Source organism: Gavia stellata, chromosome 10, assembly GCF_030936135.1.
Source record: "Gavia stellata isolate bGavSte3 chromosome 10, bGavSte3.hap2, whole genome shotgun sequence".
NCBI lineage: Eukaryota > Metazoa > Chordata > Aves > Gaviiformes > Gaviidae > Gavia > Gavia stellata.
In genome coordinates, this window is record NC_082603.1 from 8762123 (window position 1) to 8902733 (window position 140611).

The 140611-nt window shown below is 49.7% G+C and overlaps 3 protein-coding genes across 3 annotated transcripts; all 3 read left to right on the forward strand.

The window, feature by feature from the left end:
- The first annotated feature begins 6208 nt into the window (after positions 1 to 6208).
- Positions 6209 to 20930, forward strand: CRIP2 (cysteine rich protein 2). Its single transcript, XM_059821618.1, has 8 exons — positions 6209 to 6303; positions 16329 to 16423; positions 18417 to 18474; positions 18971 to 19111; positions 19283 to 19351; positions 19791 to 19885; positions 20155 to 20212; positions 20382 to 20930. Exons 1-8 carry the CDS (start codon positions 6261 to 6263, stop codon positions 20447 to 20449), a joined length of 627 nt encoding a protein of 208 aa, XP_059677601.1. The 5' UTR covers positions 6209 to 6260; the 3' UTR covers positions 20450 to 20930.
- A 9630-nt stretch (positions 20931 to 30560) lies between these two features.
- On the forward strand, positions 30561 to 34702 carry LOC104254023 (cysteine-rich protein 1). The gene is made up of 5 exons (XM_059821619.1): positions 30561 to 30652; positions 33539 to 33633; positions 33764 to 33821; positions 33954 to 34001; positions 34356 to 34702. The coding sequence occupies exons 1-4, from the start codon at positions 30613 to 30615 to the stop codon at positions 33992 to 33994; spliced, it is 234 nt and encodes a 77-aa protein (XP_059677602.1). The 5' UTR covers positions 30561 to 30612; the 3' UTR covers positions 33995 to 34001; positions 34356 to 34702.
- Positions 34703 to 43608: 8906 nt separating this feature from the next.
- Positions 43609 to 120536, forward strand: TEDC1 (tubulin epsilon and delta complex 1). The gene is made up of 8 exons (XM_059822160.1): positions 43609 to 43752; positions 44788 to 44866; positions 51860 to 52062; positions 64931 to 65101; positions 72049 to 72147; positions 93697 to 93783; positions 96758 to 96970; positions 119292 to 120536. The coding sequence occupies exons 1-8, from the start codon at positions 43609 to 43611 to the stop codon at positions 119649 to 119651; spliced, it is 1356 nt and encodes a 451-aa protein (XP_059678143.1). The 3' UTR covers positions 119652 to 120536.
- Positions 120537 to 140611: the final 20075 nt, after the last annotated feature.

The window sequence follows — 140611 nt, forward strand, 5'->3', positions numbered from 1 at the left end:
ACTCTCCACCTGGATCCAGTGCTCTGCAGGATGCTGGCGGCATCACAGCGAGCAGATATACAGGTCCTCGCCGGAGGGTTTCAGCCAGGTCACGCTTGTTTGGAGATTTTGCATCCAAGTGGTTCCAGCAGCAGTGGGTTTGTTCCCCCCTGCCTGTGTCTTGGCTGCCCCCATGCAGGACATCGAGAGGGGAGCACGTGGATGTGGAGCCGGGCTGGGCGTGTTTGCATGCTTGTTACCCTGCATCCTAGGAAAATGCCTGTAATGACTGGTGGGGAATGGGGGCAAATGCATCTTCCCTCTCGTGCTCCCAAGGGAGAAGATGGTGCTGTACAGGAACGTGGGGACATCGCGGTGCCTGCGTGGCACTGGGTTATGTGTGTCCAGCCCCATCCCTGCCCGAGGAGCTCACCACCAGCTGTGTCCTGGAGGTGGTGTACACATGGGCCACAGACAATGAAAACTGGCACCCGCTGTGCACGCTCATCCTGCCGCTGGGCCAGCTCCCAACACTGTGTTGCACCATGGCTGGCCCGACCTCTGGCCACAGGGTGTGCGGGAGGGGCCACGGGATGGGGAGAGCTTAATGGCAAACTGCCACGTGGTGCCTCGCATGGCCGGGAGCTGAACTTTGCCACCAAAGCCCAGTTGTGAGCACAGCACCTCCCCTGCGACACCCTTTCCTTCCCCCAGAAAAGCTGGGGGACAGCCGCTGGGGACAGCCGCCCCTGCGCCTGGCCACCCTCTGCACGGCCTCCCCCCTGCAGCCAGGGCTGGCTGTAGCCCCACCACGGTACCCGGCTCCAGGGGGGGTTTGAGAGCTGTGCTCCCATCTCTCCAGCTGGTTTGTGGCCTTTTTTTGGTTAGAGCACTGCTTTTCAGGCACATGCATCCCGCCTTGCAGAGGCATCACACCTGCTTGATGGAGGTTCACGTGCTCCACACCAAGTATCTGCATCCTTGATGTCTGCAGGCAGCCTGCTGGGATGCTTACTGGCCCTGGGCGGGCTGGCAGCTACAGCCCCTTGGGAATGGGATGCAGGGGCGATGGGAACATCCATTCCTGCTTGCAAGGACAAGTGGGATGTCCATAAACATCTTTATCGCAGGCGTGACAGTGCTATCTGCCCTGCCCGATAATGGTGGCGGCTCAGATGCCTTTTAAAGGAGAGAAGAGACAAGTGGACAGTTGGAGCTCCAGATAGCGGGCGCCAGGGCCAGGTGGTGACGTGCTGAGCCCTGGCCGGTGGCATGTGCTGCTTGACAAGACCCAGCTCTTGCCACCCCCTCGGCACGCTCTTGCTCCGATCCTCCATCTTCCCATCTCTTGCTAATCCTTCCTAAGCCCCTGGGCTCCCGAGCCGTGTACTTATCCCTCAGCCACCCTTTGGCAGCACGGCTGGGTACCGGGCATGTGTGGGCTGTGTTGCCCCTGCGTGAAGCTGCCTCCGCGTCCCAGCCAGCCCGGGGCTCCCTGGGTTGGGGAGCAGGTTTCCCCCGCTGCAGGCAGGGTGCTGCCCTGCTCGCCCTCCTCCACAGCCCGGCCTCGGGCGGCCGCAGGGACATGGGGTGGCTGGATCCGGGCTGGCAGGTGCTGCACATCCAGGAGGGCTGTGCAGAAAAAATAAAATAAAAAATATTTTGCCTGGTTTTGTAAAAGGCTCCTCTGTTGCATCCCTGAGCACCCGCCAGGAACCACTCCCAGGCCAAGGATGGGAGCCCAACCGGTTTTGCCATGAAGCTACTGCCAAAGGGCGAGGACTGAAGCAAAACGCGGGCAGAGCTGGGGCAGCCGGCGGTCAGCGGCTGTCACTCGCCGCAGCAGCTGGCTGCTCTGCCATTTGTCACCGTGAGCACCTGGCCACAGGCTGCGTCTGGGGACGCAGCAGGTTTAGCAGTGACAGGAGGAGCCAGCGTGTCACCCTGGGGGGACCCTGACATGGAGGATGGAGGGTGCCGGGCATGTGGGTGCACAGGAGGCACCAGCTGAGGGTCCGTGGGCCCTGCACAGATAACTGTCCTCAGGGCGAACCCAGTCAGCAGCAGGTTTTTTTCCTTAACCTTTTATCGGATGTTCCCCCCCCCCCCCCCCCCCGGGTCTCTTCTTGCCCTGTAACAAATCCAACTGGTCCTAGGTGCCAGAAACCATCAGACACAAGCAGAGGCGAGCAGAGGAAGGCTTTCCAGCCCCAGCTCCCTGTACAAGCGGCTGTGTCTCTCAGTGCGCGTTTTTGTGGTATTTGCATCTGAAGGAAGAAGAAAGAGCCAAGGGGAGTCAGCACAGGGAGGGGGAGAGGTGAGCCAAAGGAGAGGCAGCCTGGAGGGAGTTATCCCTTATTTATTCCTTACTTTCCCTTAATCTTCCTGCAAAGCTCTCTGGTTGACCTGCCCTAGGATGAAATCCAAAACGGCCTCACGCCTTTCGAAGGCTCCGGGGGGAAGCAATCCCTGCTTCAGAGTCAGCAAAACACCCCCTCCACTTCTCACAGCCCCCCTGGGCCCGGGGCAGCTGCGCTGCCCAGGGGATGACCACACGTGCTGGCACCAGCTTTAGGGACTGGGCTCGCTTTGGTCTCGGTCGCAGCCAGGAAGGGGGATGCTGGAGGGACGTGGCTCCTGCTCCGCTCTGTGCAGTACGGTCCCCAATTTATCGGGGAGGGCAGTGCTGGGCTGCCAGGCGCTCTGGAGGAAAGCCCCCCCGTGCCCCCTAAGCAGGTAATCGTGGGCACAGCCAGATCAGCAAAGATCGAACGTCAGTGCCCTGCGACGACGCGGTGTGTGCTGGGCCGGGGGAGCCAGCTGGCCACAGCGGCTCGGGAAACCCCGAGACTGCGCAGGGCTGGGTGCCATTGGAGGAAAATGGGTCACCCGCTGCCGGGGGGAGCGAGGGCCGGGAGGGACGGTCCCCGTGGCGGGCACACCCCTCAGCGTTGCTGTGGGGTGCATCGACCCCCTGGAAACCTCCCCTGGCTGCTGAAAAAGCAGCTTTGGCACCCGCTGCCAGGGAAATCCCAGCTCAACCCTCAGGCAGGGATGGAGCCCCGAAATTTCTGATGTAAAATGTATCATTTGCCGAAGGTGACACCAGGGTGACAGCACCCCAGGCCGGTCCCCAGCCTGCGCCTCCTGGTGTGATGGCAGATGTGTCCCCAGCCTGGACATTAATGCAGCTGCCTGGGGACCCGGCACAGCAGGGTCAGGGATGTCCCCTGTGTGCCGCTGTGCCACTGCATGCATCCCGCGTCCCCCCCCCCCCCGCGGCAGGCTGTCCCACGGGTGCGCTCCCGTGCCTGGCACCAGGCACGCTGGCCCCAGAGAAGCTGTGCCATCCCTGCTTGCTCAGCCATTGTCACTCTAGTCTCCTGTCCCGCTGTCCCTGTGGCCCCGGGACAGCCCTGCCCTTGGTGTGGGAGCATGCCGAGCCTAAGCCAAAGCAGATTAAGACACGACCAGCTAAAGCCACTTTGCTCCTGACGAGCATATCCGCTTGGGATTTAGCGCATTTGCAGGCAGGGATTCACACCTTTAGGTGATTTGTCTTAATTCCCCCCAGCCTCTATGTGGGAAAAGCCCTTGGTGGGTGAGATCCTGGCTGGGTGCTGGTTCTGCAGCGTGGCCAAGCCCAGGGTTTCACCTGTGGCTGCCCCACACATGCTGTCAGGTGGGTGCAGCCTCCCTCCCTCCTCCTCGTCCTCCTCCTCCTCCTCCTCCTCCTCCTCCTGCCTTCCCATCCCCCAGAGCTGGGACACCAGCTGAGATTTCCTACAGATCTGGAGGATTTAGACAGCAGAACCTTTTGGGGATGTCCCTTGCAGCGCAGGAGAGGAGCTGCTGCGGGCATGGGGATGATGCTGCTGGTGCCATACTGGCACCTGCCTGCTGCCATGGTGTGCTTTAGGGCAGCAGACACAGCAGGTACTGCAGAGGGACCCAAACGAGTGCCTGTGGGGCTGTGCCGGCCGGGGCAGCTGGCCTCCCAGAAATCAATAGCTCCGCAAATCCCCAGCTCCTGCCCTGCCCCGGTGGCTGCAGGCACGGGGGGTGGCTGTTGGCTGGGGCCTGGGCGTGCCGGCTCCATCCTGGGGCACGCAGGGCTCGGCCACCCCTCCCTGGGGCCGTGTGGGTCTGGGGCGTCCTGGGGGCACCACCGCCACCTGGCCCTGCGTGGGGACCCTGCAGGCCACAAAGCCCCACATTGTTGTGACAGCAGCTGGGTGCGGAGTGACGGGGACGCCTGGGTCCTTCCAACGCAGCAGGTTGCGTGGCCGATGGAGAAAGCCGCTCTCAAGCATCCCCGTCCTCCCTGGCCCTGTGCACGCGCAGGCCGGGGTCACCCCGTCCCACCCCAGAGCCCCGGGTTCCCTCCCCAGGGCTGTCTCTGCGCCCGGGGCCGGGCAGGCGCTTGGCAGCCGCACCAGCTGCCGGCAGAGAAAGGAGGAATTAGATGACAATGGCGGCAGAGGAGAGCCAGGCTGCTGGCTGATGAATAATGCAATGGCTTCGCTTTCGGGAGCAGCAGATTTCCTGTTTACCAACACCCGGCCCGAGCCTACGGGGTGGCGGTGCAGGGGTGCAGCCCCCGGAGCACCCCAGCCAAGGGCCCCGCCGCCCCGCTCGCCTCCCCTGAATACTCCCCTCCCGTGCACCCGCTGCCCACAGCAGCCCCGTGGTGCAGGATCCGGCCATCCGGGCACGGGGGTCTTCCCCTGGTGCAGGGGGTCTGCGCCTCACCATGGGGCACGTTTTAGAGTGGGCAAAGCCGGCACTCCCACCTCGGCATTGCTCCATGGCTCCCTGAGCATCCCTTTGCAGCGGCAGCCGCAGGGATTTTTGACATGGGCGTTTCCATGGCAACGGAGCAAAATGGCGCCTAGAACCAGAGGGCTGCTGGGCGCTGTGGCAGCCGGCGCTGCCGGAGCAGGGCTGTGGTGGGGAAGGGCTGAGGGTGCCAGGGCCGCGAGTGCATCTGCTCACCCCGCAGATGGGATGGGAGATGCCCGAGCCCCTCCGCTGGGGCTGGCCCCAGGACCAGCACCCTCAACTCGTGCCCCGGGGCCATGGCGTGCCTGTGATGGGCAGCGCTGCCCTGTGATGCCGTGCCATGCCATGTGTGCCAGGCGTGCTAGCAAGGCTGCCAGGAGACGTGCCTTCCTCCCTCCCCTCGCCTGCCTGTCGTCACCGCTATCTCTGCTCCCCCAGGGCCTCTCGCCCTCGTCCCCCCGCCAAGGTCTCCCGTATCAGGCCTGTTGTCCCGGCTACTTAATCTGGGTTTCTCGGTTACCCCATCCGGAAAAAATGTGTCTAAGAATACCCAGCGCAGGCACAGGACTTCCCGGGGCGGGGGGCTGCTGCCCACCCCCTCTGCGTGTGCCACCAGCCCCTGCGCCCTCCGTCCCACCCGGGCGCCATCCCGCCAAAACAGCTCCTGCACAGCAGTGGCTGCGAGCGCCCTGGCACTGGGGCTGGGCTCTCTGAAGGTGGCTGCTGTCAGGATGCAGCCGGTGGTCTCTGGGCCAGTGCATTTGGTGCTGGGCTTCCTCTGCAACCCCGAAGGACCACAGCAACCGGCTGTGCACCCCTCGGCAGCCACACAGTCCATCTCTTCCACCAGCCTAACCCTGCAGGGCTCGGTGTGTGCGCCGGGAGTTTGAAAGCACTCCCCCAGGTGCTCCCCTGTCCCTAAAAGAGGGGCCAAAGTGTCCCTTAGCTGTCCCTAAAAGAGGGAGCAAGATGGCTCCTGTGCTTGCTCCGTTTCTCGCACGGGTTCTGGGGCTCGTGGCAAGGGGACCTGCTGGTCCCGTGGGTCGGTGCCAGCCCACGGGGACGCAGGACTCACCCAGGGACAGGCGAGGTGGCACTGCTGCTCGGGCGTGCACTGGAGGGGACGGGGCACAGAGCTGGTAAAAACCACAAGTCTCCTTGCTTAATTGCAACCTTTTGGATTTTTGTCTCAGGAAAGGGGAATCGTGAGCACTTCCATCCTTTGGGCTTCCGGAGATGGGGAACAGGGCAGGGGAGCTGTGCCCCGGGCGGGGGCTCCGCCGGCCGGGACCGTGCACCTGCCGCGCTCGGGTCCGCGCCGTGCCGAGCCGAGCCGTGCCGTACCGAGCCGTCCCGGCAGACGCTCCGCGGGCAGCCCCGCCCCGGCCCCCCCCGGGGGGCGGCGGGGCCAGTGGGCGGGGGCCGGGCGGAGCGGGGCGCGCGGCGCGGCTCGGCTCGGCACAGCACGGCTCGGCTCGGCTCCGCTCCGCTCTCCCGCCATGGCATCCAAGTGCCCCAAGTGCGACAAGACCGTGTACTTCGGTGAGCGCACCCCCGGGGCCCGGCCCCGCATCCCCCTCCCCGAGGCGCATCCCCGGGACCCCCGCTCTGTCCCCGGTCCCCCATCCCGGAGCCGGCGCTCGTCCCTGCCTCCCCCTTCCCCAAGCCCCGGTGCATCCCCGGGTCCTCTTCTCCTTCCCGGCGCCGGGGTGTGTCCCCGGGTCCGCCGTCCCCAAGCCCGGCGCATCCCCCGGTCCCCGCTCGCCCGCGGTTCCCCAGCCGGGCGCACCCGGCACCCACAGCCCTGCCCGGCACCCGCTGCTTCTCCCCCGGGGCCCCCCCTCGCAGCGGCCGCGGCCCCTCTGCTCTGCTCCCCCCATCCCCGGGCTGTGCTGGGGGGTGCTGCCGGCTGGCCCTGGGGCGGGGGACACGGGGAGTGTGGGTGGCGGGGGGGTGCCGGGCACCCTCCCCTGCTCCCTGGGCTGAGGAGGTGAAGCAGGGGGTGAGGAGCCCTCGTTGGGATGTGTGCCCGCAGCCTGTTTTGGTGGAGGGGGCTCACGTCCCCGTGTACCCGCTGGCTTGGGTCTTAGGGGAGCCCAGCCCGTCTGACATGGACGGGGTGCTGGGCAGGGGGCTCCCCGGAGCCGGGGGGTCTCTTGGTGTGGAGGAGCAGGCGGTGGCAGGTGCAAACAAAACCTTCTCCCAGCCAGTTTGTTCCCATTCCCTGCAAACCTGGCTCCAGGTGTGCCGTTCACCCCTCCCCATCTCGCCTCTCACCCAGCCCTCTGCGGGCTCTTCCCGGGTGGGTGAGCTAATGAAGGGTTTGGGGTTTGTACGGGACTTTTTCAAAGGCAGCGTCTGGGCTTGGAGGTCCACCTCGGCATGCCCGGGCCAGCTTTGGGCAGCAGCGAGTCCCTGCAGGTCTCCAAGGGCCCTGCTTGGGGCTGTGGCTGGTCAGGATCTCTGGGAACCGGGGCTGGCGTGTCTCCCGTCGGGCATCCCGGGGTGAGTGCCACCACCCAGGTTGCAGAAGATGCCGGGGGCAGAGGTGGGGGCGAGGGCTGATCCCCTTGTGCCTTGGTGCCTTGGTGCCTCACCGCCGCTGCCCGAGGAGCCTGCCCCAGCCCGCTTGCCCCCTGCGTGGCGGTGCCCAGCCGGGAGCCTCCTGGGGAGCGACCTGACCCCCCCACCCCGGGGTGGGCATCCTCGGGGCTGCACTGCAGGCTCAGGGTGGCTCTGGGGATGGGTCCAGCGCTCCAGCCCGAGCTGCCTCCTGGGACCTGCTGGCCACGGGGTCCAGCTGGCCTGGCTCGGTGCTGCCTGCCTGCCCCCCTCCCTGCCCATCTCCCCCCAGGGTCCAGCCCCTGCTGCCTCAGCATGTTTGTTTGGTGGAGAAATACCAAAGGGTCCTGATGGTGCCCGAGTGTGTCAGGCATTGGTGCTTTCATTCCTTTCCGGCCATCTCCAAGTAAACACAGAGAAATAGGAATTTGCTGTCTTCCTCCTTTAAATAAACCTATTTGTTGTGGGGGTGGGAAGGGCTCGGCCCCTTGGATGTCTTTCCTTGTGTGAATCTTTTCCTTTTTAAGCAGAAAATAGCGTGTCCATCCAGCCAGCTGGGCACTGGCCCGGGGTCAGGGTTGCTCCTCTCGCTCTGGGGATGAGCCTGCCCTGCGGGGGGGGCTGGGGCCGGGCTTAGGGACCCCCGCCTCGCTGCTGGGAGAGGCCAGGCTGTGCCAGGAGTTGCAGCACCAGGCCCCAGCAGTGCCCACGCTCTTTCCCTTTCCCCATGTGTTGGGGGACTTGTGGGTCTCTCAGGAATGTGGTCTGGGGGGGAACAGCGCAGCCCCCAGCTGCATGCCGGCTCTTTCTCCCCGAGTGGGTTTCTGTAGGTGTAGTGGTCCGTGTCCAGGTCTCTGCTGCTCCTTGGCTTCCCTGTTCCTGCCCCCCCGGGGGACGCCTTGCCCCGTAGGCAGGGAGGAGGCAGGTGCCCTGCAGCCCCCATCACACACCTCCCCGCAGGTACTGCGCGGCCCCCGCTGCCCCTAAGAGAGACCAGGGGGTGAGTTGAAATGGGAGCGAGCCAAAAACTTCTCTGTGCTTGGAGCTGAGATAGGCTTGCGTGTGTCCTTGCAGACGCCTTGAGTTTTTCCTTGAGGAACCGCCCAGGCTCCAGCAGAATAAACCCAGGTCCGTTTATTTAACATGTAGAAACTGGACACAACCTCTGAGCCGCCTTTCCGGGATGCGGCTCCTGGGGTTTCCTCCCGATGGACCTCGTGTTTTGGTGGGAAGGCGATGGGAGCGCTGCACCCAGGGTTTGGTAACGCTTGTGAATTCCTCGGCTGGCCCGAAGCTTAACAGGGAGGTGATTCATAAAGCCCCGCTTGTTCGGGAGTGCTCCTCGCCTGTGCTGAATGAACGCTGGCAACTAGAACTTCTCAAATGCCTGGGATTGCAGCCGTGGGTCATGTGTGAGAAACGCCACCGCGTCCCATTCCCGGCCCTGCGCAGTGCCTGAGCGGCTGACCAACGCCAGCTATCGTGGGTACCGATGGAAAACTCATTTCCAGCCTGCCTGTTGCTTCATGCTCCCTGGAAAAATCCAGCGGGCTCCTCCCTGCGCAGTCAGGAGGATGTGGGCGTTTCCTGAGCTACAGAATGAGCTTTTTTCCTTTAAAAAGCACAGGGAAATATAAAAATAGTTTTCTGGCTTTTTTTCTGTTTTTTTTTCTTTTGAGGCAGGCTGAGGTCTGTGACATTGTTTCCAGGAGCGGCTGGGGCTGACTTTCCTGCTTTGGAGAGGTTGGAGGGATGAAGTGAATGTTTAACCGGAGGAGCAGCGCTGCCGGCGGCTGCCGGGGCCGGTTCCCATCCCGCGCTGGCAGGTGGTGGTGGGTTGGGGTTGGGGTTGGGTTTGGGTTATCTCTTCTGGCAGGAAGCGCCGGAGGAACCAGAGTCGCCTGAAGCCAAACAGCCGCACATCTCCCTAGCTCCCTTTTGCATCACTAGCCTTAAATGAGTTTTGCAGGGTCGCAGGGAGCCCTGGCCAAGCCTTTCCGCCTCCTGTCCTCTCTTCCCAGGGAACTGCGGGGGATCGCAGCAGCAGGGGGTTTCCTGTTTTCCCATCCCAAGTGCGAGGCAGGCAAAAGCCCCAGGGATGCGGCAAGCACACGTGCAGCAGGGTCCACTGGCGGGCAGCTTTTGGGGAGCTCTCTGCACGTGCTGTGGTGTCTGAGGGCCGGTGGGAGGCTGCTGCGCTGTTTGTGCAGGGATGGCTTTGGGAAGGGGGGTCCTAAAAGCATGTGGGAGTCACCCAGGAGCCCCAGGGCTTGTCCTGGCTGTGTCTGCAGCCGCAGCAGCAAGGCTGCTCTCTGGGGATGGTTTGCCGGTGGGGTGCCAGAGGAAGACTGAAGACATGGACGCATCAGCTGGGGAGCAAGGAGGGTCCAAGCCTGCTGTGCTCGGAGGATGCCGCAGCAGATGCCGCAGCAGATGCCTGACCCCGCTGTCACGCTGACGTCCTGAGCGTGCCAGAGGAGAGGGGTGCAGTGAGACACAGGGTGCAGCGAGGTGTGGGGTGCTCTCCCGGCAGAGCACCGCGCCGGTGGGTCAGCCCTGCAGAAATTCAAACTGCAGAAGCCGCTCTGCAATTAATAAGTAACCGCTGCCCTTGGCACCAGGCACTGGCTGTTGGGAGGCGGTGGCCCGCCAGCGGCCGGGCAGGAGGGCTTTATTTCGCTTACAGCCATCCCTTAACAAAGGAAGTGGCTCTTCAAGCGCAGCCGGTGTAGCAGTCCGCAGGTTAGCGTTGGCACGGCCCCTGGCTTGCCGGCACGAAGGCTGGCTGGGCTCCTTGGGTAACTGCCTTCTCCGATGTCTCGGGGCGGCTGCGCTCAGAGTGTGCATGGACCTCACGGAATGGTAACTAAGGATGCACCAGTTCTCTGCTCCCCGTGCAGGGCCCTGCCGGGGCGGGATGCCTCTGTGGGAAGCTGAAGGACGGGCTGATTAGCATTAGCTTTTCCCTTAGGAAAATAGCGCGAGCTATAGAAAATTATCTGTGGGAGGGCGGGATGGTGTGAGGTCTCGGCCCCCTTGCTCTCGCGCGCTGTGAAGTGCACGCTTTGCTGGAGCTGCTGGGGCTCCTGCACGGTGCGGGGCCGGCATCTCCTGTGCGTGTTCGCAGGCAGTTGCCTGCCTTGCAGGGAGCTGGGGCTCAGCTGCTGTGGGACACAGGGATCCATGTGGATGTGCCCGCAGGCGTTGCGGCAGGGGTTTGTGCTGGCAGGCCGGGGTGCCCTGCTCTCCCTGCGCCGCCAGCCTGCGGTGCCGGAGGCCCAGGGCTGGCGGGCAGCTCTCTGCCAGCCCGGCTGGTCCTGAGTGACTCCGTTTGGGGTCTGGTTTGTGGAGCTCTGCATCCACGTCTCGGGTCCCAGGCAGGTCTCGGGCAGAGCTCCTCATGTTCCCATCCTCCCTCCCTGTCCCTGGCAGGAGCACGGGGATGGGGAGAGGTGAGGTGATGGGACTGGAAAGGAAAGGCAAGGAAAGGCAGAGCAGGAACGCCCAAGCGAGGGGTAATGGAAAATCTGTCACTGCAATGTTGCAATCGAATACGCAGCCTGGAGCGTGTGCCGTGGTGCCGCTTTTGGCTGGGGTGGGGTGGCGGTGCCCATCACTCCTGCCAATGGGCTGGGAGGCCCTGAAGCAGCCAGGGAGGTGATGGTGGGGTCCGGGTCCAGGTCCCGGCGTGCAGGTGGGGAGAGCTCTCCCACCAGCCTGCTGTGCACTTGCCGGTGTCTCCACCTGCTGCGGCCCCCGGGGAGGTCCCGAGCATCCTCTCCCGCTGCCGTCTCTGTTCACACTGTAGTGCCCACAGCCCTGGGCCAAACCCTGCTTGGAGCTGGTTGTGCCCCATGGCTATGGGGAGGCAGCAGGGTGGGGAGGTGAGGAGCTGTGGGGCTGGAGGGGCACTTAGACAGGCTTGGCTGCTCCAGCATGTCTCCGAGTCCTGCTCTCGCTGACACGGGCCAGGAAACCATCTCATCCTCTCGGCGCTGCCCGCCAGAGATGGTATCTCGGCGCGCAAGAGGAACACCGTGCTCTGGACCAGCAATTACCCGGGGAGGGGTTTTGCTCACGTGCCTGCCCGTGCCCCAGCTCTCCGCTGGCCGCTCTGCCCCTCGCCGTGCGGCAAGGCGAGAGGAGAGCTGCAGGCTGCCTGGATTCCTGCCACTGGCTGGAGGTCCTGCCTGCAACGCCTCGCATGTGGGTCTGTGCTGCAGCAAGCAAGCAGCTGATTTCTTGGGCTCAGACCTGGCTGAACCCAACGCCTGGCAAGAAACACTGCCGATCATCTCCCGGCACAGCCACGGTCGAGCTGCCCGGCCTCAGAGCTGGAGGGATGCATCCCGTGCAGATGCTGCTTGATGAAGCACAGCAGCCCCATGGAAAATGGAGAGGGACTTGCTGGAGGGTGCCCTGGCCCCGTGGATCAGAGCAGGAGGTTGAAGGCTCACAGCCAGGAAAGTGTCTGCAGTAGGTGAGGATTTGTCGGCAGAGGGGCAGGGAGCGGCGGGGTGGACAGGAGCCGTGCCATGCATTGGGGCTGTGGCTGGAAATCAAACAACCCCCACTTGCGCCCGAGTGGCTCGGCTACGTGGGGGCTCGGGTCCTGGGGAAGACCTCGCCTCTCCGCTCGGCTGACAGCGAGGCCCTGGGGAGCAGAACCCCCCTCCTGGGGTATTCCTCGTTCCACCCCCCCGGCTGCGCTCCCTGGCGATGCCGTACTGAGCTGGCTTTGTTGCGCACTTGGAGGGAGCCCAGCAAGCGAGCGGCTCGGGGCCGGAGGCTTGCCTCGCCTTGCTGCGGGGGAGCTAAATATATACATCTTGGCCACAAAATCAGTGCGGTGTAACCGTCGGCACCGGCTGTGTGACGGGGAGAGGAGCTGCCTGGCCATGCCCGAGGAGGGGACAGGGTGGGGGATGTGGGAAGGCAGCGCAGACCCTTCCCGGGGGACTGGCGGGGCACTACGGCTGGCGGCACAGCCCGGCATGCCAGGAAATCCTCAAGCCGTCCCTCCACCTTTTCCGCCTCCCGGCCACAGTGCGAGGGGCTGTGGAGGGGATGAGGCTGACGGCTGCCTGGGCTCTCGGCTTTGTTTCCAGCCATTTGTTTCCACCAGGCTCCTTTCCCTGTGCTTCGTCTCTCTTATTCATTCCTTTGTGCCTGCGACTGCTTTGAAGCGCATCTGCAGTCGGTCTGACAGCATCCCTCTCCTCCAGGGATGCCTGTCGCTGGGTCCCTGTGGGGATTTGGCATCTTTATCACCAGACTGGGCCTTGTCAGCCCTTCCCCGTGTCCTCCCAGGGCCGCGGTGGGATGGATGGGGCGCAGCCCAGCCCTTTGCAGAGGCGCGGCTGCAGCTATGGTTGCTTTTGCTGAAGAAGCCTCTGGCTGGAAGCAGCGCTGACGTCAGGCTGTGGAAATACCTGTGCGAGGGCCCGGAGCCGGCTCGGCGTGGCCCCTGGCTCTGAGGCTGGGAGGAGGGATGCTCCCTTCCCACCTGAAAAGATGCACCCACCTCTGGCCCGCGCCAGCTGCCTTGCCCGGGCATGGCGGGTAATTAAGGGATGAGCCGTGTTGTCTCCAGGGTGGGGCTGCTGCAGAGCCGCGGGGAGCAGACTGCCTTGGCAACCCCCTTGGGCGCCTTCCTGCTCCTGGCCTCTGATTTTCCCCGGCTCTGGTGGTGTCCCTCGTTGGCGTGTGCTGCACGCCCTGCACGGTGCAAATGCACCCCACGGCTCTGTCCTGCAGCTGGCCATGTACCTGGCTGTGCCTCCACCTCTCCTCTGTGGGGGTATTTCCCCTAGGGGAGAGGTTTATTATTATCCATGGGCACCCGGTGTCCGCTGACGGCGAGGCGGGTAACCCAGGGCGGGCAAACCCCGAGTCACGCACATTTGGCAGAGGCCAAATTCCTGCAGCCGAGGACTCTTCTTTGCCCTTCCCGGTGGGCACTGCATGACTGGTTTAAATTTGGTGGGCTTAAGGGGAGCATCTTGCCACGGGCTGAGTGTGTAGGTGCAGGATCCAGCAAGCAGGGCAGGATGTGCGTGCCCTTGGTGTGATGCTGAGAGGACGCGGGCGCTGGCCCATCCCTTCTCGGCGTGGCTCTGGTGGCGGAGGCTGGGTGCGGCGTGATGCCTGGCTGAGCGAAGCCTGCACTGGAGCACAGTGCCATCCCATGCTCCCTGTGCAGAGCTGGATGGAGCCCGGGCGCTGCTTCGCCCCAGGCTGCTCTTGCAGTGCTGATGGCGGGGTGTCCCCCCGGGGTCAGGGGTGCTGACTCCCACCAGCAGCTGCCCAGGGGTCTTTGCCACGGCGGGAGGACGTGGCCAGAGACTTCTCCTCTGGAGCTGATGCAATGGTGGAGCAGATGTGGCCGGGTGACAGGAAATCTGGGTGCTGGTGCTTTCCCTCCGCCGTGATTTATGGGGCAGCACGGCCACGGGCGGGATGCCGCTGCCCTGGAAATGGGCTGGGGTGGCTCCAAGCTGCTTCCTCTGCTCCGCATGAACAATGCTGCCTGGAAAGCCGTTCTGGCTGTGCTGGCCCCGGCCGCGGCCCCCAGGAGCCCTTGTTTGCAGCCAGAGGATGCCTGACCAACCTCTGCGTGGCATTTCCACCCGCGGGCAAGGGGCAGACCCTGCGGTTCCCGGGCTGCCCCTGTGCCCCGGGAGCAGGACGGTGCACAGGGCCACCTCCTCCCTCCTGTCCCATCCCCTGCCAGGGGCTGCGGGTGCTGGGGAGGTTCCTCTTGCTCTACGTGGCCTGGGCAGGGGGGTGCATTTGTCAGGGAGCAGCAGGGATTTACAGCTGCCTGAAATATTATGGAGGGGGGGACACTGGGGGGGCATCTCATCTCGCAGGGGCAGGAGGGAGCTGGTGTGGGCTGTGGCCGGCTGTAATTGCAGTGGCCTCCGGAAAACATCCGCCGGGAGTTTCCTCCTTGCTTTGTACCCGGGGTTGTGACGGCACTGGGCCGGGGCGGCGGGGGGAGCCGGGGGTGACGCAGCCGAAGCGCAGCCTGGCCTGGCTGTGCATCCACTGTGACAAAGCCGAGCGGCTCTTTGGCCCCAAGCCCCTGGCTCGGCTTTCAGCTCATCACGCTCTGTTTCCCTCCCTGGCTGCGCTGGGGAGGCACCCGTTCCTGCTGGGGAGGGCAGGGGGGATGCGGAGCTCCTCCTGCAGCAGCCCCAAGACAGCGGGGTGCTGGGATCTCTGTGTCCCTCTCGCTTTTGGGGGGGCTGGGGGCTGTGTGCCCTGGGGCTGGTCCTCTGCCCCCAGGGGTGGCTGAGGGCTGCAGAGGAAGGGATCTGGCCCTGACCCCTTCCCTGTGTGCTGCCTGCTGCGAGGGGCTGGGGAAGCACGAGCCCTCCTGAGCCCCTGGGCTTGGGGGCCAGCAGGGATTTGCCCTGGCAGCTTTGAGCAGGCAGGCACAGACCCCTGGCTGTGGTGGGGCATCCCTTCGCCCTGCCATCCGCTCCCGCCTGGGGTTTTGTCCAACAGCCTGGACTCGTGCACGGCATCACCGGGAGGTTGGGTCGGAGCTGCTTCCAGCTGATGCTGGCCCCCCAAGCCCGTCCTCCATGTGCTTGCTTGGGGATGCTCTCGGGGCTCTCCCCTGCACCCCAGTGTGCCCCGGCTCTGCCCCCTCATGCTGCCCTCCTCTGCCACTGGCCACCCCACTTTGCACCGGGGCTGATTTTTTGGGTGGTGGCAGTTGTTGCGGCTTATCTTGGCTCCGCGGTGTGCCCCGGACGCAGCTGTTTGCCTTGGGAGGAGGGTGGCTCTGGAAGCCAGGACCTGCCTTTGGGAAGCTCTTGACCCCCATCTCGACCTGATGCAAACAGGTGACATTTGCTGAGGTCCTCGGGGGGGAAAAAGGGCTGGGAAACCCGCTGTCACGGAGGAGGTCTTCTTGTAGAGCAGGGCCAGGCTCCGGCTGCGCTTTTATTTGCTTGTTAAATATTTTATTTGGCTCTTCTGATTTAGTTTTACTGTGGCTTTAACAGGATCACGCTGTTTTCCAGCTGTCTCCGCACATGTGTGGGGGAGAGGGAGGGTGAACAGGAATCAGTGGGGGGCACGGGGCAGTGCCTGGCCCCCCAGGAGCTTGGAGGAAAGGAGGGACAGCGTGAGGCCAGGGGTGCAGGATGAGGACTGGCAGTCCATGCTACCTCCCGGGGTGCTCCTGGAGACAGACGTACAGCTTGGGACCAGCTGGAGGAGGTGCATTTTTGTAACTGGTCTCAAAGCATTTTCCTTCCCTGAATTTGCTCACTGATGCTTTGAAACTCTTTTCAGTGCTGGCAGCGAGTTGCTCTGCAGGTTCGTAGCACTCTGGGGCAATGCAGGGACCATGCCCACGTACCCTTCTGCATGTGTGCCTGCTCCTGGGCTGGGGGCAAGTGGGGAGCATCCGCCTGCCCAAGAGAGGGGTGTATTCCAGGGCCAAACACCCACCCTTGGTGACGCTGGAGGCTGTCTACTGTCCTGTCCTCCCGGCAGGAGGGTGTCCTGGGAGCAGCGCCGGGGTAGCTCTGGCCAAGGGCTGGCACCATGGCCGTGGCTCCCCAGGGAGCACAAGAGGCTGGGTGCGTGCGGGGAGGCATGACTAAACGGGTGGGGTGGGCATGGTAACACCAAATATTTGAATGGGAGCAGGGTCATTCTGGGTAACGTGGCGGGTAAAAATAGATGCAGGGGGTAGAAAGGAAAACGCTACCGTTGCTGGAGTGGTGTGTGGGAAAAGGCGTCTCTGCGATGGCAGAGATGGCGCTGGGGGGGTCAGAGGCTGAGGGGGCCTGTGCCCATGGCCTGAACAGCCCCAGCGACCCTGCGGCTGCAGCAGAGTGGTCCCTGCAGCGTGGATGATTTGCACAGTGTGCCGATGAGCAGCCCCCCTTGAGCACAGCCCCCCTTGCTGCCCAGAGCCTGGCTTCCCCAGGGCTTTAGGAGGTGCTGGGCAGTCGCTCACCCCTCTCTCACGTTCCCTGCAGCTGAGAAGGTGTCCTCCCTGGGCAAGGACTGGCACAAGTTCTGCCTGAAGTGTGAGCGCTGCAACAAGACCCTGACCCCGGGTGGGCACGCTGAGGTAAGAGCCGCTGGGGTAGATGGGGTGGGGGAGCTGTGCTGCCATGCAGGGGTGGTCTGGTGGTCTCTCCAGGGCTCTCCAGCACCCCATGGACGGGGAGTCCCAGGAATTGGGCTGGGGCAGGTACCCGATGCCATGCGGATAGGCTGTCCCTGCAGCACACAAGCCCGGGAGTGCACGCTGTGGCTTCAAATGCTGCTGCTGCAACCTGTGGTGCTCAAGAGCTCTTGTGCACAGTTCTGGGCAAGCCACAGAGTGGTGCTGGCACCACGGGTGGTGCCCAGCTGTGCCACCCCGGTGTGGGCTCCCAGGCAGCCCGCGGCAGGGCTTGGCATGCCCTGGCAAGCACTGGAAGCGGCACCGTGCACCGGGCAGGCTTGTTTGGGCATTGCGCCGGCTTCAAAGGTGTGCGGGTGCTGAGAGCCTGCACCGGAGTGTGGTTAAAACCACCAAAAATCAGGGATTCGCGGGTTGCCATGCCGATGCTAGCTCGGCACTGGTGCTTTGGGTGCCCTGGGGCTTGCTCTGCAGCAGGATGCCACCGTGGCTGCCGAGCGCGAGGGTGCCGTGCTGGCAGCGGCAGGTGCTCGGGCCTGGGAGCAACTGTGTTTTTCTTGTGCGATGCCCCAGCGTGACACCCGGTGCCCTGGGTTTCGCGCAGCGCCTGTCATGCCAGAGTGTCACCAGCTCTTTAGCGCGGTTTCAGCACGCAGCACAGCCGGGGAGCGGGCGGTGGCGGCAGGGACAGCCGTGCTGGTTGCCACCAGCCCATGGGGGGAGTGGGGCCGGTCCTGCCGCCGAGGATGGGGCTGTGTGGGTGGATCTGTGCTTCGGGCGGGTTAAGCCCGGGGGATTTGCTGCTTCTCCATGTAAGGCTGGGTTCTGCTCCTGTGGGGGATGGCAGCCAAGCCCCCACCAGTTGTGCCAAGAGTAGGATTTGGCCTTTCCCTGCTTTTTCTCCCTCCTTTCAAGCCAGCGTGTCCGGCCGGGTTGGAAAGGTGTCGCGGGGAGACCGGCTAAATGTTTACCCTCCCCTCTGGCATGGTAATGCTGCGAGCACACTGATATTTATGCCTTGCAATATTTTGCAGCTGCCTGCTGCCAGCCCGCTGCCTGCGCGCTCCCCCAGCCTTGCCCCCGGCCGCTCCCAGCCCTCGCCTTCAGCACGGCTCCGCTCAGGGAGGCGAGGGAAGGGACATCGCTTCTGCTCAGCTACCGCCCTGCCCGTTTGGGGCGAGGTGTCCTTGCCTTGCAGCAGAGGGGATGGAGGGCTGGAGCACGGGGCACAAAGCAGGGCTGAGATGCTGGATGGAGCCGAGCAGGCGGTGGGGTGGGCTCATGCCTGAGGACGGTCCGAGTGGGTTTTCCACACGGGGCGGTGTGTATGGCTGCCCCGCTGGCCCCCTGCCCCAGCCACAAACGCTCTTTCTTTTCTCTCGGGCTTGGTTCCTGCTGGCCCACGAGAAACGGCTGTGGGGAGCTCCAGGGCTTATCGCCCGCTTCGTGCCTTCCTGCGGTAATTGCCCCCACCGATAGCGGGGTCGATAGCGGCTGGGCTGGGGGCCCACATGGGGCCTCTGATCTCAGGCCAAGGTGGGGGGAGAGGCAAAGCTCGTTGGAAGTCACGGTGCTCTGTGCGCCTAATAACGGCCTGACTGCGCGCAGGATGCTGAACGGGCAAAGTGACGCCATACTGGGTCCCGGCGGCACGCCGCTGGGTTGGGGCTTGGAGATGCCTCTCAGCTGAGCTGCCGCGGGGTGCTGGTGCTCCAGCCCCGCAGAACGGCACGTGCAGAACAGCTGGGGTGTTTGATGCAGGCAAAATCCTTGAGTGCTCGGGTCGGGTTAAGCTGTTGCTGGCAGACCCGCAAGCTGGGTACATTTTGGGGTGTAGGCATGGCCATGGTGGTCTCTGAACACCAGTGGAGACAGATGCAATCCGGAGGGAACCATGGTCACTGCTTGGCATCCTAACACTCCCCTCTCTCCCCAGCACGATGGGAAGCCCTTCTGCCACAAGCCCTGCTACGCCACGCTGTTCGGCCCCAAAGGTAAGTCTGTGCTCCCCCCATGCCTGTGCAGCCGTGCCCAGGGCTGCAGGAGGGGCCAGATCCCCCCATCCCCACTGGTGGGGAGCCGTGGCCCCAAAAGCACCCCAGGAGTCAGGCTAGCATGGGCCGAGCATCAAGCCAGCGCTTTGCAGTCCCAGCCCTGCTGTCCCCTTGTGCAGAGGGAGAGGAGAGCTGCTGGAGGGAGGGAGGGAGGGAGGGATCCATCCTGACAGCTGTCCCTTTTTTTTTATATATTTAAAAAACAAATTCCCATTCAAACAGAAGGTGGAGTTGCTCTCCTATCCCAGACGTGGCTGGAGAAAGCCTGGGTCAGGAGCAAGCAAGCTGGGGCCAAGGTGCAGCTGTGTCCACAGTGGCCCTGTGGCTCAGCGGGGCTGGGGGAAGTGGGACAGGGGGAGGTGGGACAGGGGGAGGTGGGAGGATGGAGACCCCGAGCGCTCGCAGGCCACTGCAGCCGCTCTCTGCCCCACTGCAGGGGTGAACATTGGCGGTGCCGGGTCCTACATCTATGAGAAGCCGCAGATCGAGGGGCAGACCGCTCCGGGACCCATTGAGCACCCGGTGAAGGTGGAGGAGAGGAAGGTGAATGCTGCGCCTCCCAAGGGACCCAGCAAAGGTGAGGGGCAGGGCAGGATGGGCAGCCTGGCCCTCTGCCGTGGTGTTCAGCCGGTCCAGAGCCACCATGTTTGGCGATGGTCTGGAGTGCAGTATGTGTGCGGGGGGTCCTCTGCACCCATGTGCCCTGGCTGAGGTGTCCTTCCACTTCCCATGCCCTCTCTCCTTCCAGCCTCCAGCGTCACCACCTTTACCGGGGAGCCCAACATGTGCCCGCGCTGTGGCAAGAGAGTCTACTTTGGTAAGGTGGCGAGTGGGCAGTGGGTGCATGCCCCAGGGTGGCATGGACCCACGGTGCTGGGGCTCCGTGCAGGACCCCTGGGGCATGCAGAGGGGCTGGGAGGGGGTTTTGGCTCAGAGATGGTGTTGGGGGCACAGAGGGATGTGTCCGAGGAGCCTGCAGGGATGGGTCCTCTTGGAGGAGCTCCTGGGTGCAGGGCTTCATCTGCATCGTGTCCCCTGCTGTCACCTCCCAGGTGGGTGGCGTGGGCTTAATAGCTGTCCTGGACCAACCTCTCACCTCTGAGGCAGCAGAGGGGTGGGAAAGACGTGGGGGGCTGGGGTGCACAGGGCTGTCTCTGGATTTTGTATGCAGAGGTGATGTCCCCACGGGGCGTGCTCCCTCTCGGCATGTGTGCAGGGGGGGCTGGTGTGACCCTCCCTCCTTGTCCCCACTCTAGCCGAGAAGGTGACTTCGCTGGGGAAGGACTGGCACCGTCCCTGCTTACGCTGTGAGCGCTGCAGCAAGACGCTGACTCCGGGGGGCCACGCCGAGGTAGGGATGCCCTGGCCCCCAGAGCCTTGGGCAGTGCACATGAGGGATGCCGGCGGGGCATGGCTGAGCTGTGCTGTGCCGCGCCAGCGGGCAGCCCCTGCCTTTGCGAGAGGGCAGGGCTGGCAGGAGCAGCTCCTGCAGTCTGGGGGGGGCTGGGGTATGGGTGTCTGCAGGGGTTGAGCAGAGCGGGAGAGGTGCCCAGCCAGGGGGACTGACCTTTCCCCGGCCCCCCGCCCCGGGTGACACGCTTCTCTCTCTGCCCCGCACAGCACGATGGACAGCCGTACTGCCACAAGCCCTGCTACGGGATCCTCTTCGGGCCAAAGGGTGAGTGCCTGGGGGCACGTGAGGTGGGGAGCCAGTCCGGGGGCATGCACCCCACCTGGGCTGCCGCTCTTGATGCTCATGCCACCGCTCAGAGGGGACATCTCCCTGGAGCGTGCCACCTCCCCACCCAGGTCCTCACCCTCCTGCATCTCCCCCCCCTCCCGTGCAGGTGTCAACACCGGAGCTGTGGGAAGCTACATCTACGACAAAGACCCCGAGGCGAAGAACCAGCCTTAGACGGCGTCCCCCCACCCGCCCGCCCGCTCTGTGCCCCCGTACTAACCTCCTGCTCGCAGCCGGAGCAGACCCTCGCCAGGCTGGCCACGGAGCTGTGCTCTCTCTGCTGTCTCTACTCCGGGCAGGATGGCCCTGCCCCCCGGGTTATATATCATAATCTCTAATATAAGCTTCAGTGTTTAAAGGCAAAGGTAGAAGGTGTCTCTGGTGGTTCCCAATGCGCTCTGCCCTTCCCAGCCCTCCCACCAGCCCCCCAAGTGCAGGAGGCAGCGGGGCGGGTGTGGGGATGTTACCATGTGGAGGGGATGGCGGGTGGCACCCGAGGAGCTGAGAACGGGGAGAAGGTGGTGGCAGGAGTCCCACCATGGGAGGGTGCTTACCACTGCCCCCCGCATGGAGGGTGATGGAGCCAGGCAGGAGTCCCGCGGCACTTGGGGATGGGGCTGGTAGTCAGGGCACCCAGCCCTGTTCCTCGCCAGCCGCTGGGGACGTGTGAGTCTCCTTGAGGGCTCTGGCCCATCTGGCATCACTGCCCTTCTCCAGGCCCTTCCCGGGCTCCATGCCCTGGCTCTCATTCTCCCCAGGGGCCACAGCCAACCCCAGCCGCCATTGGGGTTGCAGGGTCTGGCACCTCCCCGCATCCCCATTCTTGCACCCCCAAGGCATCCCTGTACGTGCACCAAGACAGGTGCCCAACCTGCTCTGCCGGCTGGTTTGGGTTGGTGGCCCCCCCAGCCTGCTCCCCCATGGCAGCAGAGCCCATGCCAGGAGGGCACCCGGCGGCTGCAGCCCTGGGGGAGTGGGCTGCTCCCCACCTTTGGAGGGCAGAGCGCATTGGGCTGGCAGCTTTGCAGCGGGACGCCCGCCTGCTTCCCAGAGCTGGAGGTTTCTCATTGTTGTTGTTTATTTATAAGCAGTTGTAAATGTGCCCCTTGCTTTGGAGAATGACACATGCCCCCCAGTTTCACCCGTCCCCCCCGTGCACACCCAGCCCCACTGTTGCCCAGGAGGCCGGGGAGGGGACTGGTGCAGGGGACCTGCCAGGGCTGCGAGCCCTGGGGTACCAGCATCCCGCTCTCTCCAGGCTCCCTGTGCCGCAGTGGGGCTGACTTTTGTTATTTGCTGACAATAAAGGTTTTGAGATGCATTGTGCGGCTCAGCTCTGGGCAGAGGCGGGGGAAGCTGTGTGTGCCACACAGCATCCCTCCGGTCCTGGGATGGTATGGGGACCCTGCTGCTATGGTCCTGCCCCAGCTGGCTCCTCCTGGGACAAGACAGAGCAGCCTTAGCCCCAGCCGAGCCTGAGCTGCCCAGGCCAGAGCTGGTCTTGGTGCAGCACAAGCCACGGCCACTCCCCAGGCTGTGAGCAGGATGGGCTTGTAGGAGGCTGTGCTGGCCCTGCAGCTGGGATGGGATGGGGTGGGATGAGATGGGATGGGATCCTCCCCAGCTTTGCAAGGTGGAAAACTAGCAGAGGGATGTTATGCAGCAGGGGACACTGTTCCCCCCAGCCTGGGCTTGCTGAGCAGGCGCAGTGCCAGAGTGGGGCTGCCGGTGGGAAAGCCCAAAAGCCCAACCCAGCAGCAGTGGGGCAGGAATGCAGCGTGGGGGCACAGGCCACCCCACCTCCCAACCCCTGGGAGCTGCCGTGTCCCCGGTCAGATACCAGCCCTGCTGCCAGGCCTGGTTTTAGACATCCAGCCATTCCCCCTAGGAGCTCGGAGTCTGGAAAGCGCGGCACGGAGGCTGGGGCTGCCAAGGCAAACACTGGCTCTGGGAACTGCTTCTCCGGCTCGTCCCCTCCGGCAGGTTCTTGCAAGAGCCCTGTTGGGCTGCCTGCTGGCTGTGCCCCCCCCGGGCACCCCGCCGGCCCCGTTTGCTGGGGAAAACAGGGACCTGGTGCCCCCTGCAATGTCTTGCATCCTTGTAGCAGCCTTGGCCCTGGAGCTGCTCCATCACTGTGTAGGAGAGGGGTGGGTGGGTGCTGGCCACAGCCCCCGGCCTTGCTCCTCACCCAGGTACAGCTGGGAAATGCAGTGGGCGCTGCAGAACAGGAACGCTGGCTCTGCCTGTGCATTGCACCTGCGGGGAGCATTTGGCCGCAGTGGCATCCCCCGGGCTCAGGCAGCCGGCAGAGCAGCAGGCGCAGGAGCTGCTGGTTTTCCCTCTCCTGTCAGTGATCCCAGCAACACACAGCCTTTTCCCAGGCATGGAGGGCTCAGCAGTGCGGTTCCTGGGCTGGGGAACGGGCTGTGTGTGTTGGTGTTTTGACAGGGTTTCTATAGAGACTTGACTCCTCTGATGCTTTAGGGGACAAGGCTGCTGCGTAAGTCAGAGCGGTGTTGCTCTGCCGGCTCCTTCCCTCACCCGCAGCAGAGAGCTGGGCCCTCGTAGCCAAATTTTGCCAAGTTTGCCCCATGTAGCAGCAGCAGTGCTGGCACTTCGCTTGCGCAGGGAAGACAGCTCTGGCCTCTAATCCTTGGTGCATTTTTGTATTTATTTTTGGGAGGCCTATGTGAGCTGAAAATGCTCCTTTATTTGAGGCTTGGAAAACATCCTTCCCCTCGGGGATGCCCCGATGGCTGGTACCTGGGTTAGTTCTGGGTGTGAAGGTATACGGGGCAGGGCAGGTACAGCATCCTGGCTGCTGCCCACTCCCAGGCAGCAGCCAACAAACACAGGGTTTTATTTTGTTTTGGGGCTGGCTTTTTTTTTTTCTTCCTTTCTTTTTTTGCTTACATTTTCTTTTCCCCATGAGAGTTTTATTGGAGGAATGCAATGAAATTAAAAATAGACGGAATTCAGTTCTGCTGTGCAAGGGGATGCTGGGAAGCCTGCATCCATCACAGCTTCCTGCTACCCCAAAGGGGACAACCCGTCTGCTCAGGCTCCAGGTGGGTGATGTCTCTTCACTGTCCCCCCCACCCTGATGTGGCAGGGGTCTGGGCACCCCTCATGGCAGAAGGTGGCCCCCAGGTACAACAGGTACCTGCAGGGTGGGTGTTAAGAGCAAGAAGCTGAAGGATGTAGCAGGGCTTTGGGATCCCACGTGGGGTTATCTGTGTGCGTGCCGAGGGGTCGGGGCTGTTCCTGCACTGCCAGGTCGGTGTGGGGACCAGGGCACCAACACAGCAGAGTGGCACTTGCTCGCGCAGGGAAGACAGCTCTGGCCTCTAATCCTTGGTGCATTTTTGTATTTATTTTTGGGAGGCCTATGTGAGCTGAAAGTGCTCCTTTATTTGAGGCTTGGAAAACATCCTTCCCCTCGGGGATGTCAAATATTTTATTTTTTTTTTCAGCTCGGACTTGCTAGTGGGATAAAAAAGTTGGAGGGCTCTGGCAATTACGGACATGCTCTCCCGGGTACAGAGGAAAATAGAGAACAAAGTGGATGCAGCTTTGCTTGGAAATCCCCCAAGCCCTGTGAACTTGTCCTGGGCAATTACCCTCGCTGGCTCCCAGCTTTCCTGGAAGCCAGCAGAGCTCAGCAAGGAGCCGTGCCTTGCAGCTCCTTGCCGGGCACAGGGCAGGGATCCCACCAGCTGCCACGATGCACCAGTGGTCAACCTGTTTTGCGGGCAGTCCGGGTGATGGGTGCCAGCCCGGGTATCCCCGCGCTGCGGGAGGAGCAGGATTGTCACCTTGTGGTGTTTCCCAACAGAAGGCTGAGGGCGCCCGTGCCACCAGAAACGGGGCTGCATCACTTGCACTGTCGTTAGCGACCCAGAAAAGGGACTGGTGAGTGTACAAAGGCTGGTCCTGGAGGGGCACGGCAGGCTGCCCACACGGAAAGCACCAGGGAGGGACTTGGCGGGGGTGGGAATGACGAGCGCAGCCCTGTCCTACAGCTAGTCCGCGCAGGGAAGGGAGACGCAACCATTGCGGTGTGGAAGGGCTCCCGAAATGCAGGGAGACGGCAGGGCAGCACGGCTGTGGCTGGCAGCATGGCTCTGACGTGCCGGTGGCCGGAGCAGCACAGCTGGGCAGTGAAGCAAGACAGATTTAAAGCATTTGCTGGGAAGTCAATAAATAGGAGCTAAAAGGGATGAAGTGCTGGAAGATGTGATTTAAGATGGGATATTAAAAGCGACCCAGTAAGCACAGCTTGCTTCCACAAGGGCCAAGAACTAGCTCTGACACTCCCTGAAGTCAGTGGTGTGGCTCTCCCTGGCTTGGCCGGGTTTTGGCATGGCCCCAGGGGGAGGTTAAAGTACTGGGTGTAAATACTGGGGAAGGTGTAGGAGAGGAGGCAGGGATGAAGGAGAAGGAATGGTATGAAACCAAGCAGAAGAGGATTTGGGCTGTAAATCCCCCTGCCAGTGCAGCGCACTGGCCTGTCATGCAGGGAGAGCTGCTGGTGCAGGCTCCGGCCATGGCACTGGTGAGGAAGGTGCTGGCTCCATCCTTCAGCGGCTCCCTGGCTCGCTGCTGCCTGGGGGCATTTGCGAAGGAATTTCCCCCCAGGATGTAGTCTGGGCTCTGCAGCAGCCCTTATATCACCAGTCGGTTTCCAGGTGGGGTGAGCAGCCAGGGGACCGCCCTGGGGGCTCGGGGGGCTCCTGGAGTGCCCTGGGGCTGCTTGCTGGGGGAGGAATACCTGTGCTGGTGGGAAGGAGGTGCGCACACTGCTAATAGGTGTGCAAACCTGTGGCTCCTCTTCTCGCTCTCCTCTCTCTTGCTCTGTCCTGACCCTGTCTCTTGCTTGGGTAAGGCAGAGCAGAGCAGCTACATCCCTCTCTCCTTCCTGCGCCGCCACCATGGCACGACCATGCCGAGCAGCGTGCTGACAGAGAGAGCAAACACCTCTGCACCCCTTCTCCTTTGCCTCACCTCCGGTGAATTTTTAACCAGGAATAAAAGGTGTGGCGTCATCAGGCTGGACCCAGCCCAGGGCAAACGGTGCCGACGGGCGAGCGCCCCACGCCAGGGCAGGGCTGTGGAGGTGGTCCCTGGCACTAGTCCCCGGCGAGCAGCCCCTGAGCGGTGCCCGCGCTCCCCGCCAGCCCCCGGCACAGGCGTGCATCTCCCCAGCAGGCAGAGGTAAAGCCTCACGGGTGCTGGACAGCTTCCCAAAGCAGCGGGCCTTGCTTCCTCCACAATCCTGGCTGGATTCTATAGCCACAACAGAAACAGCCGGGGCCATGCCAGGAAAATGCACCAAACCCTCCCCCGGCAGGATTTAGCCAGGAGATTTCCTTGGGCTGCTGCTAATGGAAAGCTTGCAGAAAAGAGCAGATGGTAGCAGAGACTTTGGCCAGACCGTATGCAGGGAGACTGGGGGAACGGTGCCTGGATGAAATTGGTGGAAATTTTCCATGCAGCGGGGACTTGGAGTGGGCGAGGGCTACTGTGCTCTTCTGTCCCACGGATGGGAATCCCAGATGCATCCCCAGCGTGGCTCTGCATGGACAGCTTCAGGCTCTCCCAGCAGCAGGGCTCAATCTGTCTCCACCAAGTCCCTGTGCCATGCGGCAGTGCCTTGCCAGGCCGGGAGCTGGCCCCGGGGCTCCCGTGTTTGTTATTGCTCGCGCAGTGCAATATTAACCACGTGATAATCATTCACGCCCTGGCTCTTGAGATTGAGAGCTGAACTGACAAGTGGCTGCTGCGGGCAGCCAGCTGCCTTAACCGGGCTGGAAATGTTTTTACAGTCTTTGCTAGAAACAGCCGTGTGATTGCCCGCGCCCATGGCGGGACGGACTCTGCACTGCGACCAGGAGGGCAGCGAGCACAGATTTTGGCACAGCAGCGAGCATGTTTTGCAGGCTCAAACCATTTGGGGCTTTACAGCACCAGTGGCAGTGTGCTGGTGGGTGTGCTGGGCTCCCCTGCCAGCATCCCCCAGGGTGGCCCTGCCCCAGCCCCTTCCCCCAGCCCCCGCTCCCACACTGCCTTTCCCGCTGCCATCATCTTCCCAATTCCTCCCAGCCATCGGCCTCCTGTCAGCTTTATGAAGACATACCCCAGAGTTTTTCCTTAGGGTGTAATTTGCCCTGACAGCCGCCTTCGTGCTGTTGTTTTCCCAGTGGACCGGTAATGGGATTAGCCGTGTGCAAATCCGGAGGTGATGGAAGGCGTGTGGGGGTTGGGGACACGTTGGCCACCCGCCACGGGGTACCCCGTGCCACTTCACAGCGCCGCGGCGCCGGCATCTCGCGGGCCTTTTGATGGGATCATGTGTCTGGCAGCTCCCCCTGCCTCTGCTGGGCTTTTTTTGAGCCACCCTGTAATTTTCTTGTCAAATTAGAGTCCTGTGCCGGGCTGGGTAGAACATATTTTACAACAAATCATCTTGACTGAGTGGGCCCTTGACTTGCAAAAGTGTGGGCTGAAATACGGCCGGGGAAGGGGATTTTGCAGGACTTGCAGTTGTGCAAGTGCTGGGAAAACGCCAGCCGTGGCTGCAGCCCACCGCTGCCCCGTGCGCCCTGCCACCACGGCACCCTGCTGCCACTCTGGGATTTTCCTTAGTCACATTTTCCGCAGGGGGGGACCCAGCTCAGGAGGATCAGGGGCTGGGGAAGAAATTAGATGAAGCGTCCTAACCCTTGGACCAGGGTGCCGCCAGCCTCCAGGTTGAGCCTTTGCTGGTGCATCGGCTTCCCCCCCCCCCGCAAGTGCGCTCAGGGGGCCGTGAAACGAGAAGCGTGGGAGCCCCTGCCCCACTCCAGCGAGAGAGGGCAGGAGGGGAGCTGGGAGCTGCCGCCCTGGCAGATGGGCTGGATTGCTATGCGGAAATAGCTGTTTTTTCTTGCTGTGTTAGCAAAACAAACCCAAATCGGCTTATGTTACCCACCCTGCCTGCTAAAACGCCGGTGACTTTTCCAGTCATTACTCCAGTAATCACCAAGGGCCAAGCTGCTCAGGGGGGATATTTGGGCAGGCAGCGTGTGCCCGCAGCTCTGCACCCCTGAGAGCTCTCGCCTTGCAACCCTGCCCAAGAACTTGGGAAACTCTTAGGGGGTCTTTGGGTGCTGCAAGGACCTTGCACCAAAAATGCGGCAGATGGGCCTGGGGAGCTGTTGCTGGCTCTTGCCGGTGCTTCCTAAAGGAGCGGAGAGGGGACACTGGCCATAACAACACCACCCAAACAAACAAATGGGACAGCCCAGGTTTTTCCGAGGGCCGTTGCTATGTCATCGGGGACCGCTGGCGCCTGATGCTCCGGGATGCAGCCTCACCCACAGATTGATATCAGAGGGCACAGACAGCTGAGGCATGCTCTGCTCTAATGGTTAAATTAGCTGGAACAAGGTCTCCAGATAAGATAACACTGTGGGTTGCTGAGGAGGCTGTTCTCCGTTGGCATTGGCTGGGTTGTTCCCCTGGCAGGCGTTGAAGCGGTGCTTGGGCTGGGACCTGGCTTTGCTGAAGACACCAGCCCTGCCCCTCTCCTGCTCCCTGGAGCCGTCTCTGCCCAGCACCAGAGCTTGCCCGCTGCCTGCCCTTGCCCGTGTCTGTGGGCATGGTGCCATGGGCAGTGTCCCGCTACAGAGGGATGAGCTGGCTGCTGCTCACTGCTGCTCCAAAACAGCTCGTAGGCAGTCGTGGCATGGTTTTGGCTCGTGGGGGGATGCTGGATGGCAGAAGGAGCAGTGACCCCAAACGTCAGGCTGCTGCAGCGTTTCCAGCCAGCTCCCCCCAGCGCGGGCCGGCAAGGGCTTGGTTTATTGCCCCGCCGCGGCGTGCTGATGGGTTTCACACACCAGCATTAGGAGTGTTTATGGACTCATTCCCTGTAAAACGAGCGACATGTTGCATCCCACGGGCTCCTGAGGTGCTGCCGTGCTCCGGGAGCACCTGCAGCCCTTCCTGCCTCCCTCCGGGGGCCCTCCATTCGACGGCTTTGCTGTGCTGCCCTGCTGCCATGTGCGCCCGCTGATCGATGGGATGAGAGCAGGGCAGTGGTGACGAGCAGGATGCATGCACAACCCAGCTGGGCATAGAAACTGGGGCCACTGACCCATGGCAACCTCCACCCCAATACTGGCTCGCCGTAATTCCTGTAGGTTTGCATGGCACACCACACACTGACGCCATGCTTCGGCTCACCCCTTCGTGAAGCAGGCTGGGGGAGCCCAAGGTGTGCGCATCTCCCCAGCAACGCTGGCCAGGCTAAATCAGGGGGGCTGGGGGGGGCGGCTGCCAGGCGTAAAGCCCCGTGCGGGCAGGGCTGGCAGACAGCAGCGCGCGGCTCAGTGGCGCCTGCTTTGTGAGAGCTGCCGCCGGTTTTGTGCCCGCTCTGTTGCGTGAACAGTCTCCAGTAAGTGCGTGGGGGAACCAAGGGGAGGGGGCAGCTGGGCTCTGCTTCAGCAGGGTCAGTCGGCGTGCGGTGCCACGTGGGGGCACGGGCTGCCCTGGTCGGGACAGGAGCGTTCCTGCCACAGGCTGAGTGGTCCGTGGGGATGGGCTGCGGGGACGGGCCAGCCGGAGGAGACCTGTGAGAGGCCAGTTCTCAGCTGCCTACTGGCACAAAACCTGCCTTAAAAGGGAGCGCAGCTGAAGACGGCTGTCCGAGCTGGGCCGTGGCCTCAAAGCAGCCTGGCACCATGTGGGAGGGGAAGCAAGGCCACCGGAGAGGCGAGACGACGTGCCCTGTCCCCTGTATTTCATCAGGGTGCCAGCTGTACCCCACAGGGTGCAGGGTGGGGGTCCTGGCTTGGGCAATGCAGCCGGGTGCTCATGGGGTGCTGCGGCCGGGTGCAGGAGGACGTGGGGTGGCTGAAATACGGTGCTCGTATGTGTGTGGTGCCTCGGGGCGGGAAGGACAGGGAGGAGGCAGGGTGGAGGCAGCAGCCCTCGAAGGACACCTCTCTCCTCCCAGCTGTAAGACACTGTCTCATCGTGACTCACGCCTTAGCCGGGAGCGGGCTTCACAGCCATGCCTCTGCCAGCGCGGGCTGCTGACCACCCCGCTGAGCCCGGAGGTGCTCCCCAGCCTGCGGGGGGGCTGCCAGCAAGTGGGGTGAGCCCCGGCCCATGGGCAGCAGCGGGGAGCATCAGCAGGACAAGGGCTCCCGCTGGGAAGGGAGGCTGGAGCCAAGCCGGGTCATAAAGCAACGTCCGCTGAACCACAAACTGTGCCTCCAGGCACCGCTTGCCGCCTCTCCTCCTGCACCCAAGGGTGGGCTCTGGTGTCAGCAGGGCCCTGTTTGTGCCGGCGGGAGGGCGAGGGGTGCCCTGCATTTCGGGAGGCAGACACTAGGCGTCCTGGCGCTGGGTTTCACAAGCCCTCATGACCTTTGCAGCACAGCAACGTGCCCTGGGGAGGATTGTTTCATGCAAAACAGACCTTTGGATAGGCTTTTCATTTCCTTCGCAGCCAAGCACAAAGGAACAGCAAGTCCTTGCTCGTAATAAAATGACAACAGTCAGTGACACAGATGGGCTGGCTCTCTGCGGTGAGCGGAGCCGCGTCCCGCACCCACGCTATTCCCGAGGTCCTGCAAGAGGGGGATCACAGCCCTATAGTTCCCTCCTGCTTCATCTCGTACCCCAAACTTCCCCACAGGCAGGAGATGCTGTCCGAGAGTTGACTTTTACACTCCTTTGGGAGAAATAGATCTGCGCTTGGAGGGGGTAAGCCCTGGTGGTTAGTGCCCCATGAATCTTTATCTGGGAGCGTAGTTAATTGACAGATGCCAATCACACCTGCAGCCCCACTCAGAGCAGGGGTCTCGGCCACTTTCGCGGCACAAGCATAGGCAGGGTGCAGTGACGCGGGGTGCAGAGGGGGCAGGGCTGCAGAGCGTGGGGTGTGCAGGGGGTGTAGGGTGCAGTGGGTGTAGGGGTGCAAGGGGGGTAGGGCTGCAGGATGCAAAGGGCACGCGGGTGCAAAGGGTGAAAGGAGTGAGGGGTGCAGGAAGTGCAGGTGGAGGGATTGCAGGGGGCAAGGGGTGCAGGGGGTGAAGGGATGCAGGATGCAAGGGGTGCAGGGCCCCGCCCTGGGAGTCCCTGCAGGGCTGTGCCCCGGGTGGGTGCCTCCAGCTGCGGGCGGGGCCGCACATCTGGGCGGGGCGGGGCGGGGCGGGGCGGGGCGGGGCGGCCGGGCAGTGACTCCGGCGGGGCCGGCGCGGAGCATCCCACAGCCGGTGCGAGCGGCGCCCCGAGCCGAGCCGAGCCGAGCCGAGCCCAGCCCAGCCCAGCCCAGCCCAGCCGACAGCATGCCCAAGTGCCCCCGCTGCCAGAAGGAGGTCTACTTCGGTAAGGGCTTCCTGCTCCCTCCCCGGCCGCCTCCGCCCCGCGGGACCCGCAGGGCTCTCGGGCTGCTGAAGCCGGGGTGCCCCGGTGCTGCGTCCCGCCGGGCTTCGGGTCCTCGGGCACCCCGGCGCTGCGGGTCCCCGGGGCACCCTGGTGCTTACAGGTCCCTGTGCACCCCAGCACCGCGGGTCCTGGGCGCCGCGATGTTGTGCGCCCCAGCAATGCAAATTCTTGGGGTGCCCCAAAGTTGCCCACTCCTGCGCTGCGGCTCCCCGGGATGCCCGGGGTGGGTGGCCCTATAAATCCACCCAAGGAGGTGCCTCGCTGCAGGGTGCGGGCTGCGGTGCGTACCCCCAGCCTGCAGACGGGGCCACGGCACAGTATGGGAGCTCAGCCCTGCTTCCTTCCCAGCATCGCCCGCAGCCCCGTGCCAGTTTGGAGCCCAAAGGCCCAGCGGTGCAGCCTGCTGCTCTGAAAGCCTGGGCAGGTGAGCAAGCACCTTCCCAAGGGCAAATCCTGCCCTCGGGCGCGTTCTTTGGTCAGTGGGTTGCCCACATGTTGTCCTGAGTGGTTTAACACAGAGAGATGACGGCCTTGGGGTGTTGTTTTTAAGCTGCCCTTGCAGGTTAGTTGTGAGCCTTGTTGGGCTGCTGTCTGCCGCTGGGCTTCAGGCAGATGTCCTCCCTCCAAACTGGGGCCCCAAAGCTCCAAGCTCCTGCCCCTTCTGGTGCTGTGGTCCTGCTGTCCTGCCTGAGGGTATTTGTGGGGTTTGAGCCTCTCACCCCGCCAGCAGCGGCTGCTGGAACAGGCAGGGTCCGGCTGCCAGACCTCCCCACTTCCCTGGTTTAGCTGAACTTGAGAGGGTTTGCTGGGAGCAGCTTATACGCACTCCCTGCGCTTTGATTTACTAGAGATGAGGGACCTGTGACCCATGTGCCGTCACTGAGTTCTGCTTTCTCTTATTTCTGCTCTGCTACCCAACTTCTATTTGTGCTCTGCCAAAGAATTTGGAGGCTCAAACACAGGGGCTGCTCTCCCTGCCAAACAACTGTGTCCGTTAGCGATGCCCACCGTGGGGAGGTGTGCTGGGGCTGGCGTGGATGCTGCCTGGAGGGCTGCTGGGGACGTGGCTCCTGTGGTTGGGGAACATCTTTGCCTAAACTGGAACTCACCATTTGCAGCCAGGCTGCAGGGTACAGTTCATGGCTCCCTCCCGTGACTGAGGGTTGTGGGGCACCTCATTTACCTGCGTGGCTTGATACCAGGAGCTACCAAGGTGTTGGTGTCAGTGTCTGCCTTTCCCTGTGGCTCTGCTTCGGTACTAGTCGGGGCCAGCTGGGTTTGCTGTGCCCACAGGTGTGGCTGTGGAGGGGTTGGGACAGGGCCATTTGACCAAGGAGGGGTTTGGCCCCATGCTTATCAGACTGCTCTTACAAAACATCTCTGTTGGTGCAGAGGCTGAGGAGGGTTCAAAAGCTGCTGGAGGACTGAGCTCACCAACTGATTTCTGTGCCTGCAGATAAGGAAAACTGGCAGAGGAGGCAGAGGAAGCCCTCCTGCAGGGCACCCCGGGGCTCTCGGAGCCTGGCAGTCATGCTTGGGCGTGCCTCGGGCTGCTTTTGGCCAAATCGTGTCTGTAGAGAGCAGGGGTGAGGAGGAGATGATGCCGAGAGGACTGGGGATGGGGTTTGCAGGGCCACTGCCAGCTTTTCAGGGGAATCTCACCTTTGTGGCCGAGAGCCGGGGGGGCCCCGCTGCAGCGAGCCGTGGCAGAGCTCCTGCCCGAGTGCTGGCGCAAATGCTTGTGCGAGAGGTGGGGAGGCTGAGCTCCCTCCAGAAACCCTGTGATGGGAGGGCTCCGCCGCAGGCCAGGCTCCGGCTCCCGGGGCTGCCCAAGGGGAGGACGCTGTGGCCCCCGCCAGGCTGCAGGGACAGGGGGCTCTTTGTGCTGCTGGGGGATGGCAGCAGGGCAGCCTTGTGACATTTGGGCACTGCCCCCGCTCCCACCTCTGCAGCTGCCGGCTTGCTCCTTGTGTAAGCTGTTGTGGGCATATTTGGACTCCAAAGAAGAGGTGCTTCAGGCTGCTGAGCGCTCCCCCCGCGGCACGCTCTGTTCCCTTGCTCGACCTCCTTTTGCAGGCATGGGGAGAGCTCTCGGACCTGGCTCTGACTGGGTTCTTGTGGAAAGCTCTGCTTTATCACTTAATAAACGCCCAGGAGTGTAGCTGCCAATATGGAGAGCACATGCATCTGCAGAAAATACCCTCCTCCCCCGCAGTGCCACAATTAAAAGCAACCCTGTTCTCCATAAACACGTCCTGGCCCCAGCGAACAGCACATCGTCCCCTCTGCGGCCGCCTGAAGCCTGGCCAAGCTCCAGCTCCGCCCTGGTTTGCTATGGTGTGTGCAAAATCAGAGTTGGGGCCAGAGTGCTGGCGTGTGGAGGGGACTGGTTTGTGTCAGGGCAGGGCATGGCAATGGCTTCGCCTCCCTGGTCCTCGCCAGCATCCCCCCTTCGCCCCTGCCAACTCTAGTGATCGCTTGGGCTTCAGCTGGCCGGGGGTGGGAAATTCATCCCCTTGCAGGCTGATGTTGGAAGGGGGGAGGTCCTCAAATCTTTGGGAGATGGATAAAAGTTGGTCCCTCCGTATGGATGTGGCGGCATTCACCGTGGGAGGTTTTGGATCCAGGTGCCTGGATGTGCACGGTGATGTGTGTGCACAGCGAGCACTTGGGTTTGACACACGGTGCCTCTGTCCTGGTCAAAGAGACTTGAGAAAATGCCCAAAAATGTCCTCCCTAAGGTTGGCGGCCGGGAGGCCAGCCTGCCAAAATGGACTTGTTGTGCCTGTTCAGTGCCTCAACTAACCCACCGCCTTTCCGTGGCAGCCGAGAAGGTGACTTCTCTGGGGAAGGACTGGCACCGGCCCTGCTTGAGATGCGAGAAGTGTAACAAGACCCTGACATCTGGAGGCCATGCAGAGGTGAGGTTTGCTGCCCAGGAGGTCCCTGTCCCCTGCAGCGAGGGGCTGCAGGAGAGGTGAGGTGGGCAGAGATGGAGCTGAAGGGCTGTTGGGGACGGTCGGGGCTGATGCTCTTTCTCTCTCCCTGCAGCACGACGGCAAGCCGTACTGCAACCACCCCTGCTATGCCGCCTTGTTTGGGCCCAAAGGTAGGGTGGCTGTGGCTGGGGTTGTGGGAGGGAGGGGAAGGGGGCTCGGGGCTCCTGTCTCTCGGTGAGGTGCACCCCTCGGTGTGCTCGCCGTCCCGCGGCAATGCTGACCCCGCGCTGGCTCTCTTCCAGGGTTTGGCCGGGGAGGAGCCGAGAGCCACACGTTCAAGTAAACCTCAGGTTGGTGCCTTCCCTCGGAGCTCCCCTCCTGCCTCCGGCTGTGTGGGCTGGCCAGGGCTGTCCCCCCCAGGCAAGCGGGGAAGGCAGGCATGCCACAGTGTCTCTCCCGGCTGGCTGTGACTCCCAGCCCTCGTGCCGGTGCTTGGGAGCAGCCTGCCGGGTGCCAGCTCCTCCTCTCCACCAACCCCGAGAGACCACCAGCACCCACTTAGCTCCCGCAGCGGACGCCAAAGGCTTCTGCTTTGTGGCCGGTCAGCAAAGATGGGGCCTGTCCCAAAGCACCGTTGTCCCTGGGATGTGTCTGCTCTCAGCCTGGCCTGACTTCATCCGCCCCTCTCTTCCATCCCTCTCCAGGTCTGACGGCCAGGGTTCCCAGCACAGCCCGAAGACAGCACAAAGGCACCGCGACAGACATGCATTTTTGTTTTTAATTCACTCTGTACTAGACTAGCATATTAAAAGCAATAAGTAACCAGGCTGGGGCTGGTGTGGAGAGGGGCTCTGCTCCAGATGGAGCACTGCCGGGGGGTGTTGGGACGCCCTGCCGGATAGGAAATTTGGCCGGGATCGCTGAAGGCCGCCTGGAGATGAGACCACACCCTTCCAGCTAAAACCCAGCCCTGCTTTTGGCACCCAGCTTTCGTGGCTGGGCCCACAGTTGTATTCTCAGTCTTTAATAAACCCAGACCGAAAGATGCTTCCCCCATGTAGTGGCTGTGCTCTCTGTAAGAGGGGTCCTGCAGGACTTGTTTGCGAAGCACTTGCCACTTGCTTAAGGACCCCACGTGGCCTCTGGATCGGGCTCCACACTGCGTGATGGCTCTATGCGCTTTGGCTCCTGGCGTGCGCAGGGTCCTGCCCGTGGCTGCCCAACCCAGGGGCTACCTGAGCCATGCGGGGCAAGAGCAGCCCCCCATTGCTGCAGGCACGGGGGCTGAGTGCGCCCCATGGGAAGGGGTGGTGGGTCTCATGCCGGTGCTTGACGAGGGACTTGGTCTTCCTGGACTCGGGGGGAAGGTCCTACCCCACCCCTGGCCTCGTGGGGTCTGTGCCATGACATTTGCAGAAGCCTAGAGCATGGTGGCTCCTGCCGTGAGCCACCTCTTCTTGCCTGTGGCCCTAACGGGCTTAAAGCAGAGGCACGCAGTGCTGCTGGACAAGGGTCTGAAGCTGCTGACCCAGGGTCTCTCCGGCACTCAGCAGCCTCCTGGCCGTGTCCCAGCCCCTAGCAGTGCCTGCTGGAAAGCCATGCCCATGGGCAGCCCCCAGCTCTTTGCTCCTGGATCTGAGAGGGCACTTTGCAGCCCTCCGTTGGGGCAGGGAGGGGTCTCGCTGGGAGGCGGTTGGCTGTCACATCAGGCAGACCTGGTGTTCGCTGCTTTTGTTGTGAGCAGCCATCTGAAAAGGCCAAATAAGGTGGAGGTTACCGTCGAGGCAGACCTATCCTCCCTCGGTAGGGAAAGCAAAAGTGCTGTATTACAAACTGAGAGCTGTCTCGCAAGCGCTTTGCTCTTTCGGGTTTCAACCTCTTTGCCCCGCTGGTAGAAGAGCACTGACAGATGTAAAAGATGTCAGCTTGAGGGATGTTTCTAAAATGGTTTCTTAATCATGTTTTTCCCTAACCTCAACCACCCCATTTACATATTCAGAGATGCTTCACAACACACGGGGATATTTTTGTCTATGGTTTATTCATACATTTCCTTAGAAACTGCTCTCCACCTTACTGTCACACCAGCCTTACTGGGACTTCACCAAAACCCTCAGGGGTCAGAGATACATGTCTAATGTCAAAATCTTCAGTGTCAAAAGCAGTCTGATCTGATAAGCATCTTAAACCTTCCCGTGTGCTTGATGCCAAAAGGCTCTGCACCCACTAGGCATGCTTCAGTGGGACAAACTCGACCAGCCGGCGCTGCCTCGCCTCCCACCCAGTTAGCACAACAAACGCAGGCGTCTGTGTCAAAGGCAAATCCCGGCTATTGCTGTGCGGCCACCACCACAGCTCCCAGCCAGCCAGGGCTCGTAGGGCCCCCTGCCCTCCCACTCCCACTGCTGCCCTTGCCAGCAGCCTCCCGGGGGGGCCAGCACCCATGGCTCCCGGCCAGCGAGACATGGTTGTGCTCTGCGCTGCCGCTGGCACCCAGCCCATCCCTCGGGCACTGGGGACGTGGCTTTCCTCTGCGAACCGGGCTTCAAAGCAAACTAGTGATATAATCTCAGCAGCCTTGAGTGTGCCAGTGAGATAGTGCTTACCCTCAGCATTAAAAATAATGGCAAACACAAGCCTTGCCATCCTCTGGGCTCACGTAAGTGTGTCGAGCTGGGAAAGAGACCCATGAACTGGGCTCCTCGTCTTTCCCAACAGGGCCCTGCACCAAAACTTTTCAGGAGCAGCTGATTCCAGGTGCAAGGGGCCAGGCTAGAAGGGACAAGCAGGGAACCAGCAAGAGATATGGAAAAGCAAGTGCTGCTTGGGGAGAGGCCTGGGTGCTCCAGCCCTTCAGCTGAAAGCCGTTTCTGTGGGCAGTGGCCGCAGCTGGGGCAGGAGGCAGTGTGTTGCCGTTTGCAGCGTGCTGCCCAGGGCTGCCCTTTGCTTCGGTCTGCGATCTGCAGTGTAGGGGTGGTGGCTGGGGACGGCTGTCCCTGCTCTGGGTGCGTGGAGGGTCGTAGGAGCTGTGCAAGTTCTGCACAGCCTCAGGAAAGGTGCAAAGAAGCTAAACACGATCCAGCAGCTGCCTCGCTCTGCACTGTGCCTGGGGGGGTTAAAAACTAGGGGGTCCCTCAAGCAAGCCCTGGGGACAAGCCCTTGGGTATTGATTCCCAAAAAGCTCCTTCTGAGTGTCCTGTTTCTCTGCCTGCCCTGCAACAGGCAGTCCCACTGAGGTGGCGTTTAGCCCCAGACTTGCTGTCAGGATACTCCCCTCCGAGTGCTGTGCTTGTACAAGCCTGCTCCAGCCTTGATGCCGTGAGGTTGGGCAGTTTAGGAGTGGGTCACATCCGCAAGGAGCCTCGGTCAAAGAAAATACATGATAAATTGATTTTTTAAAACTTGCTTCAGTCTTTGGAGAGGAAGCAGAAACAGCTGTATCACATTTGGATAGGAAATCCGCACCCGAGCCAGGCGCTCCCCTCCGATGTGCAGCGAGGCTCAGCAGTGGCCGGCGCGCTGGGGAGGTCGGCTGTCAGCAGACACAATCTTTTCTCCATTGAACAGTAAATCTCCATGGCCTGGAGCGTGAGCTGTGCAGACAGGCAGCAGCGTGGCTTCCAGTGCAGCTCGTCTGCGATGCTCTCGGCTCTGAGCCCCGGTGGGAGCTGGGGACGGGCAGGGACAGTCCTTTCCCTTCCAGTGTGGCAATGCCCTGGCTGCGCTGCTCCTGCAACGGGAGACAGCGAGAGCAGGATGCTCAGGGCAAATCCCAGCTTTCTGGGGGGAGCAGCCAAGGGATGCTGGCTCGCTGTGCCCAACCAGCTGCTCCCACCGGTCGAGGCAGAGAGTGGATGCTCGGGAGGTGGCTGGCAGCCCCCATGTCCTGACTGATCACCAGCCAGCAGCCACGGGGATATTGCTGCCATCGCAGGTGGGGTCAGGGCATGGCCCCAGCCCCGAGGTGCCCATCTGGGGCAGCAAATGGTGTCGGGTGATCTCCAGCATGGTGATGCCCAGCACGAAGGTCCCCTGCTTCGGTGACCTGAAACACCCCCATTGCTGACTCCGGAAGAAGGGGCTGTGCTTCCTCTGCCATTATTTTGAAAGCTTGTGCTGAGATCAGTGCAGTTTGTGGATTGCGGAGCAATGGTTGCTATAAACACTTCATCACTGTGACAAAAAAAACAAACAGCATCACCCGTTCCTCTGGCAGCTGGGTGCAGGCAACCCCCAACGCCCTGGGTAGGGAAGCAGAAGAGGTTTTGGCAAAGGACAGGAAACAGGACGGGTTCAGAAACTAAACTGCTGCTGTTCCCCACCCTGGCTTTGCGGCATTCTGTACAGAAGAAAAAAGAAGAGGACAAAAAGGGGGCTGGGGTGGTCCTTCAGCTGATCTATAAGAGGTGGGGGTGTTGCTTCAGCCCCCCGTGGAGGCAGGGTGCAGGCGGGAGGGGGGTGTGTGGATTGCCTGGCCCTGCATCTCCCTCCCAGCACAGATGGGACAGACCTTAATCCGAAGCACGGGACAGATGTGTCCCCAGGCCCACAGCTGGCAAGGGGGACAGCTTAGGCTGGAAGCCTTACAGCAGGGTGCTGCCCTCATCATCGCTCCCTAGGGCTGTCCTTGGCGAAAACAGCAGCCCGGGGATGGGGCAGTGTCCTGCCAGCGTGGCCGCGGGAGCCAGCTGCAGCTCACATCTGGGCTGACACGTGCTGGGGAGCCAGGGCGTCTGGTTCAACGCTGCCTACTGAGACGCTGGTGGGGCCACCGGCACTCCCCCAGCTGTGATGGGGACACTGATGTGACACCTCCGGCGTGGTGATTTTGTGTCTCATCCGTGCAGGCTCCAGCCCCTCGGGGACACCAGAGCCCTTGCGGCTCGGGTGGGCCAGGCACCTGCTGTGGGGTGGCAAGCGGTGTGTTTCCCTGCCAGTCTGTTTCTGCAAATACAGCTGTGTCCCCTTCAGGGACAGGCAGGGTGCAGGCAGGGCTGGGGGAGCGCGGCACAGGGGCTGCAGCTGCAGGGGTTCCTGCTCTTTGCTGCACGGGGCTCATGGGGACAAAGCTGGTCTGTTACTGCATAGTACCCAGCTCACCACTGCTTTGGGTATTTTTAAGGCTGATTTGTGTTAAGCTTGAAGAGCTCTGATATCTTTTTAGGTTGAGAAAGTGTCTGCCCATCTCCTAACACCTCAGAAATCTGCCTTCTTATCCAGGCAATGGTAAGAGGGACTGTGCAGCTGATGGTGGGCAGCAGGAGCTCTGCAAGCTCATGCGGCGAGCTGGGATTCCCCGGCCCAGCTCTGCAAAGCAGTGCGTTGGGGAAGCCCCGTCGTGCCAGCGGAAACAGCTTTGCAGAGGTGGCAAAGAGGAGGTCCAAACCTCATTCCTGATGGGGAACAACATCCCCAGCAAATACTGAAGCAGCTGAAGATACTGAAGGCAGGGGGGCTCTGGGTAAGGGTGATGGCCGGGGCGTAGTGAGAAGCAGACGAGACCATGAATCATGGTACTGGAGACTGAGGTCTAGTCAGGGAGCAAGGAGAGGAGGGGATGGGCTGTTCCACCATCACCCTGTTCCTGGTGCTCACCATCCAGTGTTAGAGACGAGCTGGGTGCGAAGAGCCCTGGGGACATTTGCCAAGTCCTGGGTGGCTTTCCCCAGCAAGGAGCCCGCGAAGAAAAGTTGGCATCAGGCACCAGAGCTGCGTTTTACTTTCATGCCCCTTGTGTCTTTTTCAAGGAAACGGGGAGAGTCTCCAAGGGGGAAGGTATAAGAGCTTCACACCAAAGCCTCTGTCTTTCTTTGGTGATTCTTGGGTTAAAGGCCCAGGGGGGAAGAGGGCAGAGGTAGTTTCCCTCAGTGAGAAGGAACATCAGCTTGGCTATTTAAGTAAAAAGGGTGAAACTCCTGAGAACAGAGAATTGCAAGATCTCAGATCTTTTTTTTTCCAATCCTCCCGGTTCTCTTATCATACTGAAACTGCAGACCCTGCACCAGAGGGCCTGAAACGGCAACGCCTATCTTAAGCATCCAAGTGCCGGGAGCTGACCTTCAATTCTGGCACTACAGCCCCCACACAGGCCTGTTGCAGAGTAGTTCACTGTGTCCAGGAAAACCTGCACTAGAGCACTTGTGTAGCCGTTACGGTCCCTTTCAGGGACTCAGTGATCTGTAACTGTTACGTGATGCGACTCAGTGTGCTAAACGCGTGCTGGCCATCCCAGCAATATCAGCACCCCTTGCACCCACCGGCGAGGACGGTGCCAGGAGGCAGCTTATCGCTCTCTGGCAAGGAGATGCCTATTTGCAACCTGACATTCACAGCCCCTGTGCTGCTCTGCTCCTTCCTGCCGGCATGATGTTCGACCTGCTGCCAGGCCGTGCCTTTTCCCACTCCAGTTAACCCAGTGTCCCAGCGAAGGGGGACAGCGCCTGTATAAAAGACCCCGGAGGGCGTTGGGAAGGAGCTGGAAACGTTTGCAATAGGAAGCGGTGCAGCCTGCCTGATCTGCTCAGGGTGTGAAATGCTAGGGCCCCCCAAAGCCTCCCTCGCCCGGGCAAGGAGAGCAGCTGCTCTCTGCTCCGATGTCTGCTCAGATGCCGCCAGTGCTGCGGGGAGGAGAGGAGGAGCGGAGAGGAGCCAGGAGCTCCGGCTGCCCCGAGCTGGCGGCAGAGCGTGGGAAGCACCAATGCACGGCCCAGGGGCCTGGCCGGGAGACAGGCTGGCTCCCGCCTGCGCCTTCACGGGGATAAAAGCATTAAAAAAAATAACAAAAATAAAAGAGCAAAGAGGTGGTTTTCCCAGGAGGAGCGCTCACACCTTCCCCTTGGCAGGGCTGGGCCGAGGTGACATCAGGAAGCCGTGCTGCTGCCGGAGCGAGCAGAGATCGCCGTTATCGCATATAATCTGCATGAGGCAATGGGACTCTGCTGTCATCTCTGGCAACGGCCGCAAACAGTGGGGCCGCCTGCGGTGGCGGGTTGCCATGGCACGGGCGCAAACAGGCGCCCTTGGCCCCGGCTGAGTCACCCGGGGCGGAAATGACCCCAGCTGACACGTCGCGCGCCGAAAACGGCCGGCTGTGCGGCTGCGCGGCGTCACACGAGCCTGGGGAACCGGGACAGAGCGAAGCCCGGTGACCTCTCCCCAGGAGGAGCATCCCTGGCCTCTCGGCACCCACCCGGACCTTCCCTTCCCATTGTGGTCCCCACAGCTGCTCCCACTGCTGCGGCAACCCACAGCTCGGCTCCTCCCGAAACTGCCTTGGTGCCAGGACAGAGCTGGGGGGCCTAGAGGAGCAGCCAGGCAGGTCTCTTGGAGGCTTCTGCCGGTCTCCTGTGACCTCACAGGTGCACACGGTGACATCAGAGTGGTGTGCTGACATCAGCCAGTCATTGCTCGTTTGCATCTGTCAGTCCCTGCGGGGCCGGGGCTCGCGGCAGGGGAGGTGATGGTGGCCGGGATGCAGCGGGGCAGGGTCTCTGCTCCCGTGGGGTGGCATCTCCATCCCTGCTGGGACAGCACGCCGGGTCCATCGCGCTGTCACCTCCTTCGGCTGTCCACAGCACAAGGTCCATCTCTGCGGCAGGAAACCATCGCCTTCCCATTGGTTTCTCCCACCCTGGGAAAACCACCCAGGCAGCCAGCAGAGCCGATAAGTGGGGCCTCGCGTGCCGGGACTGAGCCCCCGCTGTGCCGTGCCGCGCCGGAGAGGCTGGGATTTGCCGCCTGGCGTCAGACTCGCCCGTGGCCGGGTGCCAACCCTCCACAGCACCAGGCGTCTTGTGTCAGCTGCACCCACGGGCTGTGTGTCAGGGGAGCCGTGGGGCCGGGGACCAGGGGCAGCCGGCCAGGAGGGCGGCGAGCCCGGCTCCGGGGCGCCACGGGGCTGGTCCAGCTAGCGGGATGGAGATGTGGCACGGGGGCTCTCGGCGTGCCGGGATAGCGGGCATCCCAGCTGCCGCTCCCGTGGCGGGTGATGACGCTCGCTGGCTGGGGGGCTGGCGCGTTGGCCAGGGGCCCAGAGAGGGGGTGAGGTGCAGGACCCCCCCACTGGTGCATGCATGGTGCTGCAGAAGAGCCCTTGTCTCAGCAGCAGCAAAGCAGGCAGCTGCCCTGGGGAGGAAAGGCCTAGACAGAGGAATGTGTGTGGGGACAGGGATGGCTTTGAGCAGGGTTTATGGAGTGGTCAAGAAAACACAGGAAATTGGCTCCAGCTGAAGGTCCCCCTGCCCAGAGACTGCAGCGGGGACGGGAACATAGACAAGCGATGTGTCACGGAGGGACCAGACAGCACCCGATAGCAGCAAGGTATGGAAAGCCGAGAAGGATGCCAAAGACAGCAGAGGATTATCCAGGTCCGATAAGGCTCTGGGCAATAGAAAAGGACTTTATGGGATGTTGGGAGCCAAAGGCAAGGAACCTTATGGAGATGCCAAACCTGTTAGGAAGGAGAGCAAAGAAGTGGACAGAGATTGCTGAGCTAGAGCTGGACGAGGGATAAGAAAAATGCTTTCCAGGCCATTAGGAATGAAGGAGGATGTGAGACAACAGCTGCTAGGGAAGATACTGTAAAAATCCTTAAGCCTGGATAACTCATACCCAGGGGTCCTTTCAGGGCTGGCTGGAGCAGCAGCCAGGATCCGCGGGACCGGGAAAGCACTGATGCAGCAGCCGGCGTCAGAAAGGGCTGCGCTCCCCGGCACAGGGGTGGGAGGCAGGAGAGGCAGCAAACAGAGGAAAGAGTGCAATCGCAGTTCATGGTAGCAAGCAGGGTGTTGCTGAAGGTCTTGTCAGACAAATGCCATTTCTCTCCTCATTGAGAGCAGCCATTTGGCTGCTAGAGGCTATTCCATAGCTGGAAGGAATTTCACGTGTTGTTTCATGGTGTTCAGATGTTGGGGGGAAAAAAAAAAGGAAAAGCATCGTGCTAGATCCACAGATAGCACCTTAAATGGATTATGAACTGGGTAACTGGCCAAGAAACCATCAGTGGGGGTTTTGAGCAGGTCTTACGTATAGGCACAGGCAGGATCCCCGCTGTGCTGGTGGAGCAGACCAGTGTCCCTGGCACGCACCGGCGTGGTCCCTCCGTAAGGCCCGCGGAGGGAATCCATCTCAGGGCCAGGTTTCGGCCATGTAAACCCCAACCAAGAGGTGGGCTTTTCATCTCGGTGACTCAGGCTGTCTCCGATATGGCAGAACCATTTCTCCCCCGCCGCCCTCCCAAGGATTAATCTCTGGGATTACATCAATTAAGAGTTTACGCGCCCGGGGACCCGAGCTGCCTGCATCACACCCACTGAGCTGAGGAAGGCTGAAGCTGGGGTTTGGGGCTGATACCCCGCTGCCAAAACAATGCGCTGTCCCATCGGCCGCGGAACGGTTTCTCGTCCTGCCAGCAGCGGAGTCGTGTTTTTAGGAAAGCCGAAGCTGGGGTTTTGCAGTGACTCTTTCAGCCAGGAAGGGTGCGGGAAGCCTTCAGGGCTCGCTCCGGGATTTTGGCTGGGCGGTGGCTGCGGGTGAGCCTGCCTTGCCTGGCGTGGGCAGCCAGAGGTGACCTGCATGCGTACTATCCCCCGGGCGCTTCCCACTCGGCTGCGGGTCACTTCCCAGGGGAGGCGGGAAGTGAGTTCTCTGCCCCAAGGCATAAGCACAGGGAGAGTAAGTAATGGGAAGATCAGCGAGCTGCGGGAAGCCGGGGGGGAAGGGCGGGGGACGCCCAGCCGGGGGGAGCCCCACAGCTCCAGCACACCCCTCCTCGGGACGCGGCCCACGCGTGTCGCCCCCACGCGGCGCAGGGGCCGGCGGTGCAGTGCTCCCTCCCAGGGGCCAGGGGGCGCCGCAGCGGGCGGGTTCAGCGGAAGGGAGGGGCCCGCCCCGCCGCACTGCGCGTGCGCCCGCCGCGCGCCGGCAGAGGGCGGGAAGCGGCGGCGGCGGCGGAGAGCGATGTGGCGGCGGCAGCAGGAGCAGCAGCAGCAGCGGGGCCGCGCGCTGCCGGGCGCCGTCGGGGCGCTGTGCCGGGCCCTGCCGCCCCGCGCCCGGCCCGCCCCCGACACCCTCCGCCGCGCCAGGTTCGACCGGCCGCAGGCGGTGAGCGCGGGCCGCCCCGGGCCGCCCTTCGCCGGCGGCCCCCGCTGTTGCCTAGTGACTCTCTTCCTCCGCGCCCCCCGGGGGGAGCAGAGGGACAGCGGCCCGGGGAGGGCCCCGTGTAGAAGGACATCGCTGTGGGCGGGCGGGTTCCTCGTGCGGGGCCGGGTACCGAGTGGAGGGGGCCGGGGACAGCCTAGTGGGACTGGGCCTGGGGACAGGGACGGCTGTGTGGGCCCAGGGCCTGGGTGGGGAGGCTCCTGCGTGGGCCTCAGCCGGCACTGCGTTCTGTGACTCTCAGCAAACTCGCTGCTCCTGAAAGGGCTTTATTTTTTGGTGGTTTTAATTTAAATCTCGATATTTCACCGTGGTCTGCAGCACCTTTTCTAGTGTCACCTGAGGTTTGCTTCACTTTACACCAACTTGGGTCTCTCTGCTTCAGGGCTTTACAGAGCGATGCTTGTGAGGCCTCTGTCTCACACACAGGGTGTTCCACTTGCTCAGTTAGCTATTTTAAGCATTTTATGAGCGTTGACTGGAATTCCAACTGTAAGAATCACTGTATCAGTTTGTCAGCATGCTGTCCTTGTGTGGCCAAGAAATGATTTCCAGTTCCAACTCAATTGCGTGCTGCCTCTTGTTTGTGAGTTTTTGATACTATCGTGGTTAGATCTTTTCAGTGTCTTCAAGTGCTAGTTAGACTACGGGCAAGTTGTGCCATATGTGGTTATCTCAGGAGATATTTTGGAAGCTATGCTCTTCTATGCACTTGCCTCAGACTGCAGGGAGAAGTACCGGGTCTTGCTGTACAGCCAGCATTAGTAGCCCTTCTCTTTCTGAGTGCACCTTACTGTAAGTAGCACTCGTAAGACAGCTAACACGTGAACCTGCCTGATTTGACAGTGTTGGCAGGAAGCAGTTGTGCTCTTCCACATAACAGCTGATGCTCGGATATGGGTTTAATTCCCTAATTAAGGCTAAATATGTGGCAGATCTTTTGCCTGCTGATCTCCCCCGACTCCTCTCTTTCTTTTGCAGAGCCTGGATTTCTGGAGGCTGCTCTACACTCTTCTGAAACAAATCCATGGAGGCAAGTGGACCGAGTCCAATGCCATAGGTAACCTAGTCACTCTGTCTGACTGTGCGATTTTGGTCTGTCCCAGGGAACTACTGGGACTGGTTTTGTAGCATCTTTTCTTTGGCTCTTTGCTCCCTGTCAGAAATACTCTATTTTGAATACCTTAGTTCATGCTACTGACTCTTACTGTTGCATCACAGGTGTGCAGGCAGGTTTACTCCTCTTTGGCTTGCTTTGTCCAGGAGACTAGGATGTTTTTGTGTCTGCTAGGTGCTCTTGCTTCCCTTGGGCATTTCACTGCAGGTAAATCTGTGCAATGATCTTATGCATTCTCTGCATCTGCAGAGATAATTACAGAAATAGATTTATTTTTTCCATTGATCCCTTCTTTCCTCAGTCTAGATATGATGCGTGATTAATTTTCTACCAAGTCCTATGTCAGGGCTGCGAATGAGAGTATATGAACCATAAAGGCAGTGTTTTGAGTTGAAGTTCTAGACAAAACAAAAAGTAAAGTGCGTGTGAATATTTTAGAGGGACCATGAATATATCTGTGAACAGGGCCAGTACTCCAGAGAGAAGCTGAATGCAAGTTGGCTTCTCACAATGTGCTATTTACTACTTAAATGTATGTTATTCCAAGTACGATACTACTCCCCAGACTTCTGTCTTGAAAGATGTCTATCTAGAGCCCTTTCTTTGTCAGAGGAAGTTTTGAGAATGGGATTGTCGGTGACGGATAAAGGTCTCCTCAGAGCAAAACCACTTAAAATCCAGTTTTACCCTTGAAAGCAAAAATAACCTAAACAACATTGTTTAAGCCCCTGAAGAGCTGGGAATCTGATGGCTCTGTAAACGCAGTTAAAAAAGGCTAAGTGTTGTGGATGATACCTCTCAAGGAGTGTTGAGCAAAATCAGCATAGTTTTGCTGGTAGCCTAGCAGGAAATCAGCATGGTTCTGTGTTACTCACCGGACTGCTATTTTTCATTTGGCTATTTTTGCTTTTCCACTCATCCACAATCTGCTCTGTATGGTAAGTCAATTTATTGGCTGTCTCCTACAGCTTGGTGGAGGTGGTCCTGCACAAGTGCAACCTCGCTGAATCCTAGCTGCTCCCATACTAATTGCTGGTAGCATTTGGAGACAGGATTTCCATGTGCATGTGGCAGGCTGCTGGCTCTAGAGAGAGCAAACCCAGCCTCTGCTGGTAGATTGTGAGGTAGGAATGTGTGGTTCTGCTTGGAATTGCTGAGCTGATTTTTAAGAAACTTTAGTCACAACTCAGTGATTAAAGCTGCAATTCAGGTTGGATAGCCGTACTGTTTTTCAAATTACACTAATTACCTTTGCTTGGCCAAGTGAATGAGTTGTCTTCTGCAAGCACAATCAATATTTTACTGCCTTTCTTCTCTGTCCAGGCTCTGGAGCACTTGTGGTCTTTCATGTATTAATTTCATGGAAATGAAGTAGAAGCCTTGGGCATAGGGACTAAATAGCTTTCTCAGGTTTACAGGGATCTTGTAGCACAACAAAGGATTGAAAGAGATTCCTCTAATCCATGTCCAGTGCTTTAGTCCATGGATCAGGCTTTCCTTTCTTTGCTGTTTTTGTACAACCTGTTGATTATCTTAGCTTAAACAAGGAGAGCAGCAGTTGCTAGATCCCAGAGGAAGTCTGTGAAGACTCCTTCTGTATGAGGGTTATTGTGAGCATAGGAGCAGCTTTCTGGAAAAGAGAACCCATACTCAAATGGTCTTGTTACCCTTTCTTTTTTTTTTAGGCTAAAAGATTTTCCGAAGGAAACACTGAACTTTGGCCTTTAGTCTGTGTGTGTTGTTGGGGTCCCAGTAGTTCTCACTACTCTGTAGGGTGAGACCTGCATTTCAAGGACTGTATGCCAGATGTTGGGCCATTTGCAGTTGTGAGGTGCTAGAAGAGAGCAGTGCGTTGCAAGGACAGAGTGCTCTTACAGATTTTTGCCTATGGAAAAGGACAGATTTTTCCAGAAAATTTTTCCTTGATCTGGGAAATCCTTTTTGTCAAGTGACTTTTGAAGTTGCACCCCAATGTGTATTTCTGTTCCGTGTTAGTACTTTTCATTAGTCAGTTTTTGATCTGATCTTGTCATATAGGTGAATTTTGGAGGAGATTAAAATTTGCTTTGAATGCAACAGCTGCTAGTCATGATTATGATTGTGATGTGATATTGTTTAGAAAAACTTTGTGTCATGTTTTTAAATGGTTGATGTATTTTATTGCCTAGCTAGCAGAAAATAAAATATTTGAAAAATCACATGTAAAAAAGCCCCACACAGTTTGATGTTTTAAAATGTAGGAAATACTGCGTTCTTGCAAAAAGAAACCAGAAACTCCACTGAAGCCCACCAGTCAGTGGTTATAAAATTCAGCAAATGGCTCTTTTGTTTTCTCATTTTGGAAGAATTTTTTTCTTCACACAGTAAAAAACACTTACTGTAAACTTTGGTGGGAAGCCGTTAATACACTCCAGCCCCTTAAACATGTCAGAACAATGGGTCTCTCATCAGTGGAGTATGAGTCTAAGTAAGCTGTGTAATAGTACTCGGGGCACATTACTGATGAAGTCATGATTAGTGGTTTCATGCTGCTTTTTCTTCACAGAGGCTGAGGGCTGGTGGATTTGGTTAACAACCTAACAACCACACCAGGCAGCAGTGCAATATGCATTTAGATAGTTGGAGGATATGTTTCTTTTCTGGAGTTGCAATTCATTTTTTATAGCATGGGAAAGAGGTCTGGAGCTGCAGTATATTTTTGTTTGTTTGACAAATGCAGCAGAAAAGGTTCCTCTGCAGTGGTAGTTTCCCATAATACCACTACCTATGCAGGTGTTTCTTGCCTGAGTGCATGAAGAAATGTATCTGTGTCTGTTCTCGTACTTGATTTAGTTCCTTTTCATCTTAGCCTGCCAGGCTAATGCATAACCCTTATTTGAATAATGTGTTGTAATTCACTGAAAATATTCTGCAGGATTTGGAAGAGCACAGCTTGAGTATAGTTTTAAGAGAGCTGAACCCTGAGGTTCATCCACAGCTTGGTCTTACTTGCTGAACATACTTTTATAAATAATGTGCGTGCAGAAGGGGCTTAGTTTGAAGGACTGTGTGGGTCTTTCTCCTTAAATTGGATAACCCTAATGAAATGCTGTAAGAAGATGTTGTCAAAAGGGAGATGTTTGAGTGACTGGTGTTATCTGCTATCTGAGTGATGGTTTTTCTCTCTCTCGACTGCATGTTTTGGAGGAATCCATCTTGGTCTTGGGTACTTACATAGCCTCTACTACCATTTATCTGAGCACTGTTTCCTTATAAGCAGAGCACTGTAGAGATGAGAAAAACTAAGTGACTTCTCTAAGGTCTTGGAAGGGCTCTTTGAGCCCCAGTTCCGGATCCATGCATTGACCGCTCACCCACAGTTCCTGCCTGATACCCACACCAATCGTACCTTCTCAATGTGTTGCAGAGAGAGAGATGAAGTAGGGGGAGATAAAGGACCAGAGCAACATGGAAATTCAGGTGGCGAATCGCCTTGGTGGATCTGGTCCTGAGTGGTATCTGGGTCCAGAGCAGGGACATGGTGATAAAGGAAAAAACCATCTGGCTTGCTTTCTATTCCTCTTTGATATGTGATTTCTTGGGGAGCTTTCTGAACTGCAGATGGCAGCATGTGATGCTTGTTTGCTTTGAAAAAGGAGGAAAGTACATACCGATCTTCCTTCCTTTTGGAGTATTTCTGCCTTTACCTGTTATGGCACTTTCTTGACAAATGCACAAAGAAAATGAAAGGGCAGCATGAAAACCTCGCTCATGTGAGAATGTTCAAGAGTGATCAAAATAAAATCTCTAGTATCTGAGTGCTCCCCCTATGCATGAGGGATTGGAGTGCATATCTACAGCAAGATTTTTAGCAAACCATAGGCATTTTTGCCACCTTAGCGTCGTGAAGGGAAGCTGCTTGTTTTTACCTTCACAGGTTCTGCAAAAAGAGCGAATGGAGTGATTTAAGTGTTTGGGTTTCCTTTTTGTGTCTGTAATGCAGAAACAAGCTAGGTTTAAAACCAATTGTTGAACTGCCCTGTGTCTCTGCAGAAGCTCTTCTATGCAAAACAGTAGTCCTGCAGAAGAAATTAGTAGCTCTGCGCCATCATGTCACCTGCTTAATCATGCTCCTGATCTTGTTTTTTGTTCTTCAGTCACGGTTAATGTCTTTGTCAGGAATTCATTTGTAGCCTTCACGTGGCCAATCATGTATTCCCGCTCCTACTGCTAAAGATGTGTAGCAATCTGTGTAACAGTTCAGCTGTGTATTTGGACTGAGTAGCACTCTGGAAGTAGGCATCTCCTTAGGGATCCGCACTCTTGTTTGCCTAGATCCTAAAGTTCGTCAAACAGTCTGAACAGTATACCTTTCTCTGGTTTGTCAAGGCTTGGTGGCTCTTTATGGCTACCAGCTCCTTCCAGCTTCAGCAGAGCTGTAGCAACGTATTGCTCCTAGAGTTACTAGCATAGGTCAGCTTATAGCTCCTCCCTGTGTCTTGGCTTTGTATTACTTTTGGTGGATAATACTCTTTTAGCATCTTGCAAATCAAGTTAAATCAACCACTCTTCACCCTGAGAGTCTCTTGTAATTAACAAATTCCTTTTCAAAGCAACAGGATTTTTTCTTGTTTTTTGTTTTGAAGTTGGTCATTATGTGGTTTTTGAGCTTCAGCAGTCAATGCCAGACAAAGAAAGATTACAATATGTGTCAGTGCTAAGGGGTGTTTTTACCACAAGTGGCAAGGAGCAGGCAAATGAGTATGTACTGTGATGAACTGGTATGTTAATTAAGGACAGCGGTGACAGTCCCTGATTGTGTGAGGTTTGTACTTCCTGTTATTTTTGTGTGTGTGAATGTGTACCTTTTTTTATGAAACCCTGTGGAGATACTGAAGCATTACGCTGGAAAAGGGGAGCAGCTTGCTTCCTTACTTTGTAAGAATGCCTAACCTGGATCAAACTGAAGGTTCCTCTAGCTCCATCCAGCTGTGGCAGCTGTCAGAAGTGAATGCCCAGGGGAAGGGAAAGAGCAAATATAGAAGGATGCTTTCAGGAGTGTATTCTTTCAGCTTCCAGTAATTTACATCTCAGACTTCCTAAACCTGAGAGGATATCTTTTTATTTCATAAGCTTCCATGAACTCCTGTACTGTAAATCCAGTTCCTCCTTGAGCCTGTGTAACTCTCAAGTGTCCATAGTGTCCCATGACCAGAAATTTCACAGCTTTGCTGTATGTGTGAAGAATGTCTCTTTAATTTGTTTTGACTTGCATGCTTGCTGGCTTTGTTTAGTGTCTCACAGTTCTTGTATTGAATGTTGTGCAAACAAATTATTCCCTATTCACCCATTCCACAGCACTCATGGTTTTAAAGACTTTTGTCATATTCATTCGCAGTCATCTTCTTGGCCTATGTCATCAGTTCTTACAACCAAGCTGTTCTGTACTTGTGATTGTACTTGTCCTTTGTCTTTGTTTTTTTCCCCAAGTCTTCTGTAGCCTTTTTGGGACTGAAGAAATAAAATACCACTGTGAATTTGAGACGTGTGGTCACAGTGGATATAGGCAACAATATAATGTTGTTCTCTGTGTTCTGTTTAGTTTCCTTTCTTGGTTTCTCACATTCAGTTTGCTTTTGGATGCGTATGAGAACCAAGTGTGATATTGTAATGAAAAATCTTAAATGATAAGATTGTATTCCTGAGTCCAGTGGTCAGCTCCAAGCACGTTGCTATGTCAGTAAACTTAGGATTGTTTTTTCCCTTGTGTGCAAAATTTTTCATTTTTTCTAAAAATAATTTTATCTGTCATTTTAAAGCTTGTGTTCATTAGGTTCTGCAATCCTTCACGGTCTGGCTGCATTCCTTACCACTGAGTAACATCACATCAGCACTAAATTTTCTGTCACTATTGCATTGTCTGTCTGTCATTTTGAGTTGGTTGAACAGCAACTGTTTAGCACAGAGCCCTCATGTGAAACCACCGTTTGTTCCTACCCTCTGGTTCTTATCTGCTAGGCACTTGTCATTGATTCAAGGGCCTTCTCTTTCCCTCTACCTCAGTGGCTTAGTTTCTTTGTGCTAGTTGAATCCCACTGGAAAGTCTGAATGTCCTGCATTGGTTGAATCTTCCTTAATCACTTGCTTGTTGCCTTTGGAGAAATCCAGAAGCTTTTTGAGCAGGACTTCCTTTTACAACAACTGTTTGTTCTTCCCCAGTATGTATGGTTTATCATTGTGCCCTCTTATTATGTTCTTTATTATAGTTTTGACTTAGTACAGAGCTGAGGCTTACTGGCCAGAACCTTTTTTAAGAATAATTTTCTCTGTGTTTCCTCGGTATTTTACAGTTCTGTAGTGCCTGTCCTGTAGCTGTCAGGTAACATTTGCTGGTGTGAAGGAATATGGATCAGCTCTGATCCTGAGAATTAAATAGTTCCATGTAGTCTGGTATGCAGTGTTGTGTGCTGCATTATCTCTGCCTGTTCACTGGCGCTCAGAGATTTGCAGCAGGCTGCGAAACTCCTATCTTGAAATTCCAGTTTCATTCAGGAGTCAAGTGACTCAGAGCGTTTACTAATTCATAGCATGCTTGGTGGCTCATAAAAAATGAATAGGTGAATTGGAGTCCTAATATAGTGGGGATGGCTATTTACCTTTTTTGCCTTTGTTCATCTCTAAGAGGCCATTACTGGCCTTGGTATCAACTTTGAATTTCTTCTTTTCCCTTAGCGGTAGTTCCTGTACATTAGACTGTGGCAGCATAAGGAAGGCTTTTACCCTTTACCTCCTATCCTTTATCAGTTGTTGATAAAGACTGTAGTCTCCACTGTCCTCCACTAATCTTAGGCTTGATTAAAAATCTTGCTTTCAGAGGAGGCAGCAGTTTCTGCAACTGAATGGGTAAATGCATTGAGTAGTGCAGTGTGTTACTCTTAATTGTTTTCTTCTTTTCAGATAACCAAATTAGGTTTGTAAAATCAGCGTTGTGGTATCATGGCTATGGCAGGCCAGAACTCTATCAGCTCCCCTCCGATGGCTCAGCGGGTAGTCGGGAGCTGCTGCTGGCATTTTCCTGGCTGCTGCACAGACTCAGCCTCTTGGAGCAGCTTTTGGCTCGGAACAGAGTAAAGACTGGGGATGAAACCTCTGTGTGCACGGTGAGCATGTTTGTGTCCTTCCACCTTATCTGTCCATAAGTAACGTTCTGTGACAGCAGCTGTGTTATCACTGGTGTGTAATGTGTGGTATTCTTGGTACCTTTACAAATAAGTGCCTTACTCCAGCTTTAAAAAAAATTAAAGGGGCCAGCATCTGGAATCTGTTTTTTTTTCCTTCTCTAAGCTTTCTGTGTGCGGGTGGTCTGGGTTCCTTCTTTCTCAAAATCCCACCTTGCCTGAATTCCCTGATTTTTATTTCCAGTATAGGTGAGACCAGTGTGGAGGAGTGCAAGGAGGTGAATGTCTTTGATCTCTGTGCTTCTGAGTTTTGTGCTTCCAGACTGTAGCATGAGTGGTTCTACAGTAGAGGCAAACAGGTTTGCTGTGAATGCTGGGTATGTTGGCACTGGGTAGAGCAAGTAATCCGAAGGCAAATAATACTTTTTCAAAACATCAAGATCTCAAATGGCAGCTACTGCTCTTGGGGTAACTAATGACCTTGTGGCCTCCTTGAGAGAACAGTGGGGTATGTTGTTGTGTTTCCATCAATAAAAAGATGTTAGCGCATAGAAAGCCTGCTATGAAGTAAGCCAAGGATAGCTATTTGTCTGCTTTAGCTGCAATATACATACATGATTTTAAAAAAAAGGGGGCTGCAATATACATACATGATAAAAAAAAAAAATGGGGCAAAAACTGCCATAAAACCACAGTCTAATAATGTTTGGTAATACTGCTTTTAAAATCCATTCCTTGCATTTAAGACCACATGCACATGTTACTGTATAGACAATTGCTCTGGAGCATAGACTGAGTAGCTCAGGAGAGAAGACGATGTTTCTTCCATGTTTATATCTTGTTTGTTGCAAATAAACTGTCCCTGCTCTTAACATGACAGATAACACAGGCTGAATTTAAACTGATCAGTGCAATGTGTTAGTGTGGCTGAGGCCTCTCTAGATGGTTGTGAGTTTGTTCTAAGTCATCTTCATCTGGTCAGACATTAATTGCTGGTCAGTCTGGTTCAAAATGACAGGCTCACAGAATTGTCTCATGTTTTGACAAAGGACATTGTAGGTCAGAAACCCTACCTGCTGATATCTCGTAATGTCTAAGACCTTGTGGTCTTCATGATCCCATATACGTGCTCCCCTAGACTGTAGGCTGCCTGGTTTTCTATAATCTTTTCAGGGGACAGCAAAGCAGGAAAGCAAGAGTTTGGAAAGCTACGCTATAGTTACAGTGTCTTCAGAAGGAATTCTCTTGTGCAAATGGAAAACAGTTCAAAGGGCAGAGTCGCCGTTGTAACAACATTATTAACAGTATTTTGAGGAAACAGAGCACTGGTGCTACACTACAGTTCTTTGCTGCACAGAAGAGGGAGCGCAAGAGGCCGTGCTTGGTGCATTGGGTGTGAGTGGTGGTGCCCTCCGGTGATGTGAAGGGTGCCTTGAGACTTTAGGGAAAACACACTTCTAGAGAACGTTTTACTTATCTTTTTCTTGTTTTTCTTGTGTGGTAGCAAATTATTTTTTGTGCCCTTAATTTCTGTTACAAAAGAGTGATGAGTCAAGTGTAGCAGCGACATGAATTCAGGAAATGAGGCAGCGCCTATGTTCTTTTCTCTGAAGGTCTTAAGTTTTGCATTTTCCAAATAGAGATGATATGTATGGTAATATAATGTTATCTCTTATGGCCACACAGAGGCACACTGAGAAATTTGTTGCTGTGCCTTTCACTGCGATTCTAACCTGCTCTGTGTTTCTCAAAATGCATGGAATACATATTTCATGCTTTTATCCAGTAACTGTCCAAAACAGTGTTTGGAAAGGTTTACGGGTCTTGAAAATATTTTTCAATAGGCCAGACAAAAATTTTATAGACTGGGAGTTGGAGTTAGCATATGTATGTAAAGCTCATTGTATTAATGGCAACATTTCTTGTGTGGTGTTCATCTAGCAAGTTTTCATACTCCAATAAAAATAATGTTCATAGGGGAAAAAATGATAGAGTGTAGTTACAGCAGAGAAGGTGTAAATAGTGTGTTTTGTGATTCTGCATCACAAGAAAGTTAAACAGAATTGTGAGGGACAGGTCTTACCTTTTATTTGATCAACGAGGCATTACAAAACCAGTAAATTCAACCAGTAAGACCCAACCAAATTAAGATCTAGGAATGCACAGTTGAGGGGGTAATGGTGACCGTGAAGGAGAAGGTAGGTGGGTCATACACCTCATTTTAGTTAGTAAGTCAGTTCCTTGTAAACTGCTCATGAAAGCCTGTTGTTTGTTGCATAAAAGTCTGATAGTTTTGTTATTATATATATTGTTATTTGATAGCTATTGTTATTTTATGGGGTAAAGACTACTCATCAGTCAGACAGCATTCAACAATATAGCCCCTAAAATCATAGTAAGAAAGGAGGAAGGTGAGGTTGTCAGTTTGATACCTGACAACTTGTGAGTTAAAGTACAACTTGAACAGTTAAAGTGCTGGAATTTTGACTCCAGGAATGTTAAATACCAGGCATTTATGATACTTAAGTGAAGTGTTGGAAGATGTGTAACAAATTGTAAAGGTGTTGCTAAACATGCCAGAGATGTAGTCTCTGCAGTCGTAACTCTCTTCTATTTAAGTAAATTGAAGGAAAAAGGTAAAAGAAGAAGGGAAAAAAAGCTTAACTAGAGAAAGATCTGTCTCAAAAACGAAGAAAGAAAAGGAAATGCTCTTTAAAACAACTGAAAGTCTCAGCTGAGAAAGAGCTTGAAAAAATCTTCCACTGCATGGAGTCTTTTTTTAAATTATTATAAACAATTGAAAATATTTTCCTGATATGAAAATGTTGCAAACCAAAAATCCATTAAATAGTATTTGGTTCGGTGCATTGCTGAGATCTCTGCCAGAATCAGCAAAGCATGAAAGCCAGTACTTACTGGCAAAGCTCATCTGGTGGTCTACTAGTGAGAATAAACGTGAAGAAAATCCTTACCCTTTGTCTTCATCTAAAAAAATGGAGTCTCAAGAACTGTAGGCGTAGCGCTAGTTCAAACTGATATTCATGTGATGTGCTTTTAAAATTTTGACTGAAAAGTGGACAGGATCTGTGGTATGAAGAAGAGAGAATGTAGCTAATCCCTAAATTAAGGGTGCAATCGTGTTCTGACTGTTCTCTCAGCCTAAGTTTGAAACAAAGCCTACAGCCTGCTAAATTGCTGATAATGTGCCAAATACCCAACATATCAAGGGCCAATTAAATTAATTCCTTTCATTTCATTTCAGATTACCACTTTCTGGCCTTTTCTTCTTTGCAGTTCCTTAGCAACACAGTTTTCTCTCCCTGCAAATTGAACACTTCCATCAGCGCTAAAGGATTTCAGGCCAGTTATTTATAGAGGGACAAGGGTGTTCATGACATATGATGGACATAGAGCTCAGCCGCTGCATGGAATTCATAATCTTAAGATCCTGAGCTGCAGAAGGGTTCCACAAGCTTACTTCTACATGCACCTACATTTTCAGAATCAAAAGTTAAGTGATTCCTAAAATGATAAACTAAACAGTTTATAGTTGATGAAAGGGTTGAGAATGGTAGGAGGTAGTGCTTAATGTGGCTAATGTAACTGAAAAAATAATCGAGGTAGTTGTTGATAAGGACAGGTATGGTTAGTAGCCTAGAATGGTTATATGGGTTGACTGCTTTTGTGTGTTAGGTAAGAAAATCTTTCAGGACACCTTGTCTCATGTAGCCTCCAGCTCATTTTTTTGGAAGGGCAGTGCTGCAGTCTCTCCTCAGCCAGGGTACTGTGTGCCTGCTGCAGGATGCCTGCATGAGCAGGACTGAAGGAGCCACTGCCTTCCATGAGCCTTCCACTCATGGCTCTCTTCTAGTATGTGAAGTTCATAAACTGAGGGGGTTGACAGTTAAGAGCTGACTGGAGCCCGTGTTGCTGTGCAGGAGGAACAGGAGAGGGAAGAAGGGATTGATGGTGTGTGTCAGACTCCAGTACCTGGCTGCTGTAGTGCAAGTCCATTCCCTGAGTTTACTGTGCTGATCTGTCAGCAGGTTGGTGACTCCAGAGGCAGTAAGTGAAAGTTCAAACCTTGCATTGGTCAATGCCTTAAAAAAAAAAAAAAATCACTAATTCCATTAGATCTATAAAGACTTAAGTAAAATCTGAATTGGAGGTTCACATTGATGTACTCAAGTGTCTACTTGGGAATTCTCCCCTGTTGTTACTGCCTTAAAGCACTAGGCAATTAATTGATGGACTTCAAAGGTTTTTACACCCCTTGTGGATTTCTATCTCAAATATACACTGCTATAATGTCAGTCTTAACATCTTTTGTTGCTTTGGTGATCATGTACATGCAGATTATTCTCAAGTGCCATTCATTGATTCCTGTTTACACATGGAAATCCTGGAGTACAAAACACATCTGAAAACTGGTAGGTGAAACACTGTTGTTCACTGAACGTGTAAGGCAGACATGGAGAGTTCTCATATTCTCTCTCTCTCTGAGAAGCAGATAATAGTTCGATATAAACCTGCCTTTTTAGCACATTCAGTATTTCATTAATTTTTTTTTTGCCTCGCTTTTTAAATATTAGTGATATCATCACAGCTTTCTCCAAATCTATGATGGTTTGTGTAGATAATAGTAATCTGTGAGCATGTATTCCTTCTGTTTCCAGGGAAGAATACTGCCTGTACTGGTATTATTTCTACAGCTGAAATTAATCTATGTGTGCCTCGTAATTTAATTATCTGTGGAGGCTGTTGAGTTTTTTAGATGGGGGTAGTGATGTTATATCCCTCATTATCACCAGGATATGTTGAACAAACACTGGTTCTTGGTTCCACTAATTCCCTCTGCCTGCCTCTTGCCCTCTGAGTGAAATTGGATGCCCCTCCCCTTTTATGAATTTATAGTAGTCAACAAATAGAGCTATTATGGCTATTATAGTTGGAATTCATGCGTGTGTCTCTAGCATGCCAAAGTGAACTCAGTTTAATTACTTCTGGTGGGGAAAAATGAAACTATACATGCCTTCTGACTCTTAGGTTTGCAATTTGTTTGTGTCGCGGTCTAGTTTGGCTCACTGGCTATTTCCAATATAGTGTAAGGCTTATGCTTGGTCTAATCTTGTTGTTGAAATGCCTTTCTCTTACAGAAATCTTGACCGTCACTGCTGTTCCATAAACCCTATTATTAGAGGGAAGTGTTAACATAGCAGCCAAGGTTGATGTTCCCCCCAGCAGAAAACCTTTGGCATTGGTGTCAGTAAATATAAATCTTCTGAGTTTTTTTCCCCTCTTCACCTATTCCAGTGGGGACGGAGGAGGGAATTTTATTAACCTATTGATTCTGACTCACAAGCATAATTACTTTCCAGATCTTTATGGGCTATATTAGTCTGTCAGCTTTCATTTTTTGATTTCCCTCCCTTATTCCCTGAGCTTACACTTCTATTCTCTTTGTCCTCCTGTCTTCCTAGTAACTCTCACCGTTTATCTTTTTGCCCTTTTTTGCTACTATTGTTGCTGTATTCAGTAGCTGCTAAGGAACACTTTTTTAAAAGCTGTCTCTGAAACCTAAACAGAGGGCACAGGATCCCTAGTTTCTCCTGCAGAATTGCCCTCACCTCATTGTTGCCATCGAGCAGTGCTGCTTTGCCTGGGGCAGCCTGGTGTGTTTGGCATGTGTGCTGCACCCCTCTCCACATCCCCTCTACTGGAGTGGACCTTTGTGGCTCACTGGGCTCCTGCGTGGCTGACAAGTCTGTTGTAGCCCTCTCGTTGCACTGCCAGCCACCCTGTAAAGGCTTGTGCCAGAAACTAAGGGAGAAAAACTCTTAAATTTTGCTTTTCTCCTTTTGTACTTTTTAAAGTCACTTCCTGAATAGGTAACTATTGAACCTTGATGTGTTAATTTTTATCTCCTTAGTTACTGATACTGCTTGTAGTCTTAAACATATTTTGTGGTCAGAGGTGATTAAATTAGGAATATGTTTTTTGCCATACAGGAACTGGAGCGCATTTCAGTTTGAACTCTTGAAATGCACTTTTTTTTGTCTGTTAAAGCACAAGTTACAGGTGATAGCTCAAATTGTCTCCCGTCATTCTGCATGTGCATATGTATATGCTGTTCTTTCTGATCTTTTGTGGTTTTTTTTAATTCCATGCTTTGGACTTGTCATGGAACCTTTTTCCCAATGAAAAACAAATTTCCTGTGGTGCACTGGAAAATGTGTGGTTAACAACATTTATTTTTGCTGGATACGGTGAATAATACACTTTTAAGATATTTTTTTTTAAGACAGCATGTCAAGATAAAACGCTTTAAAAGAGGAGTCTGAAATGATCAAAAAGGCTTATAATTTGTTAAATTTGCTGTTTCTCTGGGTAATACCTGAATGTCAAACGCAAAATTTCTTGAACTTGACGGTGCAGCTGATGTGTTCTGGAGGGGGTTCTACCACCAGGCACTGGAGTCACTTGAGCTTTCACGTGAGGAGAGGAAGATGAGGACTGGCGCGCTAACAGGAAGGCTTAGCACGGTCACACTGGTACTCTGTACTTTGCTGGAATGCTGTGTACGGAGCCCCTTCCTTCCCTGTTGGAGAAGCCGAGCGATTTTGAGGTGTTTTAGTGCCTCCCCTGCCCTCCAGTGGCGGGGAGCAGTCGGTACCTTTGGTACCTGCCTTTGCTCTACGCCTTTTGATTTAAATGGCAACATCCTCTGCTTTTGCTGTCCCACTTTTTAAGTGATCGGGGTTTACCTCTCATTGGAGGATCTTTTGAAATAAAGCACTTTTTCCTCAGGAGGACAAAAGGAACGTGCAAAGAAGGGCATGGCAGGCCTTCTGTATATGGCAGAGCTCTGCCTCTCCTCTCCTGCAGGGCAGTTACTGTTTCTTCTCCTGTTGGCCTCTTGCTCCAGATTTACTGCTGATGTAGCACGCTGCATCTTTCTCCCTTCACTTGTTACCCTCTGTCCAGCAGCTTGCCACAGTGGAGCAAAATGGATGTGGGCAAGCAGGGCTGCAGCTGCAGGCAGAGGAAACGCAGTGCAAGGCATTGTCTGTATTGCATTTCCTGAGCCCTGCAAAACGCAGTGCTCTGTCAGTTAAGGTCTACCCTGCCACGTGTTTGTTTTAGTATATTTGGTTTCCATGTTTTGTCTGAATAGATGATGCAGTGAGCTTTGGGATTTAAATGTTATTTTAAAAGCAAGTGGTACCCTTGACCTTGCAGCTCCAAAGATTGGGCAATGCAGCTGTGCTCTGTTAAAGGCATAGTGCTTTTGCTCTGTTGCAGAGCTCTTAAGTAACCTCCTGAATGAGTGAGGAGGGGTGGGATAAGGGACTGACTTGCTCTGCTGCCTCAGGCCTGTGGCTACTGCCAGACAGGCTTGTTAGAACAAGGCAGGAATGCGTAGGAGCTGTGCACATTTTCTTCCCCCAGCACCTTCTCTTTTTTGCTCTTTGTCACTCAGATACTAGCAGAGCTCTTGGGAGTGCTCTTGTGAGTAGTAATTTTTACAAAAGGCATTGAAATTTAAAAGCTAAAAGGCCTTGCGGAAACACAGGATTTTACATCTTTTTTTTTAATTGCTGAATACGCTATGAGCATAACTTCTACCTTGTGAGTGCTTATGTTTTTGGAAAGCATATTCTTCTATGCAGATATCTGGATATTTAATTGGTATGTGCATCACGTGGGAGGGAGTTCTTACACCATCTATCTTTCCATGCATATGTCTAATCTGGATTCTACCTTGTCTAGGAGGAAATGCAGTTAGTGTTGTTGATGGTGCTGTTAATGAAAACAGTGTTGTCCCTCTCGCATTCATCTGTTCAAATTGTTCCTTTTCACATTTTCCCCTCCTGCAGATAGATATATGTCTGTATTAATTAGGAAAGCATGTCTGATACTGTTATTTCTGGCTATGGTGTTTAATTTTTTAAAAAAATTACACTCCGTTTAAAGATCTGTAATTACACAGGTTAACATATGTTATGCCACATCAAAACAGTTGCCTGAATTATGAGTGGTTCAGAACGAGCGCTCAGTAAAAGCTGCAGAAGCGCTTTATTGGCTTGATTTATGTGATTGCTTTGCCTTTCCCAAGTCCTGCAGCGAGGGATCTGGATATGCTCCTTCCCACCTTTGTGAAACCAGGCTGTGTGCTTAGTGTAGTTGAGTTGTACCTGAGAGTAAATAGTTTCTGTCTAGACCCAGATTAACTCAGGTGCAAGTGAGTAGCGGGGTGGGAGCATGCATTAGTGGATTTAACTGGTGGCTGCTTTATTTTGCTCTGCTCAAGGATTAATGCCAGGGAGTTGCATTAATGCATATATCCCTGGGGTAAACGTGCTATCCATGTCCCAGTAGGGCTGCTTCTCCATGGGAAGATCAGCAGGCTGTTTGCTGGCTGTCCAAATATGGAAGCAGAGAGTTGATCATCCTTGGAGGGATTTGGAAGATGTCCGGGGGAAAAGCCGCAGCGCTGGGGATGAGGCGGCGGTGGCCGGGGTCTGTCCGGTACCGACAGGTGGCAGCTCATAGTCACGGAAGAGGAACTAGCCCGGCCATCGCCTTGCTGTTACAGCGGTGCAGGCAGCATAGGCCTCTTCGTTTCCATTGTGTTTACAGGGCATAGTGAATGTATTAAGGTAAAAATTTATAAGCATTGAGATACATATATCAATTGGGAAAGTACAGAAAGTGTAGCCGTGTGATGAAGTTGCACAATAAAGGGTTTTCTTTGCAGTACTGCTTGTGGCGTATTGAAAGATCTCCACTGAGTCTGCAAGGAATTTTGTTTTAAAACAATTTTGGGGGTTTGTTTAATTCAAAGGTTATGAACAGAGCAAGGTCAACTGCATACCAGGTCACCAAAATCCTCAAATGGAGCAAGCAGTGCAAAAAATGCTCATTTCTCACATGTCTACAAAAACATTGGTGGTTATGTTGTTTTTCGATAAACTGTTTATATGATGAAGTAATTTATCTCCATCCACTGTTGGTAGAACTGCTCTCTGATATCCAATAACAGGGGATTGCTTTGTATTTCAAACCAAAAAGAAAAGCTTTATTTATGCTATAAAAGTTGAAACTTCTTAATCTTTAACTTCTCTCTGAGCACATTGCATGTAAGTTGTTTGCTCAGATGTATGGAATGTGAATGAAAATTGATTTATCACCATGTCTTTTCTTTTCACACCTTCCTTTCTCCCACCCCTTATTCTTTTCCTCAAAGTACTTTTATATCTGATGGCTTTTTTCAGTTCAGTGTGTTCCATGATTCTGTCTCATCTGCTCAGAGCACTTGTGCCATGAGGATTGTGTTGGCTGCTCTTGCACTTGCTGCATTGTCTAACCATAAGTGCATTCACCCATTTTGAAGAATGATCTGGCATCTTTTTTTCATAACAATTGGACTTTAAATAGCTTGGGGAGGAATGTTTAGGGCAAAACTCATGTGGTGTTGGAGACTGAATTCTAGGCTGCCTTGCAAAAAATTTAAATATATGCTCTTAGGACATAAACTGTGTTTAGCTCTGGCTAAGCCAGAGATGTATTGATGAGCTTGGGGTAGGTTTTGTAGTTTGTGAGCTACCTTAGTTGGGACAGTGGTGTGTGGTGTCCTGGAACGTGTATTTATTATGGGGCTTAGCTGGTTATTTGCCTGGATCTTTTACCACCGGAGAGCTGGGTTTAAGTTCTGCCTAAGTGTGGGTAGGGTGATAGTTCAGGAATTGGCTTGAAGAGAGTTCATGTAAATATACGCATGTCATCTTCACCAGGCTTGTGCTTGTGTTTCTGAGTCTTGCCAATAAATGGATACTGAGATGTTCTAACAGCAGTACCTTGAGCTTTTAGGACAGAAGAACTCGTTTGGGGTGAGTTACAGTGGGGGTGGAATTGAGGGGCTTCATTCTAGCTTCTGCTTAAGTTACACTAATCACAGTTGCTCTGGCGCGTCCGCGTTGTCCAGTTTGACAAGACTCGCTCTGATATTGCCAGTGTAATCGGAAAAGACTCTGGCACTGCAGTGGGGGTATTGATATGTGCTGATGTGGCTTTTGTACTCCTGTGGCACCGTTCTGTAGCTGGAGCCCATGTGCCTCCTTTCTTTGAAAGAGAATCAAAGAGAAAAATTAATTGCAGCAAACAGTTTGCAAGCAAAAGGCTTTTCTGGTAAGTGGCTATGAAATGACCTCCTCCAGAGCTGGTGTGGAGCGTTGTAACTGCGGGGAGGCCATTGAGAGCCTAGGTAGTTGCCTTGGCTGCTCTCTTTATGGCTTTGACTAAATAATATGCACTTCTGTATCTCAGAAGTTAATGTAGGTGTGTACCCATGTTGCTGCGTAGATTAGATAAATTCACAGTGATATTTGAAGCAAAGGCTCTAGCTTGGGCTGGTATTTTAGTGATTTTTCTCCCACTGGGAGAGCGGTAAATAGTCTTAGATTGTAAAGATGGGACTAGAAATTGAGGTCACAGTATAATATGCAAGACCTTTTTTTACCTTGTTTACTTTATGCCAGGCTACGTACTTCACAGCAAAAGTAAATTTTTTGTGCAGTTTGTGAAATAAATAATAGAGAGATCCTGTTAAAAATGCATTGGTTGGCTTCCTTATTTTAATATTAATAAGGCAGGTTGCTACAAAAAATTAGCTCTGCATGGTGTATGTCACTGTACTGCCAAAGCAATCGAGTCTAATGCCATTCCTTCCTGAAGTGAATCCCCAGGAGAGCAGTATTTGTGCCGTTCTGAAACCTCTAACCAGGGAAGTTGGAGTTGAACTGTAAATTATGGAAAATGCAGATTTTAATCTGGGAATCCCAAGTCTGTCTTTGGCATTGTGGCTTTCTGGCTGCTTATGTGAAGTGTTTTAATGTTGTTTACACATGCGTTTTCTCTGCTGTAGTGACTAATATCCAATTGCTTGGCTCATCATGTTTATGGACAACTTGGTAATCATATTTGTGTGGTTTCATAGTCCAGAAACCTCACTTGGTGGGGGGAAGACAGTCTGAACCATGAGGTTACTTAGGTAGGACTGCAGCACCCTAGGACACAGTGCCTTTTGATTTAGGGGCAAGGGGCTGAAGGCATCTGAGGAAAAAGAGTGACACTGCAGTTGGCACAAAGGAGATACTGTCTTTTTTTTTAAAAAAGATGAATCTGTGCCTTTAAAAGGAAAAGCCCTTTACCAACCCTGCGCCCCTGTGATTTATAGCATGCATTTATCTGAGCCACAGAGCAAAGGGGAAAAAAACCTGTAATCTTAATACATTTTGTTATGTGACCAGAACAGCATTTCTGTGCTTGTAAATAATATGAACACTCATTGTATTAGAGGCCTTGTCAACTGAGGTGATATTTAGGTTAAAACAAGCATTAGGGGGTTATTTGATCACGGTTATAGATAGACTTCTGCTGAAATCTGCATTTAAGGCAAGATTAAACTCTCTTCATTTTACAGTTTATATTTTTAGTTTAGGATCCAAATTGGAATTCCATTCAAGCTTCGCCTGCCAACTGAATCTTTATAAGACTTTATTGCACATGGAAGTCTGTGAAGCAGGGAAGCACATATGTTTAAACACCATCAAGGTCTATGGGTCCAAATATCTGCTTAAGTGTTTTCTTGAAAACAGTTATGTTTCAAGTAGGCTTTTTAAATTTCCACTTTAAAGAAATGTCTTGAGAATCCAACAACTGGGAGACATTTTCTTAGCTGGCCTGCATAACCAGGCCTTCGCAGTTCTATGTTATTTCTACTACTTATGATATGCTGTAGTAAAAAAATTGGAATTGTGGATTGTGTTTATTGTGTGTACTTTCTATAGACTGGATGAAGTTGACAGCTCAGCATTACTTTAAGTGGTGTTGCTGGCGTCAGAAGTAAAACGACCCATGTCTTCCTCCCTTTTTAATTTGCAATCTGCAGGAGTCTTAGCTGAAAACAGAGAGAGAGAGATCTGTTTGTAAATGTGAATGATCTCTTTGTGCAAGAGGCTGGGGGAGGTGGAATTCCCTCCATGTTCCTTGGGAAAGAGATACAACAGAAATGTCGTGCTTGCTTTATGCCATTAGCCAAGGAGAAATTTCATTCAGAACATGAAAGCGTTGGTGGGGTTTTTTTTCTGCAGCAAAAGGAAAGTGGGACAAGATGAACAAAAGGAAACTCTTAGCTTCTTCCTTCTTTCCAAATTACTCTAGAGAAAGGCAAGACAGGTGGTGCAACTGTAACTGGGAGTGCCTCTGTGGACTCCTGGCCAATGTCAGCTAGATGATTGTTTCTTTTCCTCTATCCTGCAAGAAGGGAAATGCTGGATAGAGAAAAGAAAATAGCTGGGTAAGCATAGGGCCACAGTATTGTCCCTTTGTAAGGCATTGATTTACAGAATGGGGTCCTGAAATACAGCCTGCAGCACTTTCAGGAAGACACTGGAGGAGTTAAATCTGTTTTTTATGTTCTTTGCCTTATTAGAATCTAGTCAAAATGTGTTTTTTTAATCCTCCCCCCGCCCGCCCCCCCCCCCCCATCTGGGTGAAGAACATGCTTACTGTCTCAGGAACATTGTGTCTTCCTCAGTACAGAAGAATGAAAGATGGGAGAGTAGACAGCTCACCATATCATAGCTGTGAAGCTGATATTTATTCCAGACTTCAGTACTTGTTTAGGCTGTTCCCAGTCCTGTGTTCTAAAAGATGACAATTTCTCTCTACTGCTGGAACTTACCTCTTTTTTGGGGGTATTTATTTGCCTTGTATGTTCTTCACTACGGAATGATTTGAAAGTGTTGAGGCTAACTTAAAACTTTTTGGTATTCTCTTCCGCTTTTAGTGTGAAGATGATCTGCCCAACAGCCAGAAAGGTACAACTGAAATAGCACCGGAATATGGGCTAGAAGACAGAGTAGATGTTCGATACCTTCAGTGGTTAAACGGGAGGCTGAGGTTCCAGTGGCGGAGTTTGCATGCTCAGCACCAAGAGCAATGCAAACTTTTGCACAAGGTAAATGATTCTTCTAACTCACTATGGCATTGTTTATTATTTAAAAGCCTTGTCAGCTAGTGCTAAATGTACAAATTATTCTTGTTTGCTAGTTCTGCATTTTCTTTAGGTGAGAGTGAATTACTCTAAATATAAATACCCCCACTTTTCCCCAGTGGGGCAGAACCATGAGAAAATGAAGTGTGTGTAGTGTTCATAAGGTTATAATTGTTGTATACAAGTCTGTCTTGTAGGTTGGCACATTAGTCACTTCTGCAACCATAGGCTGTCTCCATTTTTCTCAGAAAATGCCTAGTAGAAGCAACACAGAACATTCTAGCCACACAGACAAGAAGCAGTGATTCAGAACTGTAAGTTCATCAGAAATGTGGATTTAAAATATTGAGCATGGATGTTGGAAGTAATAGCAGCAAAATAAAATGCAGTTTCCCTTTCTGAAGTACTAGGGAACATCTGAGCAGAACCCAAAATCTACCTGCTTTTAAATCAGGAATCAATAGTGGTCTCTACATTGCTAAGATTACAGTTTTCTTCCCATTTATGAGTCATGTTTATATGCCTGACTGAAAATCACAGACATCTGGGAGCATCATGTCTACTTAGGATGGAAGCAGCCTGCAATCCCGAAGTTGACAGTGATGGTGACTGCAGAGACAAATTTAAAAAAGTAGTTCTAAAGATAGTCCTAAAAGTTATTCAGTAACGTTTTCCCTAGGCCCCTTTCTCCATTTGGAACTCTTCAGGTAACATACATGGAGGCACTTGGTATTGTACCCAGAACCTTCACAGAAAACCTTTTCGAGACTAAGAACGGTTTTGAGAAATTTCTCCTCAAAGAATAACATTTATCAGAAAGTTGTCAGAATCAGAACAAGAGGGTTTTGAATGAAGATGACTTCTTGGTTTTAATCCTGTGTCTGACAGAGCAATGCTGAAAACTATAATAAGGTTACATTTTGTTCTTTACGTGAATTGATTGCTAGGGAAGATGTCTGATTGACGGCCCTAGGGGAAGATCAGGTGCTGTGTGTGCAGCATCTAAAATAACCTTTTGCTTCTCATTGCCCACTGAGAATGTGCTTTCCTGATCTGGGAACGAAGATAGCAATTCACCATAAGTGCAGGTGCAGTTCTTGGCTTTTGCACTGAGATTATAGACAGTGATGCTATTGGGAGAGGTGGCTTAGTGATATAAAACTCAAATGAAATGATTGGTATCTTCTCCCCTTGATAAGCTACCTCTAAGGTAAGCTGATTTTTATAGTAGGTGAGGCAAATATCTCCATAACTCCTCATCAGTGCTCTGATTTATGTAGTACTTGGCAGTAACAAATCATTAGGCAGCTTCAATACCTCAGCTTGCAGTTAATGAGACCAAGGAAGAATTAAGAGCAGGTCGAACCTGGGGCTTTGAGTACAGACAGATACTCTCAATGGTCCAGATCAGGCATTCAAATGGTGAAGGGATGTTGTGATGGGCAACATGCTGAACTTGTTGACAGGGTAGATGACGACCTCCTGTGGGGATTGTACTTTGAAATAAACTTGGACTTTTTTTCCCCCTGTGGCTATCCAAGGAAAAATGTTTGCTAAAGTTAGGACTGTTACAGTCGGAAAAATGTAAGAGACAGGTTAGTTATGCTGCAGTTCCCTGGACCATGAGTTCCAGAATCTGGAAGAATAAGCAGGAGGGAGAATGTTTCTCTGTTCATCCATTTTTCCCAAAGCTGCCATTACTGCCTTCTCCAACAGTTATCACTGGACTAAATTGAAAGCAATAAGTGATGCTGGTGATGATTCTTATGATCAGACTATGCTCTGCAGTGTATGTAGAGGGCTGTCATCATGGATGTATACATAGGAGGGTAGGTTGGAGCCCAGCTGCTCTATATGTGATCACACACTGATATTATGTGTGCTCAAATACGTATGTGCAACTGTGGGAGTTCTGTTCAGAGCTGTAATAAAGTGCAGTGCTCTGATCTATATTTTAGTCTGAATTAAAAGCAGGAAAATTGAAAGGTAAAAGTGACTTTGGAAGGGACTTCATTACAGTGCCATGTTAACATTAACATTTACGGCAACACAAAATATAACATACTTATACAATTTAACAGCTGCATAAACAATAATTGATATTTCCTGACTCTTTGTAGAGAAATTTTGGCTGTGCTACTGCATTAATTTTGAAACTTTTAAACTAGTCTGCTCTGTGTTAGAAGACTGAGCTGACCCAATATGACCTCTACGTGAGCTGCTGCTTTTCTCATATAAACCACAAACAGTATGCAAAAGGCTAATGAGTGTTATGTTTTTTAATTATGCTGACAGATTTACAGAGGGCTTTCTCTACAAAATGATAATTATGGCTTTTACTCGCTCTGTTTAATAACTTAACAGGTTATGTATCTCAACTGTGGAACAGTCTTATTTACTGCTGATCACGAGCTGTAATTTTTGCCAAGTAGTGGCGACACTTCCACAGATTTCATTCTGTGACTCACGCAGGCTCTAAAATACCATATTCTCTATTTGGAGCTTTCTGAGAAAAACACATCACACTTGGAAAATATGTTCTTATTCAGGAGATGACTGCTTTTCCACTCTGTATTTTTTAAGTATGGATATTGCTACTAGAAGTAAGAATTGTACATAGAGGATCCAGCCAGAGGCTACCAAGACAGTCAAAGACTAGTTAAGTGGGTGTGACCTGCAAGAAGAGGTTGAGGGAGTTGGACTTCTTTGCTCTGGTGCAGAGAGGCTGAGGAAGAAGTCATCTAATAGCTGCCTTCAGCTATTTGATGGGTAGTTACAAAGATGGATCCATGGTCTTCTCAGCAGAATCAGAAGACAAAGGGGAAGGGGCCACTGATTATAGGTTGGAAGGTTCAGGCACATTAGAAAAAGCTTCTCTGAGATGATGGGCAGCGTTGGAACAGGTCACCAGAGATGCTGAATGGTCTCCATCCTTGGAGGTTTCCAAGACTCACATACACAAAGCCACAAACTGATGTTGGCGATAATCCTTGTTAGAGCAGGAGGCAGGACTAAAGACCTCAAAAGGTCTTTTCTGTTTGTATGGTTTTGTGAAAAAATTCTGAATCGCTTGGGTGATCAGGGACATGTACTTTCAGGTTAGAAGTGATGACTCATGTCTTAATGAAATAATACTGTACTGCCTGAAGAAAGGGTAAGGGAGCAGTAGGAAGGAAATATGTGGGGGAAACAGGCAAAAATAAATAGCTGTTCTTTCTCTAAAGTACACAAATGGTAACTGAAACTGATTGTTGGGGCCTCTATCTATTCTGTCCTGCCCACAGCTACTTAAGGTATGAAGTTCTGTAGTAACCAGGATAGGTTACTGAAGAGGGAAGCCTTCCGGGAGCTACAGCTGGTCATGTGTTGGGAATTGCTTGTTAGGGTCTGACTGGTTGTTCCTCTTTGCTAGCTCTTCTGATGAGCTGCTTTTCAGTGACTTCAGCTCCCAGAAGGCATGTTGAAGCTTACAGACACACACACATCCTGCCATAGGAAGAAGACTTCCTCAGGGAAATCTTAACCTCTCTGTTGCTGAGGAGTTTTGCAGCCTGAGGCTATAAGCTGTTGCATAATGTTATAATGGCTTCTCAACATGGACAGGTTGGCCTGCTTTGGAAGTATAATATAATAATACCGTTATAATTCTCTCAAAATTTTCAGTAGTACGTATTTACCTGATATACATTCAAATATATGGAAGCGTGAAGGATAAATTACCATGTTAAGGCATGCCTCTTAGTTCCTTCTATTCTGTTTCTTCCTCTTTCTGTCAAGTGCCAGAGGAATATCAATCTGCCCGGTTTTTGATACCTCTTGAATTCATAGGGAAGAGCAGCTGTTTTTAGTTAGGGTTTGAATTACCACTTTGCCTTAAAAAATGTGAATGAGAAGCCTTAACATAATTTCAGAAAAACAGGTAGGAATGTGAACAGTTTAAAACTGGCATTTTTTTTTGTCTGTTAAATGCACTGTGCCACAATGAGTGTGCGAAAAGAAATAGCAGAACAAGTGAGTTTCTGCAAAACTGATGGATTTCCTGTGGGCATTTTCAGCTATCCTCCATCCACTAAAGACTAGGACAGAAATCACACCTGAAATAGGGGAAGGTTAGATTGGGTTCAGCGGTGAATTTTGTGAAGCAGGTGAACATCTGATTGTGGACTATGGATGTAAGTTAGTAGGAATAAAATTATATTAAATGGAATTCTTGATGATAGAAGAAGAGTTTAACATAATTGGCAGTATCAGATCATGGTAAAATGACAATAGCGGTTGTAATATGCTTGGAAACCGTAAGAGCAAGAGTTCTACTCTGTCAGTAAGAATGCAGAGCAGCACTGGGAAATACCTCCTATGAATGGAGTGGTTTCTTGTGCCTCCTCTAAGAAAAATAATATAAAATAAGATGTATTACAGTGGATTGGATTGATCATATCTATATATCTGATGTAGTAAAAGAGTAAAGGGACAAGGACAAAGTCTTGATCTCTGAATAACAGAGGGCAGAGACTGGTGCTGGGTGATTACCTCATTGTCAGTAATTTATGAGCGAGCTAAACTGCAATTGTTAGATGCATCTGCATCTTGGCATGAAGAATCTACCATGTTACTCTGTAAATTACTACATTGGTTAATTATATCTTTTTTTTGTCTTGAGATATTTGGTTGGAAAATCTTTGTTTTTTCCTAAAGTGAATTTGCTATTAGATCTCAATAGCGCATTCTTTAATGCAGTAGATGTTTTCCCTCTTGTGCAAGCATGTGTGAACTATGAACAAGCCCCCTTCTCATCTTCTCTTAGGTGCATTAGATAAGCTGATCTCCCTGCAGGGTGTCTAAACTCAAGGGCATTTAGGAATTGGTACTGGAAACTGCCCAGAAGTGGTGCTCCGTAGGGTGCTGTGCCTGTACTCTCATGGAAAGGTTAGTGTAAGGTTAAATCAGACCTGCCTCCTCCTCAGTCCATTCCAGTGCCACACAGCAACAGCTACACATGCTCTGTCTGTCACCCTCTCACCTGCTGCTTTTACCTTGGTACTGTTTCCCTCTTGAAGCCTTGTTTCATCTTCGGTATGTTCTGGTTATCAATAACAGAGTGTAAAAATACAAATATTGGGTTATTTCAGTTACAAATACTGGATTATTCCAGTATCCATCTAGTCTGGTGGTTATTCCCCTGTTGTTACAGCTTTAGAGTATTTGTTTTGGGCTTTAGCCGGTGATGCTGCTGCAATGTACTTTTGAAGAGGGGCTGAAATTCATCCCTGGTGCTGGAGGCCCAAAGGTTTGGCAGTCAGAGTTACGCAAGAATGCAGCAGGGAGAGAAGTGGCAAGCAGAAAGGAAGAACATTGTGTGGGGAGGTGCTCTTTTATTTTTAAACTCGCATAGCTCTGCACATGTGACAGATGGTTGTCACCAGAAGTGAGTTTTGGGAGAGGAACGCTAAAATATTCTGAAGTTTCAAGGAAGGGTTGATAATTACCCAGTGCCTGTCAACTTTAAAATAGTTGTCAATACCCAAGTGTATGATAAAGTTCATATTAGAATAAAGGAAGAAAAGCAGGAAACATTCTCTGTCTTCTGGCAGAAATATTAATGAAATATGAGCGATTGTCTGACAAATGTGCACGGCTATCTTGTTTGGCAGCTGCAGTTATTACAGTAACAAAGGGATCAGCTCTGAATAGGAGGAATTGCTTTTTATTGTTCCCTTGACTGACTTGGGAAGCTTCTTCGTCAAGTAATTGATGATACCATCACCAGCGCAGCTGGGACAAGGTCCCAGTAAGTGAAAGCCAACAATATATAGCAGCAAAAGAGAAACTTACTGCAACTAGGTAGCATTTTCTGCTTTAAAGAAAGAAATAAGAAATTATGCTGAGGGTATCCTTTACCTCTGTTAAGACTTCTGCTATCTGTGTAAATGGTTTTGCCTTTCATGCTGTCGTGGTTTAAGTCCAGCTGGCAACTAAGCACCATGCAGACGCTTGCTCACTCCCCCCGCCCTGCCCCAGCGGGATGGGGGAGAGAATCAGAAAAGTAAAAGTGAGAAAGCTTGTGGGTTGAGATAACAGTTTAGTAAGTGAAACGAAATAAAATAATAATAATAGTAATAGTAATAATAATAGTAATGAAAATGAAAATAACAACAACCACAACAAACAAGAAAGGTAAGTGATGCAAATGCAAACAATTGCTCACCACCCTCCGACCGATGCCCAGCCCAAGCAGCAGTCCCCCGTCCAGCTTTCCCCCTAGTTTATATACTGAGCATGACATCATATGGTATGGAATATCCCTTTGGTCAGTTGGGGTCAGCTGTCCCGGCTGTGTCCCCTCCCAGCTTCTTGTGCACCCCCAGCCTACTCACTGGTGGGGTGGTGTGAGAAGCAGAAAAGGCCTTGACTCTGTGTAAGCACTGCTCAGCAGTAACTAAAACGTCCCTGTGTATCAATACTGTTTTCAGCACAAATCCAAAACATAGCCCCATACTAGCTACTATGAAGGAAATGAACTCTATCCCAGCCAAAACCAGCACACATGCTATGCACGAGAGTGTGTTGTAGTGTAAGGAAAAATACTTTAAGACAGGTTGAAGAGAGAAATCTTTCAGTTTTACTGCGGTGGCAGCAGTAGCGATTCCTGCATGTAGTTGTGGTAACAATACCAGATGGACCATTTTGTGATATGATTGTGTTGCACGATCATCATTTCCTGCAGGCTGTTTTAAAAAGGTCTGTTGTATTGGTGGTAGTAGTCACATTTGCACTTGTCCATCGGGAATGGGCTTGTAACCACTGGTTCACATCGCCATTCCAATCCATGCAGCCATTAGATGGTAGCTAATGATGTTGTTAATGATCTGGTCCTTGTACTGACAAATACCTTTTAATGTAATCTATTCCAGATCCATTTATTCACTAGTGGCTTTCATATGGACCCAATCCTTGGACATTTTTCTTTCACAGAAATAGATCTCATTAGACAACCGGAGAACTACAAGCAGGTAATGCTTCTCCTGTAATTCTTGGATGCTTAGTATGCTTTACACAAACATTGTTCAGCAGAAGACTGCACTCCTTGTAACATGTTTTTAACTTGGTTTCCAACAGAAATAAGGGCTTATATATTGAATTGTCAGTTTCCTCACTTATAACTTGTATTCACCAAATGGTTTCTTCCAGTTTGATACAAACACAGACAAAAAGGTATTAGGCTAAGTTTTGTAAAAACTGGTAGACAGGGAGTGCGGAGAGACTTGGCTGAAAGTGTCACCGAAGAAAAGGCTTGTAGAATAAAACATTCAGTTGTCGGACTGCTGTTGTATACTACCAGTAACCACATCTGGGCGAGCCAAGCAGAGTGTCTGCCTGTGACCTTGCGGATTGTCAGTGAGAACAGGGAGAGATCCGATTTATGTCTCCAAGAGAGCTAAAGCACATCTGATGCTGGCATTCATTAGTTCCAGAAACTATACAAGTTGACTACCTTTTTGGATGATAGTAAGGGGCTTTATTTTGAGAAATATTTTAGAAGCACAGAATGGTTGAGGTTGGAAGGGACCTCTGGAGGTCACTTGATCCAACCCTCCTGCTCAAGCAGTGTCACCTAGAGCAGGCTGCCCGTGACCATGTCCAGATGGCTTTTGTATATCTCCAAGAACAGACTCCACAGCTTCTCTGGGTGACCTGCTCCATGCTCAGTCATCCTCACAGTAAAAAAGTGTTTCCTTATGTGTTCAAACAGAAACTCCTAGGACAACATCATTTTTCCTCGTGTGCTGTTTTACCCTTAAGTATGTATTTCTGCTGCTCTCAAATACTCAATTATTATAGATGTTTCAGTTTATTATTTGAAGTAGTACAATTCACTTGTTTTAATACAATAAAATACATTTGTTTTACAAATCGGTTTGTAAAAGTTCATTCTATGCGAAACTGAAACAAGATTGAAATTTTAAACTCAGCCCTAACACAATCAGTATTTGGCAAATTTCTGCAGTCTGTCCAAATCTGTTTACTCAAAGAAGATATTCTTTCTGCTGCTACCTTAAGAACAGAAGTGGGCATTGTAAATACCACGCACAAAGAAATTCAGAAAACTAGATTTGAAGATGGGAGATAGTCTTATGTTCAACCCCCCTAAAGTAAAGTGCACGTTAGTCTTTCATTACTGAGCATTCCTTGGATGAACAGTTCACATGCAGCCTCTTGATAAGGTTCAGCTGTTTAGAACATTTTCCTGGAAAATAATTGTTTTCCTAGAGCAAATGGCTAAGTCAGCTTGAGTTTTCTTTCATTTCTGCTTCACAGTCCCCCTCCTGTGGTTTGGACAGCAGCTCAGAACACACAGCAGCACAGTCCTCTGAAGCCTACACCTTATAGTCTTCCAGAGCTTAGCAAATGTCCAGAAAGGTCTGGTGGGCTGGTACTAGAAATTTCCAGGCTGTGTAGAAGGACTTTGCAACTACCTTTTTTCCAAAGCCTTACCCTGAATATGTCACTGATCTGTTACAGTAAAGCATGATGATAGTCTAATAAGTCTACTTGGTTTTGACTGCGCTGTTAATGAATCATTCCAGGGGTTTTCTTTCTTGCATGCTGCTCCCTTTCCTGGATGTCTGCTTCAGGTGTGCTGTTCAGTGGAGGTTCGGGATAAAATGAAAAGAATCTTTTTGTATTTCAAACATTGTGGTTAGATAAAATGCTATAGTCAAGAAGGTTTAGTGGGCAGCTATGTTGCTTAGTTAAAATCTGTGGAGTCTTCGTTCCACTTTCCCAGGCTTAAACACCAAATACATAAAACAAGGGATACCCCTTCAAAACAAGGGTGATCACTGAGAAGGACAGAGGCAGAGTGGCAGAAGATGTTTTCTTCACATAAATTATGAGTGGCCACGGTCTCCATCTCCAGTTTTTGGGCTTTAACAGGTGCAATCCCAAACAGGCTCCAGCTCCAGTGCATGTGTGTTGGAAATTCTTTTCTTATGTCACTTACTGCTTGGACTGGTCCAAAATTGGAATTGTTTGTCAGTGTAATCAGCTGTGAAATTCTTAACCTTCTGAAGCTGTCAAACCTATTCAAGAAAAGGGGATCCTCTAAGCTGCTCTCTTGTGCCTCATTCTAAAATAAACAGGAAAAATTGCAGGAAATCATCACAATACCTCAGTATACATATTTTCGAGAGACTTAACATTCTTACTGTCATCATTTGAGCAATTTTTGTAGTTTTTGTCTCCCCTTACCCTTGTTTCCCAAAAGCAGCTTTCAGAAGTCTCATACTCAGTATGTATGAAGAGCCTGATATAACAAGGTGGTATGGACTTGAGAAGGCAAGGCTGTTTCAAGTGTCAGTTTTCCAGATGGATATAATATTCGGTATGCAAAGTGATGCTTCTCTGGAAAATGTAATAAAAAGCCTCTAATTTTCAAATGTCTTGATAAGATTAAGTAAATTATCCATATTTGAATAGCTTGGTTTTCAAATATTGGTGCAGATGGCAGCACTCTGCCAAATGTTTTTTTCCAAAAACTGTGAAATAATTTTTTCTCTTTAAGTAATGTGACATTTCTGTTAATGTTACCTCAAATAACAAACTGCTGCATGGATCAATAAAAAGAGCAAGCATGTCAATATGTCTTACTGTAATGCATCCCTGTTGGTGGATGGTGTTATGAATTTCTTCTCATGTTAGGCATCCTTCAAAGGATAGAAATGCAAAGTGGATCGAAGTGTCAAAAACTACCACAGAAAGGACACTGGGGTGGTTTTATTGAAGCCTAGAGTTCATTTTCATCAAAAATATCCTGAGAGATAAGTTGCTCTGACCTGTAATAAAACAAAAGATGTTTAGTCTGCCAGTAAAAGTGTGGTAGAATACGGATAGCTGTGAAGTTAAACATCAGTTTATGAAATGGAAGAGTCATGCTACTCCTTTTCTATAGAAGTTGCTTGTTAACTTGTTCTTCCCTTGGATTTCCAACTATAAAACTCTTTTAGTGCTTTTATATACAGGGGTTTTACTGTACATTATTATTTTATCATCGTAAATGTCTTTGTCAGATTCATAGAGCTGGAAATTTTCCAAGCGTAATAGTTTTAATTAAGTTTTTCTCTAGTGAGGCATGATCAAAATTCCAACTTTTCCTAGGGTTTGACTTGGCTGTGGTTATGTATGTGTGTAGCTGTGAGTCGTAGGTCACCGCTGTGTTTAGTTCCTGTGCCACCCAGGGACGTCAGTGAATGGGAGGTGACGTTATTTCAGCTGGTGTTCCATTTCCAGTTGTAGTACATGTGCATGCTCATGGTAGCTCTTGACCTCTATATGTGTGTCCTTTCTTTCCCAAGGTGCTGTCATGTCTTTTTGAGTACTCCCTGGCTTGCAGAGTGTTGCATGAGAAATATGCTGGTGGTCATTTTCTCAGCAAAAGCGCCTCAGTGGTGGTGATTATGGAGCCATTTCCCTGTAAGGCTGTGCTAGAGCGTGCAAACTGGGGACAATTACAGCATGTCAGCGTGCAACAGCCTGTGCATTGATAGGGAGCTTGGATGTTCGTTGTGTCTTTTCTTTCAAACCTCTTGCATGTATCACTTAGAGTGTGCTAGAGCATAGTCTAGAGCATCTTGAATGTCTTGTGTTTTGGTACATTTTCCAAGCTGCTAATTTTTAAACAGTTCCTCTAGTTAACTGCTGTGGGGCTGGGGGGCTGCTGTTATTTGCCAGCCTGAATTATCTCAGGGCAGAAATGGAGTTCTGGTCTCTGGCACTGCTGCTAAAATAGTTTGGAAACATACTGGGGAGAGCATGCAGAAGATGTGGCTGAGGGTAAGCAACGTCTGCCCCAAACTTTCCAGGGCAGTGTGGTCTATCTCTGAGGATGGGGTTGCATTCCTCTTGCGACTGTGAGGATAGAGGTTGTGATGTGCGACCAGTTGGGTAGTTTTTCATTGTTGTGAGCATAATATAATCCCATTCTTGTATATGAAGCCCATTTACCTTAATTCTGCACTACAGCGTCACAAGTTCTGATGTTTTACCTTGAGCTTGAAAAGTATGTAGCACTTAAAAGTCATTAAATTAACTTTCTCATCAAATAGTTACCATATAGAGATCAATGAACTTTGAAGCAAAGCAGCCTAGTCCTTCAGTTTCTTCTGTCTCTTCGTATACTGCTTTATATGTGGAATTCAATCTTGCAGGTTTTCTGATTAGCAGAGATTAAAAGTTGTAGTCAGAACTCAGGTCATTGGTACAATGCTGGCGGTGCTGGAGTGATCATTGAAATTGTAATGAGTAAAGGTGACACCTTTAAATGCCAATAGATCAATTTACTGAGTGTGACAGCAAATAAATAATGCAGTTGTCTGCCAGATGGACATGCAGAGAAATTCATAGAACTTGGGTGTGAATAGCTAATAATTTTGTTTCAGAATTTTATGAAAAATATTTATACTTGTTGATCATTAACACTTTTTAAAGGGAATTTATTTGGCTGAAGGAACTAAGGTCCTTGGTAGCAAGTAAATAGGAGCAAACAAAATAAAAAATTCAGGTGAGCTTTAGCACTCCAAGCAGCAGGGGTTCGGTGGGATGGGCTAGGATGGTATGGGCATAGCATTGATCTGCTTTCTGGACTGTTCATGTATCAGGGAAGGAAGCCAACGTACAGTATGTGTATTGCTTCCTTCAGTCAGATGAGATGCCATAATTTATTATTGGGACATTCAAGGGGTAAATGATCAAGTTGTAAGATAAGTTGATTGCGGACCCTAAATCTCATGGCAGTTTCCGTTTAAAACATCTGTCCCAGATGGCTGTTACAGATGGGTGACACAACAGGTTTATTCTCTGTGAGTAATAGCCCATGGTTTGAATTCATGCAAAACACTAAAGAGCTTCTGTTCTTTTCAGAACAAGTACATTCAGATTGGGAGCATTAGGAACTGATAGGCTTTGAATTTTCAAAAGTGTTGAGCATGCATTTACTAGTTACTTTGAATGAAATGTGAGTCTTCAGTTTGTGTCGTGTGCATGCACATGTTGGCTTGTGCACTTCTTGCATAAAGTCCTCCTGATCTGCTGAAGTATTTTATCTGCATAGGTGTGTTAAATGGTAAGATCAACCAGCATATTCAGTGCACAAACGCCATGTGAGAGCTTTTGGTCCATTTCCATCTGAGTGACAGCACCACCTCCTGGAACGTATGTGAAGGCTGAGCAGCAAAAGTGAAGTCTGTTATCTAATACAAGTTATTAAGCTGGTTGCTGAGTAATTGCTATGCTATTGCATTATCTCCAGAAATGGATCCTAGGTTGCTGACTGTCTTGGATTAAAATGGAATAACTATGGCAGGATAATTCCAGCTGCTGTGTGCCAGGCTATATTTGGTGTCCTTGAGTTGGTTGTTTGGGACTTCATGGAACGTTCCTGGTGGTGACAGACGATGCAGGCAGGTGCTAAATGAAAATAAACAGTTAAAACCCTGCTGCTAAGCTTGACACTGTGTCACATTACTGATTTGACACAGACCTGTGTTAGTATGTAGTATTTCTGTAATCAACCCGGTTATGACCTTGTATGTTAGGGGTGAAGGATATGTAACCTTATTTGAATTTCAAAGAGCCTGCTAGGGGACCATCTGATGTTTTATGATGTCCTTCCATCTGTTGTACAAGGAGTTGAACCAACGCATTTCTCAGAGTGTAGATACCAATGGAAAAAAGTGTCACATTCATGCTGTAGTCTGTGATGCTGCTCTGTAGAAGATTAATTCAGGAAGCGCAGGCTTGTACTGCATGCAAATTCCAGAAAAAAGATCTGTTCTTTTCTGAAAAAATGACCTTGAGCTTCAAGGACAAGCTGCCTTCATTGGTATAAATTGTGGTAGATTCATTATCTTCTGTGATGCTCTGGCAACTAATTCTGTTTGATCTGGCCCTCAGCTTTTTATATGTTCATTGCTTCATTCCCTTGGTAAAAGCCATAGTTCTGTAATTTCTATGATGGAACAGGATCAGTATTTCTTGTTGTAACTAGTGTTCTAATTAAGGACAGCTTTGCCTATTTGTCATCATGTCTCAGTTTCTTGAAAGGAAAAAAATACTTGAAATTTCTTAAGTGGACCCTGCATAGAAAATAATACAGCATAAAGTTCAAGAGTAATTGCATCGGGGCTTTTGAGTATTTGTGAAAATGTGGGGGTTTTTGTTTTGTTTTTTTTTTCTGTGCACGTTCTGTCTGAAATCCCTCCTTGGTCAGTCTTACTCCACAGAAGTCTTCATGGAGATCCATTTTACTAGGTGTTATGCCAGGCTCTCTGTGAGCTCTTCATAGACTGTAGCATGAACCAATTTTCAAGGTGGGGAGAGACCATGTTGCTGTGAACAAGATTGGAAGGGAGGAGAACAATCTTCCTCAAAGGAATACAAAGGTCTGCGACACAGTTCTTGGAGCAATAAGGCAGAAGAGACAGCCAAGCCCCAAAGGATCTAAACACAATGAGATTTTAGGCTTACTCTACACACTGCAGAATAAACTTAGTTTGAATCAGTAGTGACTCCTGACTGTTTACTAAATCTGCTTACAGGGCTTCAGATGACCAGAATCTTTGGATTCTGGCATTGTTGGATTTTCAGAACAGGAAGTAGGCTGATAGATTCTGTAGCAAGAACAATTTTTTTTCTTTTCCTTTTACAGACCTTTTTAAAGGTACAGGTTTTTCTAACCCAATGCATCAAAATTTTTACCTGTTTTTAAGCAAGTTTGTTTTTCATTGATGATTGCTGCTGGGTGCATCTTAAGTAAGTTCTTTAATGATGAAATGAGAAGTTCTAGAACTGCTGACCTTTAATAAATTTCAGGGTTCACCAATGAATTGTATGTTAGACCCATGGACACACATGTTTTGAAAAGGTCAATTATGACAAGTTTTTTGAATTTGCATAATTATGCTTGCCACAGCACTCTGAATAAAAATAGCAAATGCTTTGCCCTTTTAAAGTATTCAGGTTTTCCTCTCTTCCTGTCCTTAACTTCCTTTTGCTAAACCATTCTAACATTATTCATTGAAGAACATGGGGAACATGGACTGACTGCGTTAGGAGCTGCAGGCTGGGAGCAGAAGCAGGGCTCTGGACAGGCAGAGGGAAGGGGTAGGATGGACAGTGAAGAGCCTCTTTGCTCTGGCTCTTCTTCAGTGAAGTCAGGAGCTGGAAGAGATCCCTGGACAAGAGGGCATTGGAGAGGCAAGGTGGCTCTGATGTGAAAGAATTTAGACTATCTGGGTGAAAAGAGACTGAGCGAGGCACTGAAGAGAGACTGCAGCAGGAAGGTCGAGACTGGAGAGGAGAGTTGTGTTCACAGGGAGCTGTGAACGGGGAAGATGAGTCTGTCTAAAGACTTGAATCACTATCTTCACTGAATCACAGAGATTCTGAGGAATTCCCTACTTGCAGGAAAATGTCATCCCCCTCCAGCGATGGTTCAAATGGACAACCTGCTACTGCTGCTAGTTAGTCTATTGACCCAGCAGTCTGAAGCATATCTGGTACCTCTAGAGGTTATGATCTTGCAAATGCAATGGATATCTCTGATGCTGCAGGAGGAATTTTCAGAAGTATCTTTCTAAAATTACCAAAGATATTAATAGTCTAAATTGGAGTACGATGTTGCAGTGTAATATATGTTTATTAGGATGTTTTATCCCAGAACCATTGTATCATTCAGAGCAGAGTGCCTTGTTTCTGAGTCAGAGCTGTGGCGAAGAAATTGGTTGATGAAGGTGAAGAAGTAGTTATAAGAGTGGGAGAATCGTTGGAAGAAGAAGGAAGCCTTAATAGCTGAGGCAGTAGAGCTTTGTCCTGGAGAGCTGCAATGCTTTGTGCCTTTGGGTTCTCAGGTTCCCCACAGCAAGCTACTTAAACTAGACTTTCCGTGGTGGGCTGCCAATGGGATGTTCACGTTTTTTGTGTGCCCGATTTGACGCTCAGAGATCTGATTTCTGGCAATGTTGAGTGTTCGTAGCTGCTACTGAACTTGGTGGGACCTCTGCTTGGAGCCCCTCAAGAGTTTCAGCAGTGCAGGCAGCATCATCTAGTAATGTCAGATTTAACCCCAGACGGTGTAGTAGGTCCTTGCAGGACACTGCTCTGCTGAAGTATTAGGCTGGATCCTAGAGTCAGCAGAGTGGGGTGTGTTAATGCAACCTGGGCCAGCTGCCTGGTGTCTTCTGCTAGAGCTGATCAGCCGAGGCAGAGTGCCATGGCTATGTTGGCTTAGGAACTAACTCAATGAAAACTATCTAAAGCATCTCTGCAAGTTGTTGAGTTGCGCTGGGTGGATGTATCCATGAAGTGCTTTATAGTAATTTTTAAATTCTTGGAAAATCAGGTCTTGGACGTCTCAGTTAAGGCATCCAAAAGAAATGGAAGCATTTTACTTTCATCTCTTTGCTTTCATTTCCCATTTGTAAAATGATAGTAATACTATCATCTGATCTCACATGGGTCATTAGGAAAGATAACTTGTTTATGTGGAAGATAAAAATTCTGTCTTCAGAATGGGATTTGAATGATGTATGGCAAATAAGTCCATGGCTTCCCTCTGAAGAATAGACAGAATAATATGCAATTTAAAAGGAAAAGGAATAGCTTGTGGAGTGAGCAACAGCCATTCTGTGCCCTTGGTGAGACAGATTATGAAGGGAAATATTTTGTTCACGTAATTCTAGACCTTATACTCATGGGATGGTCAAATTAGTGTTGTTTAGGCAGCTTGAATTCTGGCACATCTTAACTTTGAATGCTTCAGTTTCCAACCTTAGCAGTTATCTTGCTGGATTGTGCATTAAAAGTGTAAAACATACTTACTGCCATGTGCTCTGAACAACACTGCCAGTCAAAGCCAATGCTTTTTTTCCCCCTGTTAAATTACTTAATGTTTTGTGGTGTTGTTCCAGCCACAGTTACTTTAGATGTTTTACATGCATGGTAGTCAGATTGGTGAGAACTAACATGGGAGCTGACATATTAATATTGCAGAGGAGAGCAGATCTGTTAACATACTGAATTATATATGGGGCCTCAGCACCTAAATGCAGGAGGCCTGGAGGCTCACATAAGAAAGCTTGAGGGAGCTGAATGATCCAGAGTACTCTATTTTTGATGGTGGTTGTTCAAATAAGAAAGAGTGGAGGCTGTAAAGATGGATTTAATATGAAGGTCACCTGCAGGCTCAAACGAAATATAGCCTTTGTGCTTCTGTATGATAAGCAGGGTCAGGAACGTGGCAGTGATACTTGGCTCGTCTGAGCTGGCTTTCTGACCCTGTCTGAGAGTCCTGCCCTGTCCTAGACTACTGCTTTCCCCTTGGTGCCTTGGTATCGGTAAGCTGAATGATGGAGCAAGAACTGGCTTTAAACCCCCATGGGTTATGTTGGTTGAAAGATTTATTTTTTTATCCCTAGATATCTCTAGTTTGGTCTGTTGGTGGCATAATGTCAGGAGCAGAGTGCCTGCCGCGGTGCTGTGCACAGTGAAATCCACTACACAGGGATGCAGAGAGTTTCAGAGCCTGCGGGAAGGATGAGCTGTACCGGGAAATGCACATTTTCTTTGTGCATGAAGATGTTGAGCACAAAACATTAAAACGTTTTGGTCCTCTTAGCGGGACTGCCTAGATTACCTTTAAAATCCAGAATACTTACTACTTATTGTTGTTTTTCTGGGAGAAGGCTCTGTTGGTTTGAAGCTTGGTACGTTGAAGGTTATTGAAATTGGAGAAAGGTGTTGTATCTTGTTTCTTGTGGCTGTGTACACAGGAACCCCTTCTTAACAATTACTTGAGCAGCAGTGGATACTGTCTTACAAATGGGGTGATTTGGTGGTTGTTATGTATTTCCTGTAGAGTATGAGAGTGGCTACTGAGAAAACAGTTTAAAAATGAAATAAAAAAACCTCTTGGTGATTCAGATATCATTTTTTTCCTTCGCACATTTAATCGCAAAGAAAGAATAAGCACTAAGAAAGCAAAGAAACTGGCAGTGACAGCATGTGCTGCCCACACCGTGCTACGTGGCAGGAACAAAGAATTTTATTCCTGCCTTTTTTAATGATTCACTCTACAGAGGGAGGGGGTAGGCTGCCATGTGATTTTTCCTTCCGAAATACTGTAGGCAATTGGTTTTCAGTTCATTTGCTGACATTTATCACATAAAACATGGTTTGCTATAGTAGTTATTAAAACCTGTTGGAAACAGTGGATCAGGTACTCATTTGCAAAAATGAGGCAGAGCGGATACAACCCTTGTCATCCGTGTAAAATCAGGAAGAATTACAGAGGTCAAATGGCTTCAAAGCTGCTTTTAGACAGTGTCTACTTGTAGCTGGGTTCCTGATCCTTCTTAAGAAAGTGAAAGGCTCTGGCCAGCTGGGCACTGTAGAAGCAAAAGCAATCAAATTGTGCAAGATAATGTATATTGATATTTCTAAGGCAGATTCAAGTCAATTTTAGAAGGGATGACTTTGGAAAAAAGTTAAATATAAATTACTTGCCTTTGGATGCTTTGTGTGGTCTCCTGTTGGGGCAGACAGCAGACCAGTTGTCTTGGCTGAGGAATTCCTCTCCTAAGTTTCCTCGTCATAGCTGTTGTGCTGCTGCTGGAGGTTTCACTCTCCTCCAGAAGCAGTGGGGCTTGGCTTCCAGATCCTGTCTGGAAGATGGACAAGGACTATTCAAAGCCAGGAAGCAGCTGGAGGTCAGGGTGGAAGTTTGGGGTTGGTGACAGGAGAAGGGATGAATGGGTACCCATGGGACAGTTAATTTAGGGAGGTTGGAGAGGCTAGAAATTTATGGAGTGACTCTTCCTCATGCTGTAGAAAGAAAGAAAGAAGCCTCTGCAGGAGCTAAACTGCTTTAAATCTCAAAGAATGAATGTGATCAAACCAATCTCTTCTATTTCTCCTTCCCCGCAACTGTCTGCGGTGTCAGATGGTTTTCTGCTTGTCTGATGCCTGCTGTTACTGTCTGGTTCAGTTCCGCCTGCTCTGGGACAGGCACTTTCCACCTCTGCAGTCCCCTCAGATCCTGCTGGTGGTTCCCTTTCAAAGCAGTGTGGAGTATCCCACCCCAAAGGAGGCAGAGACATGTAATTAAAGAGCTTCGAGAAAAGCAGATAGGGACAGAGAATGTGCCTGTGTTGATGTATCGCTAAAGGAAAATCCTTATATCCTTGTAGCCAAGTTGGTTAGAGATAAGCTGGATAAGTGAGTGATAATATGAGTGGAAAATTGTTTGGGCTGTTGAACTCAAATTGATGTCTGGTTGTTAGTGGTGTCCCTCTGGGATCAGCTTTTGGGACAGTATCGTTTAACATCTTACTCATGGCTTGAATGACGGAATGGAGCACACCACCAGCAAGTGTGCGAACAATACCAAATTGGGCATACCAGTGAATACACTGGAGGGTAGTGCTGCCGCTCAGAGGGACCGGGATGGGCTGGGGAAATGAGCTGAGGGGAGCCTCAGGGAGCTCAGTAAAGGCTAGCGCAAAGGCCTGCGTCTGGGATGGAATAACCCCTTGCAATGGAACAGACTGGGAGCTGACTGCTTAATAAGCAGCTTTGCAAAAAAAAAAAAAAAAAAAACAAAACAAAACCCAAACCCAATACCTGGGGGTCCAGGTGGAAAGCAAGTTGCCCAGGAACTAGTAGTGTGCCCAGGCAGCAGAGGCTGACTGTATCCCGGGCTGTGTTAGCAGGAATGCAACTGGCAGGGCAAAGGGAGGGATCCTGTCCCTCTGCCCAGCACTTGTGAGACTGGGTGCTAAGTGTCTGATTTGGGCTCCTCAGCACAAGGACAGTGGTGTACAGGCGCAAGTCCAGTAAGGCCACTGAGGTGGCTGGGGCTTGCAGCATGGACCAGGCTCTTCTCAGAGGTGCACTGGGACAGGAGAAGGGGCAACAGACACAAGATGGAACATGAGAAATTCTGGCCAGATATAAGGGGAAAAAATTGCCATGGGTGTCGTCAGACTCTGGAACGAGATCCTGGAGAAGGGCTGACACCTCCATTGTTGTTCAGGACTTGCTGGACAGAGCCTAGAGCACCTTGCTTTCAGCAGGAGATTGGATTAGACAGCTCCAGAGGTCCCTTTCCACCTACATGGTTCTGCTTGGAAGCAGGTGGTGTTAGCATGAGACCAGCTTCTTCAGCTGACAAGCACTGGCTTGTCACCCAGCCATGAATCACTTAATTGTTGAACTCTACCCGATTTCACTTTCCCATTGCCCCTTCTTGGGAAGTATGCTTTATTTTTTTATTCCTCCAGACAGTTTTAGTGCTAAAATATTTAGATATTTTTTTAAGCAAGGTGGCCTCTGGCTGCAATTAGTGTCCCATTGGAAAACCTGGCAGCATTATATAGCAACACTAAAGCGAATCACTCTACCTCATGGCATTATTGCCTTGATCTGAAAATTTCCCCAGGCTACAATTTGTCACTAATATTGCCTTCAGCTAAACTTATCCATACAAGAAAAAAAGGAGTTAATAGAGCTGCAGTTCTGGAGTTGCCATCACCATTTTTTGGGGATGAGTTATTACTGAGTACGTTTCATTGACCAAGCATGTAGAGTTCTTGGTCCTTGAAAAACAATGCAGTGGTTCATCACTGATTCCATAAATTGTTGGACTATGTAGCAACAATATCTTACTTCCCTTTCTTATGGTGTAGGAGACAATCTCTGAAACACAGTAGGTATGTAGTGCACTGAAGTAGGAACTGCACTATGTGGCTTGACTGATATGAACACTTGGTTGTGATTGCCAGTGACAGAAAAACTGATAGGATGGTACTGAGTTCCACTGCTGCTTTTGTGCTTTTGCTTGTTTTATGCCGCACTTAACATAATTTGAATGCTGTGACAGTGACAATGACAGTGACATACTATAATATAATTCCACCTGAGACAATGCAGCTGGAATTAATAAGCTGGAGAGACAAGGCTGAGGTGCTTTGTCATCAGTTTGCATTGGATATTTTTTTTTTGGTGGAAGTGCTAACAAACCCAGTGGTAGGAGCAAGCTGCCCCAGCTCAGGTGGTGCTTTGGGCCAGCACAGGGAGGCCAGGCAGGCTCTGTGGTCCCATGCAGCACTACAGAAAAGATTGTACCAGCATCATATCTGGTGTCTGTAAGCTGAATGATGCAATTCCCATTTATCAGCTGGGTCAGCTGAGGCTGGTGTGCAGGGGCATGTATGGTGTGAGAGGTATGTCTTCGCTCCACATTCATATCAAAATACCTTGGTCATGCTGCCTCTTAACTTGGTAGGAGACTTCAGAGTGAGAGTTGCTTACTTGCTGCCATTCTTTGCTGATGGAATCTGAAAGGGTCTCAGTGGTTCAGCCTAGTGGATCTTAAGTGCGGTATTGGGCCCTGAAGGAACAAATTAAATCTCAGGAAAAAAAATGTTAAGGTGAGGAGCTTTAAAACTCGTAACTCATCTCTTGATTTATGCCTTGAAGCTAACAGTAGCCACTGGAGAGTGCAGAGCATCTTTGTAATATGCTTGTGGAGTCATTACTGTTGTTGTTTTCCTCCAAAAGAGAAACCAATTATCAGCTTCTAACAGAAAAGGGACTTCAGGCCTGTCACTGTTCTCTTGTGCCTAAATGTGGCTGTTGATGAAGGCTGATCCTGAAGTGCCACAGAGCTATGATGGTCTTGTGATCCCTTGCTTGGACCTCTGTTGACCTGCATCCACTGCTGCATCAAAAAGACACTTAACCCATCTGGAAAGTCAAGTACAATAGGATCCACCCTCGTGCTAGTTAAAGAAGCAAACTACAGTTAAATTCATATATTGCAATGGGTTTGTTCACAACTGAACTGTTGCTGGAAAGCTGAACTGAACTGAAACCTGTTGTTTAGAGGTGAGAATGCAGCTCAGATTGGTAGAGCTTTTTTATAGCCTTGTAAAATTAAACTTTGTGTGCAATTGGCCCATAATGTTAACACAGCTCTAGTGGCAGGTATTTTTGGTTTTTTTAAATAGCCGAGGAAATAGAGTTATAAAATCAGCTGTTACTCATGCTTTGCAAGTGCTTTTGGATTTGTGGTTCTTTTCAAATATGTTTGTCACTTAATTTAAAGGACTGTGTTAAGACCCTAGCAAGAGAAATGAATTGACATAAGGGAGACTGTAGCAGACTTTAAATTAGTAGTTTCTCTAGTCAATAATGCATATTTTAAAATGTATGAAAATACCTGCATGCATGATAGGCTATGATGGCTTGTCAAAGAAGAGCTAGGCTGGGAGAAACTGTATTCATATCAAGTAGGCAAGCTTAGACTAATCCGCATATCAAATAACTTTTAAAATTCATTGTTTAACTCACATGAACATCTGTTATAGTTCTGTGTGCTGTTGGGTCTCCGATGGTGGAAGCTGTTCTTCGTGTTTCTTGTTCTGTCTTTGAGAGCTAAATTTTATTTAACACTTTTTTTTTAGTGCTTAGAGGTTGTGTTTCTGTTGCTGTGAATGCTGTACAAGCCTTTCCTAGTCATGGTGTACATCTGATGGTGCCCCGGGACTACAGGTGAAGCCATGCAGCTCTGTCGCTGACGAGCTGTTCCTTGAAGAACTGAGGAAGCCCTGGGTGTCACTGCTCATCCAGGTTAAGGATCACCTAGTCCTTACAGGCCAATAGGCAAAGAAGGTGGCAGGGAGCTGACAGGCACCTGTGGGAAGGTCTGCGTGAGGAAGGCAGTTCACCTGAGCCCCCGAGCCCCTGTTCTTGCTGGGAGCAGATGGGGAGGGAAGAGGAGGCCTGGGAGCCTTACAAGGCCTTTGGGACTGACAGCCTGTGGTGTACTCAGTTGAGAACAGATGAACCCATACAAAAAAGCCCCCACAGGAGGGTAAGACATCACTCGTGCACAACTTGTGCTACATAGCCCTTTATTTTGAAGAGAAAGTACTAAAGCTCAAGGGAAGAAAAAAGCCAAACCCTTGGCTTAGTAGGTGTTTGCAATGCAGTCTGATTTTGGAAAAACCTATTTCTTTGGCCTTGTATAAGAATGGTGTTTTTGTCTATTCACTGCCAAATGCAGGGTAAGGATGTCAAGGAAGGACACAGTAGGTGGATATAATAAGCTGATGGCAAGGATGGATGGGATAATAAAGGGGAGAGGGTAAAACCTAGAGGGTTAGTTCCCTTGCTGAAGTTAGTAGTCATAACACACACATACACACACACATGTGCGTGCAAAAGGAAGTGCTCCTCTACACACACACACACACACGAAAGGAAGTGCTCCTCTTATGACTAGCACTTCTTCATGGTGTAGTAACATCCAGTGTGGAAACATACAGAAAACAGGATATTGGTACTGTTCAGAAGTGTAGCATCAATTCTGAATTCAGATGAGTTTAAAAAGCAAATCAGAAATTGCTTGTTCCTGTTGATTTCTATGTGTGTTTTTGTGGTCTGTTAAAAATACAGGAAAATGGGCAAGTATATGGGGGGAAAAAAAAGAAAAAACTGAATATGGATAATACTTTGTTCTGTGTACAGAAACAGTCTGAATGAAAGACCATTATTCATCTGCTTTTTTTGACATCATCTACATGGGGGTTCTGGTTGGCAGTACAATATGAACAGCTGTCAGGCAGTGCTGTGATACAATTTGGTGCTTTCCTTTGAAATCCTCTGGCTGAGATATCTCTAAAGTAAATTGTGATTTTTGGTACCTACTGGATGTGCTTTAACTGAGCATATATTAAGCTAAAGGTACTTAGTACTGCCTGAAAATTTGGCTCCCAAAATCAGTGGTACCTTTAGGGAAGAAAATATGTACCTTTTCCATTCTCATTCGTCTTGATCTTGGATGTTGAAGTATAAAACTCGCCCTTCAGTCTTCTTTTTCCTGATCTTTTTTCTCCTGTTTTAATATGTGCCATTTCCACAGGGAAAAATGCAAAGTAGTCCATTCATTGACCTCTTCCTCTGCAAATGAGTGTCGTTGTTAGTACATCCCAGTTCATTGCCTATCAATGTGAAAGCTGTAGTACAATTTTTTGTGTGCCAAATGCCTCATTTTGTTTGCTTTAAATTCCATTTTCTTTCAGTTTCATTTTAAACAGCTGTTTTCTAAATCCCTCCACAAATAGCAATTATGTTTTATAATGATGATCTTTGTCACTTAAGTTTTTAACTAGTGGTTTGATTCCCTGCTCTCAGCAATGTAAAACCGCGATAGCTCAAGTGAAGTTTGAGCTGCAGTGGTATAAAACTGGTGTTGGAGAGTGGAAAAGTCACATATTTTGTTTTCAGGTGTTGGAGGTTTTGCACGCATCTAAACATCTGGAATTACACTCCTCCACCCAAAGCTGCTGTGTTTTGTATTTTATTTTCTGCAGAAGATACAAGTCCTGTTTTCTCTTACAGCCTGCACTACAGGGGAAAATAAAAAAAGCGCCATTACAATTCCAAAAGAGACGATGCTCAGCAGATGCAGAAATACCTCCTTCTGGAGCCACAGAGGGCCTTTCCCCATCCCTGCTAGTGTTTTGGTCAAGGTCCCTAAGGGGTCCACAGCTGGTTCTCATCCACTTCTGTCATCCAGGATCCTTTCTGATCCACCTGCCTTGTGATGGTTGGGCTGCAGTGTTTCTTCTGCTCTGTCTCAACCCTCAGCAATATTTCATGGGAAGCGCAATGGCTTGAGTAGATCTTTATTTGCCTTGTGGCTAGAGGCTGCTTATTGGTCTGTTGGTTTTTGCTCTTCAGCTGCTTGTACTTCACACTACTCCAGTGTGACTTTCTAGTTTTCAGGCCTATTTATTTTTGCTTCAGCCTTCAAGGGTTAGATGGGAATGTCTTAAACCAGCTTCGCTTCTGAAGAAATCACAGTGTGGAACAGAATCTTGGAGCACTGAGTGTGTCCACCTACAGTGTTGTGTTTTTGTCCTAGCCTGGGATGATTATGATACCAAGATTTTTCTCTGCTTTTTGGTGGAGTGGTCCCAAAACTTACCCCTGCTAATGTGCAATTTGGGCACTGTATGCCATTTTAAGCCAAATGTAATCCACCTAACAGCCTGCCTGCTGAGAGGCTCTCATTTGTCAAGGTTTGCTTGTTTTTTTGATAAGGGAGTTTTGTACTAGTAGCAGATATGAAGCTGTGTTGTAATTTGTTTATTTCATCTGATGCTTGGTTAGGTCTCTAAAGTCTTAATCCCCGTTCTGGTTTACTTCTGGTAATGTAAACTGTATAACTTTTTCATGAGTGTTCACCCTTTTCTTTGCATATTTTTGGAAGGAACGTCTCCGCTTTTCTTCTCTCTTGCAGTTCTTAGATATGCAGAAGTAGTATTCAGATTACCAAAATTCAAGTTGAATAAAGCCATTTCCTATTAAATAAAAGTATGAAATAGTCTCTTGAAACTTTCCCCATATAAGCTTTCATACTAAACCACCCCGGCCCAATGCTGTCTCGAGCCTTGAGTCGTACTTGAGGTGTTAGCATCTGGAGTGAGGTTTGCAGTGATCTGGAGTCCAATGGAAGTTTTCTGTCTACAGTCATACGTGAATAGGTGATGAATCAGCAGTATTTTGTCTCTGAGCCAAGAAAGGTAATTTGTTGCTGAAAGACTGTTTTTTGTCTGTCTAACAATAGGATGATTTTCTGAATATTTAGGCAGAGCAATTTTTAATCAAAAATACTTTTGCCAGTGATATGGTAGTTGAATTATGATCTGTGGGCATCAGAGATTAAATACTTGTTGCAGGGAGCTCTCTGGAACTGAGCCTATGAAAAGGATGCATTATGCTGCAAATTATTAAATATTGATTTCTGTAACAGTCTGCAGGCATCAATGAATTTAGCAATATACTAGTAAATAATATGAAAAAGATTAATATCTCAACAGAAAAAGTAATTACAGATATGTTTAATGATTTTGGTGTGAGTTAGATTTGTGGATACCAAAGAGGACTCAACTTTGGCCTCTTGCTGAGTATCCCAAACCCCCTAGAAGATGTTGTTGCCTAGGTCTTCTGCAGCTGAAGTTCCCAAAGTTTCCTGAGGTCCATGAGCAGTGTTGGATGCTGGATGTTTGGCTTTGGAGAACACAGCCACATGTCAGAGGAAACGAGGCTTGTTCTTTAGAGTCTGCATTCTTCTGTATCACTCTGAGATTTCCTGGCAGCTGCTCTGAGACAGTTCAGTTAAGCACAGTTTAGCCTCTATAGCAAAGCTGTTGCTTGCAAGTTGTTTGCACCAGTGATGGTTTCTTTACAATGGTTTAGAGAAGTTGTTACTGCAAAGTGTTTGCTCTCAGTATTCATTATGGAATTCCTTCTCCACAGAGATTAACAATTTGAATTTGTCATTACTTTTTCTCTCAGTGTAAGTATTTTAGAGCAATAACTTCCTCCAGGAGAATGAAGGAAATTGATTTCATTGTCTTAATTTTGTGTGGAGGAAAAGACTATTCTCAAACGTTACACCTAAGCATTATTTAGATATCCACATGAGGCACATTTTTGACTTGCTGTTTCACCTTGTTCATGAGACAAAATTAATGCTTTTCTGCAGATGTTAGTCTTTGAATTTCATTAGGAGGCATGACAACATCTGGGTCCTTAGGTCAATGAAAATGAGCAGGCAGCTTTAGTTGCAGCTTGCGAATTTGTCTTGCATTTTCAGAGGTTTATGTAGCAGCAGAAGTGGAACTGCTCGTCGCCTGTAAAAGCATCTCTTTGTGAACTGTTATTGGTACTAAATAAATAAGAAAAGGTACTGTATTTGGGGAAAATGCAGAGGTACAATTTGGGCTTTGATTTCCTCAATTGCAAATATAGCTGAAATACCAGCTGTGGCGTGACTGCGGTGAGTGACCTAAGAAAATGTATGCCATTGACCTCAAAGTCACAAAATGCGTAGTTTAGTTAAAGAACAATAAATGCTTATGAGACGCTTGAGTAAAGGATGAGGTTGTGGGGAAAGAAGCTGGCTGATATAGATAGCTGTTCATTTGCTAAGTGCAGATATGTCTGAGTGAAAGCCTGTCACCCCTGGGTCATGTGGAGACTGTCCTCATGACCAAATTCATGGCATGCAGACATACAATCCATTGTCCCGTCCACGCATTGAACGTTTATTTGTTTTTATGTTTTTTTGCTAAGGTATCTCAAGGGTATTTGTAGTACATTAGTTTTTATTGTGTTCTGCTTTATTCTCCATGCTGCAATAACATCGAAGTCTTCAAGGCCCGTATAAAGGATGGCAGAGGATATTGGCATCCAGGAATGGTGCCTTCAGTCCCTCGGGGCAGAAACTCAACCGTTGACTATTGCAGGCTGCCTGACGCTGTCCTGGTGTGTTCAGCTAGGTTGAAAACTGTCCTCCTAGGATGAGCAGTGTAGTTATCCCATTACTGATTTACGGCTGAAACAATCTAGTACACAGTTGCTGGCCTGATATTTCCAAGGGTGGTAATACCTTAGTGAAAGGTGAGGATGCTATAAGTAGGTGAGTCAGATGAATGCTTTCAAATGAGCTGTTCAAGTTTTGCATGACTAATGGAGCAGTTTAAAGAAAAAAAAAAAAGGCAACAAAACCCCCCAACAAAATGCAAAATATCCTGAAAGGCTTGAGATAAGAGACTGCTCAGAAAGCTTTGATTATTGTTAAGGTCAGTTGACACAGATCATTTACAGGTTTGGTGAAATTTCAGAACCATATTCTTTCAGTTGTGTGGAAGCAAGTGGCTTATGGTTTTTTTAATATTCAAGAGCTCCTCTAGTGAGACTAAATCTAAAGATGATGACTATGGTTTTTACTAAGATTTTTTTTAAGGCTTAAAATGAAAAGCTTCCCATTCCAACCTTCAGTCCTCTTTAGCTGTCACAAGACATGTTCATACCACAATCACGCGCAGCTCATGACCACATTACAAAGCTGCTTTAAAATCAAGTAACTTATCTGTTGCCTGAATATTTAATCAACTTTTTGGTTGGGTTTTATTGTCAGCATCAGATCCCATAACATAAGCCATTTGTGCTGTAGATATACCTATGAAAAAAAGGAGAAAAGAAAAAAGGAGACAGAAACCCATTCTTCCACCTTTCATACACCAGCTGAGCTTGAAACTAGCAAAGTCATTAAGTGTAATGCCAAGTGTCAGTTGTGCGAACAAATGTGTAATAATTGTGTTTTGGATCCAGCAGTGTTTTAGAGCAAACTGTTCATAATTTCCAGCAGTTACTTTTGCAAAGTGTGTTCCTTTCTTTGATTTCTTTATCTTCAAGTCATATCTGCAGAATAAAACTGCACAGTCAACACATGCTTTGCAGTTATTTAAATTACATGTTATGTAGTAAGTAACTAAACCCAACAAAGCTAGCAGAAAATAGTTGTCTATATCAGGTGGGTTTAACTGGTACTGATCTGTTCTTTATCATTCTCTTCAAGACCATATACTGTTTGTGTGTCATCTTAAAAAGTTGCCTTTGGTGTCAAATTGGTGTTAAAATTGTTCATTTCAAATATATGGCCAGTATGGAAATTGTTAAGGCTGGTAAGCTCTGGTTTATACCTAATTTGTTCGTCTACCATTCTTTCCAAGAACTTTTGTTTTACTGGTATATAAATATTGAGTCTTGGAATGTCTCTTTCTCCATATAAGTGTGTGCTTACATGTGTGTTATGTATATATTTATGAAAAATTTATAATTCGTACATCTAGAACATAACCTCCTTCCTTCAAGTGCTCTCTGGTAAAGGGAGGGATTGCTCATGCAGCAGATCAGAAAATTTATAAAATACATAACATTTTTAGAGGAAGTTCTTCCATGCTATTTTGGAGCATCAGAGATAATCTCAGATTGAGCGATCTGAATAAGGGGTGAAAGGTTTTGGGGGAGGAGGCAGAGAGGAATGGAGATACTGGAGTTCTGAGTTCTCCCCGGGTGCAGGAGCAGCATGGGAAGGAGATACATTGGACTAGTGGAGGTACCTGTATATCGCAGTTGGGGTCATTACTATTGAATATGAGGAGACCCAGTCAAAGACCAACTGTGTAAGTTTTAGCTAAGAGAAGGCTGTACATGGCCTGGAAGAGAAGAAGGTGTTTAGACCTTGCAGCCTTGATAAATGTGAGTGAATGGATAGATGAAAAAAATACTTTGAGAAACATTGCTTCTTGACTACCAAAATAAGCTTAGAAGATTTGAAGATGGTCATGCATCTAGGCCTTAATAGATCAGAATTATGGCTCTTTGATCCCTCAAAACAGTATGGAAACTCACATTTATGTATGTAAAAGCTGATGGTGTTTGTACATTGGGGTGAGGAATAAATCAGTGATGCTGGGAAAAGCGTTTCACATCATGTTTTCGCAGCTGGTTTTACAATGTTCCTGTAAAGTAACCCAGTGTTGTCTCATGTACCACTGACTCTTTTTGTAATTTAGACCAAACACATTTCATTTAGTTCACAAGTGACCAATGCTACCTGATTTTTCTTTCCTTTGTCTCCTTTCCTCTAGCTGTTACAGCTTCTGGAGTCTGAAACCATGCAACTAGAAGCCTTTCTGGAGTGGAAGCAACTGGAACCAGTTTATTGGCAGTGGATGGTAATGAATCAAGCTAACTTCAAAGGGTGCAGCTTTCTTGACTCTAACAAATAGCTGACCACTTCCAGAGGCCCCTTCCCCAAAAAATAAATGCTGCAAGCCAACTGTTCAACAGCACTTGAGAAGAAGGGAAAAATGCCTTTGGTAAAGTATGGAGTGTTTTCTTAGTTCTCCTTCATCCCCCTGTTTTTTTGAGTAAGACTCACCCAGCTAAGCTGAGGAATTGCAGGGCAGAGTGGTACAATTTCATACAGTTAACACAAATGAAAATGTCTGATCTTCATCTCTTTTTAATGTTTTCTAAACATAGCAATCGTCCATTTTGTTAAAATTAAATGGCTTTTCAGAAGAGGGCGTCTAAGCTTTATTGCAGACTTGAGAACAACTAAATTTGCAAGCAGCTGATATTGAAAACAACTTCATTTTTCCCAGCCAAATAATGTGTTGAAATTGCTGATTTTCCCTTGAACTGTGTTGAATGATCATAAGAAAATCAATAAGCCTTTCTTCTGTGCATCTTACGATTTCTCAAGTGAGTGTAAACGGTACCATCCATCTCACTTCTCTCTACAACTTTTGCTCATTCACAGTCACTGAGAATAATTCTTTAGAGCACTGCATTTAGCTATATGACCTTACCAAATTTTGGGAATCGGTGAGCTGCCTGTTAATTGCCCATATGCCTTGTTCTACACTGAAGGCAAGGCACAGCAGTGTAAAATTACTTCACCTGTCTTGAAGAGTCCTTCCAATGCAGAGCTGTTCAAATTGCCATTAGTTATATAACGGGTTTTGCTTTACATGTCTACCATCTTATGGTTATTTGGAAAGCATCAACACTAGCATAAGCCTGGCTCCAAACAGGCAAAGTGTAACTGCAAGTGTTACGGCATTTCAGTGTATCCACCAAAACATTTGCCTCTGTCATGTTGAACAGCATGGGGAGTATTGTGAGTGTTAGTATGTGCGTGCTTCCTGGAGTTAAGTCTTAAATAAATACTTGCAAAAAAACGTGATCAGCACGTCTTTTTAAATTGTTCAACATGCTGGATAGCAAATTTGCCTTTTTCTTTTGTTTTGCTGATGATGGTTGTTGTTCCCGGATGCTGTAGGATGTATAGGAATGAGATGTGCTTTGAGGATTCAGTAGTGTTCTCTTTCCACTTAACCCGTGTTTTGTATTGCTGATCTGATGGATGGGATGATTCTTGCATAGCTACTGCCACATCTTCCTGATGGTTGTGGGCAGCAGCATGACAGAGCATGACATAACTACAGCAACTGGAGTGACTGCAGTGATGTTCCTTTAAAATTCTGTCATTTAATGAATTTCAAATGAAAAATTAAAAAACAAACAAACAAAAAAACCAAAAAACCAACAAAACCAGAAAAGCTTTGTTTTATTTCCATGCAGTTTGTTAGCCTCTCAGTGCCCAGAACATGTCTGTGTTGTCATGAGCTGGGCCTTTGGTCAGCATGATCTGCTGGCCTCAGTGCTGCTTTGTGCCAATTTGCAATGCTGATGCTTGCTGAGAAAGGAGGCTTTGTAGGGTGTCTTTTGCCATTCTTATCTATCTTACAATGTTTTTTCTGGTATGAGCCTAAAAACCTCTTGCTGTGAATTAAGCCAGAGTTTTTAACCCGCCTGCAGAGAAGAGAGGGAAAGAGGGGGGAAAAAAATATTCCCATCCTCTTTATAGCAATCTTTTATGTAAGTGAAGGCTGTTAGCTTGTCACTGCCTTCCCAGTCCCTATTGCTAGGCTAAACAAAATCGGTTCTCTTATTGTCTCCTTGTAGGCCATTCCTTCAAACTTCTGATGGTTGTTGCTGCTCTCATATGGGACTTTCCTTCCCATTTTTTCTGTGTTTAACTTCAGGTGCCTCACCCGTGTGTCAGTGTCACGGTCAGCTCTCTTCTATCGTGGAGACTTGTGTTTATACTTTCTAAAATGGTACTTGACTTTAACAGTATGGCATTGGTGACTTCTGGTTTTCTGACATCTCTTCCAGCAGTGTGGCTGCTCAGCCAGTAACTACACATTTGGTTTTTCCTTGCCTGTGTGTAGACCATGCTGCTCAACTGCTGAATTTCCTCTCACTGTTTTCAAATTACTTCTCCAATTTCTAAAGATAATTTTGAAGGCAAATTATGTCCTTAAAAGATATTATGACCTCTCCTATTTAATGTCGTTTTGATAATAGTATGGAAATAAAGATTTAATACTCTTTGAGTGAGGAGGCCTGGGTCCTTTAGTTATGCTTTGCTGCCCTGGCTTCGAAACTATGTGTTTCTACATAATCTGTACACCACGGTGTATAGATACATACATGCATTTCAAGGCCTCTGAATTAGTTATTTCAAATAACGGCTGCTATCTCCGAAGGCAGTTGCAGAATGAATTAGAGAACCAGCTAGGTGGTCATGGTCAAGCAGAGCTGACAGAGCTCCTGACCAGCCTGGAGCAGGGATCCCTTGGGGTTCTTCAACTTAGAGTTTTATAAGGGCACAAGTGATCCCGGGGGTGTTACAACTTACTGTGCCACATAGCAGATGGGGCTTTCCTGAGCAGTGTAAGCATGTATCTCCATCCTCATCATCGCTTTGTTACAAAAAGCCATAAAAGTGCATCCAACCTCAGAGTTTGAGAGGAAGGGGCCTATCTATAGAGCTTCTGGAGTACCGGTGATCTCTGTTACATGAGTGTTCCTTTATGCTTTAGTGCAGTGGAGACTAGCTGTCAGTATGCAGTGCTTTCTAAAATAAGCTAGGTTAGCAACATAAGTTTTCTGTTAACTTAGAAATATGTTATAGTGAACTGAGGAGGTTATCTCTTAAAATAACTCTGGAATTGTGGAGCAACTGTATACTGAAATGGCAGCAGTGAATTCCTAGTTATGAATTACCAGGAAGATGGGGACACACACACCATTTTAGCTCCTGCTGATAAGTAACTTTTATTGTTTTTCCTTTAGGAAACTGTGTTAGATAATATGGCTGAAGAGGGAAATATGTGCGAGGCCCAGGACGCTCATGTGGAGAAAAGCGGGCTGCCAAAGGCTACCTCGTGCTGCCCCTGGGCTCACAGTCTGACTGGGCAAATTGACAGATTATCCAGAGATCTAACGACTCTCCGTGACCAGCTGCATGAGCTTGTAACTCACCGAAAGGCTGTGTGGTGGGAGAAGGTAAGGCTTTGGGTGGCATTCTTGATCATTAATGACTTTCAAGATCCTATATTTTTCAGCTGTCTTGCTACAGCCCATCCTAAGGCAGCCTCCTTGTTGCTGCTCTCTGTCAACCTTGCTGCAGTCTTGATGTCAGATCTACAGTTACTTGTCTGTTTATGCCCACAGCATGCCAAGTGCTCTTTCAAACACAAAGTAGGTAGGTATCTGTCCTGGAGAGGCAGCATGCTGAAACAAAATAAGTGTTCTTTTGGAAGGGAAGGCATCAAAGGATAGGGCTTGCACAGGAGAGAAGAAAATCATGGCAGCCCCCAGAGGGGATAGAGGCAGCAGATTGAAAGCATCAGTAGTGGTTATAGTGGGAAAAATAAACATAGGTATTTGCAGGTAAAGGAGGGTGGGAGAGGCCAGAGCTTGTCATCTTTCACTGAGTTAGTAGTCTTTGAAATGTCTGATGGGGGAAGGAATGAGAAGGATTTGAAACCTGTGAAATGAGAGAAGGGACTAAGCACAAGATTTGGTGGAAGAACAGACTGGCTGTGGGAGGCTGGCTGCAGAGGAAAGCAGGTGATATGAATGAATTGTACGTGGTATTTGCTGACATAGGGATGGGGAGACACTGGGAAGCACCCGGAGAGGGCCGTGGGGCCTAAATAAAGGAGCTGTTAATGTAAATGTAGAAGGTCAATCTGAATATTAACATGCTGGCACAAGGAGAAGATATGATCAAGATGCAGGCATAAAAACTAGAATATTTTTTCAGGCATCAAGAGGAAAGAAGGATACCAGAGAATCTATGAAACCCATGGATGGAGAAAAAGGGAAAGAAACAGTTGGGGCAGATAGAGCAGTAACAAAAACACTATATCACTATTCTGTGTCTGTGTTAACTCAGGAGAGGGGTTTTCTGCTTTTTTTGTTTGGTTGGGTTGGGTTTTTTTAGATTGAAGTGTTGGTAGACAGGATTGTAGATCAGCTGACAAAATGAAAAGTGTCAGGTTGTCAGAGGTATTTGCCCAAGAGTTCAAAAGGGTCTGGCATGGAAAAAGTGTGTGGAGAGCTGATCACTCTCTCTTCCACTGTAAGGATAAGGAACTAGTTAGGACCAGGTGGATAGAGACAGGCACAAGGAGCTGCTGCTTCACACAGAGTATGGAACTTCTTCCCATGGGGCACTGTGGATATAAGCAGTGATTTGAAATCTGTTGGACACGTTGTTGGAAGAAGAAATCCATCAAAGATTATTAAATATACAGATACGAATGCTTATGAAGTTGTGGGAGTACAAATCGTTGCAGGCTGGGGGAATGTTTTGAGGAAGTATCTCCTTATACTTGCCTTTGTCTTATAGTCTTCTCTAGGCAGTTGCTACTGATCACTGTCAGTGATGGCATACTGGACTAGGCAGGTCTCTAGCTTCATCAGATTTCGTTGATTTTATGGCAAAACAGACATGACTGTTGCAGGATAACTCAGACCTTGAATTCTAAAAATAAAATTTCCAATGCGTAATTTGCAAAGCAAGACATGCTCTGACTCCTCTTATATATAACAATATATATGCTGTTAAATATCATAGAATCATAGAATCGTTTAGGTTGGAAAAGACCTTTAAGATCATGGAGTCCAACCGTTAACCTAACACTGCCAAGTCCACCATGCAACCATGTCCCTAAGCACCACATCTACATGTTTTTTAAATACCTCCAGGAATGGTGACTCAACCGCTTCCCTGGGCAGCCTGTTTCAACGCTCCACAACCCTTTCAGTGAAGAAATTTCTCCTAATATCCAATCTAAACCTCCCCAGCGCATCTTGAGGCTATTTGCTCTCTTCTTATCGCTTGTTGATTGGGAGAAGAGACCGACACCCACCTTGCTACAACCTCCTTTCAGGCGGTTGTAGAGAGCAATAAGGTCTCCCCTGAGCCTCCTTTTCTCCAGGCTAAACAACCCCAGCTCCCTCAGCCGCTCTGCATAAGACTTGTGCTCTAGACCTTTCACCAGCTTCGTTGCTCTTCTTTGGACGTGCTCCAGCACCTCAATGTCCTTCTTGTAGTGAGGGGCCCAAAACTGAACATGGTATTTGAGGTGCAACCTCACCAGTGCCGAGCACAGGGGTACAATCACTTCCCTACTCCTGCTGGCCACACAGTTTCTGATGCAAGCCATTGGCCTTCTTGGCCACCTGGGCACACTGCTGGCTCATACTCAGCTGTCTGTCAACCGACACCCCCGGGTCCTTTTCCACCAGGCAGCTTTCCAGCCACTCATCCCCAAGCCTGTGGTGTTGCATGGGGTTGTTGTGCTCCAAGTGCAGGACATGGCACTTGGCCTTGCTGAACCTCATACAATTGGCCTTGGCCCATCCATCCAGCCTGTCCAGATCCCTCTGCAGAGCCTTCCGACCCTCAAGCAGATCAATACTCCTGCCCAGCTTGGTGTTGTCTGCAAACTTATTGAGGGTGCACTCGATCCCCTCATCCAGATCATCGATAAAAATAATAAACAGAACTGGCCCCAATACTGAGCCCTGGGGAACACCACTTGTGAGCGGCCGCCAACTGGATTTAACTCCATTCACCCCAATCCTTTGGGCCCGGCCATCCAGCTGTTTTTTTACCCAGCGAAGAGTGCACCTATCCAAGCCATGAGCAGCCAGTTTCTCCAGGAGAATGCTGTGGGAAACGGTGTCAAAGGCTTTACTAAAGTCCAGGTAGACAACATCCACAGCCTTTCTCTCACCCACTAAGCAGGTCACTTTGTCACAGAAGGCAATCAGGTTAGTCAAGCAGGACCTGCCTTTTGTAAACCCATGCTGACTGGGCCTGATCGCCTGGTTGTCCTGTACATGCTGTGTGATGGCACTCAAGATGATCTGCTCCATAATCTTCCCCAGCACCCACGTCAGGCTGACAGGCCTGTAGTTCCTTGGATCCTCCTTCCAGCCCTTCTTGTAAGTGTTTTGAAGGGTGTCACATTTGCTAACCTCCAGTCCACTGGGACCTCCCCAGTTAGCCAGGACTGCTGGTAGATGATGGAAAGTGCCTTGGTGAGCACTTCCACCAGCTCCCTCAGTAGCCTTGGGTGGATCCCATCTGACCCCATAGACTTGTGTGAGTCTAAGTGGAGTAGCAAGTCACTAACCATTTCCCCTTGGATTGTGGGGGCTTCATTCTGCTTCCTGTCTTCCAGCTCAGGGGGCTAGGTACCCGGAGAACAACTGGTCTTACTATTAAAGACTGAGGCAAAGAAGGCATTAAGTACCTCAGCCTTTTCCTCATCCTTTGTCACTATGTTTCCCCCTGCATCCAATAAAGGATGGAGATTCTCCTTAGCCCTCCCTTTGTTGCTAATGTATTTATAGAAACATTTTTTTATTGTCTTTTACAGCAGTAGCCAGATTAAGTTCTAGTTGGGCTTTGGTCCTTCTAATTTTCTGCTTGCATAACCTCATGACATCCTTGTAGTCCTCCTGAGTGACCTTCCCTTTCTTCCAAAGGTCATAAACTCTCCTTTTTTTCCTGTTTTTTTGTGTTAACTATTATATAATAATCACACTGAAATTTTTTATGCCTAAATTTGGAAATGAAGTCCAGAAATATTGACCAATGAATTCTTCATTGTACTTTGAAATACTCAAATTGGATTTGAATGACGGTTGGTCAAGTTCCAGTGTTTGAGATTCAGTGAATGTCATATGAGTTTATGACTGGGAAGCAAATGGAGTGCATCTTAGTGTGTTGATAAAAGGATGGTTTATTACAAGTGCCTCCTCTTCTACATGCCCTGGAACAGAATTGTTTTGTAATGCTACACGACAGCATTTTTTGGAATGCTGGGGGGGTCAGATGACTCTCCATCAATCCTCTTTATATCAACCCTTCCTTTGAATAGTGTTGCTGCTTATGTGATGCTTTCTGCCTGTAGTCTGTCTTTTTTCCCCACAGTCAGGATGCTTGCTGAATGCAGGCTCCTCTATCAATTGTATGTTTCTGCCCCCTTCAGTCTTTTCCCTGGAGAAATGCGTTTATCAAATCTTTCCTTCTGTATTATTTTTTTAGTCAAACAAAGAGAAGATAGAGCGGTAGCTAAAGTGGTCATTATCTCTAACTTTCTATCTTGTGATACTGAGACATCTGGAAATTATCTTGGCTCTCACAAGCATGCCTGGCTGAGGGACAGTACAGTTTATTATAGCTCTTGTGCCCACTACCTTGTACTTCACAAAAAACGTGATAATCCACAGGGTAATTATGTCTGTTGTTACCAGTAGGCCTGATGTCTGTGCCAGGCAACTGAGTAGAAACTGTTCTGATGAAAAGAATTGAGGGCACATGATGAAACATGATACACTGGGGAAGACACAGCACAGTTTTTGCAGAGAGGAATCATGAATCTAAAATCTGTTGAAGCTATTTGAAGGGACCAGTGAGCATGTGGGCAAGGGAGGTTGGATTGACATTGTTTAGTTGCATTTACAAATGGCATTTGATAAATTACCTGAAAAGATTCTCAACAAAAATAAACTGCCCATGTGGCTATCTTTCCTCTTACCCTTGAGCAAACAGCAGAGCAGGAATCGGAGAGGAGGCAGCTGCGATTGGTTTACGGAGGTGGTCACCAGTGGAGCTGCACGGGCCCGTGCTGCTCAGCGTGTGTCTAACTGCTCTGGGAAAGGAGGTGGATAGCGAGGTGCCCAGGGTGAGATGGGACTGAATCCATTAGAGCACATGTGAAGGACAACAGCAAAGGATTGTTGAGGGCCCTTGTACTGAGTAGTGAAGAGGTAAAATGTCAGATAAAATTGGATGGAGATAAATCTAACAAAATGCATCTGAAGGGAGAATCGTAATTTTACATGTGTTTTTTCTGTCACGTGAATGAGCTCTTAGGGTTGTAACGATAGTTCCTTGGCAATGTCAGTGGTCAAAAATAGCAAACTGAATCTTAAGAATTTTTGGGAAAGCAGAAGAAAGCAACACTTAAAATATTCCTGGAATGCTGTGTGTACTTCTGGTCCTAGTCCTAACTCAAAAAAAAAAAGATGTAGTTGAGATGAAAATCACAGGGAGGGGAAGCAATGATGACCCAAGTTGTGAAAGTGTTTCTCTGCAAGGGGAATTTACCTAGGTTAGGGCTCCTTGCACTAGAAGAGGAGAGAATGAAGAGGGGTATTGCACTGGAGCAGGAGGAAACATTTTTTTTTGCTGTTCTTCTGATGCTCCTTGGTTCTCATGATGGGTGAACCTAGAGGGAATTACTGGACAAATTAATGAATAAAAAAATTGTTAAGCAAGAAATAGGAAAAAATATTCTCTGCTCAGGAAAGTTCTTCAGCTGCAAACTACTGGAGTTTAGGAAGTAGGATCTTCCAGTGAGGTATTGTTATATATGTATTTGTCTATTCCTAAACTTATTCCCTAGCTGTTTGCTATAGACGACTATTGGAGACAGTGCTGGGTTGGATGGAGCTTTGATATAACAAGGTACAGTTGTTCTTTCTTTTTACATCCAGTTTTAAGCATCATGTTTCAGGAGAGAAGTTGGGGTACTCCGGAAGAGAAAAATTAAAATCATCATAAGTCTGGGATGTACGGGCTTTATGTTAAAAAGGGAAAGGCTAAGGTGAGGTGTATGAGTCTTTGAATATGAAGAAGTTTTCTGTGGAGGAAAGCTTTTATTTTTTTTTTCCCATGTCCTCAGTGAATGGGACAAGAATGTGTGTAAATCGTAACACAGACATTCTAATTAGATTCTAAGAAAAAAAATTCCTAATGCCCAGGGCAAAGAAACATTGGAATAGGTTGCCTGGTGAGCTGTGAAGTCTCCATTCTTGGACCCTGCACAAACCAGGTTATGCAAATATCAGTCAGAGATGGCTGAAGAGGAGGTGAACCTGCTCTAAGGCTGTGGATTGGGCTTGAAAAGCTGTTGAAGTCTGTTTCACTCATGAAAATCTGTGATTTATTTATTTATTTATTTAAAATGATGTCGAGGTATTTCAGGTGTGTTAAAGTCATTGCTATGCCACGATGTCTGCTTTGTACCACTAAACACAACTGCTTATTATTCAGGATGTGATTTCAGGGGCAACGTGTCTATTAGTTGCAAGTTTGATCACTTGCGCACTGTGATTCTGGTATTTAAAACTATTGATCTTAGATCTTTCAAAATTAAAGAACTTATTTTCCTCATTTTCTTTTGTTTGTTTCTGCCTGCCCCCAGTTCTTTCTTTGGTTATGTGCTTGGAATGACACTGAAACCATTTCCTTTTTCAGGGACATTCACTAGAAGATACCTGAATGTTGCCATGGGATTTATATGATTTGTGAAACCCTGATTAATATGACATTTTAACTGATATCCACCTCTAGGCAGCAGTGTGTTCAGTATCTTGGAGGAGAAGAGGCATATGACAGAGGTGTGATCTGAATACGGGGCTTTCTTACTGTTAGCTTTGTTCTTTACCATGTAGTACCCAGCAAATAATTGTCGCTTCTTTGGTGACATTTTGGGGATTTGTAAATGATGAAAAAGTTGAGTGAAATGGTTAAGCTTTAAAAATGTTTCTTCTCTTGGAAACAAACTTAACTGTAAAAGATGAAAACTGCTAATTCCAGAAGAGAACTTGTTTGTCTGGTTGGTTTTTTTTGTTTCTGAATATTGCATGTTACCTACTCCTCTATTTGAGGGGGGATTTGATTTCAGGCTGTTTTAAACATTTGGCATCCACCAGCTGGAATGCAGAGTATTTGGACTCCAAATGATGATCGTTTCCGTTTTAATCACATAAATGCTCAAACCATACTGACCTTTTGTTGAAACTTGGGATATTGTATCTTGGGATCCTCTGTGTTCACTAGCGTTTAAAAGCAAGCCAGACTCCTTTGAGGTAGCAATATGATGGGATGGAGCTTGCTCGTGCATACGCCTCTGAAGCATGGCCCAGAAAGACTTAGAGCCATTAGTCTGAGCTTGAACATGCTCCCTCCGCATTGGAGTCCTCTCCAGAAATACTGGTGGCTGTGCTTGCATGCTTGGCTCACATTGTGCCTGAGTACCAAGAGCTGAGACTTAAGAGGTTCTAATCCCTGGCCCATATCAGACTTCCTTAATGACAGTGGAAGAGCACACTGAAACCTGCATTTTGTCTTTGTTTCTGTATTTTTCTCCTGATCGGTCACCTCCTCTTCCATTCAGTAACTGCCAGCTTCCCCAAACTGTTGCACCCGCAGCCTTGATAGGGGTGGGAGAATGCAGGGCTGCCCATTTCGGAAGAGATGCCCTTTGGATTCATAGTGTGTTGGAGAGGGGCTGTATGGGAGAGGGATGTTTTGTTTTCTCTCGCTGGGGAGAGGGGAGGTGCAGGGGTGGTCAGTGGTGGTGGCAGGAATGACCTGAGACACTCCCTCAAGTGGGGATGGCGGGGGCTGAAACGCAGAGAGGCTTTGCCTCCATCCCAAGAGTCCTCTGATTCACTCAAGCTTTTTGCCACCGCCAGCTCATCACAGCACACTGCTGGAGACCTTGTAGAGTCTAATAAAAGGATGGGTTTTTTTTCCAAGGATCTTACATTTATGAAAGACTGCATGGTTTTTGATGCACTTTGATTTAAGGCTTCACTATTTGAAGTAGGGAAGCAGCTCCAGAGGCTGATGCTGAAACATAGTCCTACATCGTTCTGGTTTTGGTGGGGTTCTTCTGTTTTACTTACTGAGATTGAGTTGAATTTTATCTACTCAAAGAAGTGTACTTCCAAAGTTTTTCTGTAAGCCTCATCATGAATTGGAGGGGGGGATGAGGAGCTGTGGGTACCCTAGTAGTCACTGCCAGTGCTTGGTGGCTGTGCTGTGTGTGCGGCTAACCTGCATGAAAATAAAGGCACATGCATTGTATGTGTGTGGATGAGGGAAATAAAGTCTCATTATTTTCTCCCCTGTGTGAATGGTGAGGGGCAACAGTGGGGATCGGACTGGCTCCAGGTGTGCTGTGTTCCCTCCTCCACTGGTGCGGGGCCAGGTTGTGTTTCTGCTGCCTTCAACCCAGGGCTTGTGGCAAAGGGGCGGCTGAGCTCTTGCTGGAGGATTCTCTGAAGGCTTGTCAAAAGCTCTTTTTTTTAAAGCAAACTGTTCACATTTCATCTTTGCTGTTTCTGCTGTTTATTCTAGTTCTCTGAGCTTTCTGCTAATATGAAGATGTTAGCATAGCGAGTAGTTAATTACCCGGGCTGTCTGGGGTGCAGGAAGTGGAGGAGTGGTAGGGAACGGTTCAGTGCCGTTGTATTTCCTCAGTCAGCACATTCCCTTCCCCTGCCCCTTCCCTGGTCCCAGAGCGTTTCTGTGTTCCACTTTGTGTTTGCAAACCTCCATCTGGAGCACCGAGCAGCTGTCAGTGGAGCTTTTCATGCAAAAAGAAATTGAAGAACTAGCAAGGCCACAAGAGCAGCTTTTGGAAACGCATGGTTGGCTGGGCCCAGATGCCTGGCTAGGGGGAGAAAACCCAGAGAGATCAACAGAAACATCCATCAAAGGGAGCAGTGGAGGACATGGACAGGAGGATGGCAAGAAGGGACAAGGCTAATGGCTTTTATGTGTAGTTCTTACTTGGTTAAATGTAGGATTACATTTGTTGCTGATGGAATTGCCATGGTATTAGCAGATTTAGGTTATTAGGAAGCATGGATCTGCTGTAAACACTAAGAAGTAAGATCCTAATGTTTGTATTCACTTTTTGCTCGTATATTTTCTTGCCTTGGTTTATTTGTCACTCATCCATATTCCTAGCAGAAGATCTGAGGCTGCTTGCTTCTGGTAAGTGCCTGTGGAGACTGTGGTGGAGATCCAAGTGATTGTTCCTGGAGGGCAGCGTGCTCTCTCTTGTGTTGGAAGGAGGAAAGAAGCCATCTCTGTGCATCGGTTCTCCTCTTAACAGCAGGATCTAACATTTGCGTTGGACCTGAAGCCTCTAGTTAGCCTGGTTTAAGGCTGGCATGCATGTGGAAAGTTACTGCAGATAAGCAGAGCTGGAAGGTTTTTGAAAGAACCTTGCTCGCTTCTGAGAATTCTGTACAGGTTGGTCAGACTTGAATAGTCAATGTTAAGCTTGCAGCATACAAAGAGATGAAAACGATAAGTATTCTTCGTTTGCAGATATAACTTGCTGTGCAGATTGCTGAATGAGTGCTGAACTATGTGAGAGACAGAGAGACTCTATGTACTGGTTGCTAAATCAGCAAACCAATTTCAAACGCACACAAAAACTGTAACTGAAAATAAATTACCCAGCCTGACATTTTTCATGGGGCTTATATATTCTAAAAGACTAGCTCCTTAGGGAAGAGAGAAACATTAAAAACTTGAGTGCTGTCTCCTGTTTTGTGTGCAGAACTCTGGGGTTTGAAGTAAGCGTGGGTGAAAGTTTTTCTTGCTTCCCAAAAATGCTGTTTTCCCTTCCTTTGCCAAAATGCAGAATGTTTGCTCAGGTGACAGGATCAGTTAAAGTATAATCGATAACCAGTGTTAATATTTTACTCACATTATTTGCCAAGATGTTGGATACCAACCAAGGCAATGAAACATGTAGTAAATGCAGCTGAAGAATTATACTCCAATAAATTTGAGATGAGCTTTATTTAACAATAAACTGTAAAAAAACCCATTCCAATGAGAGAACGTGTTTTGTAGCCACTGTAAATGTTTTAGTGCATTTTTAAGAAATAAGTGTAGTACTTAACGTTCTCACAGTTAAAACACAATAAAACATAGATGAAAACTAGGAATGCCTGTAGGGCTCAGATGCGCAAGGTGTATAAAATCGCAGGTCCCAGCACCACCTTTATCTTTTGCATGTGAAAAGCTTGAAGGCTGATGGGTGGGATTTGAGGTACCTGAGACCACAAGGTTGCTGGATTTCAAGACTCTGCTGCAAGTGGTGAGCCACTGCAACGAATGTCCTCCACAAGGGCAGTATCTTGGTGTCATAGCTAATTCTGGCTGACAGAGGCCGTATTAAACACCATAGTCAGTGGCTGTATTTTAGAGCAGCTCTACCTGAAACATTATTAATGTGTTTTACTGAACCTTTCAGAGTGGGTTTTTGCGACAGTAACTTCCAGGGGGTATCTGGCTTGCTTTACAGCTCTGGGCAGCCTGTCAGGATGGGTTCCTCCTCCGCCAGCCACAGTTGCAAGCGTTGTGTACTTTGCATTATTGCTTGGTTTTTAGGTGAGTTGATAGAGGTGCTTTTAGAAGGTCTGTTCCCATTCATGCATTCAAACCTTAACTTTACGTTTCCTTTTTTCTTAAAACTTTGGCCTTGTTCTCTTATCCATCTGCCCTGAAATTGGAGGTACTTGATCATAAGAGAAAAAAGTATCCAACTCATTTCTGTGTCTCTGTCCCTTGTGCTTGTAGAACAGCTGACGTAAAAGTAAATCTGTAATTTAATATTGTCACATCTCTTCTTCCCAGCCAGATATGCATCTAAATACAGCTTTAGTACACTTCTGAGCTTAGAAGTCACTACTTTTAACTCTTCATCTTACTGACTCTCTCAAAACCCTGAGAGCTGTTTGATTTTTTTCCCCGTGCAGGCTAGCTGTAGGACCTGGCCTTTGACTGCTGCAAGAGTCACGACGGCCATTTAAGCACCTTCACATCGACCTACAGCAGCTACTCGCCATCGGAACTGTGATCTAGTAAGAGAAACTGCTGAATGCATTTTAAGAGTAGTGGCTTTAGAAAACATCTGCTTTTTCACTGAAACTCTGAAAATGTTTTATGTAGACAAATCTCCACCTGGGAGTTAAAGTTCATTTGCCTCATGCCATAGTTTTAGGCATAGGCTGGGTTGCTGGAGTGAGCTTTGCTGCGCTGGGTGCACTGCTCCTGCCTCCCCCAAAAGCACAGAGAAGAGCTGCAGGGCTGGGTGCTGGTGGAGGTCCTGCAGCAGTCATGCAAAGCCCCTGGAGGGGACAAGGGAGTAGTTTCTAACTGAAAACCAAACAGGTTTGGGGGTGAAGAAACTCCATAGAAGTGGGTTTTGGGGGTTTTTGTGGGTTTTTTTAATGTGATTTTTGCATAAGAAAGACCCTTTTCTGAAAATTTTTATGACTAGGTGGTAATACCTTCCTCTCGTCTGTGTATTTTAGGAGTGGTTTGTATAAACATCCCTGTTTTGGCTGCAAATACAGGGACTACATTGCTTGAATTTGTTTCACATCCTGTTCTCCCGAAGGAGGAGAACATAGAGAAGTGCAAGTCACAAGCAGCACTTGTTTCTAAAGTGGCTACTTTCATGTTGCGCAGTGATAAAGCTTTGCTTAAAACAAAGTGGGGCCTTCCAAGCCTCTGCAAGTCACTTAGATCTGAGATGATATCTCGTATCATCAGTGTTTGTCTCTGCTGCCCAAGATAAAAGTTGGGAAGAACAAATTGAAAAATAAGTGAGTAATTTATTATACGAAGCAATACTTGTCTGTTGCCATCCTTTGTAATTTGTAGTTGTCAGGGTCTTTTTCAAAGTAGCACTGCAGCCTTTTTGCAAGCGTCTAAATTACTTACACTGACAAACTCTGGCTTTCATATCATATATTTTCAGTATGTGCCTATTACTACATTAATTTGTGTGATCTTCTGATTGAATTCAAGGATTTTGAAAAGTCTAGAGATAAAACTATAGTTAAAAAGAAATGCATTTATAAAAGGCTGGGCTGTTAGAATGGAATTTTTTTTATTACTGTAAAATGCTGAAGATTTATAATTTGGAGAAGGAAATAGGTGTTTATCTCTTATTCCCTGTAGTGCGTATTCAGAATTGTGTGGCATATGGGACTTTCACAAGTCTGAACTGTGTCTCCTTGTAGTTGATAGTAAAGAATCTGCAAGTTTGATGCTCCTGCCTGGAGCTGTCCCACCTTCCTGAGAGCAACTGGACCGTACCGGGTGGTGGGCTTGCCTATCTTCTCGGCAAGTAGCTGAAGAGGTTTAGATGAGCTCCTGGCTCCAGAGCACAGTGATTCTGGCCATCTTGTTGTATGCTCTTGCTGATGCTTCATGTCTGCTTTTTTTGTGCGGGCATCGGTGACATCCTCTTTAGCTGAACAGAGGTGATGCAGAAATTGCTGATTTCTTTGAAGACCATTTATTATTTTAAGATTTGTTCCTGGCTGGTTCTGCCCACAGAGTTGCTGCAATAGAATAATCACATTACATTTTTTGACTCCCATCTATTTTTTTTTTTCCTTTGAGTTCAGCTGTTCTCCTGAAAATTTAACCACTGGAAAAGCAAATTACTTATGCCAAAAACTCAGGAACAGAGAGTTCAGAAAATATCCATACAACAGGAAACTTCTTTGTAGCTTTGTGGAAGAGGGTTGTACATCATGAGGCTTTCAGCATAGCTACCTTCGTTCTGGGCTGTTTGCCTCAGGTATGTCCTTTTAGCAATCCAACCCAAAGGCTGTCCTTGAAGCAACTGCTTCTGTGCATCTCTTCAAGGGTAGGATCCGGTGCAGCTCTGTTGCAGTAGGAGAGCTGGGTGAAGCCCTTACAAGTCTGCTCACATAGGTTCACTGCACAACAGTCACAGAGTTCAGTTGCATTTAGGCCTAAGAAGATTAATTTCGCTTTTGCTTTGCCTGTGTGATAGATATTTGTAGGCTCAGCAAACAGGCGATGCTTTTATTGGTCGTGTGCTTTTGTGTTTCGTATTGATATTTGGAGGTATACTTTGTGTTTTTCTGGTAAAGACCCTGAAAAATCTTAATGTTTTTTTCCTGTTGTCTTAATCCTATGCCCTTTTCCTTTATCTTAAGCTAAACTGAATTTTCTGACCCCTATCAATGTGGTACTTAGATACATGAGTCTAAATACAGACCCATTTGATTACCTTAAAAAAAAAAAAAAGGAAAAAAAAACCCCAAAACAAACCAAACCGGCAAAATGTTACCCATTCAGACAAGATCAGGTCACTCCTTTTTATGTAATTACCTCATTCAAATGCTTTAATTAACTTCTAAGTTTCCATTACTGTGCTTCCTCACCATCTAAAACCTTTCCATGGGTGTTGTTCTGAAGGCTTATGAAGTGCTTTGCAGTATTCAGTGTATAATAAAAGGAAGCACAGAGCAGCAGTGCCTTGCCAGACCATAGTAGCTGTCCTCATCGGATGCAGCTATGTGTGTTCCTGGTATTAAAACTATATTTTTAGTTTCTTCTCAGAGGACTCCTCCCCCAGTTAAAAGATGGCCTTCTATTCCTAGATGAAATAGGTAAGTTGGCTCTCTGTGGCTTCCCTGTCAATTTGTTTTGGAATGACAATAGGTGCGCCTAGGAGGTAGCCTTTGCATAATGAATGTCTTGCTTAAAATGCATAAGATGGAGATGCATACATTCCTCTTTAATTGCAGGAAATTGCAAATCCGGGCAAAATTTGGAATGCAGCTGCTTGTATAATTACATCTTCTGTCAGTTGCTATAGCTCAGCTTTACAACCCTTCTAAAATGTCTTCGTCGTTTATGGTACAAATAATGCCCCCATTAATATTACTTTGTAGTCATCCCTTTCATTTATTCGCCACCAATTCCAAAGGCCCAAGATTTTTCCGTCTTGCTGAACTAATAATGAATGTTAGAAATTAGTTATTATATTAAGGTGAAGTTTTGCTCCAGCTGTTATAATTATTGTTAAGCCAAAAGAAATTATTTGAGTTTCTTACTGTTACTGGGGTTCAGGTTTATTAGGAAATACTCATTGCTGTACCTCAAACCAGTTTGATCTGCCTATAGCATCAGGTTTTGGGTATGTGCAAACCTTTCCATTTCACGGCCTTATGAAATAGAAGGTAATGGTAATGGGTCATGGAAAAGTTGTTAGGTTATTGGCAACTAAGTGTTGCTATCTGCTACTGGTCATTAAATGACGGATAAGATATAGATCACAATTCAGAGCTTAATGAAATGTGTTGGCCCCACTTACACCACCATCACAACTGGAAAATGGTTGAAAGGTTGGAAAGGATTAAAGGAGGGGTAGTAAAGGAATTATTTGGTCTGTCTTTGTGAGAGGTGAGAAAAGTGTTATTTAACCAAGGCAAAGTTATATCTGGATCATGTTTCTGCAAGTTCTTAGACAGAAGTGGAGTTTTGAGGGTATGAGACTTTAGATGAAAGATGGTGTAAGATGAACCAGTGGTTAAAGCGGAATGCACTGAAAAGGGGCATATGTTTAACGATAAATGTATTTCACTGCTGAGATAACCCAGTGATAGGGTAGTTTCTTTATCTGCTGGAGCCTGTGTTTAAAAAAACAAAAGTATATGTTTCTAGAAGAGCTCCTGTAGCTTTCCAAAATGTAGTAGAATGTTGCAGAAATTACTAGGTGAGATACTGTAACCTGTGCTTTGTGGTAGGTTAGACTAATCAAACAGTTTATTATGACTTTAAATCCATAAATGCATGAGCATTGATATTAAACGGGCTATTTCAGAAGAACATCAAGTCTCTTTGTGTACTATCAAGGATCTCACAAGAAGAAAGAGACCTCATTTAGGCAGGACAGTGTGGGAAGTGTTCAGCTATTAAAATAGAAAATGACGGTTGCCAGTGTTTTTAACTGGTTACTCCTCAGTCTGTAGAACTTGCTGCAGAAAATTAAAAACCTTGAAAGCTTACAGCAATGAAGCTTGATTCAATGAGACAAGTTTTATAGAGCTGCAGTACTAACTCTGTAACTTTCTTAGAGGTTTGAAATTACATTTGGGCAAGTTACTATAAGACATGAATTTGAAATTAGCGTAAGGGGTTTTTTTAATAGTAAAACACCTGCTTACTCCGTGTTGTAGTGCTTCCAGAACAGCTGATTGCAGATACTGCTTTTGCTTTAACTCGTGGGTTTTTTTGGTATAAGCAGCAAATGCATTTAGATGTTTTTCTGAAGGTTGGGGATCTGATTTTCTTGGAAGTCACTGTTGAGTAAATGTTTGAACTTCATAGGCTCTGCAGGGTCCTGTCCCCCCCTGTTCTGTAATTTTTCCCAGAAGTAAGAGCTTCAGCATTTGCTTTTCCATCGCTTATGCATTCACAGCATCCCTTGAAATGGTGCCTTTCTCTGCTTCTCTGAGGCTGAATGGATCACTGTCTATAGCTGAGGAAGAAAAGCATTTGTCATACACTTAACCATGATTGTTAAAAAAAAAAAAAGCAAACACTTTTGTTAGAAGAAACTGCCTCCTAGCCAAATTATTATTTGTTTATCGTTAAAGAAGTGTAAAGCCCTCACCCTACTTATGCATGGAAAAAGGTTTTATTTTTATGCCTTTGGGGACACACAAGCACACAGAACACTTGGGTTATTCATAACTGTTCTGTTCTGTGCAGAAAACAGTGACAAACATGGAGAGCAGCAGTGTTGGCTTGTTCAGTTCTTGCTAGCTCTAATAATATTTGAGACGAACTCTGCTTGGGCATCTTTTCACAGACAGACCGTAGTGCATGTTTTTCAGCACTGCTCTCTGTGCAGCAAGGTGCAGAATGTGTATTGTATAGCCAGGAATTTCTTGTATAGGAGCAGAGAGATGTTGTGGGTGGGAATTGTGGCATCCCTGTGACTATTTTTATTGTATTCCACTTTTATTTAATACTTAGAGATATTTCTGCCGTGCTTATAGTGGACTCTGTTCTTCCCCCTTCTACGTTACTGACACCTTTGCTTATTTCCTTTTGCTCTCTTTCCTTTTATACTTGGTGCTGTTTTTTTCGGTGCTGACAAGGAGAGCTTTCTTAAAAGCAGTCTGCAAATCCTCTATTCTGTTTTCTGTCTCCCAGATAGACTGTCCACTGGGATTGCAGTTCTGCAAGGTTTTTCTTGGGGGGTGGTGGTGGTGGAATAAACCCTAGATATAAACTTTAAGACAGCAAAAGGTGTAAATAATCATAACTTATGAAGTGGTATTCAGGCTTGTACTGATTAAAGACAAGTGTTTGCAAGGTTCAGCCCCTGGACTGATCTCGATTCCAGTCTGGAAACTGAAAACTCCTAAACTAGCCTGAATTTGCCACGCCTGGTTTCCAGTGCTCAGCTGTCAGGATTCCTGCACGGCATCCATGCAGGCAGTCTCTGAGCAATGCTAATAGCTCTGTGCTTATTCCACTTTCATTTTTTACTTATAGATCTTTATGTATAATTGATGCTTGTCTGTTGAATGAGAGTCTGCTCAGTATACATGGAGACTGAGAGCTCTGGGCAGCTCCTTTAACCTGGGGAATGCCTCTTAGTGCCCGTGCTTGGGATATTGCGATGTGCTGGGGAGCCGTTCGGAGCCAGGCAGGTGAGTGCACTGGCTGGCCTGGCAGGTCTTTTGTGTTTCTGCAATCTGGCCCCTCATTAATCATATATTTCCAAGTGTGTAATATTTCACTTCACCCCTTTCAACTCCCCAGGTATGGGGGGCCATCTTAGACGTGATGGTTTTAAAATAAAGCTCAGAAATTAGCTTCCTTTTAGGAATAAAAAATTCTGCAAGTCAAATGCTGTTTGGTGTTTTCAGAGGAACTAGATGAGTTCATGAAAGGTGTTGGGTGATTATGCGCCGATAGCAAAGGCAGTGTGACTTGGTGGCTTGGATATTGCATCATTTATATTTCCTAATTTCCTTTCACTCCCCAACCCAAAAAGACAAGACCTGAGATTTTTCTGTTTGTTCTTTGTGGCTCGGAGCACAAAGGAGCAGGCTGCGCTGTGTTTTCCAGCAAAGGCAGGCATCATGTTTCATAGTATCTGTACAGAATGGCAAGAATAATTTGTATTTCATGCTGTATGCATATGGGGTCTTCTCCCTATTCATAAGAGAAAAACGAGAGAATGAGTGGACGTATAGGACTAGAGGCAGAAAATGTGCCATTTCTAGGCTTGTGCAGTTTGTTTTTCTGAACAATACCATTATTATAGCCATTTCTGCAAAACTTCTAGAATAATATGAAGAGATTGTGATTTAAAAATAATGACATGATTCTGGTCTTTATCATCCACTTCAAAAGGAGTTCCAACAATTTGATTTTCTGCTCCTTCCTCAAAGCTGGCAACAACACGATCGTAAAATGGAAAGGCTCCTATGTCTCCCCCCACTCTCTTCCTCGAAATAGGTGTTTGGACCTTTCATTGCTGCTGCATTTTAAACTTCATTTCTAGATAGTGGCTTCCTTCAAGTATGTAACTGAGAGGCAGAGCATTCATTTGCTTTCTGAGGCTTTATGTTTGCCATGTGAAGTTTTAACAAGCTGAAATGTTGACTTCCAGCATTTGGAAGATTGTCACTTTTGTTAGGTTATCACTGGAAATGATTTAAATAACGTGATGTGGTTATCTAGATCTCTCAGCATCTCTTTGGGATATCTTGCATGTTGGTAAAATTCTCTCCAAATAAGTTCACATCCAGCTTGCTTCTTAGCAGAAAAAGAACCATTTTGTGCATAATTTTTACTGCACTTTTCATTAGTGAGCTCTTAAAACTCTGAGACAGATCAGCCTCTCAGGGATGTTTCTGAGCACGTGGAATGAGACACACAGCTCTGGGAAGCTCATTACCAGCAAGGTGCAGGCATATGTGAGGGAGCTGAGGAAACCACAGCAGTAATTGTGAAGGGCTGGAAGGTCTCCTCTTTGAGGAGAGATCAAGTGAGTTAAATGTGTAGGTCATCTAAGCGGTTGATAGAAGTAGGCCTCCACAAGATGGGCAACTGAAAGACTGGGACTGTCCACATGGCAAATTAGCACATTTCCGGAGGAGGTGAATCTGGGTGTTACTGTTCTGGCCTCAAAACAGTGGAACATGCAAAGAAACTGTAGGGCAGCTTATTTAAAATGTGCAACACATTACCTTTTCCATGATTTGCCCGGTGAACTCATCACTATAAAATTTATTCAAAGCCAGAAGATTCCCAGGACTGAAAATAGCTGAGATACCTGTCTGGATGAAAAGGGCAACCAGTAGTATCTTAGGTTAGAAAAAATTTCAGAGAAGGTAGGGATGAGGAAGTGCTGGGGAAGTTAATTGTGTGTTTAGGTGTTTGCAGGCTTGAAGTCTCTCCTGTGCATCAGTGCATAAGTTAATCCACCATGGTGGGTACTGAGCCAAGCTGCCTGCTCAGCATGTTTTTTGGAATTGCCTCACCTCAGTGCCCCTTTCCGACTCTGGACTGGGCCCACCCTCTTCTGTTTCAACTTGGCCATTTTCCTCAATTAGACCTCAGCCTGAACATTTTTGGAAACGCAGCATCAGATATGGTGCTGTCCCTGGGGAGATGGGAAATCCTTTCCACACTTGATGGATGTCCCCCCCCCCCGGCTTAATTCCACCACATCAGGAACTAGAGGCCACCTGTCTCTGCCCACCCTCCAGCTGATGTTGAAGAGATCTGTTTTATCCTAGTGCTTATTCCTTTGCATATTCCTGCCTGTGAATCTGGCAGCAGTGTCTGTGCACACCACAACCCTTTGCACTGTGCCAGGTTTGGGAAGGGCAGCATAGGCTCTCTGTCGCTTCAGTCCCTTTTCAGTCTGTATTCTGTGATGCAATACTGCTGTCAATGGGCTGGGAGTATGCTTGTGTGCCATGGGAGGGTCCTGCTAGCTTATCATGGTCTTGGGAGTACGAAACCTGGTAGGTACATTGACCCTGGAGCGCCTAGAGGGACAGCACACTTCCATGGGCTCAGTTACAGTGTCTCTGAGTGACTGCTCTGTTGTGCTGTTGTGAACAGCTAACCAGATCAGTACTCACCTCAGAGCAGCGTATGTGTCAGTTTGAAGATGCTGATTCCTCATCAGCTGATTCCCTCTACGTCTAGCGTGGCTTTTCTCAAAATGCACCGGGTCCCTTTGGGATGAGGTTGGTTCTGTAGAAGTGGAAACGATGATTATCGTGTTGTTGTATTTATTCGGAGAGGATGCACAGCAGTTGTCAGACAGCACTACGTACCTAATTGGGAATTCAACTTCCACCTGGTAGATTGAGACTGAAAGGCAGAGCTGTGGGATAGAGACAGGCAGGCACAAAATGCTGAGGCTCCTAATCTTTTACAATATGTTTGTTTAATACAAAGTGGTCTGCTGAGATTGTTTTGCAATGTAGAATAATCATTGTGTGCTGACTAATGGGAGACAGCAAGCTGTTAAAGAGCATCAATTAACCATACAGGAGGAGGTTATTGAGTACTTTCACAAGCATTCAGGATGCGAAGAGTAAAGAATATTACTTGAAGGTAACCCTTAGAGAATTTTAGCTATTGAAATTTACAAACTGCAACAAGAGTATGTGTGGATATACACATGGTTGCAGAGCTTACCAGAAGAACAGTGCAAAAAAGAACTTGAGCTTGCTTTCCAACTCCAGATTGTGCTGATACAAAATAAATAGTGCTTTGCTAAACTTGTTCTCTTATTTTATAGTCATTATTTTTAAAATTTCCCCTGTTAAATTTATCTAATGTTATCCCAGGAAATATTGGTCCTCTTTGCAGAAGATAACATGTGCGGTGTCCTTCTGATACTCGGATGTCAGAATTTGTTATACTTTTGCTTCCCTGACTGCCTAACTGTAAGACTGTTGTCCTTGTCCTTAACAGCTGCTCCTGCTTCAGTATAATAATTTCTATTCCTGCTATTGCTATGAGTTAGAACTCAGTGCACTTAGTGCTGAGAGGAGCATGCTCTTCCATCGTGTGCCTTGCACAATGGATAATAAAATTCTCCAATTTTGGCCGGTGGAGAGTATGAAAACCTATGTTTCATTAGGAATCCTTTTATACAGCCCTACTAATATTCTGCCTGGGTTTAATGCAAAAAATAAATAACATTTTGTGGGCTCTGTTTGCTGAGTGATTTTGTTCTTTGTAAGTAACAGGAAGTTTTTCTGATCCTGGATTCCACTGTTAAATCCACTTTGTGCAAACATTGCTTTCCATTTATTCATTGGCAGTGGGAAGACCAGATAACACTGAATTTATTGTTTCAGTTTTGTTTCTTCTAAAGTGGTGTTAGAGAATTGGACCTCAGATACTCTTTTAGCCAACAGCAAGAGATGTCCTGGGATTCCTCGGGGGTTATGATAAAGAGGGACCCTTGGTTCTTGGGCAAGGGCAAAGAGAGACTTCTCTCAGCTTCAACTCTCTATTCAAATACCTTAATCAACAGAGGTCTCCTTTAACAGATGGTTCTGCATCGATAAAGCCTTTAATGTGTTAGGAAAAATTTGGAGAAATTTACTCCTTTTCTGGTTTGATTGATTTTCTTAATCTTTTTCGAGTGGGGCGAGGGGGGGAGAATATAACTCATCAGAAGACTATGGAGAGGATTCAAACTTGGCTGCAAAACTCATGAAGATATTCTGATGAAAGACGTGGGATAAGTGAATGAAGCCCTGGTGAAGTTGGTGTCAGTGGGGAAATTTAACTGTGACTGCAGCCCTTGTGCCCTACAGTGTTTTGCACCGTAAGAGAATGTAGTCTGATTGCCTGTATGTCATAAGCTTCTGAATTGGTTTTAGTAATGAAACCCTCCCTACTGATCTATGGAAAAAATAATTTTTCATCCAGATATGGCAGCTGGTTTGACCCTGAGCGGTTGTAGCTTGGCAGTGGCAAAGGCAGGGGCGACTTTGCTACCTTAGGACTCTTGTCCTTGCAGCTGGTGCTGCTTTGAGCTCTGACCGATCTCTGGTGCTTCAGAGAGATGCCAAAATATCCCTGACTTTACAGGCAACTTGTCAAAGCCCTAATATGTGAGATACCAATATCTTAACACAGATCTGCAGTTTTATAACCCCAAGGATTTGTTCAGCTTCACCTATGGCCAGGGAAGGGAGGGGTTGCAGAGCAGTTTCAAGGCTGGAAGGGGGTATCGTTAGCATTGATCTTGACCTGAGCTGAGCTTTGGCCAAAGGATTCATCCCTGGAGCTGCAATGAAACATTTCACGGTTAGTTATCCTCACAGTAGGAAACAATGTCTTATTCTGAAGCTGAATATCTATCTCAAATTTTCATCCATTTGATCTTCTTATGGCTTTGTCAGCAAAGTCTGGTTTCTCACCACTTTCTTTTCCACTTTCTTTTAGGATCTGAAACAAATTAAATATCTGTCTCCATGAATGGAATAGTTTGAGCTCTTGAAGTTTCATACTATAAGGCTTGTTTTCTGGGCTGTGAGTCATTGGGTGACCTGCCTTTGAATCCTACTCTCTGTTTCCCTGTGGTTTTTTTGAAGTATGAACTCCAGAACTGTGCACAAGTTCCAGGAGAGCTCTGGGATTTGTGCAGGTTGCAGAGGCAGCATTGCTTTTCTGAAACTTTGCTGCTTTTTGGCTGAGCTGAATTGTAAGCTTGTTGCCGTGGCAGAAACAGAACATGCCATTGGACCAAGAACCGTTTCCCTGAAGGCCTTAGCAGGGTACCTCTTCTTATGGATGTTTCCCCACTGACAACTACATTTTGAGATGAGTCACGGAATTCATGTTTAATCCATAGTAAAATTGGCAGGCAATTACCATCTTGCAAGTTCTTCAAATCAAATTGTTAGAGAACATTAAATCAAATGCTTTGGAGAAATCCCAGTGTATATATAATTGCTTTTATCATCCAGTCTGTGATTCTGTCACAAGAAAAGCTTTGTTTTATTGGGCCTATCTTCAGTGAAAGTGTGCTGCCTGGTACTCATTTTGGTCTTAGCCTCTACTTCTTTGTCTCTGCCCCATTATTTTCCTTTTCCTATTTGTTATCCCATAATGAGAATTGAGAATTAAGGAATTTCTAGCTTACAGTTGTCGTCCCTACTTTTTAGCATTGCCAAGTACAGAAAGCATTTGCAAACTGAAATAATACTGTTAGTCACGAGGCAATTAGCCTGTTATGACAGCGTGGCGGCTTAAAGCACAGCGGTGATGAAGGTCACTCTGCTGGGTCTCCTTTTTTGCTCCGTATGTTTTGCTCGGAAGTCCAAACCACCCACTCCTTGGTAAGAGGGAAGCGTGCAGAGTCCTTATGTGTTAGTCATCAGTGGAGGGGCTGGTAGACTGTGAATCTGCAAACAAATGACTACAGGCAGCTTTTTGGTCACTGAGGCTGCTGCCTGGTAGAAAGCACGTGTTAGCTTAATTCAGTTTTCACTGCCACGCATTTAGGTTTACAGTCACAGTTGGCTCTCTTCTCTTTGGTACATCCTAATCCAAACATGACATTTAGTGCTGTTTCCTGGCAGGAGGAATTTTTCACAGAAATCTACCATACTCTCTCCCCCCCCCCCCCTTTTTTTTTTCTTCTCTTTACAGGTGAAAACAAGAGAGGAAGAGCTACAGAAGGAGGGGTTCTCTGCCACTGCTAGAAAGATACAGGAAAGTGTTGAACTAAAACTGCTAGATCTTACATACCTTTGTGCTCCAAAAAAAAAAAAAATGCATGGTTTGTGCAGACTGGTGTTCAGAAGCAAACATTCTGCCAGCAAAACAGGCTTCAGTAGGTCTGTATCCAAGGAGCCTGTTTCAGCTGTCAGTGCTACAGAGGTGATCAGAGAACTGCAGATGAGAGAGGCCAGCCTGGACAGAGAGCTGAAGCAGCTGCAGGAAGAGTGCAGGCAGAGGCTGGATGAAATTGCGGAAGGGTTGGAGGGAGTGATTTGTATCTCCCCTTGAAGAGATAAAGCTGGACTGAGAAGAGCAAAGGAATAGACTGACTTGATGAGAACACATTTTGCAGCTTGGCATGGGGGAGTGCAAGGTGAGGAACCAAATGTAATTTCTAGTTTTTAAACCTGGGAATCATAACTTGTTACTGCTTTGTGACTTGTACTGGGGCCATAACCTTGGTGGTTCTCTCTGCAGCCCCTTTATTGCTAACCTTGCCAATTAAATTCTGCAGCAGGCCTTGGTGGGAGTGTGCGTAAATCTCCCTTTTATCTTTCGGATTTCTAGTTCTTCTGCCAAGCACTGGGCTCTTTTACAGTGCTCAGCTGCTAGGCATTGAGGCTGCGCATTGAAGTAGTAATTGCATTCAGTGTTTTCCAGCAAATGGAAGAGTTCATTAGTCAGAAAAATCCAGGTATTGGAGAACATGCAAAGTACCAAGGCTTGGAGAGATTGGAAATGTTCGAGAAAGTGTGCTATTTTAATTCAGCTGGTTTGCATCTTTGTGGCAGCTATAATGCAGTCACCATAAGGAAAAACAAATGCCTAATAATAAATAAAGCAGCACACTGATTTCATTTACTGGTGTGATGCACTTGAAGTAATTGGGTTCTCAAAGAGAACAACCTAGAAACCCATTCCACCGAGTTATGAGTCACAATGACATAACTTATGGATCTGCAACGGGAAGTTTCTGTAAAATAGAAATATGACCCTAACTTCCAAGCTTGAGGAGTCTCCAAGCTCGCTCTCTGGAGGCTTCTTCCCCTGGAACATGCAAATGTTTTTTCACTTGGCATTCATTTCCTACCCTTTTCTGTTTTGCTTTCACCAAGGAATATTTTTATATTCTAGTTGTACACTTTCAGGAATAAATAAATTTAAAAAAACCAGTTTGCTTTTTATTTGTGAATTGCTGTGAGCAATGGGCTTTCCTCCATCTGGATTTTTGTCTACTGCCCCAGCTTGGTGCTGTTGCTGATTATCAGCCAGTCTTGGCTCACTCAGCAGCCAAATGTGAGGAACCTTTAAGGACGTCTTTCCAGGCATCAGTACAATTGCTGCTCTGCAGGGAGACCACGTGCAGGTGGGAGTCGGTGGACAAGGCTCAGGTCTCCTGGTTTCTGCTGCACCAAGTAAACTTCAAATGCTTCCAGACCCTGCTCATCTGCACGACCCGTATCGATTCTCATGGAGTTTTTGCAGAAGTGAGCAGCAATGCAAACATCAGTGGAGAGCCACATGGGGAGGGCTGGTTTGCCCTGGTTTCACCCAGTTGAACATAGCGTTGCTGGTAGGCCAGGAGTATACAAGCTCAGTTTAATAGGGGCCAAGTTTCAGAGAGCTTTTCCTCTGCGTGGACCTGGTGGCTTATCCAAGGACCAAGCTTGTGCAAGGCTGGTGGGGAGTGCAATTCTCAGCTACAGACCTCAATTCCAGTCAACCCTACACAGGTGGGACAGCCCCCGGGAGCGTGGGGTGTTTGTGTGCATTGACCGAGGCTATTACAACCAGTGTGCCTGCTGTCAGGTGGCACTGGGGGTGACAAGCACAGTCCTGGAGCAGAAAACCCCGGTGGGCTAGTGAGACCCATCTCTGGGGCAGGTGGCCCCAGGCTGCTGCTACTGGATGAATAGCCCTGGCCTTAAAAAGCCAATCCACATCGCTCTGCTTTTCAAACCATCTCTGTAGGTGCAGGGTACCGAGCACTGAACTGTTTCAAGCTGATACAACTTTGGGAGGGTGTTGGCTCCAGGGGCCCTGAAATTCAGCGCACAATAGGACTTTCTCAGACACAGGTTTCACAGAGAATTATTCACGAATGGGAAAGAAACAGTACATCCCGGAACTAATAAGAGTGGCAGCAGCAGTCTCTCTCTCTCTCGGGGCATTTTATATCTTCCTTCAGCTTTTATACAAGGGAATTTTCATACTGCATCACATTTAGGTTTAAAACATTGCCCTCAAAAGATCCTTTGTTCTCCTGGGAATTTCAGCAGAGGAGGGTGGGCAAATATTCTTGAGTGTGGTGAGAGCACTCAAGTGCAGGTCTAGCTCATGTCTTGCTGTGGCTTATCAGGGTTGACTTAATGCTGAATACCACAATCTATTATGCTGCCATCCACTTAAACTGACAGCAGTAACTCATGGGATGACTTATTTCCTAGTATCAAGTATTTGTCACCGCGCAGCACTTACTGCAGTGTGCTTCAGTGTTCATCCAAGGATCCCGTTTCAGCAGAGACCACAACCAGCAGTGCCTTTCCCCTGTTTGAAGAATTATTTTTCTCTCTGGTGGAATGTAAAAATGACGGCGCTCAGTATGTCTGTATATATATGTGTGTGATGTATGAAAGTGCCTACAGTGAATTGCAGACAGCCGCATTTACCGCACAGCACAAATCACTGTGCCAAGGTGGCCGTATGGGAAGCTGTCAGGAGAGCCAGCGGGTTGGAGCTGGAGCTGCTTGTCCTGGCGTGTACATCAAGAGGGGCTACAGCTGAAAGCAGCTTAAAAGAAGATCACCTTTCCAGGGTGCCGTGCTGGTGTTGCGTGCTTCAGACACCTCGTGCAAAGAACATAGGCAAGTATAGTTTTTAATTCTGGACCAATTTCCCACTGCCTTTTGTTTCAGGTACCAATTAGCAGTTTAAACCAGAGCAGATATTCCGTGGTCCCCATTGAAAGTCAGCGGGGTGTTTTGAGCTGGCAGTGGTTTTAAAACCGATACGTGTAGCACCCTCTTTCCTTTGCCCCTCTTCTCAGCACCAGCACAGAGAGCACAAAGTAGGAGGTACTTTAAGGGCTTGATGCTCTTGTGCACCAAATTTTAGAGGGTGGTTTTCCTGTGAAGGCTGCCTTTTAAAAACCACAGCACCTCTGGAGTAGGACACAAAGGGACTGAGCTGTGGTCATGCCTTGGTGACTCGTCACAACTTTTGATTGCTTTTGAGGCATATCAGTGCATCTGAAATACAGATGCTTTCCAATCCTTGTGAGCTTGGTGAGGCATCAGCTGTCTCTCCATTACTACTGGGAGATGCTGTATGATAAACACCACTTAAACGCCGAAGAAAATCATCCCTGGATTAACACCAGCTGCAGAGAGGGCAGGAAAGTGAACTGGGTGACCGCAATCACACTTAATGGGATATAACCTAGGAACAAATAGATGTTTGTCACCTCATACCATGACCATGGCATTTGAAGTGTTTTCCTTTCCTTGTTTAGGCTGACTTCTCTCACCCACCATCATTAGTTTTAAAGGCTGCAGTGACCTGCTTGGTCACCGGGGCTTGGCCCTGTGTCAGCAATCAAAGCTGCTGTCGAAGCGGGAATGGCTGCCCTGGGAGAGGTGTGGTAACCGGCAACCAAGTGACTGGTTGGTCTCGGGCAGATGCTGCGACAGGCAGCAGATAACTCAAGTGGTACGTTTCATCCACGGGCTCAAGCATGCTCGGTAAATGTTAAGTATTACTTCACAGAAATGGGAGAGTGTAGTAAACAACCCACTACATGCTGAAAAGCAAAGATACAAGCTGTTAAGTGGTTTGTCCTTTGCCATATCACCATGGTGGTTGCACATTTCCTTGTGAAAGCAGGAATCTGCCCTAAAATCATTGATGGAGTTGAACAGAGAAGGGTGGGTATTGGCTAGGGAAGCTGGGAGAGACTGCGTCTCGTGTTGTGTGCAACTGATTGCTAAGCTCAAGAGGTGGGGGGAGGCTGGTGGTGATGCTGCCCTAACATCTGGAATAGGCAGCAGAGTGGGGTTTTTTTGCTTTGTTTTGCATTTTGCTTTTTTTTTTTTTTGAAGAGGCTACAGCAGAAGTTCTCCCTGGTGGTGCATCCTACAGGGAGTTAGTTTCATTTGGGTTTGCATCCAGGGTTTCTAAGTGATCTCAGGAAGACAGGAGCATACTAGAGGTGATGGCCCATGCTGGAAAAGCAGGAAACCAGGGTTAAATCAGTGCCCTCCAGAGATCCTGCATGTGGTCATGGGGTACACCTGACAAGGGTCAGGCAGGAAAGACCTGTCCCAGATGTTCACCTGGTGATAGCTCACAGCAAAGCCTGTCCATCGGAAGCCCCCATAGCAGCTAACCCTCCGCTTGTGGGGCTGAGAGTGCATGGCCTTCTGCTTCATGCTCTGGTCATGCTTCACTGAAGATAGGCTGAGTTACTGCTGCAGTGTTTAAACCACACTCTCTCTGTGATGGATTGCTTCCAAGCGTAGCCTTAAAAGAAGCTTTTACAGGACTTCTGTGTGTGTAGTTTCTGGTAGGCCAGCATGGAGGTGTTCACAGAAGAGCATGGTTTAACTGGTTTCTCTGGTGTAACTGGTGCTTGCTTTCCAAACATCTTGCTAAGAAAATGGAATTGGCCATAAATACTTAATTGGCTGATAACTCTGGCTCGCACTGTGTAGCTAGAAATATTCCTCCCCCAATAACTGAGCATCAATCAGCTTGCAGTCAAAACAGGAGGTTTACTTTGCACAAGGCAAGCGAGGCATCTGCAGTCACTGCTCCTGACAACATTGCGCCTGCTGGTAAATAAGGGCTGCAACCTATGTTTAAAAATAAGAGCTGCTGGGAGTAGTGATTTCCAGCGTAGAGTGTTTTGGGTTCCCTGTGGGATTCCTCCACCAGCTCCTGCAGGAGGATGAGCTGGTAGCAGTTGGTGTGAGCGTGTGTGTATGGCAGCGTGGTGCAGCTCAGAGGGAGTTAACACATGCCTGATGATTGGGCTCCGTCTCCTCTGCCCCCCAGCCATTTGCCTCGGGTCTTTCGCCCTCGCCCTTTGCCTCCTGGAGCCAACAGCTTGTGTGAAGCCGTCTGCCGGTACCGGTACTGCTGCTCCTCGACTGACAGCCCAAGTCCTTGCAGCCGGGGTCCTGTAGCCTTTTCATCCTCCCAGCCCCTCTGTACCTGCCCAGTGTCTCAGCTGCCAGGCCGTGGCCAGAGTCCTCTCCCTATCCCTAAGGGGTTTTGATCCCCGGCTGCTCTGAAACGGGTGACAAGGACAACAGAGGTGTGCAGCCCACGGGGACTGTGCAAGCATCCAGTCTCATGTAGCGCAAGCTCCAGGCCCGGGCTGGCACTGCCTGTCCCATCCCCAGCTTCTGGGTCTGACGGGCTTTGTACATACGAATGACTCTGCTGGTCTCGCAACATCACCCCCAGCGACAAGGCAGCCGTGCCCCGCTAAGCCAAGGAGCTGTAGCAGTCAGGTACCTTCACTGTGAACTGTGCCACCTTATTTCCCAGCATGAGTCTTAGGGTCTGCATCCAGACCTTCCCGTTTGCTTTCTTCTGCAATGCTGGAGAGCCCTTTCCCCACCAAGAAATACTCGTGCAGATCTGTCTAGACACTGAAGATGAATAAAGGGAGTGCAAGCACTTTGCAAGCCGGTAAGTAAGGGAGGTTACCCGGCGTTTGACCCTTCCTTGCCTCTTGGCTCTCATTTGTTTCACCCTTTTAAAGTGGGAGGCAGAGGGCTGACCTCTCTTCAGTCCTGCAGGAGCCCGGGGTAGGTGGCTGTGCCTTGGGCAGCTCCCAGCAGCTGGGGAAAGCAACTCCCTGCAGCTCCCAGGGCTGGGCTGGGAGCCGGGGGCTGAAATGGGCAGAGGCACGGCCCTGGCAGCCGGGCTGGTCCGGGTGGGTCGCGTGGGCTGGGAGGGAGCCACGCTCTCTTGGTGCCTCGTGCTTTGATTTATCATTAAGTACGGCTGAGAAATGTTTGAGCATTAGCTTTCTAGCGTGGCTGACTGCCTCAAAGACAAGCAAACAAGGAATTTGCCAGGGTAGCTGTCAAAGCAGGCTCTCAGCCCCCACTAACGCTCTCCTTTTCCCATCTGACCTTATTAACACAGCCTGGTTGTTTTGCAAGACGCCTCCTCTGCCTTGCAGCAGCCCACGGCCACTCTGGAGGGAGCGGAGCTGCGAAACCTCTGGAAGGACTGAATGGCTCAGTGGAGCATGACCGGAGCGCCGGGAGGGAGCGGGATGCGGCGGCTGAGCTGGCGCAGCAGGACTGTGCCTGCCCTTGGGCTTGTCTTGCAGGAGCCGCCAAACGCCCTTTGTGTTACAAATACAAATCCAAGGTAAAGAGCTGGTATTTGCTGCTATTCCGATGGCTCAGCTGGCAAAATCTTCCCCAGCACTTAGGGGACAAGTAAAGGGTTTTGCTTAATCTGCCTTTTGTCTTTCACGTGGGATTTGCAGCTTCCCGGGGCTGTCCACTGTTGGGTGGTGGGGCTGTGCTAACAGCCAGGTCCCAGGAGGGTGCAGGGCATGAGGGGTCTGGCCATGGAAAGGGGGCAGGCAGAGTTTTTCTTGGGATGCTGTTATGGGAGGCTCCCTGTCAACCCGGCTTGGCCCTGGAGCGTAGCGGGGGAGCTGGTGGGTCCCTCAGCCCCCATTCTGCTGCCGCTGCAGCCCCCTTGCATCCCTTGCCGGGGAGGGATGAAAGGCAGGTAAAAGCCTGTGTGTTTTCTGTAAGCACAGAAATCGCTGCCTCTTGCCCAGCCCCATCGCTCGGCAGCGTCAGGCCCCTGTAACGCCTTGGCTTCTCCGGGTTGCACCGTTAATGCCGTAAAACGGCCACTCCTGCCACGGGCTCGCGGGGAGCTGGAAAAAGGCTTAGGCTGATGGTGAGCTCTGAAGCGCAGTTCATCCCGTGTTTGGCACAAGACGGTTTGTGACTCCTGGAACAGGATTAGACCCTGATCTGTGCTGGGAGGAGAGGGTCCTGGCTGGGGTGTGGGAAGAGCCTGGATGTGTGAGGTGTGGACGGGCCGCGAGCCTGGGGAAGTTCACTCTGTGTGGATGCTTCATGGCCCTGAGATGTGGTATTAATGCATTGTGGTCCTATAAGTAAATGAGCTTTCTATTTAGCTTTTTTTTAAAGGATTTTTCTTCCTTATACTGATTAACATTAAAACTGCTAATATGTGTTTTATAATGGTAGCCGCCCGCGAGGAGACCACGCTATCACCAGTGATTAATGCCAGATTTCACGGCGCTGACATAGCATCTTCTCTCTTTACAAACCCCTTTTAAAAATGAAAGTACACTGTAAAGCCCACAGCCGAGGGTCGGGGCTGCCCGCGGGGCTGCTCGCTGCCCAGCGCATGGGGAGATGTCCTGGCCAAGGCTGCGTGCCCTCCCCCTGCCTGGTGGGTACCACCGCGGGGGACAGGGCAGCGTGGCCGGGCTGCGCGGTGACATCCCTTCTTAACCCCCAGCTCCCCGCAGTTTCCGGACATGTATTTATTTCAGGCTCTGAAACCTTTCAGGTTTCCATTTGTATTCTCCCTTTTTCATTGCCACCCTCTCAAGGCCAAGACCAGCAACAAATGGCATCGTAATAATAAAGCTCAATTGCAAGTTATTTACTTGGCATCGTTGTGTCTGCCAAACAACGGTACTAATTTTGTCTCTCAATGAAGGGAATATTCAGCTGATTAGCCACGGGGGCAGCGTTTGTTCTAGAAAGCAGCCTTTAATAGGCCTTTATATCACCCTCTAATTCACATCACTAAGTCAAGAAGAGCTTTTCATTGACACACTTGGGGTCTGCAGCTCCGTTGCGTGGCTGTGGCCGGGGGCCAGTGGCTCACAGCACGGGACGGGCACAACCCGGTGTTGCCGCGGAGGGTCAGATGGCTGTGATTTGGGCTGTAAGTGCTGTGGGGAAGGAGGGGGCTGCAGGGTGGGATGGGCAGACCTGCAGCGGGCGGGATGGCATCACCCCAGGCTGCCATCCCGGTAAGGGTGCCAGGGGGACCTGCCGCTGCAGCCAGCCAGCTGCGGGGGTGCACGGCTCTGCCGCTCCCCTGGGAGCTGCAGTGGGGATGGGGTGAGCTCACAGGGCTGTGAAACTTCCGAGGGAGACAATCGCAGAGCCCAGGGGGTTGGGGAGCATGCGTTCCTTGACAGTGTGCCTCTGCCCACCGGCCGCGGCCGTGCTCCAGCCTCTGCGGCTGGTGGGGATGGGAAACGGAGTTATGGTCTCGCTGCCTGGGGGGGCGATTTTTCTCTCATCTCTCGCCTGTGCTTAATTTTTTTTGGAGGTGATGGTGCATTTTAAAAATCTCTCTTGTACACGAAGAGAAAACCCGGGGTTGAAGTTTCCCGGTGCTGCCCTGGCGGTGCTTAGCACAGTCATGCCGTGAGTAGTCGGTGCGGGGCGTGCGGAGGAGCTGGTGGGGATATTGCCTCCCGCTTCAGCTACGGCTCAGCATTACTGCCTATGCTGCTGCTGGTCTTGAACCTGAGCCTGCAGCTAGACGTGCACTTGGCCCTGGGCTGCATCGCCAAGGGCAGCGCTGGTGGGTCTGGACCCCCCCCCAGCTCCCTGCCACCCCGCTGCCCTCCCCGCCAGCAGTGCTGCATATTGCTCCCCTCTCTCGGCACCATTTTCCCAAGCACAGCAATGTAGCGCTCGGCTTTGAGCTCTGTTTTCCGGCAGGGACCCTACGGAGTGCGGCAGGGCCTGTGGCGAAGCCGCCTTCCCGGGGATCCCCCCCAGGAGCGCTCTGAATTGGCGGCTGGGAGCCGGCTTCCCTCCGCCGGCTGCCCGGGGGGCGGCGAATGCCCCAGGCAACGCTCAGGGAGCAGATGGGATGGAATTTCTAAAGGCAAAGAGGCTTTTTGAAATATTTTTTTGCATCAATTGCTCAGAAATTGTCTCAAAAGAAATGGGTTAGAACAGAGGAAGAAACAGGGATTTTGCTGTTTTGGCTGCAGGGGCTCTGTATGCTAATAAATTACCAAAAGGGCCTCAGTCCCCCTAAGAGCCCTGCGGTAGGAGATGCTCCGTCTGCCGCTCATCCCCTCCATTGCCACGTCTGGCTGTGGGGACGGGAGCTCTCTCCATTCCCCTGTCTCAAGGAGCAACCCCACCGAGAAAAAGCAAGGAGGATGGCACCAGGCTGTATCTCCTCTCCTCTCACATGCTGCTTGGGGATGGAAACCGAGGTGTGTGCTGCTGTCCCGGACCGAGGGCAATGATGTCTTCCTGAGCAAGGTGAAGCCGGGCAGGCCTGGGAGCTTTGCCAATGGCACTGTGTGGCCAGGGGAGGATGGTACAGGGTGCTCCGGGGCTGCATCTACCTGCTTCATGCCCTCCCAGCCCGACCCAGCGAGGACGGAGCTGCTGCCCAGCCCAGCTGCAGCCAGCTCAACCCCTCTCCTGCCAGGGAGCAGCCGGCGGCCATCCTTTGGGGTGAGCTCCGGGAGGTGTTGGTGCCAGCGCATGGCCGGGAAGGCTTGCTGGCACATGTGGCTGCTCCCAAATAACCCTCAGCCACCCAGGGAGAAGGTTACTTTCAGGTAGGAACTTGCTAAACCTGGGGGTGAAACATTTCAGCTTTGCTCAGTGGGAGCATTTCAGTGAGTTGTAGGTATTTTCCCTGGCTATTCCTGAAGAACTGCCACGACCAAGTCCTTGAGATGAACATTATATTCATGAAAGTATTAAAATATTTCTTTAGTAGTATGAAGGTTTAATGCAGTTTCAAATGTGTTTCTGTGCGGGAAGTCCACATATTCAGGAATGCTTATTTGATAACTTAAGACCTTTCCCCATGCACAAAATCCCCACAGTCGTGTACAGTTCCCAGGCAGAGTCACGTATCGTCACGCTCATTTGTTTTGAAGAGGTGATACAGAATCTGTACTGAAAATCAAGTGGTGTCAGCCTATCTGCCTAATGCATTGATGCAAGTTGAGCTTGCTGGTTTATCAGTCTCCTGAACGATCTGTATTTAATTCTGCATCCCGCCTCTCTGCTGACCTTTGAGACCATCTCCCGTGGCTACCAATCAAAGGAAGAAAGAAATCAGAAATTATTTCAGATGGGCCTGAGGTATTTAATCATGTCAGTCTCCAAAATATTCACTGGCGGGTCTTCTAGTTAGCATCCCCAAAATACGGTCCAGTAACACGTAATCAAAAAACGGAGTGAGCTATTTTTTCAGGGCTTCTTTTTTTTTTTTTTTTTTTGGATATTGCTGCTGTCTGTGCATCCCTCCTGGTCCTATGCTCTGCATGGTGACACATACACACGAAGGGAAAATCCATGGCATCTCTGCCAGAGCTGCATGTCCCCAGCGCCCTTTGGCTTTAGAAATAAACTAATAAAGGAGTAAAAGGAAATTACGAGTCTAATGAAAAGGATTATTTTTCCACAGGACAGGCCACGCGCGGTCGTCCCGGTTACACAGAGCATCTCTGAGCCTCACTGAGTGTCAAATGAAACAGGGTAATGAAATGGATTAGGATCTTAATAGCACATTTGATTAGTGAAGCTCTCACCTCCGGGCACTCTCCCATGTGTGTTAATGGGCGCTGCGGGGGACGGCTGCCTAAATGAGCCTATTAATGGGGAAGAGCTGATGCAGGCTTCCCGCCACCCTCCGCTGTAGCCAGCGGTTTGCCCGGGCTGCAGCACGAGCCCCCAGCAGCCCTTGGGGAGACCAGTCCAGCGTGGGAAAGTGCACTTTTGTGTAGGAAAGAAAAACAAAAAAAAAAGGAAAAATAATAATTTATTTTATTTGTTAGCGAAAAAAATGACCGGTCTGTCCTTAACTTAAAGGACTTCATTCTGGGAGGGACTAACATTTTGTGTCGGATGGGGATTTATGAGTAGAGCTGCTGTGCTAAATGTATTTGTGGAGCCTTGTAAGAATGTACCGCGATAATTCCTAAATACTGGCACACAGCCTGTCCTCCCCAGTGTCTGGACATCACCAACGTCTCAGACACAGGGAGAAATGCCTCTGCGTTAGTGCTACTTCTGCTGTAATTAATGCTTCCTGCGGTGGCACGAGGGTGAAATCAGTGTCTTTCACTAATTAACATGATTACGCACAGTCAGCGCCTGCTCCTGCCGTCCTCAAGGGCCCGGCGGAGGATGCGAGGGGTGGGGGCTGCGGGGAGGAGGGGACCGCTACTGCCCTGCCTGCAGGTTGGGCAATGGAGGGTTAAATACGTGAGAGGGTTAAATACGTGAGAGGGTTAAATACGTGAGAGGGTGCGTTTCAGGCTGCATCCTGCATCTGGTGCACCCAAATAATTCCTTAACATGTTTTCGTAATGTTTCTTATTTCAGTGTCAGGCAGTAAATAATACAGAGCTGTAAACAGCTAGGATGCTGTAGGGAGCCAGGAGTTATAAACTGCTGATGCAATAAGCTATCATGTTATCTTAAGGAAAGGATTTAAAATATATAAATGAATAAACAAACAGAGCTGGCCTGTTTTTTTTCAGATGGCTCCAGGATCCAGCAGATTATGGAGAAAAGGAGTCTGCAAGCAGTCAGCCCTGCACACGGCTGCTGTCTGCTGGGAGCAAGAGTTCCATCGTCCCGTCCCGTGAGTTGCCTCTGACTGGGGTCCTTTTTACAGTATTTATCATTTAAAAGAAAAACAGTTGAATAGCTAACCCCCTGACTGCCTTTCACATGAGCTGTTGTGGCAAAGTGCCTTCTCCCCAGAGTTTTTCCTTGCTCTGAAGTCTGATGAAATCTCTGAAATGATGTACTGAGGGGATAACCAGCACCCCCCGGCCCGGACACTCTGGGTATGATGCTCCTCCCTGCTGTGCCAGCAGGGTGGAAGGTGCCCAGGCTGCCCTTAAAGGTTTGGGGCAAATTGCTAAATTTAGCAATGTTGGGGGGAAATAAAGAAGCCTGGCTCTGTTTTTGCAGGGGCAGATGCCACCAGTCCATGGTCACCCTCTCTGGGTGTCCCTGCTCCTGTCCCAGCTGTGCAGCGTCTCCTCCTGCACACCACGCAGCAATGGTGCCGCTGGCCTTGCTGCGGCAAGGTGCCGGCGAGAGCAGCCCTTGAGGCGCTAGCCAGGCAGCTTAAACAGGTTCAAGACAGCTCTCGAGGAGCCTCAGAAAATTAGGATTCAAAGTGAAAGTGGGTTGGAGCCCAAAGAGCCCCTCGGTGCCCCACATCCAAGCCCGGGTGAGGGTCCCGAGCTGTCCCCGTCCAGCCCTGCCTGGCATCCCTGCAGGTGAAGGACACGTTTTGGCATCTGCGTGGGATGTTAGGTACAGATCTCCGGGGCCTGGGAATTGTTTCCGTAATTTTGCTCGCCGCTCGTAACGCAATTAGTCTTTGGAGTAACGTTAGCAGTGCCTGATGTCACCGCTGTTTCCATGGCAATGGGCAGATTCCCGAGACAGGCAGGAGGAGTGTGCGTGTGTGTGTGCATGTGTGTGCGCACACATGGGGAGCACTGGCACGGGGAGCGCAGGAGACCAACCAGCCCCAGGCCAGAGCCTGCAGGTCTCCGAGCCATCGCACCAGCGGTGCCGGCGCTGCCGGTGCTGCAGCCCTCGTGCCCTGGCGCTCCCCTTTGCACCGCTCTCCCACAGCAAAGCCTGGAGTGGCTCAGCTCGAGGCGGCGAGGAGGTGGCGTTCCCGCTCCATCGTCCGTGGTGCTGTCTCTGGAGAAGCTGTGAGTCCCTCTGCTGAGAAGCCCTGTGCTTGCTGGCCCGGACACGGTGGCATAGGGCCATCCCAAAGCAGAAGGGTCCCTTTGGTCCTGTGTCCCTTGCTGGCTGCTAAATGTTGCATGGGAAAGCTATGGCAGGAGAGGGAATAAACCCGGAGCAGTGGCATTGCGGCCAGCCCACTGAAGGGGAGCATCTCCCAGGTGTAGGTGCCCGCAGGAGGGACTCCCCGTGCTCTGCAGCGGCAGCCCGAGAGCAGAGGGAAGTGACGAGCTGCTTATTAATGACAAATGTCGTTAGAAATGATGTGAAATACAATGTCAGGTGAGTTATGGCCTAACCTGTATCATATTTACAGTATGCCAGCTGCATAAGACCATTTATCCTGCTTATCACCCTAAGTGCTAGGTTAGCACAGAAGCAACACCATGCTGTCCGGAGCTTGCAAGAACTCCAGGCATCCCCTGGGTACCTGGAAACCTGCTGGGATGGGAGCAGAGCCAGGCTGAGCCTCAGGATGCAGAAAGAGCACCAAAAGCTCCAGTTAGGAGCCAAGAGTGAGCAAAGGAGCGTGGCTGCATCCCTGCTTCGCAGAGGAGGTCTGCTTGGTCTCTCTTTTTCCTAAATTAACGCCCTGGTGAAGCTGGAAGAGGCCCCCTGCCCAGCCTGGTCGGTTCCTGGTCCCGTGCTGCCAGCCTGTGTTAGGGGTTCGGGAAAGCGGTGAGAGCCTGTTCACACCCCAGCGAGGTACGACGGGCAGGGCGGCCCCTTTTCCACCGCCTGAGCATCGAGATCTAATTCATGTTGAGGGCGAACCTAGCGAGCTGGTGGAGAGCGTCTGTCGGCGAGGTACAATGAAGGAGGGAGCGTAATGCAATTGCTTCATTTGAAGCAATTAGAGCGGAGCAAAAACATGTTTTTATAAACGGACTCGATATTGGTAAGTGATGCACGGCTGCTTTTTGTTAGCGCAGGGTTGAAAAAGCAATTTTCCTGTGCGTTAGGGGCAGTGCAGAGGTCTAACTCGTTTGCAGTGTGGTCCGCGGTGGGAATTTTCGGTCTGCATTGGAATGAGCTGCTCCATTTCCCGGTGAATTTAGAAACAGGCTGTGGGTGGGGAGGGGGGGGCAGCGGGCAGCTCCCAGCGATCGCCAGGCTCTCGATGGCACTTGACGCGGCTCAGGTCACAGCAATCCTGCCTCGGCAGCGTTTGCGCCATCGAGGGGGGGATATTTGGGCCTCGGACCGTCCTGTCCTCCTGGGGCATCTTCTGGCCTGGAAATGGCTGCCAGGGAGGGATGCAAGGGGACGCTGGTGCCTGCCAGGGTGCAGCACGGGATGCTGAGGGATGTCACAGCGCCTTACTTAAGTCAGCTCTTGGGAGAAAGGTTGTAAGGCAAGCTGGAAGTTAATCCCATTAATCCGGCCTTGGGATCAAGGCTAGGAGAAGACAGTGTAATGTATTCAATCTGCGGATCAGGAGATAGCAGCAAGAACAAAACAGCATGAAAGCGCTGCCGTTTCTTCTGGCACTTCAGAGATGGGGCCAAGGAAATTGATACCCAGCCAAGGCGTTTTGCATGGCAAAGATTAAGTGCAGGAGTCGGAGAGGATTTAAGCTGCTGCCACAACAGCACCTGATAGCCCCAGGTGTTTCTATACCCGGAGAGAAGAGAATAATAACAACAATAATAAAAATGAGGAACAAGGTAATTAACGCTCTAAAATGGACTGAAAGGCCGATCCAATCATTTGTGTGGGAGGTGCGGGGAGGGTTTGTACCCAGTAAGGTCGCAGGCACATCCAGCTGCCTGCAAAGCCATCACCGCCTCCCTCTGCCCACACCTCCCTAAAGCACGGCCGACACCGTGCCAGGCGTGGTGGTGTGAGCTGCGCCCCTAAATCCACGCTGAGCCACGGGACTGCTGCCAGCACGCCCAAAAAAGCACCAGGGGAACGAAGGAGGGGTGGGTGACACTGGGGTCTGCAAAGCAAAGGGGATGGGGGCTGTAGGTGTGTGACTGGAGACCTTGGAGAGCTGCAGCTGCCGTGGCCGGCGGCTTGGTGGGCTTGTTCGGCGCGGCTGAGCCGTGCGGTGGTGGCTGCCCTTTCACAAGCGCATGCAGAGTTATTCTGCAAGGGGCGTTTGTGTTTGCAGCCGACGGAGGGCTGGGGTAAGGAGCTCAACCTGCACAAATCGCCCGGTCACGGGCTTCTCCGGGGTGAAAACAAGAGGCAAATTTCTGGAGAGCATCAGTAGCAAAGGAGGGAGGCGATCGCACAGCGAGATCATTAGCTAGAAAAGAAAAGGGGAAGCAAAGTGCTCCTTTTTTGGGGCCTTTTCTGTGCTGGCTGCGGGCTTTGGGCACCCTGCGTGGGAGAGCAGCTTTGACCGACAGCGCCGGTGCCCCTGCGGCACGGCATGGTACAGCACAGTATGGCACGGCTCGGGCACCCGGCCGGCTGGCTGCACTGTGCCAGACGGGTTCGGAGCTGGTTTGAGTCAGGGGCACTGGTCCCCGTCCCGTCAGCCGTGTCCATGCCAGCTGTGCACAAAGGGACACGGAGCCGGGGCTGAGCTCGGGGCAGCCCATGGACACCCGGGCAGTTACGCCGTCCTCGGTGGGCAGACCAGGGCACGGTGCAAGGCACCGGGGAAAGGCTGGATGTCCCTGGGACAGCAACATCTTCTGATGTTTATCCAGCCTCTCTTGCTCTCGTCCCAGAGCGTCTACACTGACAGCCCTGGTTTAAAAGTCACGGGCTACGAGATTAATTGGGCTGTCAATTCTTTTTCCAGCAAATGAACTACTCAGAGAGTCTTTTCCAAGGTCCTATTTTCAGTGGGCAGAAATGTCATTTCAATATTTGGGGAGAAATATAGACGGGAGCTTTGTGAAACAGAATTTATATCACCTTACTTACTCTGTTTTAAAGCTGAAGCTGATTGCAGCAAGCCTTAATGGCCAAGGAGCCAATGTGTTTGACTGATTTGAGTTACTCCATAGCTGTAGGGTGAGCTGAGCCCTAATCAATGCAAGAGTTTTCCTGTGGGATGGGGGAAAGAGCAAGACCTCCTGCCTAGAAGGAGAAGTGGGCTCTTTGGTGTTTAATATACTTTAAATTCAGGTCAAAACTTTTCTTGACTCTGGGGTGTAAATACACCAGCCAACCCTTTCTTAATGCCTGCTTTCATGAGCCTGCTGTTGTTCGCCCCAAAACGTGCTTGCTGCTCACCCAGGAGCTCAGCAGCTTTGGGGGTGAGTGGCCCGGTGGGGACACGGGGCCGGTGGGAGTCTGTGCTGAAAAGGGGGGCTCTGGCTCCCCTCCCTCCCCATCACCGCCGTAGCATCTTCCTGCCTTCATCAGTACCTGAGCCCAGCAGGCAGCATGGCTCATCACATTCAGTTTGTTAATATCTAACTAGAAATTAAGCTTTATTAGCCTACATGCAGTTGTGTTTTCAACAGCCCACTAACCTTTTCCTCTTGAATCTTTGCTTATGTCTTAAAAATCCACTTTCGGTATAAGACTGTCAGATTTAATCCTTTTTAAATATCCTTTTCCCTGGTGAGGCAGCAAGATTTCCCAGGCAGCCCTGAAACTTGCAGATAAGATTTTACTGGAATAAGACATCCAGATGAAATGAAGTCTCTATTTAGAGCAGCCTTTTGGGGGGTATCCCACTTTGTCCGTGTTTGTCTATAACTTTTAAGCATCTGTTTCCTCGCAGGACAGCTCATTTAAACTTGGCTGGACAAAAATAAAAGCTCTTTTTGCTTTACAGCTGAGAGTCCTGAACCCTGGTTGTATGGTGGGCTGGGAAGCTGGTGGGTCTCTGGCAGCCATCCATCCCCTCAGGGAGGCTTTGTGCCTGTCACACAGCTCCACAGGGCTCTGCTGGGATCTCCTGGGCTTCTGCTTGCTGATAAAGAGCTGGAGGAAGGGACTTGAAACACAGAGGTACCAGCAGCCTCCATCGGCGAACGAGTCACTACCATCTTCTTCCCTAACCCCACCAGGTGAGCCACGCTGGTCCTCCTTTTTTTATCACCACGCAATGCATCTTGTTACTATTAAGGTCTGGAGCATGCGTTCACCTCCAGATCTGGGGCTGATAATTGCTGTGAGCATCCGTGACCGTGTTGGAGGTATGACGCACAGCGTGATGGGACAGCTAGGTGACATCACTGTCACAAGCACAAGAAGGGGAGCGGTTCGCTCAGGCTGGTGGGCGCTAGTTAGAGAGAGCGGAGCACCGTACGCCGACGGGCTTTTTCCCTCTCACCTGCGCACCCCCGTGCACCCTGCAGAGGGGCTCCAGGCTGGGCCAGGACTTGGCTGCAGTGGCGGGGAGGGGGCCGAGCCGGTGGGGTGGGGGGGGGCCTCTGTGTCCCGCATGGGCTCAGGCGACGGGGCCGCGACAGCAGAAAAACAGGCAGAGGCAGTCAGCCACAAACAGCTCTCATGCTCGGAACTGTGAGCTGGGGGGGTTGTTTTTCAAGGATGGATAGGTTTGCTTTTGTGTGTGGTTTTTATTTTTTTAAATGAGTTTTACGGCCAGATAAGTGTGTAACCACCTGCTTCTGGTTCACTAAAAATAGCCGTAAACACAATGCTAAACAAGCAGTGAGCAGGTATGTGGATGTATGCCTGTATTTCAGGGACGGCATCGCCATTTGGAGATACAAAACGTGGTTAGATTAAAGGCTTAATGGCTGCAATTAAACTTCCTGCAGGAATGATTTCCTTGCCGAGCTTTACCCGGCAGTGAATTCAGTGGTGCCAGCATTTCCATTGCAGTAAGGAGGTGCAAAGGCAAATCCCAGCACGAGCCTGGCCAGAGGTGCAACCTCTTGCCTTTTGGCCAGCTGACAGGATTAAACAAAGACCCTTTGCAGCTATTTCAGTGGGCTTTTCTGGTGCGTCTCAGGGCTTGCTCAGATACTTTTCTCTGCAGAAAGGGTGTAAGGCAGGTGGGTAGGTAGCAGGGTGCCGTCAGGCAGTGCTGAGCTTGGGAAAGACCCACCTGCTTTCAGCAGCGCTTAGGAAAACCACTCCATTAAAATGAACACACAGTTCAGCTCAGAAAGTGCCCGGTAGCCCCGGGACAGGCAGCACAGCAAGCTTTGCCTCCCCAGCAGGCAGCCAGGCATTCGGTGTCACGGCTTTACAGGTACCACACGTCCCACGCAGCTGCCTAGCCAAGCTGTGGGGTGAGGAGGGTCCCCACTGTCCCCCATGGGACCCCACACCTACATGCAGAGGTAGGAGCCTGTGGGCAGCATGGCAGGGCTGTGCCCTGCCTGTGTTTCCCCGGGCATCAGACCTTCAAAGGCACCTACCTGCATTTTGCAGCCTGTATTTCTGGGGTGAAGAGCAGCCACTCCCGGGGCAACGGAGGTGTCCCAGCAGTGGCTCCTTTAACTCAGCCTGAGCAGGGAGTGTTTTATCCCAATTAGTCCTCATCCCCGGGTACACAAAGACAAGAAATAGGCTCTCCAGAACTATTAATGTGAGACACCAAGGTTTATTTAACAAACCACATTCACCCAGAGATGAACAGGGAGCTGCGGCAATGCCCCATGCCTCCACAAACCAAAGCCCTGGTGAGCAGGAGGCTGCTGTTTTGACTCTTATTTCAGCTTCCCTCAGCAGGCTGGCACTGCCCCGTTCACGGGGGGAGTGTTCTGCCTTCAGACGTGACAGCAGCCAAGGGATGCCCAACCCGGGGATGAAGCCAGTCTCAGGTGTCCCTGCCAGTCCTGGTACTTGCTCTTGCAGGATGCATCTTCTTTACGCATAGAGCTGCTCTGATGAGTTTGGGGACATTCAGGATGTGTTTGCGCCATCACCTGAGTTTGCCCTGTCCTGGGCCAAGGTTTGGCTAAGACCGTGCCATGGTGCTCAGCCCCCAAGGTACGGCCACACGACCGGGGACCAGACGGTACGGGACATGTTTCGGTGGGTTAGTGAGACCTCGGCTCCAGCCACCTCTGCAGCATGAGGACAAGCCAAGAGGGTGCAAAAGCCAAGCAGCTGCATTACACCCCCCCCCCAGACTAAAGCCAACTCTCTATATTCAATGGGAAGACAAAAAAAAACGAGGATTCAGCTAATCAGGCAAGAGCAAACCTCTTCCCGGCCTCAGTACCAGACCCCGTGGGTCCCATGGGGCAGTCACTGCGAGTATCTTTGCTCAGCCAGGCGGGCACAGGCATGTGCTGGGGGAGCAGGAGAGCTGGCAAGTCTCAGATTAACAAGCTGGTTTCAGGTAGTGGAACACAGCAAAGAAAGCAAAAGCCATATTTCTGCTCACCTTTAAAAACAGGGCTGCTGACAGTGAACTTGGCTGCAAAGCACTTTGCTGTCCAAGGATGAAAATTGCTAGTTGAAAGCTTTGTATATTATTTTTGCTTCAAGTACAACTGTTATCATTTAAAGTGATCTTTAGTGCCTGCTTTTGACATCTTCTTTTCAACCTTGCAGACTTATTTTCATTGGCCTGAAGAGTAAATCTGGCCATTTCCGAGCCGAAACAATTTTCAGGTAGAAATTGTGGCAAGGTCGAAATTAAGGCTAATACAATATTGTTTGCAACTGTTATACAGAAATGGTGTTCAGATGAAAACAAATGTAATGAGGGCCCAAGAAAACAGCCAGAAAGTTAGAGCACCAAACCGCTATATTTTTTCATTACGCCAGCAGTGCTCCCTTTGAGCTGGCCATAAATTTAGAAGTCTTTAAAAAGAGGAAGCAAGAACAAGTCAAAAAAGAAAAAAGGATCAATAAAAACAAGGGAATGAAAAGCAGCGAGACCGGGATCAGAATGTCCGGCTTGAGATAATTACACCTTCATCGCTGTGGGACTGGCAGGGTTCAGGAAAAGAAACGCTACTCATTAACTCCCAGCTGCTCTCCTTGGGATCGAAATGGAAAGATTTAAACCAAAAGCAGTTTTGGTGCGAGGGCAGAGCAGGCAACCCAAGAGGTGGCCGTGCTGCAATTACGGGGTGATGTCCTCAGCTGTGCCAGCAGCTCTCCAAATTGCGCTCCGGCTAGGCAGCACATCTGCTTTTTGGTGCTTAGCTGAACCTGAAAATCAGGGCAGAGGGTTTCTGTAGTGCTTTCTTCCAGAAGGCTTCCATGGGGGAAGGGGCAGTGAAATACTGAGCAGTCACTTACCGGAACAGTGGCTTCTCTCAAGTGAGCAAAGCTGCCTGGAGAAGGGTGGGTGAGCAGCGATGCTCCTGAAACAACGCATCCACCACAGCTCCTGCCTCTCCGGGCAGGGACACAGCTGCTCAGCTGAACCAGCTGGCCTTTCCCCAAGGGGACATTGCCTCTTGCACCCAGGGTCACCGGATTGCAATAGACCTGAAAGCCTTCTTCACCTACCTTTGAAGAAGTTCAGCTCAGGTCCAGTGAGTCAATGTCAATGCCATACCTGGTGCCTAAAAGCTGGCACACCAAGGTTGGGGTGGTCTTCTCAGCTCCCAGCTGGACACGCTGCTCTTGGCCCCTTCCCGCCCAGTCTGCGGGCACTGGGGAGCAGTGGGCACTGGGGAGCAGTGGGCACACAGCTGCTCTCATCACTACCACGTGTCCTCCTGGGAGATCAGCCCTGCAAAAGCCATAGGGAGCAGGAGGGTGGTGGCATCACCGTGGCTTGGGCATAGTCCCCATCCATCCCTGGATGCTGTCTGCAACCTCACGGTTTCCATCCGTTTTCACCTGCTCCAGCCAAGGGAAGGCAGCTCCACTCTGGTTCAGCCCTAACCGCGGGGCAGGAGACACCCAGGCAATGCTGCAGGCTCTGGAGGGACAGCGAGGTGCGTCAGCCAATTTTAAAATATGCCTCTTTAGTGCAAACAGAAGACAGAGCATCCATCACTTTCAGCTGGTATAAACACATGCCCGCCTTCTTTCAATAACATGTGCCCTTCCGAATTGCAAGCCTTTCCTGCCCACAGGAGGATCCGCTTTCTCGTTTCTAACTCTGTTTAAATTCTCCCCCTTGGAACAGCGGCATCTATACCAACATTGAAAATTTTCTTATTACTTTGCTTCTCATCCCAATTTCCTGTGCTTCTCATAGCATCTTCTTCACAGACACCTTTCCCTTCCTTGTTTTCCAACTATTGTTTTCTTATTTTTAACAGCTGTCAGGCTAAAATTCTGGCAAAATTGTTTCCTTCACTGTTTCTTAAGCACTTCTTAAAGAGCTCTTTAAATTTTCATTCACAATCATTTAATTATTGTTTTTTCCACCCTATCAGTTTTGCTGGTAGTTTCCCCTGATTTACGCTAGCCCATCTGAAACACCCATAGCTGTATTACTGGCTGGGGCTGCCCTCTGTTTGCTCGCATGGACTATAACCAGATCATGGTCACTACTCCCTAAGCAATTACCACTTCTTCAGCAATTAAATCATTGCAGCAACACAGCATCCTCTCACATCCAGCTTAGCAGTTTCTATATTGAGAAACATCCAT

Bases quoted from the DNA above. Each gene is read 5' to 3' on its own strand.
- CRIP2 (XM_059821618.1), top strand. From the start codon at position 6,261: ATGGCATCCAAGTGCCCCAAGTGCGACAAGACCGTGTACTTCG. The intron at 6,304-16,328 runs GTGAGCGCACCC...CGTTCCCTGCAG, and splicing joins CGACAAGACCGTGTACTTCG to CTGAGAAGGTGTCCTCCCTG. The intron at 19,352-19,790 runs GTAAGGTGGCGA...TCCCCACTCTAG, and splicing joins TGGCAAGAGAGTCTACTTTG to CCGAGAAGGTGACTTCGCTG.
- LOC104254023 (XM_059821619.1), top strand. From the start codon at position 30,613: ATGCCCAAGTGCCCCCGCTGCCAGAAGGAGGTCTACTTCG. The intron at 30,653-33,538 runs GTAAGGGCTTCC...TTTCCGTGGCAG, and splicing joins CCAGAAGGAGGTCTACTTCG to CCGAGAAGGTGACTTCTCTG. The intron at 33,822-33,953 runs GTAGGGTGGCTG...GCTCTCTTCCAG, and splicing joins CGCCTTGTTTGGGCCCAAAG to GGTTTGGCCGGGGAGGAGCC.
- TEDC1 (XM_059822160.1), top strand. From the start codon at position 43,609: ATGTGGCGGCGGCAGCAGGAGCAGCAGCAGCAGCGGGGCCGCGCGCTG. The intron at 43,753-44,787 runs GTGAGCGCGGGC...TTTCTTTTGCAG, and splicing joins GGTTCGACCGGCCGCAGGCG to AGCCTGGATTTCTGGAGGCT. The intron at 52,063-64,930 runs GTGAGCATGTTT...TTCCGCTTTTAG, and splicing joins ATGAAACCTCTGTGTGCACG to TGTGAAGATGATCTGCCCAA.